The 116374-nt window shown below is 43.1% G+C and overlaps 1 protein-coding gene across 1 annotated transcript; it reads left to right on the top strand.

The window, feature by feature from the left end:
• Positions 1 to 22371: 22371 nt before the first annotated feature.
• On the top strand, positions 22372 to 101696 carry zfhx4 (zinc finger homeobox 4). The gene is made up of 12 exons (XM_076080590.1): positions 22372 to 22716; positions 42337 to 44866; positions 45131 to 45349; positions 45824 to 46118; positions 47786 to 48327; positions 63088 to 63322; positions 82827 to 82925; positions 89125 to 89258; positions 90459 to 90659; positions 91145 to 91265; positions 91460 to 96832; positions 97348 to 101696. Exons 2-12 carry the CDS (start codon positions 42383 to 42385, stop codon positions 98910 to 98912), a joined length of 11268 nt encoding a protein of 3755 aa, XP_075936705.1. The 5' UTR covers positions 22372 to 22716; positions 42337 to 42382; the 3' UTR covers positions 98913 to 101696.
• The last annotated feature ends 14678 nt before the right edge of the window (positions 101697 to 116374 follow it).

Here is a 116374-nt window from a genome sequence, read left to right as displayed (position 1 = left end):
CTGTGTTTATTTTCAGCACGGCAGTGTTTTGGGGGATGCTAGGGCCATCCTTACTGTGTATTCATGAACTCTTATTGTGGTTGCCACTATTTCCATATCGTGTCGGTGCAAAAACGCCTCACAGAGGGGAATTGAATATGAGATATTTACAGAGTTTTCCTTAATCCGTACAGATGGACGTGCTGGGGTATGTACATATCGCTATAAACGGTTGTAGACTTATTCATATCAGACGGGATTCTGGGAGGGGGTATGGGGTTCAAATCCAACTCCAATTTACAAATCTGAGATAATTTTCTACACTCCCCTCTGAAAATTTTTACATGGGAATGAAGGGAGTGGAGGGTTGAGGGGGCACAAGGAATCTTTTGAGACTGCAAAACAGCATAATTGTTTTTGCTATCCAGTCGGGTGTTATACTACACATAATATATGGTTATTTCATACAGCCCCCAGACTGCCAAGATGTTTTCAATTTGGCACAGCCCTGCGATCATGATATCACAGAGAAAAGAGAGCGAGAGAGAGAGAGAGAGAGAGAGAGAGAGAGAGAGAGCTTCCAGTCTGGGATGGCCAGAGCAGTAAGAGGGGGATCATTTTGCCAAACTCAAAGCCCCCCCCCCCCCCCCCCTCCCTCCGGTCTCTCTCTCTTTCTCTCTCTCTCTGGGACGAATAATTCCACAGTTGCTGAGGCACTGAAAAAGCAATCTGCGGAATACCCCAGGGTCATGTCTGTGGCCGGATGATTTGTGTGAAATGTCATACATTAAATATAAGTTTAACATTCAGCCCGGTGCACTGTAAAACTGCCCTGTCGTTGCCACAGTCCGCCATTTCCCTCTGTGCAGGGAGGGTTCGGGTTCAGGAAAGCAGTCACAAAGGAGTCGGACACACACAAATACACACACACACACAGACACACCACCCCCTGTGTCTGCCCAATCTTAGAGGGAGTGGGAGTGAAGGGGGTTGCGGACAACGGGGAGTTGTGAGACCATTCGATCCACAGCTGCATTTCATTTACGACTGCGAGAGCTCTAACTTTTTTCTTGAAAAATATATCTATATAATTTCTTTTTTTTCTCAATTTCATCTTGTATTTTTCCCAGGGAGGTTTTTGGGCCAGACAGGCATTGAGAAGAAAAAAAAGGGGGGGGGGGGGGGGGGTAGACAGACAGATGGACAGAGAGACGGACAGTTTGTCTCGAGGCAGGTGTTGAATTTGCGTTCGGGCTGAGATGTGAAAGTAAGAGAGGAGGTGAGGAAGGAAAAAAGGGTTGTAACTAATTCATAAAGTTTCAGGAAAATAGCAGCCACATAGAGGAAGAGAGAGAGAGAGAGGAGAAGTGAGAGAGACAGAGGAAAAAGGTGTCTCCAGGGACTTCAGTGAAGCAGTCATCCCAGAGAGAGAGAGAGAAAGGGGAGATTCTGTCCATCCTAGCAGATGAGAAAGAAATGACAGAGAGGGTACAAAGGATGTCATCCGCCAGATGGACAACTGATGAGTTTTCTCCTTTTCTCTTTGTCTTTCTATGTTGTTTTTTTTCCTCGTGGCTTGTTTGTTTGTGCTCTGTCTGAGCCTCTAGAAAGTTTCTGTCTGAATGACTACAATACGATCATGTGTTTGATATGTAAAGGGGAAACGTGGATATTTCAGAAATGTGAAATTCATTGAAGATGGCCAAGTTTGGTGATGATCAAAGGGCAAACACTGGATGTTGCGAGTACAGAAAGTATAGAACACTACATCTGCCCTGATTAGGATATGCCAGGCCTATTTGATATTGTTCATGAATGTAATTATGTACCTCTGTGCTTTTTCAAAATATTCTTATCTTCTTAGCACAGTTCAATTTAGTTTTCGCCTGGTGGTGTTTGACAACATTTGCATCTGAGAAAAATCCATGCACCCTTTCTACAAATTCTGCTTATTATTGCCATGAAAGAGCTTACCACCAGATTTATCAATTTCACCTTGAAGGTGTTTTACTCGCCAGTGCATTTGTAAGCAAGTCGGAACTCTTTGAAGACAAACACGGTATCGTACAATCTGTAGCCCCCCCCCCCCCCTTACCTACCCTTCTCCTCCCTTTCCACTCCCTACTTCAAAGCAGAAAGGCTTAGATGAAGGTTTGGAAAGAAATGGAAAACAAATTGTTCATTTGTATCTGGGAGGAGACTCGACACTTGAGCAAATTCTCTCTGCATTCTCTCTTTACACGCGCTGCAGTAAAGTTATCTTGAGGCAGGGTGCGGGAGAACCAGAAAGAGGCAAGGCCCGAGCAACTGCTGTTTTATTAAAGTCTCAGGCAGGGAATCAAAATGTGTAAATCAGAGCGAAGCTGGTCAATGATCACCTTCAGGACAAATCTACAGAGATATTAGATGCATGTAACTGAAAGAGAATTGCGCTGTTCTGTTGAAGAAATTCATAATTTACATGTTGTTTGCACTGCAAGAACTGTATGATAAGAAACTGCAATATTAACTTTTTTATCATATTCTTTCAAAAATGACTGCACCAGTGAAGGTCCAACAGTAAACTGGAGAATAACTTAAAATAATTGATTGATCTTTTTTACTGTTAGTTTGAGTCGAATAACAAAAAATGATGCACCGAATTTTAGAGCAATGATCAACAAGGTGTTGGCTCAAGCCATTGTCTATTTAGCTTACCTATGATTTCATAGAACAACAAAAGTGTTTATTCTTTTTTCAACCCTTGTGAGCGACCCATCTGCATATGTTATATTATAGGAAAAGGTCATATAGCTTTGATCATGAATACAACAATGCTCTTTTATTAACAAATGGCAGGCTTGACTTCACGGAGTTAAATAGATACTTTGCACAAAAGAGAAGCATTCAGATGCCATGCATATCATTGTGCTTTACTCTCAAAGGTGATGCTGGAACCCCAAATTCAGACACTCTAAAAGATAAAGAAGCAACTGCTGCACACTTAAAGTCACCTCTGCATCAATGTATCGTGTCAGCGCCTGATTGATGAGATGAGGGACAATGAGGCCCAACAAAATTGTAACTGCCACGTCTTAGTGTTACCGACTTCCATTTAAGCACCAGTGCAGGGTATCTGGGGAATTTACACCCTTGTGTTTAGTGGAAGTTCAAACTGGGATTGAAAACCTGAGTCAGTGCTGTACTGTAAGCTAGTTTGTATGACGGTATATATACATACAGTGTGTCCCAGTCCACACACTTTATATGGCTGAGGACGAGGGACTCCATACCATAAAGGTATAATGCAGTTATTCATATATGTTTTGAGCTTCAGGCCTATGATAAGGAGAAATGGGTTGATGGGAGAAGGCCAGACTGCGGCTCCTTGGCCATTATCCACAGGCAGGCAAATCAAGCCAGCAAATCAGGAACAATGGAGCCCTCAAAGAGCAGAGTGGGGATCAAAGCAGCACTAACTGGCCATTGCAATCCAATTGAAATGTTCACTTTGCATCTCTCCGAAGGTAATGGATGTGGAGAGTGGAAGGTGAAAAGAAAGAGCTGCCCGCTCGCATTTGACGTAAAATTACGGAAGGTAAGAAGAGGAAAAAGGAGGAAAAAATGCACGTGACAACCCTGGCCTTCTCAAGTCATCTACTGTAGAAGCTTCATAATGTCCCTTGGTTATTTTGACTTTGAATTTGCGAAGACCCATTTTTTCACTCCCTTTTTTTTCCCTTCCTTTGAACCTTCCAATTGTAACATTATGATGATATATGAGATGCTATACTATGGCCCTTGTGCATGTGGAGTAGGATTGTGGCAGGCTATTTCTTAAAGTGTCCCCTCGCTCCCTCTCTTCGTCGCACTCGTTCCCCGTGTCTCTCTATCTGTCTCTCCCTCTCCTCCTCTCGTTGTCTCCCCCATCACTTTCTCTCGCCATCTTCCCATCTCTCCATTTGAATGTGTTGATCACCTGGGGAGATGTTGCATTAATGCTGACGCCCAGTAAAAAGCAGAATCTCCTCTTTATTTATCTGCAGTAAAATTCCTTCCAATCTTTCCAGCACATTTCACTCAATCACGCAACTCAGGCCATTCCATTAGCCACACAGGGGCGTTTTACCTCATTGAACACAACACGCCCCGCACTTCTATGAATATAGATTCCCCTAAATTATGTATAATGGGAGTGCTCAGATTTTAGCATTTTTACTAAGAGGGTTTGAGGGTGTATGAGTTGTTTCTGCTACTTTTTAAGTGCATCTTGAAATCCACCATGTCTGCGAGAGACTGGGGATGGTGTATTTGCTTCCTTTGAGTGTGTAGATCGTAAATGGAGTAATGTGGATGTGTATGAACATCCAAAGTTGTCAATAGGTCAAAGCAAAGTTTACTGAGTGTATGTTTGTGTATGATGGATGAAAGGTTAAACATAACTACACAGATTTTGGATGCCATTCCTTCGTTCCAAACTATTATTTTGATGCAATAATACAGATAGTAGATGGTGGTTTTTATGTTGCTTTATTAATATCTCAGTAGCCCAAGTTGGACCTATCTCACAAGCAACCGCAATGTCTTAGTCTAGGGAGTCTGAATTTGATCTCTTGTTGTGCTCAACATTTTCTGCTCCGAGTGTGAGCAGTGTGACTAATTGGATGGTAAGTAATTTTAATTCACATGTTGGCAGTTGGTGTCCATGTTGCTCAGCGGGAGGGAGGGACACAGCTGAGCAACATCAACAAACAGGCCAGCAATTCTATAATCAGAACAAAATCAACATCCTCATTACTGACTCCGAGAGCTGCTGCCGACATTAAAACGGGCTTCAAAACTCTTTCGCCTTGTTTTCAGGGAGTGATTATGTTTAGTGTCAGGCCAGACATATCAACTTCTGTTTTGCACAGAGACACGCTTACCAGAATACTAACAACCTACCAGTGAGAGAAAGTTAGAAGTATTTTAATCTGATTCATAGTTTGGCTGTTCATTTTATGCAGTGCTGTATTTATCTTTTTTTCAATAAGTACCAACATAAAAATGGAAACACTTAGTAATTGTTTCATGTATAGAATGTGAAACTAAACACACAAAATACGTTTTTTCAGAATGTGCCTGCACCCTTTCCTTCAGTTGTTTTCAATCTCCTCCAAAGTGAGTGATGGGTGTTTTGGACACGGGCATTTTTTGGACGGCTAACATTGAAAATATGTCTGTCTTAGCCGTGACTGTTTAAGACAGAGGAAAATTTGACAGCAGTTGGAGGTAAATAATGAACATAGTTTTTATTCAACCTCAGTCACATACAGTTTAAAATAGATGCTTTGTCCTCATATTCAAAAACAACCAGAGCAGTAACTATGTTTCCGTTGTACACGTTTATTGGCAACAACATTGCTCAAATTTTTATTTTTTTTACTTTTGGATACCTGGCAAACTGCGATTATATGGCTGAGCACCAATGGCAATTATGTAGCGTTCTCTGTGCCCCTTGACCTTTTGCTGTTTGTGTTACCTCTGAGCTACACTGTGTTTGTAACCTTCAGGTGTCTGTACCTGTGGTTTGTGATGCAGCAAGGCATCTTTAACAGCTACACCACTCTTTTCTTAACCTATTTGTTTGGCTCATTTACGCTGTCAAATTTGAACAGGGGAGAAGTGTTTTTTACTGGTTTTAAAAGAATGTGTATTGGAACTTCAAATGTTCTCCTCGAAAAAAAATATCGTAAAAAAAAAAGAAAATTCTGTGGATTAATTGCGTTCAGTATGTTCATAAGGCCGAGGTTCGAAACTTTATGTGTAGTCCAACTCTTCCTCCACTGCTGCAAATGCAACCACACTGCCAGATGCATTGATTAGGTTGAGCACCAATCAAGTCTGACCAACCAACAGCGATGGATCAGAGTCGGGCCTCATGCAGCCTGGCTGCACTAGCAGTACTCTCTCAAACACTTTATAATATATTCTATAATATCACATGACTGTGCATTGTATTTGCCTGCGGCTGAGCTTGGCAGAAACCAGCCGTAAGTAAAGGCCAAAAGGGCCTTCTGCATGTCTCATGAACATTGCACCCATGACACCTATTGGATTTATGCCGTGGAAATGAAACGTATGTTAGAATCTTTTTAGAAATGATTCTCGGCGATACGGGATACAGCGGCAGTATGCAGACGAGTGCCAGAGAGGCTGTCAGAGCCTGTTTTAGGTTGAACCGGGCCTCTGACGCTGGCTGTCCCTGTCGTTAGAGCGTAATGGACATGTCAACCCCGAGGAAAGGCTGCTGGCATCTTGGGTCACCATGCCCTTCAGCACTTGACACTCACGTCACCGATGTGACAGGAACATGCAAAAAGCATGCAGACACCATGGCAACTAAATCTGTGTATGTGTGTGTGTGTGTGTGTGTGTGTGTGTGCATGTGCGCACAGCTGTGTGTGTGTGTGTGTATTGATCTGCTGATTTTTCCAAACTGTATTATGGACCTAAATGTTGTTTCTAACATCTAATTTGTCCGAGCTTAGATGTAATTTTATATAGAATTCAGACACACTTGCTAGTTTCGCCTAAGAAATTGACGGCTGATGGAAATGTATTGCCGCGAATTCAGATGGATTGCTTTCATAAAACCCGATGTTGCTTTGGAGGGAGCCAAATATAGTAAGTGTTCCAGTAACTGTATGACGCCTCAGCATACACACCCACACCCACACACCCACACACACACACACATATAAACATACGACAAACACCTTCTCATATACAGACGCATACGCACTTGTTATCGATCTACAGCTTAGCTCATGCCAGCAGGTAGTCCAAGTCACCGGTTATTCTGAGGAATTGCTTTCAGGAGCTCTATCCACACACACACACACACACACACACACACACACTACATGATTGTTTCCAGTGGTTAAATCTACACAATTTGTGCACAAGCAACTCTTAAGACACCATCACCTCCTCTTCACAGATCAAGGGCTGCGTTTGTCGATACCACGCACACACACACACACACACACACACACACACTTGCGCTCTTATAACTGAACCAAGTTTAATGCCGTGAGAGTGTCAAGTTGAATACTGTTGCATAGTTAGAACAAAATCCTTTATCCTGTCCTCTCATCCTTCCCTTTCCTCCTCTAAATATTGCTTTTCCTCAGTCTCTGTCATAGTCATGCTTTTTGAATTCTCTTTACAGCCGATAACACAAGTTTGGAGTGTAAAGGATAAGGGATTAAAGCGTTTTGTGTGAGTATATATGAATGGCTTGGGCGTACAAGTGTGCATGTGCATGTCATGTTTGTTGTGATCCCGGTCGGCCGGGCCCTGCCCCTACCACTGTGTCCCTTTTTGAATCTAATTTGAAAACAAGTAAGAGGAACACAAAGTTCAGTTTGTAAAACTAGCGTTTGGTACGAAAGAATGTTTCTCATTAAAGTCAATTAGCCAGTAGACAACAAAAGAACCTTTCATTGAAGAATATGAAGTGAAAATTAAAAACAGGGCACCGCTTTAGCTGGCACCACTCTCCTTATAATATGTTATGTGTGCAGCCTCCTCCTCCTCTCCCAAAACCGTCCGCTCTTGCTTGAAACGGATCGAATTAAGATGTTCAAGGATTTTTCTTTTTTTACCCCTTCCCGCTCCTCTGAAAGGTCATAAGTCTAATGTAATTATAGCACATAACTGCGGTAAGGGAAACACATGCCAGGAGATGATATGAACATACAAGCTGTAAACTGCAACTTTCTCTTCGCTAAGCACAATGTTGCTTTTTTTATGGCTGAATCAATATCTTTAACTAAGGCTTGTAAAGCAGCCCAGTTAGAGACTTTATTTAGGCTTACCTCTGCCTGACCTCCTCTTACTCCACCTTGGCTTTCCCTGCACAAGAACAGCAGGAAGCCTTGCATAAGAACCAGGAGGCATTACGTACTGTATATATGAAATTGCCCCGATGTGGTTCATTTTCAAACAGACATTCATTAAGTTGATCGTGATGTATATACTGTTTCTTGAGATGATTGTGCTCCAAACTAAGTTAAATGGGTTCTCTTTTCCACTTTTGCATTTTCAAACTATTCAAACTATATGTGATGTGTCGTTTAGAATATTAAAAACAAGTCAGGCCTTTAAGATTTACTAAATGTTGACATTAAATGCTAAATAATATTTTAAAATGTTTTGCACTCAAGATTTCATTTTAAAATGATCTGTCAGTTAAAATGAAGGCAGTTTTTTAGTCCTTTATTCTAGGAATATTAAAAGATGGAATAGTGAATGGAATAATGGGGAAACGGGGGGGGGGGGGGGGGGTAAAGCAATATAAAGTTATAAAAAAATAAAGAATTGTACACGTCTCAGAAAGAAAAAAAGGAAAACAGAATGTAAAGGAAAGTAGAAGTGTAGGTTGTTGGGTAAGGTTCTAATCCTGTAGAATTAAATCATTTTTAAATCTAGCATATGCATTTCACATGACTTGATTCTGAGCCGCAGACTCTCTGCAGGAGACTCTCGATAGACCACTGCAACATACAAGGTGAGTGACATGTGGCCGGCGGGGGTGGCCGAGCTAGCATTCCCACTGGCGAGTTAATCTGTTAACACGTCTACTGCCAGCTGACCACCACTGACCAAAATAATGTTCCTTGTTGCTGATTTAAAATTGATACAACGGGACACATTTCAGTTGAAAATGTTGTTTGTCTGTTAATTACAGTGGCATTGAGCCATGCCCGCTTCATTATCTCATATTTCATGATCAGACAGAGTTGTGTTTGCTGGGCAATAGCAAACACAACTCTGATAACCAGACTGTAGTACAGACACTGGATTAGTATTTTATTTATTGAAGGGATCCTTAAATGTTCTGTTTGCATGAATATTCAAAACGGGTATTATATTTGGATGGAGGTTGGATGAAGTCTTTAGTTTGTTTATCTCATAAAGTTACAATCAATTTAATATTTAAATTAGTTTCGCAACATTTGAATGAGGAAAATGTGAATAGTAAATAGTGTAAAAGAGACCGACCTCCCGGAAAACCATGCCATATACTGGCTAAAAGTTAACTACAGCAGTTAACTCTTCTTTCCCTCTTCTTATCCCTCACTCTGTCACAGTTTTCTCTCCCCACTTTATCCTCATCCGTCAGTCATTCAGCTCAACAGCTATGACAAAGAGAGCATCGCACTGTACGTTGTTGTTTTGTTTTGTTTTCAAAATCCGAGAACAACTGATTTTACTTTATTTAATAATTAGTCCGATTTAGATTCAGGTCATTTCTTTAACCGAGACACACCAATAGTCATTTTGTATAAACACCCCTTTCATTGTTTCCCATCACTTTACCTCAGTCATACCTGTCTGAGTAATACCGTGTCTTGAGATTCCCGCTCTGATCTTTTGTGCCTGGCTGTAATTATTTCACCAGCCAAGAAAAAAACAAAGAAGAAAATCAAGAAAAAAAAGAAGAAAACTTTTAATAATAATAATAATCAGCGCGTTGACTAACCAACAAAGAAACAGGTGTGTGTGTGTGTGTGTGTGTGTGTGTGCATGTGTGTGTGTGTGAGTAGGAGGATGGAGGTGGCAATGCGAGCATGCTCTCTCTGTTATTTGCTCGCCTGGTAATCAGCCAAACACGCTACAAGTCTCCTGCTATGATTTGCCCCCCGTTGTGTCTGCAGTCTGAACGCCTGTGAGTAAGTCAGTGTTTCTCTTAGCCGACGTGTGCATGTATTTATATAGCATATATACAGTATATATCTGCTCATGTCAGTGTGTGTGCATGAGACTATGTCTGTGCATGAGTGTACTGTATGGTCATGTGTGTGTGTTTGTTCATCTCAGGATTTATATTTGTTTCCTGTGCCTTCCCCCCTGCTGTGGGCTATACCCTAACTGAGGTTTACAGCTGGTGTGTGTGTGTGTGTTTGCACGCATGTGTGTGTGTGCAGTCTTACATGCTCGCAGACGTGTGTATTTTGCCGGATGGGAATACAACTCCTAGGACATTTAATCTAGGGTGAATTTCACGCTAGTTACTGCTTGTCATCAAACGTTTCTAGCGTAAAATACTGCAGCGGTCTTTTATTGGCGGATGTTCGGGACGAATTCACTGTCAGACCCCTGAGTGCCCCGCTGCCCTCCAGATAGACTGACGGTGTGTGTATAAGTGTGTGTGTGAGAGACAGAGGAAGAAAGAAAGAGGAAAAGACTAATCGTAGACAAAGTTTGTTGCTTTAAATTTGCTGCTTTTCAGTTGATGCAAATTAGTGTTGTAAGTGTGTATGTAAGAGTTTTAGGGGCAAATTAAAACTTTGTACCGTAGAGATATAGAGACATGAACGTTTTTTCTTTCTTTTTCTACATACACACACACACACACACAGATCTGGTCCCAAGCTTAGGGGAGGACAGATCCAGTATAGCTACAGTCGTATGTGTTCACTTAGCAAGCCACAGCTGCTAGTGCCATTACTACGATTTCCTGTGTGTGTATGTCTCTCTGTCTATCTGCTCCCTCAACACACACATCTAAGGGCCCTTTTCCAAATGGGTTTTAGCAGGACACATATTTTACACCCGCCTGAGTCGCTCTGATGTTCAGGTGCTTCACTGCAAAATGTGACCCAGGTTGTCTCCTGATGCATATCGCAGCCTGAAAAAAATATGACGTATTCCCTCCACCCCTTCTAAAAACCAAAGGAAGGAACTCATAACCTTAACTTTAAGCGGTTGAACAAAGGAAGGAGTAATAGCTTTTTTTTGTGCCTCTATATTAAAAGCTCTTAGTATTTAAGCGGGCAGTGAAAAACAAAGGACACATTTGTTTAATAGAATAATCCTTCCTGTGTTTAAGATGACTTCAAAGCTTTCAAATTTGAGTCTTAATGTTTCGACAAGCTGTTCAATCAGTTGTTTTTTGAGGACATCGCAAATGGCAGGCTGTCTCTGAAATACGTTTGCTTGTTTTACCTGACCCACTTTTCCTTCGCTGTGTGTGTTTGTGTGTGTGTGTGTGTGTGTGCGCGCGCTGTCCCTCTTTGCTCAGAAGGTTGTAAATGTAATCTTAGACACATGTTACTTCGGCTGATGTTTTTCAGATTGATGTCAGTTGCGATTAGCATATCTCCTGCCAAGACACAGGAGTGCTCTTTAGAGCCTGGGCCTCATACACACTCTTGCTCTCGCGCACACACACATGTACGCAAACCGTTGGGTAAACATAGCTCAGCTGCCATTTTGAATGATTGCACGATGATTATTTGATGCAGTGATTTATTTTGAACGCAGCCTGTAAGCAAACTGAGGCAGGAAAGGATGAGAAATCTGACTGACAAGCTCCAAAACAAAATTCTACCCCAAGACAGTCTCCCAACACTCCTTTCTCAGCAACATATTATTACATCCTGGCCACAAAAAAACACGTTTTAACTCTCCCTGGCCTCCAACTTTGATGTCACCCTTTCTGTTTCTTAAAATGCCGTCTACATAGTGCAGCCATGTAAATGCAGCTGTGACCAACTCGCTCCTGTGCCGAAACTGTTTCATTTACATTCATCTTGTGCTAGGGAATGGAGAATTCCTCCTCCAATGTAAGACAGCGGGGGAACTGTGCAAAACGAATTTCTCGCCATCTCTGGAGAGAGAACGATATAGGGATTCAGAACACACCCTTCAGACAATGGAAGAGGAGGGGGTCTTATTTTCTCTCCTCTCCCCCCTCTTTCCCCTGTCTCTCTCCACACCTCCCTGACCCTGCTTCCCCTCAACCTGCCCAGCAGAGTGAGAGAATAAGTGTAGCACCAACAGGGGGTGGTGGGGGAGTGGAGAGAGGCAGAAAGAAAGTCAGATAAAAGTAGTTAAAAGAGGTAGAAAAGGGGAGGTGGGGGAAGAAATAACAGGAGAGTGGCTGACCAAATACCCAGCGACAGAACTAGAGAGGAAGACAGATGCAGAGAGGGACGGAGAGAGGGGGAGAGAAGATGAGAATATATATGCGGTGGCCAGTGTTGTGAGACAAGGCAGGTTGCTGTCACTTTAAAAATGACTGTAATAAAAGTGACCGTCGGAAGATGGATCTGGTGATTTTGGCTTGCTAATCAGTCATCTGTGAAGAGGACCACAGCCCAGATTCAGTGGCCGCCTGACACCTCTTGATTGATGCCTGTGCCCGATAAAAAAAAGGCCCATTAACTGTCCTCCTATTAAAGTGGGTGAAATGGCAAAAAAAAAAATGCTCCACTCTGCTCCTCCAATCTCTCTTTCATTTAAAACCTACATCCTTTTATGTATTCTGCCCTTTTTTTTCTTATCAGTTCTCTCTACACCGTTAAGGTAGTCTGTTCTTCTTACAGTTATTATTGAGATAGTGAGAGAGATGTTAATCAGCGAGGCCTGCTTGTGTTTGCGTGTGTATACTATGTTCTGTGCATAGGATGTCACATACTGTACTTGAGTACAGTCCTCACACTTCAAAATCAATAGATCAATAGGTGTCCAAAAAGCACACCAGTCAATGCTTCAGCAGGTACCTGCTAATCACCTAATTATTGTTAAGTATGCAAATGAGCCTGCATAATCAGTGCCTTCCAGCCATCTTTTAACCTCATGACATGCGTCAAAAAAAATTAAAATAATAATAATGACCCCGCAGCTGAATCTCATATCTCCTCATCTCGCCTTCTCTCTCTTAGACATACACACAAACACACACAAACACACACACACAAAGATTGCCTGCAATAATAATAACCCCACAGACGACAGCTTCAGCCCCCTCCCTCCCATCCCCTCACCCCCACCTCCCACATACAATCAAACAAAGCCTCTCTCTTACCTTGCGCATGACCAATCCTTCCATCTCTCCCTCTTTTTTTTTTCCTCCACCATTCTATCTATGCATGCTCTTCCATTTCTGTAAACCCAACCACACCTAACAGCAACACCTTGCACTCTCCCTACCATCCCACAGCCTACAGCGCGGCACTCACACCCCCAATAAATACAGCCCTGGTCTGCTGTTTTCCCATCTATCCCTTTTTCTCTGCCCCAGTCTCTTTACCCTCTCTCTCCCTCTCTCTCTCTCTCTCCCTTCCTCTCTCCCTCTGTCTTTCCCTCTCCCCTCGCTCCTGGCTGGTGCTGTTGAAATATCAGGGCAAACGGATTCCAGCTTTTTTCTCTGGCTCAGAGGGGTTGTTCTGTGCGATTTGGCCCTGGGGTGCATTTCAGCGCTTCTGATGTGAGAGAGAGAGAAAGAGAGAGAGAGCGAGAGAGAAGGGGAGACAGAGTGAGAGAGAGAGAGAAAGGAGACACTGCCAGGGTTTATCCTTTCTGTCTATATATGGGGCAGTCAGAGGTTTTAAAACGGCGGTCTTTTGAACGGCGTTACACCAGCAACTCAAGGTGTGCATGCTCTTCCCACTTTACAGAGGCCTTGAGGTGATCTCCATACATAATCAGGACAATCCACCTCCATGACAGGTGCGCAGCCATCTTGGAATCTCTCTGAGCGAGGGGACTTGAGCGGAGTGTCCGTGCTCATGAAAAAGATGAACGACTGCAGCGCCTCAGTTTTATTGCTTTAGATAAATTGACAACTGGTTAAATGAAAAGGAAAAAAAAATTCATTTTTCACTACATATTTTGTCATTACCAAACAATAGTGTCTGGTATTTTGATTTAATTTGATATTTCCCACTGAGCTGCTTCAAGACACACATACAAAGATAATATCAAATGCTTAAAACTGCACCTGTATTATTCATTTAACTAAACTAACGAACTAATTAAGTATTTATTATAACCTTTGGTAAAAAAGAAAAAGCTTATTCATCAGAACAAACTCGCTGAATATTTTCTTTTGAATATTTTTTTAACAATTAAGGGAAAAGGTTTCTGGTATTTTTGGTTTTCAGGCCCGTGGTGTTCTTCAAAAATATTTTTTTTCAAAGCACATCATTTTGTGGTAGAATTTATTTGGAATTTCCACAGCTGATTGTGTTTTACCTTCTCTTTTGTGTGTCCATGCATGTTCTTCCTACGTGCGTGCACGTGTGTGTGTGTGTGTGTGTGTGTGTGTGTGTGTGTGTGTGTGTGTGTGTGTGTGTGTGTGTGTGTGTGTGTGTGTGTGTTTATGTTTCCTAATCTCACATCTCACTGTGGGGCGTTCTAAAAGGATTTGTCATTCTCAGCTCAGTTGGGCTGATTGTGAATTAAATTTATTTTTAGGCACCTTTTTTCCATCCTTTTGTGAACCCAGTTAGAATTGAGGTCAGGACACACAAACAGACATACATGCAAGCACACGCACAAATGCACACACCATCTCAGAGAAGGACACATAGCTTTCAGAACAAATCACTGTTGAACTACCCTGTGTGGAATGATTCTGACATTTTGTTTGGGAGAAATAGCATTTAATTGAAGGGAGGGGCGATACGGATGGCAGTTATGCAACCAAGGGAAAATGTCTACATTTCAACCCAAATTGAAAACATAACAGAGTTTGTGTGTGTGTGTGTGTGTGTGTGTGTGTGTGTGTGTGTGTGTGTGTGTGTATGTGTGCACTATTCACTGTTTGCTTGCTTGTTTGATTGTGAATTAGTTCAAGTTACAGGGTTTGTTCCATAAAAAAATATATATATATATATATATATATATTGACGTTACATTCTAAGTAATCCCTCTCTCTCTTGTGCTCTAAAATCCATCTATCTGTCTTGGTTGTAATACCACTTTTGCAGGCATAACATTTACATGCAGAATGATTAAGTGCAAAGCCCTCACATTGCCATACAATAACTTTGCTGTTCAATTAATTTAGTTTTATCCTAGTTATTTTTTTTAACAAAATGAACGAGCAGTTAATTTGTTGGAATTATATTAATTATTTAATTTTCAATATCCAAGAACAGAAGAGATTATTTCAATGTCCTCATTAGCTGAAGTTCCACAAGCATTTAAAATCGTTATTGGCCTCTGCTGTTTCATAATGTGTTTCTGTTAGCATTAATTATATTGCTAAATGTCCATAGGGGAAAATCGTATGTCTTTTTCCCCCCAACACAGTAAGGTCAGAGGTCAGACTCATCCACAGAACAAGCGTCTGGAGCTGGGACTGACTCAGTCTTTTGCTGAATGACACTTCCGCACGGTAGATGCTTGCAAAAATGGCTGCTTGAACTCAGGTCATCCGGTTTAATGACGGTCACTATAGCGGAGGTTGAAGTGCCCTCATAAGGACTCCTCCAATGCAGTGATGAAGCCAACAAGCAAACTTCGGGGTCACTGCACAACTTAAAAATGACGCCTCTCTATCTCTCTTTCTTTCTTTCTGTCTTTCTTCTCTCTTTCGCTCCAAGTGTTGCCAATTTGTCTGAGCCGCATCCGCTAATCCGTGCGCATTTACGCATTGGTCATTGCGCCTCCGGTTGACTTGGCTGGCTTGATAGATGATGGCGTCCAGGCAGGAGACTGACTGACTGTACAAGCTCACAGCTTGTGTTGGGGTGGTAACTCCTTGCTTTGTAACAGGATGCAATGCAAGTAACGAGTGGGGAAAAGAATGTCCACGAAAAAAACAAGATATTCATTTTATTATTTTCCATTATTAATAAAATTGTCTAAATGATAGCACAGCCTCATTATACATTGAGCATTTGTATGAAATACGGATCGAAATAAATTGAAATTATTAAAATCTCGTAATTGTGTCAGATTCTTTTCTTCTTTTTTTTGCTTATATGCAGAAAATAATTTAGCAGCAGCAGTGTCACTTATATAGGCCTGCTATGAAACGTATAGACTACAGTAAATTGCTTTTAAGTCATGGGTAACATATTAGTTTCTGAGCACATGCTACCGCCTCTGACGCTTCTGACATGAATGTCGAGATGCCAATCTGTTGCCATAGAACTCCCTTCTCGGTACTTTCCGTGTTGGGATGGCCCACTGAGTGTCAGAGGAAAGGAGGAAAAGAGAGGGGGTATGTGGGGTCTGGGGGGCATGGATGGATGATGGGGTGGGAAGGTGGAGGGGTGACAGTCCCCAGGAGAGAGGGAGAGTAGGGGCTCCTGGAATGGACCTCTCGGACCACTAAATTGACATGTTCAAGCTCCTGGGTTGTCATGAAGAAAGCACTCTAATAAGCCATGTGACAACATACAGTTGAGCAGTCTTACTTTCATGAGGCCATTAAACAGCAGGCCTTCTGCTCGATTTCAAATTATATTCTCATTGCTAGAATTTATTTTAACTTATACGTTTTATTGTACTGTTTTATGCGTACAATTGTATTCATATTATTACGTTATTATTGTTGTTGTTATTGTTGTTATTATTTATTCCCCGAAATTTAGCATTTTTTCATGAATATCAAAATAGATTAATGGAAGATTTTATCAATGCTGCATATTTAATTTATTTTTCACCTATTGATACAGTACTTCCCAATATTTTATTATGCAAATTGGAGTTAAATTACTAATTGAGAGTCACTCCAGTGATTTCGATCAGCATTTTTGATGCTGTCAAATAATGTCCTTTTATTTGACACAGGTGCTATTGTTCCCGAGCACGGCAGCAGGTCTATGAGAGAATGTGGATCTGAGTGATAATCAATAGAATTTGGCGTTGAGCGGGGCTGGAGGCGGGTGGATGTGTGTTGTGTTTTGGGGCAACACGAGGAGGCCGGTTTGGGGGCTTTTTATTCCTCTGTCCATATATGGAGGACACTCACTTGACGCGTGTCTATTAAAGAGGGATCAACAAAGAAAAAGATCGGAGGACCAAAGGGCCAAGTGGGAGGAGGGCAGCAGCGCGAGGTGAGGCTGAATGGAAACCGTGTGTGCGTGTGTGTGTGTGTGTGTGTGTGTGTGTGTGTGTGTGTGTGTGTGTGTGTGTGTGTGTGTGTGTGTGTGTGTGTGTGTGTGTGTGCGTGTAGTGTGAGAGAGACGCACACGGGGAGGGTATAGTGTGTTTCTGAGAGTGTGCGTGCACTTGTATAGTCTAGATTTCCTCACGCGAGCGGCCGAAATGCGGGCGACGACGTCTGCCAAGTCACCCATCTCCGCCTCTCCTGTTTCTGTTCTTCTCCTCCTCCTCCTCCTTCTTTGCTTGCCACAACAGTTGTTCTTCTTCGGGAGCAATATCACGGCAGCAACCTGCCCCGCCTGCTTCTGGGTAAAGGCTTTACAGTCAGGGGCCATCGATTGCTCTTATCAAATAAACAGAGTGGCACCGGCGGCTGCACGGACCCACCACCCTGCACCTCCACCCCACCCTCCGTCTCCTGTCTCCTAATCTCAACCCCCCCCCCCCCCCCCCCCCCCCCAATTCCACCCCACCTCCTTATTTTAACCCCCCCCCCCCCCCCCCCCAACCCTCCGCCTGTCCCCATTCCCCTGTTTCTTACCCCTCTTTATATCATGTTGCATATTAATGCGCATAGTTTATGCAATATCTCATCTGACAGGGCACACCGGCTATCATGTCCATGCCTTTATCGGGGAATTTGCATACCTGATTATAGTGCCTGAAGTGCTTGATTGTTGTGATGTGAAGCTGAAATGTGATATTTGGTGTGGAGGCGGGGGTAGCGGGGTGGGGGTGCTGAAACGCTTTCCCTTGACCCTTGAAATGCAACGTAATCCCGTGTGACCCCGTTTGATTAGAGCATTTTTCTGTCTAATTGTTGTCATCAGGACTTGCACCATCACTGTGCATCTGGAAGCACTTTGACATCTAAGTCAGTGGTTCTCAAAGGCGGGATTCAAGAATTATCAAAGGTCCGCGAGCCCCCCCCCCCCCCCCCCCCCCCCGGCAAAATTAAGAATTGTTTAATTTCACTGTGATTTCATTAACCTGAAATTGTTTCAATTAGAGAACATGTGTCTCCACAAAGGTTTCACTTGTAGCATGAGCGCCACACATACAGCAGGTTTACAATGCAATTCTAAATCAATAACAACGCGAAAAAACATATTGGGAGTCCCAGGGATAGAATCCAATTAAATGGGGACCCTTGGCTTAAGGTGTGTCCATTTGGGGGTCCTTGACATGAAAATGTTGGAGAAGCCCTGATCTAAGTGACTGAGGCAAAGGGCTGCATTGACAGTCTTTGTTTCTTTTTTCTCTTCTCTGCTTTTTTTCCTCTCTCTCTCTCTCTCTCTCTGCGTGCCCCCTTCTCTCTCTTTAAAAGGGAGCGGAAGAGTGGGCTGATACCGGTCTCATGTTGCGTATGGATTTTCGTTTATATAATCGATTGAAATGTCCCAATACATTGATTTCGGGTTCAGTGTTTTACAAACAAGCGTTTATGGGTCTCGATTTTATGTTAGGGATGATTCCAGTGTGACACCGATGCGCAAAGAAGCCGGAGTTGTTGATTTTTAAATACATTATAAATATACATACAAATAAATATCTATTGTTTCATGTATTAAAAAAATATAAAAACTGCCTCGGGATGGGGGAAGGCAAAGAAGAAGGGAAACAGGGTGAAAAAGATACAATATTGTGCTCTCTCTCTCCTTAATCAAATAAAGTGGTGTAAAAAAACACACACACAAAAGCATTTCCTTCCCTCTGAATTTCTCCTTGAATTATATGCCATCACTAGTGTGTGTGATTGCGGAATATTAAATTAAAGTGGGATAAGTCCGCACCGAGGCGGGCTGCGTCCAATCCGCAACTCATTTCCCCTGTTGTAGCACCGCATCACTGCGCTCCTCTCTTTTCAATGACAATGTGCCAAATCTGGGCATTTTGAAAACACTTTCCATATGCTATTATCGGATCGCTACTGAGCAAGAGAAAGACAGAAAAGAAGAAAAACGGAATGTTTTATACCAAAGGTACCGAGAGTCTACATTTTTATTTATCATCTCTTTCAATGGCTTATTATACTTTATGCTTTTTGGGGAATTTAAAAGAGGTAAGAGGAGGACAATTTGAAGTTTTTATAACGATTGCATATTTATGGACCGCTGTTGGATGGCTTTAGGGCTGAGTGTGAAAACGTCGAGAGAGTTTATGTCGAGCATATATGGGCAAAAACTTAATTTTGTTTCACTGGTTTTTCAACGTTTTCCTCTTTTATTGCTAAAAAGACCATTGTTTTTGCTCACTTTTCTTTGGAGTGTTTGTCAGCAAATAAGTACGTGGAACATTTTTCTTAGACATTAATTTCGTTGAAATCACAGACACAAATATGTCGTTTTGGTTTATTTGCAATTACTTGATTTTGCAAGTCTGCGCCTTAATTTAACACAGATGACAACTTGCAAGGGACTTTACATTTCTACGATTATGTGTCCAGTATGTCCTTTATCGTGGTAAAAAATACAGTTGTTGTTGTTGTTGATTTTGTCGTTATTATTATCTTTTTGAAATAATTATTTAAGTCCATTTTTTATGGTTTAATTATTCGGAAGTGAGTGGCAACGTCTTGTGTTGGTGTCATGCGTTGAAAGAGTTACACTTAACTTCTTATTGACTGTTTTTTATGGGCCTGTGTAAAGCTTGTTTGTGCATGTGCTTGCTGGACGAGAGTTGGCCAGTGGGTCACTGTGGGTCAGAGCTGTGGGCTTTTGCGTGTTTTTGTGTGTGTCCTGAGGAGGCAGAGGGGTCAGCCATGCAGCCCCATGAGGGCGCCGACGCATAGGACAAGCAAGGTAGTAGGCTAGTCTGCATGCACATCCTGCAAACACTGACCAGGTGACCGTTTGTAGTAAACATCAGAACAGAATTGACTAAATTATTATTATTTGTTTAAATTATAACATAATCTAACGTCACATGAATTCTGATTTTCAGTTTGATTTCCGAGAATATATCGATGGACCAACAATGGTTCCCTCCCATGACATCTCTCAGTGTGCTAAGGTAAAATCTCCAGACGATTCAAAGTTATTGATCCACTGAAGAGGCATCAGATCACTATGGGTTCAATGCTACCATTCATATGTATGCATTATAAAATAAAACGAAATGTCTTTAATTACAAAACAATTCAAAGATTTTAATTGCAGTCGACCTGGTCTATGTTTCGAGTGATGCCACTTCGACATTTATTTGCTTTACACAACACAAATACTCGCACACTCGCGCGCACACGCAGACACACACAGAAGCAGCCACACAGACCGGAGTTTAGAGATAAACATCTATAATTAACTGAGGATGCTACTGATATGGAAATGGGGCGAAATATTAGTTAACGCGGTCTATTGTCAAGCGGTCCTCCGGAGAAAGAGCATCGTCTGCAGGGAGAGTGGGAGGGTGGAGACCGGGGGGATTTACAACACGCAGGAGGTTAAGATAAGCTAAGATAAGCGGTAGCCTATAACAGTTCTTTAAATCCGCTTTGTACTTTCTCTTTTTCTCATTGAAAACAAATAAAATAGCAAACGCAACTCCGCTGAAAATGTCAGCAGCGCGCACAAATTTAACCACAGAAAGAGGGTAATGAGTATCCTTTCACAGAAATGGAGGTAGACTCGTATAAAACAAGGAAAATCACATGTGTACAAAGGTGCTCCGTTTAGGTGTCTAAAGTCGCAAATGAGAAATAGGTCCACTCCAACGCGGCTTTGAGGAGCTCGACTCACGGCCCCGGTGGACTTTTTTGCGCGTCCGCTGCAGCAGCGGGTTGACTCGACTCTCCAAGCCGTCTGTGAGCGACGCCTCCCAAGGCTGACAGGCTAGAAAACCCCCCTGGAGGACGGGGAGGCAGCTGCAGCAGTAGCGGCAGCAGCAGGAGCCTTGGATCCGGGTGAAAAGTGACGCCTCTGTTCCTCACCTCGACCCACCCACCCCCTTTGTCAGTAACCTCTATAAACTCAGAATAAACAGCCCTGGGTCGGGTCGGACTCGGATCTCTTGGCTTCTTAAGGATCCAGTTGGTGTGGGTGCAGTCCAGTCAATGTGGCTGTAAAGTAGACCTAGTAGTTCACTTGCCAGCAGCAGCCTTATCATCACATCCCAAGCCCCGGCTCATGCAGTTCAATTCACCCCCAGCTTCGATTTTTCCCATGAAGGCGAACAAGATCTCTTGATTTTCTCCCCGATTGAGAATGTGTACAGTCTTCTTCTTGCCCAAAAGCCACTATTAAGAAACCAGGGGGGGGAAACACACAGTAAACGGTTTGCATTGAAAGGATATAGGGCCAACAGAGCGATGCACTTTGTAAGGACACTAAATGTAAACGCCAGTGAATGGAGCTTTCAATAGAGAGGGGGATTTTTGTGTGACCCTGTATTGGATTTTGCAGTTTGGCTCTATTGAACCCACACGGGGCCTCAGCGGTCCCGAAAGGGCAGTGATGACTGTACAATATGTGCTGGATTACTGCGATGCATTGTGGCTTTGATTTTTTTTTTTTTTTTAAGCTTGTACGTTTAAATGTGACATATATGCAACAGATCGAATACAGTATCCTCAATCCAAGATTTAAAAAAAAACGGACGATATTATTAGAGAATAGAATACAAAGCCCAAACTTCGCACCCATGTGTAGCGTAAATGACTCACGTGTGTGAATGCGTTTAGTGCATACATTATGATACCTATTCTACTCTGTGTAGGCCCGTTTTGATGCGCGACAGTACGTTTGTGTGGTTTTGATTCCCTCCCTAAGGATTTTTTTTTTTTTCAGTCAGGCATATTACTGATAAAAACGAGTTATTCCACAAAGTCTAACTCTTTCATTCATTTTAATAATTTGTTCCAAACCTCATGGAAAGTCCCTGTTCTTTTATACTCTCGGAACATTTCTCAGAATTCGCAGACTTCATTCTGCGCATCTTAGGAAAAAGTAATTCACCCGCGGTGTCTTAATCAATACAATCAATGTAATACACACATGAGCATCGCGGACAGAACAGGATACTAATTTTGTATTTGTTAAATCAAGAATACAGGAAAACTGTGTTGCGCTTCAGCACAGAAATATCCATGTGCAAAACTTGCCTTTACAAACAAAGATGACTTCTAAGTACTTGTAAGTAATTCTGAGTCCAGCCTGTTTGGTGTGCAGGAAGCGGTTGTCCATTGTTCTACATGAGATTTGGCCCTTAGAGAGAAACCATACAAAAGGATTTTTTTGTTCTGCGCGCATAGACCTATGCGGCCGCCAGGGCTCCGTGTGCGCGTCATTTGCAATGTGGAGACTGTTGATCAACTCACTAATTACACTTCTCTCCTCTCTCTCCCTCCCTCTCCGTTTCTCTTTTGCTCCCTCCCTCTCTCTCTCTCTCTCTCTCTCTCTCTCTCTCTCTCTCTCTCTCTCTCTCTCATTCGCCCTCTCTCTCCCTCTGTCTCTCTACCCATTCCCAGAGTGCATATCGGGAAATAGACACACAAAGACATGCGCACTCAACTTAATCAGCCATTTTTTTAAACAGGGCTAAAACGATAATAATTAGCAGAATAAAGACATATCGGATTTTCATTTCCTTTCCTCCGTTTCCCGACCCCCGTCCACAAGAGAAACTGCGAGGCAGCCCGTCGACACGTCGTTTCACCGCCACCGGAACCAAAATAAGGGATAGCTCTCTAAACGCTTGACATTTGTGGTTTTACCCCCTTTTCCCAATATAAAGTTGGAGGATTATTGTAATTTTCCCTTGTTTTTCCACCTTTTGATTGTCCAATTACGCAAGCCGCTGGATGTGACTGTTTTAAAAACCCGAGTGCAAAGAGAGAAGCGGAGGTGACGGCTTTGGAGGGGGAAGAAAGTAAGTTTTTTTTTTTTTCTCCCTTTAACTTTTATTGAGTAGTTTCGGGTGTGTGTTAAATTTAGGGGTCGGGTATCGATTATCTATCTCGCTGGTGGATCTTTGACATCGGGGCTGTTTGGATAACAGGTGTTGTGTGTTTTTAGTCCAGAATAAAGGCGGATATCGAGATGTTCGTGCAACTCCGGCCGCTTTGACTATACAACGAGCGGCTGACAGGGTCGGAGGCGTTCTCACGCATGTGTCCGTGGTATTACAGTCGCATATCACGTCCATTCCTGCCTTTTGCAAAGTTTATACCATTGTTACGGAGACTGTGTGGCGGACAGATGCATTGAATACTCCACGTTAGCTATAACGAGACGAGCGTTTCTTCCCGTTTGTGGCTTTGCAGTGCGGATGTGGTATTGCCTTTCCAGGAGTGCGATCCCCCGGACATGTCCGCTTTGAGCTTGTTTCCAGTCGAGGACTCCGGCTTGATGTCCCCCCCCCCTCCTCCTCCTCCCCACTCCCGACTCCTTATTTCTGTCCCCAACCATCAGATATTTCATTTGATGAGATAATGCGGATGCACCGCTGCGCTCAGCGCCAGTTTTTGAGCACATCGGGTTTCATGCACCTTCCAGGCATTCACGGCCGAAGTGACGATCCGTCTCCCGACACGATCCCCTTTCGTGTGCACAAGTGTGTATAGTCAATAGTCGAAGTAATGCATTTCATTTCATGATCGTTTCAAAAGAAGCCGATCAGTCCGCACATCTTTACCTGCTGCGCTCAAAAAGAAGTCTGACTTTACCGAGGCGTGGGTGGCTGCGTCGCCCAGGAGGGAGACCGATCGCTGGGCTGCTGATAGCACGGCGAGTCCCCTTAGAGCCAGCCACCTCCTGTTTTTCTTTAGCACCGGCATGTGACACATACGAATGTATCGAAAACTCATACGCTGTTGTTGTTTTTTTTTGATAGCAACACATTTTAATTTCCACCTTCCATCCGTAGTCTATAAATTCCATTTCCCTCGGTCCCCATTCGCGTCGGTGGGTTTATCGTTTCCTTAAATATATTCTCTCTTTAATTTCCAGAGACGCGGGTTGCAACATCTTCTTTAAGTTGTCGATTGGTGTTTGTATCAATTTAGTGGAACAAAAAGAGCGCAGAGGTAGGAGTTGTCAGGTATTTTTGCGCCCTGATGGCAGTTTTTTTTTTTAGGTAGGTAGACTGGGACGCGACAGTGACAGGGGGGGGGGGGGGGGGACATCGATCGCACAGGAGGAAAAAAACAAAACATCAGGGCCAAGGGGCCAGTCAGTCTCCAACCCGGGTATGTAACGGTGTAGTGAGTGTGTGTGCGTGGAGAGACTGAATACGCTCCAAATGAACGGTGTACAGGGTAGACGACCTTTTTACAGGACGGTGTATTTATACACGGCTTTTCTGGCTTTTTGATATGGATGTCAGAGCGTATTTATCCCCGAAAAGAGAGGATTTCAAAGCAGTTTTTCCTAAATGTGTTGTTCTTTATATTTGTTTGGATTATCGAATGCGTACAGGGTTTTATATACAGACTGTAAGCCTACTTTTTAATCAAAATACGGGGTTTTCTGTAGACTCTCCAACCGCACATACGGACCGTTATCACTGCGTTAACAATGAGAATGAATCAATTGTATTATCATTGTTATTATTATAATTTTTTTTAGTATTATTACTGTATGTGGAGACGTTAGCTGGTATTTAAAAACTAAATCCAATAATAACATTTCTGATTTCCATCAATTCATTGTGGTTAAATTCTGATCAATTTTACAGATTGCTAAAATATGAACAACGGTGTTTTTTTGGGGGGGGGGGGGGGGGGGACTGGGTGGATCTTCTTTTTAATCAGATTTAATTGTATCTGCATAAAATCCCTGAATTCATTACAAAAATGCAGCCTAGGCCTTATGATAAAAAAAATCAAAAAGTGAAATTATGAGAGGTGATGATCCTGTCTAATTGCAGCGAATTTCATCAGTTAATGACGGTATTGTCTCACTCTATAATAACACAATTGCTATGTTATTTTTCTTGTCTTGCAAATGAGAGAATTTCTGAGGTTTATGTTTGCATAAGCCCAGGCCCCTTGTTTTTGTTTTTCTGTGTGTGGTGTCTCAGTGCTATCAAAGGCTGGGGTGTGTATATCTCTGCATGTTAGTTAAGCAGCTTGTAACGTTCATTTTACCCGTAGCAGTGGAGGAGAAGGATACAAAAACATATAGTGTGAAAGATGGGCTGACAGCCCTGGGAGGACAATAGCTGTTGGCTTGGAAATGCTCCTTGATTATTAAAAGCTAATGCATTTTCAGCATTGCAGCCTTCATTAAGGGTGCAGATAGAGGGGGGGGGTGGAGGGATGAGAGGTTACTGGGAGGAGGAGAGGATGGGAGAGGGGGAGAGAGAGGGAGACAGGGGCTGAGTCTGTCCTATAACTCCTGGGCCCAAGACACATGCAGCAAGAAGATTGGCTCGGGCCTCTCCTAGGGGTCGACAATGTGTCATTTCCACCCGGCTAGATTGCCCTCTGCCTATCTGATATTAATGTGCAAATCAATATTTCAGGGATTAAATTTCCCTTCTTCATTTTTTATGGTTTCTACCTCAATAAGTCTCCCGTCTAATAGAGGAGGCTGGATGATTTAGAAGCCTTTGCTGCAGAAAGGGAGAGGGAGAGAGAAAGAAAGAAATAGAGAGGAGCTTTGCAACAAGGCTATCGCTGCATTTTAATGTTCGTCTTGGTGGATCCCCCATAGGCCCTTAGTAAGGAGGGCTATATCGCTGCTTTACAGTGTAAAGACAGCCAATTTGGCTAAAAGGGCAGAAAGGGAAAATATGAGTCCGGTTGAATACTTAAGACGCTGTGGTAATCCGAGTAGCAGGTATTAGCGAAGGGGAGCCCCCCCCCCCCCCCCCCTCAAACAAGCACACACACACACACAGAGTTACATCCAAACCTGCATTACCAGCCGTCACGCTTCAGCGAACAGTATAGCTTACCACAAGCTGGACTGCTATAACAATATGTTTTTTTTGCTTCTTCTCTTTCTCCTCCACTTTTTGCCTTTTTTGCATAGAAGCCCATCGACAGAGATTTACTCCCCTGCGTAATAACATCTGGCGTATGTGTGCGATAGAAATGAATCACTCTGGCACAATGACCTGTGTATGATTATTAGGGAAGGGAGGAGCGTATTACCATAGTCATAATACTGCATCTCATTGATAGTCAACTAAATGAGCTTGGACCCTCTGACTCCCCATAGACATTCATTAAGGGACAGCGCACACAGAGGCGTCTGTCTGCCAATAGGTGTGTGTCTGTGTATGTGTGTTTATTTAATCCTCCTTCCTGTACCATCTGGTGCATGTGTGTATGCATGTATACGTGCGTGTCCAGCAGCAGCATAGTGTGAATTTCCTCCCACTCAGCCCCCAATCCACCCCCCCACCCCCCAATTCAGCCTTTTGCAGCAGAGTAGAGTAGACTGTTTTAACATACCCTTGATAGGGAGAGTGTCAGCGAGTGAAAACACGAAAGGAGAGGGAGAAAGAGACAGAGGAAGAGGCACAAAAGAGCTCTAATTGTAGCACGACCGCTTGGCTTCCTCCCTGATTCACGGCCATTACGATGTGAAAAGCACAACCGTCTGTCCTCCATTATCAAAACTGCAGGCCTACACACACTTTCACATCCATACACGCATACTGGGACGAATCATTTTTGTCTCTTATCTATGGCTCAAATAACTGCTATCATTCTGGTCACCGGCTTTGAGGAGATTCAATATTGAACGTATCCAGCGTTCTCCTCTTGGTGGTTGAATTTACAAAGTAAAAATAAATTCTTAATTCTAAGGCTTCCACGCTGGATCATCATTTTTTTGACTCTGATGGGCCAAGTTTTTTTCAGATCCTCTCTTTCACACTTCTTCCTTATGTTTATAATGGATAGTGTTTTATGCCACATGTATTATGCAACTGTTCAAAGCATGTAGTTTTTGATGCAAAGAGCTATCTAACAGCTGAATATTTTAGATGGATCAAGGTGGGATATTCTCTTTCTGGTTATGTAGTGTGTGTGTGTGTGTGTGTGTGTGTGTGTGTGTGTGTGTGTGTGTGTGTGTGTGTGTGAGTGAGTGTGTGTGTGTGTGTGTGTGTGTGAGGGGTGACGGTCTGCAGTAGTAGTGTCAAGGTCTCCTGGCTCAGTGAGGCCTGTAGGGGGAGAAGCTAAGAAGTCCGCAACAGCTCAGCATTATGTCTCAGAGAGGGGGGGCTTCCTTTGTCAGCCCTGGGGCACCACCGCTAACACACACTTTCTCTCTATCACACACACTGAGCGAGAGGCGGAGGAGGGTTAAAGACTTGGAACGAGATCAAGCCCCTTCGTAGCTCCCAGGGAGGGTACTTGTGAATATTCGAGTTTTAGTGTAATTAGCACTTAATTATATTAACATATGCAAATTGTCAGGCGGAGAGCTTGTACCGCCGGTGGGTAACGGCTGTGATACAAGTGACTCTATTGTACCACCACGGCAGAAAAAAGAATAATGGGTGTGTGTAAGGCAACCAGCCAGCAGCCAGCCCCCCGTGCTAGCACATAACCAGCTATATAGCTCATTTAAATCTCTGGCTGGCCGCTTTGCCAAATTTCATTAGTCGCCATGACGACCTGGCTAATTGTGCTGACTAATGTCCCCTGATCTGTCGTCAGTCAGGATGGGGGTGCATCCTTCCCCCCCCCCCCCCCCCCCAAAAAAAAAAAACATGAGAGGGGTAGAGGGAGCGAGAGAGGCCCGACTGTCCAGATTAGACCAGCACACAATGACTCCTATTTACACACGTTCCGCTTGTACGATCATTTGCATATTCAAAAATACTCTGCCATCTTTCCTTGTCGGCTCAGTGTGTGTGTGTGTGTGTGTGCATGTGCACTCGTGCATTGGCCAGGCTGTGCGCATGTGGCAGCAATGTGTCGGACGGGACGACAACAGTTCAGCTGTGTGTCGTGTGTGTCACATGTGTAACACACACTGCCGTCTGTGAAGCGAGACGGGGAGTGTGAGGCTGGTATGGCCCTGTGTAGCGACATAGCTGAATTTGTTTTTGATTATTGTACAAGACTGATATTCTGGCAAAGAACAGCTTGGGCCTAAATAGCAGGGACAAGGAGTTCTTCCTTTGAAACTTTCAGCCCTGCTTTTCATTCCATCCAAATATCTAATTACAACACATCTTTATAGCTACCCCCAACCAAGCAGCAGGACGTTCTTTTTTCCGGGGGAGGGTGGACAAACATTTAATTTTCTGTGCTTCCCGCTAGCCAAAGGTGGATAGAGATTGGGCCTAGTTGGTGCTACTAGTACTCGCATGCTAATCCTGTTTTTTGACAGGAATGTAAACTGATATAATTGCTTTTCAGAGGCAGGAACGGCGGTTTATACAAGTGTGAAAGCACGGGAAAGGGGATTAGCATTATTTTGCATAATGCTGGGCAGGCGCTGAATGGGGCATTGAACGCTTGACTGGGTGACAGAGATGAAAGAGAGATGAAATGCTCTACCCCTCTTCTCTCTCTCTCTCCCTCCCTCTCTCCCCTCCGGTCCCTCTCTCTCTGGCCGCTGTTGCCGGTAGAGGACTGTGTTTCCTGGAGAGGACACCGGAAACACCAGGCTGGTGTTTTTGGCTGTTGGGATGCCAGCAGATGGAAGCTGTCATCTGAGCCAATATTAATGATAATAGAGTAACTGTGGTAAACTTCTGGCTTCTTAAGCCTCCATGTATATACTGAACTGCATCCCTAAAGCACTGGAGTGTGCAATTATGTAGTGGATGGATGTGGCTCAGGTAGCATTTACATGGAAGGAAGGGAGCGGCTTTCGCGGATCAAATCAAACTACACCGTTCTTACATTTTCCTTTATTGAGATGTTTACTAAGGATTTGGTCGGATATCGTCTGGTTAGAGGGAGCTGTGGAATTGCAAGGCAGGTGCGTTTCATTTGAATGTCTGCGTGTGTGTGAGCTCCGCTGGTAGTGGTAGGTGGGGGCATAAGGGTGGTGACGCAGCTTAAAATTGCCACCGTGACTTCCATATGACCCGACTCGACTTTGTGAGTAATTTATGATCAACCGTCATCATTGCTATTGCATCTGGCGTATGGAAATGATCCAGGGTCGAGGGAGGGGCGCGGGGTTGGGTAGTGGAGAACATGAACGCCACAAAAGCCGGTGTGGCCTGTTTTTGTTGTCTCTCATTGGACAGGATCCTCTTTCTTTGACCTTTTGCACGCCTTCCCTCGCCTTTCATATGTTAATGCTCGCCAGACCCGAGGAGGAAACGTGCTGGAGCTGAGTGGAGGAGGACAAAGACTCCCTCTCTCTTTCTCTGCCTCCTTTCCACGCTATATCTCCTCTTTTCTTGCCTCTTCCCCTCTCAACAACTTGACAGACTTTGACATGAAAGGAAGTGAGTGCTTAGCGGATGGGAATGGTGGGGATGGCGTTCTCGCTGTGACCTGCACCACCTGTGAGGATCAAGTGCGCTGCAGCGATACTCGGTTGTGTGTATGTGGAGTGTTATTTTGAGTGGCCCTTGTAGTGTGTATTGCAGATCGGTAATCGTTTGAGCCGTGCCACCGGTAATGTTATAGCTCAGCTGGTTGAGGAGTGATGTGTTGCTTTTCGAGAGAATCGAGTCGAGTTGTCATACAGGGTCTGTATTTCTCCCTGTCTCTCTCCGCTCCTCCGACTCGATGTTCTTACAACCGGTAAAGTACTGTCTCTGGCGGGGTAAAAGGATACTAATATAGTTACTACAACCCTCCCCAAATATAATACTCCAGTGCACCACTGTTGAGCATGACGTGGTTTCGGGGCTCTTCTGGCTCTGTTATGGGAAGGGGGCATGTTATCTGTAGGAAATGTAATTTTTGTCCTCATTGAAATCGTTCATTATTGAGGGCCGTTATCTAAATGTTTTTGTTGCTGTTGGTCCTGCGCCAGTCAGGATTGCGTTACCCTCTCTCTCTCTCATGTCTCTATGTATGTCTCTCTCTCATCTCGCCAGGCCTTCATCAGTCTCTTAAGGGAAAAATAGAAAGAGGGGAATTTTTCTCTTCCCTCCGTGCTCCGTCCTGTTCTCAGGCTCTACTGCCTATTTTACATCAGCCATCTCATACAGGATATTAGCCATGGAAAAACATGGGTCTGGGTGTTTCATTTTGAATAATATGTTTATTCTTTTCATTTCAAAGTGGAAAGGGTGGGGCGGGGAAGAACAATTGGGGCCGTGTGTTCGAAGACTTTCTGTTTGATCTGAGGTCCTGTGGGCCCTGGGGGTGGCTAGGATTCTCAGGTTTAGGTCAAATAAAATAGGCTGCTGACAAAATGAGGCCTCTCTGTTTCTCTCGTATTGTCTCCGGGATTTGCTTTCTCTGTGGATGACTGTTGTCTCTGTCTCATGTTCTCTGTTGCTTTCTGTCTTGTCTTTTCATTTGCATCTCTGGATGTTCTTTTTTTTCTGTGGCATGGCCGTCAGGTAAAGAGGGGAGTTGATCGCAAACAGGGATCGGGCTATCCTCACTGATATTCCTTTTACGTTGTTGTCCGTGCAATACGTAACTACACTTATTTTATTTATGGACATCAGTGTAGACTTAAAGCTGCAGCTACATTTCAGAATGTGACATTACTTGTCCTCTATACTCGTTGATGCAGTCACTATGAAGGACACTTGCTCAGCCCTCAGGTCCATGTGAGTGCCTCAACGTCCTCATCTTACAAATTCAACAAAGTGTTCAGCAGGCTTTTGTTTTAGAAAGGTTTGTCCCTCTTGTAGCTACCAACAAAATACAATACAAAACAAAACACAGTACAAAAGGTTATATGCCACATTTCATCGATTGCTCTCAGAAGTAATTTCATTGGTTTAAAAGCTGCCAAAGTAAAAACAAAACCAGAAGAAAATATGCACATCTACCTCACCAAAAGAGAACTTAAAAAGACAAGCTCGGAGTTAACAAGAGGGAAAAAGTTGATGAATGACTAAGTTTCTCCTTGTTTTAGAAAAGATACACCACAATAGCACAAGACGTCTCATGACAAATGATACATTCTCCCTCCTCGTTGGCCAAAGACAAAGGCGGGGATTGAAGAGGCAGAGAGCCCAGTCACAAGACAAATACGCATTAATAGACCGTAAGGAAAAATGGAGCAGTAAGGAGAGAGTGATGCTGTAGATCCATGGAAATTTAAAGAAAAAAATCTTAGATAAGATGAGATACGTGTATCAAATCACCCTTACTTTCTCTTTGGTTCAGGTATTTTATTTGTATGTGTCTCAGCATGTGCTCTTGCGCATGCATGCATGTATTTCTTACCCGCGACATGATTGGCATGTGGTATTCCTGGAGGCAATAACATGTGGATATCAAGGCCATTGGCAGGGCTCGTCAGGGAATAAGTGGCTAATTAATTATGCATGACTGGGCTTAAACAAACAGTGTAATGAGACATGAGAAGAATTTACCAAAGAATTTAGTTGCATGGAGACCTCAGTTATTCTAATAATAATAATAACAATAATAATAAAAATAACTATTATAATAATAGTATTAATATTATAGTAATATTAATAATCTCAATTCTTTGACTTCATTAGCTGGATGGAAATGTATATTCAATTAAAAAAATAATTAGATTACCTAAATTCCCACTCATATGTCCACAACAAATATGAATACTTCAGCGATACAGTATTAAAAAACTGAACCTTACTTTTTCCAATGTAGTCTCAGTTTGATCTAATACAGGCAAGCAAGCATGTGTCTCCACAACTCCCACAAAGAGACTCTTGCCAACATTATTACTCCCAAACTCTGCTTCTTTTTTTCTGACCTGGCACCAATCATGGAATAATCTTTAATTATTTGCTTTTTAAAAGGGAAAAAAAAGAATAAGACTCCCTTTTTTTCTGTGACAGTAAAGAAGAAGAGCAGAGCAGTTGCAGGAATGTTCTTGTATATGCAATTGTAGGTATTAACAGTGCCGGTTTTGTCAGCGGTTTCACTGATGTATCAGCTCTCTGCCCCTAGACTAAATACAGAAGGGAGTTTTTCAGTGTTTAATCCCAGTTTAGATGAGAAGATATAGCAAGGCTTTGGAGGAATTGTTAAAAAAGCAAAGTATGGCTGAAGAATGGAACTCTTCCTTAACACAATCCCCTAAACAAGTGTCAAGATGTGGTGATGGATGCTCTTGTGTTCATTTTGGCTTGTCGGAGTCACTCATCCTTATACTTTTTTGTGATGTAAAAGTAGCGGCAGAGATTTTGTTAAAAGACTAGACTGTACAGGGATTGCTTGCCCCTTCAGGTTATAAGTATAATTTTAAAAAATACACTATATCAGTTTGAATATGCCTTCGCAGTGCCGCAAGTATAATCTGTGAGTCTGTGTGTGTTTTAGAGAGAGCAAAAGAAGAAAAAGAGATATTGCTGACTCTGCTCCTCTGCTGCCTTGTCATTGACCTCCACAGTCCCATGGTTTTCACAATAAGGGCAACGCAACACATATATAAAGCAAAAAAAAAGAGAAAGACAGCAAAGAAAGAGACCTTCATTTAATGTTGATAATTTAACAGTTAGATTCTTTTATTTTACAAGTTAGGTCTCAATATGTTATTTTGTCACTTACATCTAATTGTGGTTATTTCCTGCAGCGAATGGGAAGGTAATGGGTCCATTTCATCTTGGTTCCCTCTCAGCGGGCTGTCGCTGGATTTGTGTGACACGGTGTTTATTTGATAAAAGACTATTATGGTGCTAATCTAAAACCATGCTAATTACATCTGACAGTTGTTTGTTTGTAGTGAAATCCAATTATAATGTACACTTTTCAACTCAATTGCTCATCCCCCTTGTTCTCTGTCTTCCCTCCCATGGTAACTAAAAGAGCCTATGATGGCATAAAAAACAACTGCGCTTTTCCTGGTGCTTTCTGTGAGAAGAGGGCAAACTCGCAACAGCTGTCAGAAAAAGGGGGTTTGTTTAAAAAGCAAATGGCTTTGGTCTAAAGTTCATTTGGAGACCTCTCTAATTAAATAGAGAGCCAAAAGCTTAAGTTAATTAGTAATTCCCGGGGTCCAGAAATTAGACCTGTCACGAGTATTCGAGCTCTTGGAAAGCCGAAAGGTATGTGTGCGTTTGTGTTTAGCGTGTTTTTCCACAAATCCCTTATGCCTGCTCTCATCTCCGAACACAAGTGTGCCTAATTTTGTTTTCATCTGTGCTTTTTGTTATGCAAGGCCCACACATTTTTCCTGTTGAAATGCTCAAGACATTAATAGTCTTTTTGTGGCGTGTCAGAAGTGCTTCGGAGATGTTTAAGTGAGGGGCACATAGCTTGTGGCGTCAGTCAGGATACCTGCCCTATGATTATGTTTATGAAGATAATAACAGGGCTAGGGTCCCGCCGAGTAACGTCTTCAGAAAACAGTCGGGGTTTGAACTTTAAACTTTATTGTTATCCCTGGAGAAGCAACGGAAGGTTCGGTCGCCATGTCGGAGACATTTCTGCACAGTAAGCAAGGTGTCTCTGTGTCCTAACTGTTAAATGTAAAAGCAGATGTTCTGTTCTCTTTTCTTCTGTCCTCCTCTTGTACTTTACAGTGTAATTGGACAGATAAGCACAGGTTAAGCAAACATAAATCAGCTGACACAACGGAGAGACAAGATGTCCCTGCCTGTTTAGACCATAATAGAGTAATAACTAGCATTTGAGACAGCCAGCAACCACACTGCTGTGGTGTAATGCATTGACTTATATGCACTGTCCTATCACTAGCTGTACTTCTGGCATGTTTCTTGGTCACTTGATATAGATAGACATCTTTCACCAAATAGGGTAACATTTGTGACATTTTTTTTTCCTTTCCTAAAAAGGAATGACTGTTAGGCAACAAGTAAACGGCGTTGCTACTTTAGTTTGTAATGCTTAATAATAGGTTCCAAAATATCAGCAGGACTTACTTGCTCTTGCGAAACTGATTTCAGTGCTGGAAAAGTACTACATGCTTTTAATTTCCGACTGCTGTGCCTGTGACAAGGCAAGTATTTTAAGAAAATATCATGCTATTTTTGAGGCCTAGAATAAGCTACACGTACAAGTTGTTTCACAAGCGTCGCAGTTATAGCTTAAAAAGAAGCAAAGAATCGGAGGCTCAGGGTAGTTGATACAGTATAACCAGCCGTTTATATTTGCCAGGTTGATGTGAAATGCCTGCGTCAGAGACTGCTCTCTGTGTCTGTCTGTGAGTGTGTGCTATCCTTGACTGACGTGGACAATGTTTGCCTAACCTCTTCTGCGCTGCACCACCACGGCCTTGTCAATTTAAGTGTGTGTGTGTGTGTGTGTGTGAGAGAGAGTGACAGAGAGAGAGTCCAGCAATGGTAGCTTTCATTTTTCATGTTCTCAGCAGTATTTTTTTCTAAACAAACCTGCTGAGAGGCAGACTGAGAAAAAGAGAGGGGTCTGAATCAACACAAATGAGTGATATATATATATATTTTTCCTATGGTGATACATAAATGTGTGCATCTACACACCCCAATAGAAAACACTTTTTTAGGGAGCAGATTTTTTTTTTCAGGCTTTGTATTTAGCGGGATTATTAATTTCACTTGGCAAATAATCTCACCCTGCCACCCCCTTGGACTTGCTATGTTATTGCAAAGAGGAGGTGTTTGTGTGAGCATGGTCTCATGCGTTTGCCTCATCCAAAGGATAAGGCTGTGATTTATGTAACAGCTAAGCCCTTTCATATTGTGTATGTTGTACCTTACAACAGCACGATGAGCAGGCTAGATTAATATTTATTTAGCACAGGCAAATCAAGGATTAAGCAGTCATCATTTTAGCACTAATCTATGTCTCTGGTGAGATACAGAGACAAAGAGAGGCAGATTAGTAAACGCACAACTCTACAACACCACAATTAGTTGGTGACTTGCTCTCCTCAGCTGTGCAGAAAAAACGATGGACGGTAGATGTGCAACACGTGCACAAACACACACTCAAAGTTTTGCTTAATCGTGTCTTGCTTACTTACCTACCGTTGTCACTGTTAGTCTGTCTCTCCCTGACTTATAACTTCCCCTTCTCACCATTGTCTCTCTTCAAAAGAATCCCACATTGAAATTAGCAGTGGTTTGTCTGATTCACTCATCTGACGTAAATGTGTCTCATGATCTTTCCACTGTCCGAACATACATGCACACTCACGCACCCACACACACACACACAGACACAGACTGACACACATGCAAGAGCAATGAATACTTCTTTCTTAGCTCCAACCACGTGGGAGAAGGATAGTTTGCTTATACTGTGTGACTCTTTGGGTGTGCGTGTGTGTGTGTGTTCGGAGTTACTTGGGAGTCTGTAAATAAAATTACATTCTTTACTAATGGAGTTAAACTGCTTTGCTGGAGATGTGGCAAAAAAAAAAAGATGAAAGCTCCCTGTGTATGTTTTTTGTTTGTACGTTGCAAGGTCCGTGTGTGTGAATTTGAATGTGTATGGTGGTAATCTAATTAGCTCTTAGCACTCTCAGGTGGTAACCAACAGGGATGCTGTGTGTGTACCACTGTTTGCTAGTTCTGTCCTCAATCTTTTAGCGTCAAAGTAGCCTTGAAAACCAGATAATCAGGAGCTGGAGTTGCGATAGAAAAATAGGGTGTGTGTATGAGTGCATTTTTCTGTGTGTGTTGTCTGTAGGGGGCAACCCCTCACACGGGGAGCAACAACACGGAACAGCAAAGGGTCCAAAAAGAGCATTGGAGAGCTGGTGCAGTGGAGTGAGGGGTGATTTTGGGAGGGCACGGGGGGTCCGAACCAGATGTGAAGGCGATTGAGAGAAAATAAAAAGAAGAGAGATAAATAAAAAGAATGGACAGACAAGTCGTGCTGCGATAGAGAAAGACAGGGAGAAGCACAGAGAGAGAGAATGGCATCCTCAGTTCCCCTTTGCCCTCCTTCCTCTCTCTCACCCGGCCACTGAATGTTAATGGCTTTTCTGCCTCACCCCCCTATACGCACACACATATACACCCCCCCCCCCCCCCCCCTCCAAACCCTCCCCATGGACACTGGTGCTTTGTTTGTGGCAGTGCTTCTATTCTTTCAAACTTAATTACCTTCTTGCCTTTTGTGGCGTCAGGGGCTGGAAGTTTTGCTCTGTGGCAGTGGAGGTCGTCACACATTCTTTGGCGGTGCTTTCCCTTAATCTGGGGGGTGGGGGGGGGGGGGGGGGTGGGGGTAAAGAGAGCGAGGGGAAGAGTCTAGAGAGTGGAGCTTCGACCAGCATGCACTTCTAAGGTGGTTGTAGTACCCCCCCTGTGCACGCGTACGCACGCGTGCACGGTCATAATAGTCAGGGCATAGGCTGCCCTTTGTTTGTGCGGTTCATTTCCAATCAACCCTAATTAACTAGAGAGTGTTTCCAGATTGCCGGCAAAAGAAAAATCCCCATTTTTTTTCACTCCCCTTGGTCTTTTCTGTTTTGAGTTTGAGGAAGGGGAAGGGGAGTAAAAATAATGGAGGCATTAGCTATGTAGATTGGCTTTGCCTTTGATGCTGGAAAAAATCTTTAGCAAGGCCAGCAATTGGTGACTGCGACCCAGCAGTGTCTGACTGTTTATTTTCATGTTTCAGTTTGAGTTTAGTTTGAAATATTGCCTCTTCAAAGGCATGAGACTTGTGCATATATTTAGACTGGACTGTGTAAGCCCGAAGTCCATTTGTAAAAATGTTAAAGCCAGTCAAAGTTGTCTTTAATCCATTAAACTTTGTCTCTAAGCATTATGAAAAAAACTGTTGAACAGAAATACATTTAACCAGGCTCTAAACTCAATAGGATGTCCTAGAGTCTTTGAGGTTGTTGCCTCTAAGCAGTGAATAGAGGACATGATAGATGTTTTCAACTCATCCTGCTTTACCTTTGGATAGGGGCTGGTGTAATCTGATCCTAAATCAGATTTTGGGACCCATCTGCGGCTTGAGTGATATGATTCTCTTGTTGCTCTGAGAGAGAAGAAAAGACAAACATGGCCCCTGGGTTCACTATTTGTTCTTACCTGGTCAACAAGTTTGTTTTTACATGCTTGACTATTTTTGTATCCTGTGACGCTCTCATCTCACATGTTGCTGATTATTTCCAAGGTCACCAAGATATATTCTTTTTCTCTAACAATGAAATATCAGGTAAGCACCTGAGGGTAGTTGGGTGTATGTTACCTGAGCAACCAATGAGACCAATTTACTTGTCATCAACCTGAGGGATAGAACCTGCATACCTACTCTTTGAAAAAGAAAAAAAAGGCCACTTCCGTCCTCTACATTTCTCCTCATTATCCTGGTTCCCGCTCCTCCACGAAACGTTTCCCTCCATTCTTTGCTTCCTTCTACAATCCGAGATCATTGCTGATGTAGGCGTAATTTTGCTTTTGATTTGCTAAAAGGCATTTTTTCAGCAGAGTAGGTAATTTGTCGAACAAGATTCTTGTGCTAAATGGAGTGGGGCTTGCTTTAGGTGTCTGGGCCGCGCCTTGCAATAATGATAAGGTGTCTTTTGGTAATGAAGGCCTTTGCTTGCAAGGGAGACACAGGGAAGAGGACAGTGGGACAGGAAAGGGTGTAGGGGGTATCAGGGAGATCTAGTGCATCTAGGGTCTAATATTACACCTCCAGGCAACAAACAAGGGCTGCATGAAATCCCTCTGTGAGATTAAGAAGTAAAGAAGACAAAAAACACTCGGTCACGCAAAAGCCCTCCCCCTCTCATCCTTTTGCAATTTTCTCCCTCTGTCCTCCCTTTTAAGACTTTAAACAGAGAGCATTAGGCCCTACTCTGTGATTGTCTGCATGTGTTTATATGTGTTTGTGCACGCATGCATCAGCGCTCTTTGATGGCAGCCGAAGCTCCTCTCGCATTGTGAAGAAGGAGATAATTCCCCTCCTCCTTCATCAATTTCGTTTTTCATCCCTCCATTTCTGCATGGCAACAAATAAACAGGTCTAATTAGACCAGAGTAGGCCTATTCATGGCATTGACAGTGGGAGATGGATGCAGGGGCTTTCACAGTGCCCTTCGCCTTTGTCTTTGACTAACGCTTGGTGACATTTTGATAGAAGATTTGGTGTTAGACTGAGGGGCCACATGCCGAGACAGGGATGACCTTCTAGGAGACCTCAAGGAATGGACACATAGCCATAGTCTCACGCTGTCTTCTGACTTTGTTGTTTGACTTAACAAGCTTTCATGGGTCACCTTAAAGCTTAAGTCTGGACTTAATTTCATTAGTTATTGGCTGTGCTCGCATATGTATCCTAACATTTTGACAAGCAGAGAGGAAAAAAACATTTTAGCCCACATCCCAAAGCACAGATCTGTCTAATTCCAGTGTTTACAGATCTTATAAATATTGGCAGCAGTATTAACAGCGCCGTCTGCCCTTGCATTAGGATATCGGACAGCTAGTGATGAAGAATTTGAACCTAAAAGATCCATGTGTAAACAAAGACGGCAGTGTGGCGACACTGCAATTACAGGTTTGGCATTTAACAGGCTGCATCTGTGGCTAATGCGTGATAGTCAGACAGGAGGACAAAAGCAGGAGGAGACCCTGACACCACCAGAAGCTCAGTAACTCAGGTTTGCACTGTGGACATGTTGCTGTAACACTTTGTGTATTATCAGCACATTTATTACAACTGAACATGGGCCACAACAAAGGACGTTTTGGCCTTCATGGTAGCTTTTGTAAGATACAGGATCCAACTCCTATGAAAACCGGAAGTGCTTTTAACCGAGTCAGAGAGAGGAGAAAAGTTGGATAACATGAGGAAAGAAAGTGGAGAAATCCCCCGCTTTAGACTGCCTCTGTCTCTCAGGGAGCTACTGAAAAGCAGATGGAGCAGAGAGGAGGGGAGGGGGGAGAAAAACAATGGGCCAAAGAGTCTCTTAGTCCCTTTCTCCCATCAGAACTAGCAGTGTCCAAACCAGGCATTCCTGGGCTATTATTTGCCTTTCACTGGATCTGATCTGCCACTTTAATTACCTCAGTGTATGTGTGTGTTTGTGTATGCGTGTGTTTGTATGAGCCTGTGTCCGTGTGCATGTGTGTGAAAGCAAGGGGACATGCTTAATTAAAAAACAGAGGTAGGAGCGGCTCAGGCCACATCTTTTGTTCTTCTGTTAAAAGAAGGGAACTGTTTCTGCAGTGTGGAAAAACCTATCGCTCTCTTTCAAATGAAAGTAGTGTGGTTTGTTAGCAGAGCGAAGGAAGCCAGTGGGGGAGAGAGAGAGAGGAAGGTTTCCTAGCTAGCAGTAACATGATCTGTCTTAAAAGAAGCAGGAGTGGGCACTACTGCGGTGAAAGGTGCGAAGCCTGGGGAATGGGGCAAAACGAAGCAAGGCAGGTATTTATTCTTGAGACAAATGTCAGGTAATCAGCTGATTACAAGTTATTATACTGATCTGTACAAGTGTCAAGATTTTGGTGTGGCTATATTTTAAATCAGTGATAAAAAAAAGAATGGACAGTTATTGTTGACAGGCAGCACAGATGTAAACAGCTGCTAACCTGCTAGCATTAGGGGTGATATCTCAGTGCCAAGTGCTTAACACATTGGTTTATCCATAAGACATAATTCCATACTTAAAGTGTTAGGAGATGCATAATTCATAAACCTCAGTGTTTTATGTCCGAGCTACAATTCAAAGAGGTTGCTCCCCAATGATATAAGCAGTGAAATGACACCACCGACAAGTAGTAAATCCTGTCGTATGTGTCGCATTAGCTCTCAAACCCACTACTTCTGAACAGCTTTACCCTCAATCACATTAAAGACAAACCTTGGTAAGAGGCACACTGGCGGAAAACTGAAATATGTATGGTTGACTGCAGGAAAAAGCCCACTGTGTTGTTTTGGTGCAAAGGTGAGCGTAATCAAGGGTTTATATTAAAAAGCTAACTGAGCTGTAGTGTAAGTGGATGTGGCAAAACCTTTATCTTCTTTATTTCTTCCTACAGCCAAAGTCATCTTGTTTTCTTCATCTGCCAAACAGACTGCACAGATATATCCAAAATTGAGACATTTGTGGTGAAACAGGCTCAGTATGTGTGTGTTAATACCATGCATTCTTGTGGCATGACACATATTTGGCCTGTTTCATCTCCTTGCTTGCGTGTAGAACGCAGAGGTAATTGCTGCTAATTTCTTTGCAATTACAAGTGTGAGTTAACCTGTAGACAGATGTGTTTGTGTTGTTTGTGTATAGGGGTGTAGAAAACCATAGTTGCTATCTTCAGGATCTGTGCCTAAAAATCCCCAAAAAAAATCATCTCTAAATCAAAATAAGATGTAATGTTTGTTTTGAATTTTCTTGATCTAACAGTTGATCTACCGGTTAGATTTTAGTGCATCAGGATAGACATTACAGACTGTACAAGATTTACTACATACATTTTCAAGTTAAAAACGTTTGGCGGACAATTAAAATCCATTAAAATGGTTATAAAAATGTGAAAAAATGACCAATGTTTGCTGTAGAACTACTCTTTACCCTGCCTGACTGTACATACCTACCTTATGAGGCAACTATGTCATGTACACGTCACAGGTCTACCTCCGGCCTTTTGCCATATCCATGCTGAGCAGATAAGCAGTGGGATTCATTTTCTGCTCCTTGGGAATTTTTCTTTAATCTTCCGAATAGAGAGACTGAAACTGAGTGAGACACAGAGAGAAAAACACACATAATTTAGCCCTTTTAATCTATCACTAGTCCCCATGGAATCATCTCTGGGATATGTCAGATTAGACGTGATTATAGCGCGTGCACACACGCATGCACCCACAAACATACTCACACACATGTTTGATTTCATTCCTCACGCTTTTACTGTCCCTCCCACTGGCTTTGTTTGGCCCTGGATTGTTGCAGATTAATCCTCTAATTGCTTTGTAGCATTGTTGTGAGAGAGAGGGAGTGTAGAAAAAGAGAGGGAGAATTAAGCAGCAGGTGGATTGGGTTAAAGGTTAACATGGCTCTTTAAAGCTTTCTTTTAATGCCAGCTCATTTACACGCAAGCATTTGAAAGGCGCTGGTACTGTATCAAGTGAAAAAAAACAACTGGCATGCACAACTAGTTAATTTGTTGCATTTAGCTGAGCAAGAAAGCAGTTTCTTCTGAGTAGCATTGAAGCTTCAGTTCTCAAGCTTATAGTCTGTTTTTCTTTTTCTCGCCATTTTGCTTAGCCTCAGTTGTTTTTTCATGTTCTATTTAGGTGATGGGAAATTATGCCTATGGTTACAAAATTAAATGTGAGTTTGTGGGCTGAGGAAGCTTTTTTTGTACATTGTGTGCATCCATTTGTGTGTGCCTTTGCGTTCGCATTCGTGGCTTGTTGTGAAAAGCCAAGAGATTAAAGTAGTGAGGGGTTGAGAGATGGGCAGTCACCCAGGATTGATAACATCTCACTGGTATTCCAAACATCATTCTTCATGGAAGCTCATTCTCTTTCTCCCTCTCTCTCTCTCTCTCTCTCTCTCTCTCTTTCTATAGCTCCTACGTTAAAAGATATAAATGTTATTAATTAGTTATAACTTTCCTTAACTGCATGACATATAGTTTCATACTTGCCTTGTCCACACAAAGTCATACCTTCAGGGCATTAATATGTTAATAGGTGTTCCCTAATTAGCCACTCCTGACTGGTGAGAACATGCCAAGACTGATGGCTCTAACTCCAACTCACCCATCCTGTTAGAGGAATACAATAACTGTTCTGCATATACGTTATTTGATAGATTTCAAGATTGATAATCTTGATTGATAAGTGTTACCTCTCTGTGTGTTAGTTGATTTGTCCACAACTTGAGAATATGCAACGCTAGCTGGTTTTAGCCTGATATCATAATGTTTTTACATAGCATTGGCACAAACAGGACAAAACAGAGGCGAAACTGCTTCCAGTGTTGTACAGTGGTGTGTCGATCAAAGAGTCTATTTACTAGACAATTGAGTTATTCCTATAAACTTCCCTACTGCCGGCTGTCGTGGAAGCTACGTCATTCATTTATTTACCCTGTTTCCAAGCTCTGGGGCCAATAAGAGATGAAACTTTTGTTCAGGATGTTGTTGTTTTTTCCCGTGGCAAGTAATCTCAGTCTTTCCAGTTATAAGACAAAGATGCAAGCAGGAGCAGTTAATATTGTTTTTCTCCTCTTTTTAAAAGTTGTCATGGTGCTAGCTACTTCATTTTTTTCTGGTAGGTGGTAGGCTATACAGATATAGATAACTGGCATGTTGTTTTGTTGCATATGCGATATTGAAATCACCAACCTGTGCTAGAGAAATCAATCTGATTCAAATGAGGTTGGCAACAACACAGTTAGTACTAGGTCGAATGTCGGGTGAGAGTGAGTTGGAGATAATTGCAACAAAGTTAACGGTGGTTTGGAATTAGCCAATATTATCTGCTGTTGAACACCATTTATTAAATCCCTGTTGTCTTTCCCAACTCAGGTCCCTGTTAGGCTGGATGAGATGAGATCCCTATGTAGTGGTCGTCATGGCAACTTGTGACTCTCCCCCTATGGTGTCATCACGGCAGCAGGAACATGGTGGCCAGAGGCTGGACGCTGCTGCTGAGGACAACTCCGTCATTGCCATGGAGCCCAGTGTCGCCAACAGCAACAACGCCAACAACAACCAATTGTCGCCTGCTGCCATTGGAGAGCCAGAGAATGGCCTTGGAGAGCCTGCTGTGAGCCCGCTGAGGTCTTCTTCTACCCCCACCAATGTCAGTGCAACCACTGACCCTGTACCTGAACAGAGTCGGAGAGAAAGCTTTACTACCGGTAACAAAGGGAGTGTTACCGGGACTTTACCAGGAGGAGGAGGAGCAGCTTTGGGTTCGGACTGTTCTGCCCCTGCCACATCTCCCGTGGCACCGGCAAAGGAGATCCCCTGCAACGAATGTTCTAGTTCCTTCTCCAGTTTACAAAAATACATGGAGCACCACTGCCCCAACGCCCGTCTGCCTACCACTGGAGGTCATGAGGAGGGTGAGGAGGTTGAAGGGATGCTAGGGGAGGAGAGTGAAGATGAAGGAGAGCGTGAGATGGGTTCTGCAGAAGTAGGGGAAATGAACAGCGAGATGGAGATGGAAGAAGATAGTGATGTGGAGAACCTGAGCGGCGAGATCATCTACCAGCCCGATGGCTCTGCCTTCATCCTGGAGGACGCCAAAGAGCAGTGTGGCAACCAGGGGGGGCACTCTGGGCCTCTCGAATTCAGGGGCTTGTTGTCCCCCCAGACCTTCCCCAATGCCCAGGTCAGCAGTGGACAGAGTGGCCTGAGCCCAGGGGGAGAGCGGTTGGAGCAGCCCACTGCACCCATGTCCTTCTACCCCCAGATCATCAATACTTTCCACATCGCTTCATCCCTGGGTAACAACCCCCTAGTGGCCGACCACCCCTCCTTCCCAAATACCTCAGCTGGAGGGCTGGCGGGCACTGGTCCCGTGTTGCACAGTTTTCGTGTCTATGACCTCCGCCACAAGAATGACAAAGACTATCTGAAGGCGGATGGTGCAGCCAAAAACTCCTGTGTGTCCAAAGATGTCCCCAACAATGTGGACTTGTCCAAGTTTGAGGGCTGTGTGGCCGATGGGCGGCGGAAGCCTGTGCTGATGTGTTTCCTGTGCAAGCTGTCTTTTGGCTACAGCCGTTCCTTTGTGACACATGCTGTCCATGACCACCGTATGACCCTGAATGATCAGGAGCAGAAGCTGCTGAGCAACAAGCACGTCTCTGCCATCATCCAGGGCATCGGCAAGGACAAAGAACCTCTTATAAGCTTTCTGGAACCAAAAAACCCCCCCAACTCTGTGCTACCCCAATTTCCCACACCTGCCAACTTCCTAGGGCCAGACACGGGGCTCCGCGGCTTGTGGAACGCTTTCCACAGTAGTGGCGAGAGTACCGATTCGCTTCAGGCAGGTTTTGCCTTCCTGAAGGGTAGTGCCAGCAGCTTCTCCAATGACCAAATCCCCAGAACCCAAACCATGCCAAAGGCTGAGACCAACCCAAACCTCGGGGGAGGGACTGGTGCCCACAGAACCCCCAGCGGGAGTTCTGCTGCTGCCACTGTTGGCAACCTGGTAGGTCAGAACTCTGATAGTGACTGCAGGGGCCACCTTAGGGACACATGCACTTTGCAACCCAATGGGCCGGACCTGAGCCAGTACCCATATGTCAAGCGTGAGGCCAGTGCAGCTGGAGGAGAAAGTCCAGAGCAGGATGAGGATGCTTACTCCAATGGTGGTGGAGTAGAAATGGAGGCAGATGAGGAGGAGGAACAGACCATGGCGATGGAAGGCCAGCGGGCTGACAGCACCAGTAGCAAAGATTTCCCTATCTTAAACCAAAGTATTTCCCCCCTTTCCAACAGTGTGCTAAAGTTAAACAGTGACAGCAAAGGCCCTGCATCCACCTCCTCTTCCTTCCTGCCTGCTTGTGAGAAGCTGGAGATGGAGAAGAGCTGCCTGTCCACAGCCCTGGCAGCAGCCAGAGAGCGGGAGAGCAGCAACGACTCAACCATTGAAGCTCTGACAGGACAGGATGGGTCGTCGCCATCCTTCCACCCCCTTGACATGATGATGTTGCGCAGAGATGATGAGAGTCCTGGACCTCTGCATCAACACACAGGAAATCCCAGTATGCCTGGAACTCCAGGGACACCTGGTACCCCTGGTCCAGGTGAAGGGTCCCCAGGTAGTGGGGTGGAGTGCCCCAAGTGTGACACGGTCTTGGGATCTTCACGGTCCCTGGGAGGGCATATGACAATGATGCATTCACGGAACTCCTGCAAGACGCTGAAGTGTCCCAAGTGTAACTGGCACTACAAGTACCAGCAGACGCTGGACGCCCACATGAAGGAGAAACATCCAGAGTCTGGTGGATCATGTGCGTACTGCCGCACAGGACAGCCTCACCCTCGTTTAGCCAGAGGCGAAAGCTATACCTGTGGATACAAGCCTTTCCGCTGTGAGGTCTGTCTATCTTATTTTTCATCTCTATGGACTTCTGTTTATACTCGTCTTTCTTGTCTTTAAAAAATGTCCAATTTACCATAATTTTGTTTTTAATGGGATGGGTTTTATAAGCCAACTTCGATCCTTGATTTAACAAAAACGAATCACTCGGTTTTGTGGACATATGCTAATAGAAACAGTATACCATAATTTGTAGCAATATATATGCAATATACAAGCATAGTATGCATATCATACCCTGTATTAATTCTTCCCTTTTAGGTATGCAACTACTCAACCACCACCAAAGGCAACCTAAGCATCCACATGCAGTCAGACAAGCATTTGAACAACGTACAAACGATCCAGAACGGTGGCACTGAGGTACAATACAACCACAACCATACCCATGCCAATCCTATACCCAGTGCCAGCCTTGGTGGAGGCTGCGGTGCACCCTCGCCATCAAAGCCCAAACAGAAGCCCACTTGGCGCTGTGAGGTAATGAAATAACAGTGTCATTGTACTGCTGTGGTAGCTACATACCAATTTGCTTCTTTCAATGTCTAAACAATAAGCCAGTTATTTCCATTAGCGTCACTATGTCTATTCTTTTTCTTGGGCACATCATCTGATTTCTAGTTAATATAATACAGAATTTTTCACACATTCTAGCATTATCTCCAAATATTGTAGAACCAAAAGAAATTCATCATTAGGACTGCATTACTAAAATGCTTGCATCTTATGTTTTTCTGTGGATTAGATATTAAGATTTTGCTGTTGTTTTTGCTTTAGTTGTTTTCAATGCCCATTTTGAATGTAATATAATATGTAGTATATTTGTGTTTTAATGACAATTAATTATATAGTGAATTATGATTTTATTTGAAGTGTAAAACAATGCTTTGATGAAGAAACTAGCATAGTCAGACGCCCTTAAAAGTAAAATGTATCCCATCTTGCTTTCAACAGGTGTGTGACTATGAGACCAATGTTGCACGGAACTTGCGAATCCATATGACTAGCGAGAAACACATGCACAACATGATGCTGCTGCAGCAGAACATGAAGCAGATCCAACACAGCCTCCACATGGGCCTGGCCCCAGCTGAGGCAGAGCTCTACCAATACTATCTGGCTCAAAACATGGGCCTGGCAGGTGTAAAACTGGAGAGTCCAGCAGGCAGCAGTGGCCCAGATGCTCAGATGATGATTAACCCGTTCCAGCTAGATCCTGCAACCGCAGCAGCTCTTGGATCTGGTCTAGGTGAGTGATACCAGAATTGAAGTGACAAATTATTTGGCTTTTTGATTTATTTGCCCTCAAGCTTCTTTTTTTTAAATTTCTTCTGCTCAACTTTCACTGTCATTTCTATGTGTTTTGTCTCATATATCTGATGCCATCTGGGTATTCTCCGCGCCTTTCCTTTGTTGCTCTTCATTTTTCTTCATTCCCTCTAACCTTTTCTTTTTCTGCTCCCATCCTTTTTACCTTGCCCCCCTCTCCACACCCTCTTCTCCTTTTCTCTCCCTCATATCTCTGCTCTCATATTGTCCCTCTGTCATTGTCTCCTTTCTTTGACCCCTCTCACTGATTAAAAAATGATTATGAGAAGCCACATGAGAATTATTCTTAATCTTTCATTTGTCATTTTCTTAAATCAGCTTAATCCCTCCCCATACACAGCCCACCCCACCTTTGCTCACCCTGGAGAGGACTCACACTCATATACACACACATACACACACACTCTCACACAGCAGGAAGCGGATTCCCGTAGGAGTGAGAGAGATTTAACAATGACCCTGTAGTGTTACACACCCACTCCCTCTTCTAGTGTGGAGGTCACAGCCCAGCCAGCAGATGTACTCTCAGTGAATTACACTGATAACAGACAGCTCCCCATAGTGAGCACAGCTGTACATAGGTTTAGATGGTGTGAGCAGGATATTTATTAATTCAACTCAAACAAAACATGCACACATACATGAAGGATGAATATACATGGTTAGATGCATAGACACTATTTAGATAGACACATTTTAAATTCCATCTCACATTTAACATCTCATTCAGGTAAAAGTTTTTTTAAAACCAGCACACACCGCCACACAAACACTCATCTAGTCATCCACTAATTGGGGGATTATACTGTGAAAAAAGCAGAAAAGAAAAAAAAAAATTTCAAATGATTCATAATTGTTAGATCCTCTGTGCTCCCAAACACAGTGTTGAGACATTATCTGAAAAATGACATGATTAGCTTTGGTAACATGCATCGAGAGACAATGAAGGGATCAAACGAAAGAGTTAATTACATTTCTATGAATGGCAGATCTTTTTTTTTTTTTTCAGGGTGGGCGGGCAGAAGAAAGAGAAAACTTGTACAATGCATTGATCAGCTTTTCAAATCTCTGCGTGGATGTGAGAAAAGCCTGGAGCCCTAAAACCGTTGTCCCACCATTGCTGAGAGCAGTAATTAAAGCTACCTGATGAGCGAGTTAGCAAGTTGAAAAGGATGATTGTAATTGATCCTGATTCAATCCTATTAGGGTTTTTTTATAGACGAGACTTTGTAAGGAGCCCTAGCCCTCTGTGAGGCTTTATTTTATCAAATCCTTTTGTGTGAGAGAGGCCTGCATCGAGGACTCACTTTTCTCTCCACACTTAATTTCATTAAAAGAGCTTTTTCCCTCCTTTATCCCTCCCTATGCATGCCAGCCTTTCATTTTCATCCGAGCTTTGTCTTTCTGTCATACCTCTTTGTTTTTTTGTATCATTCTTCTTTTTGTACATACTGCCTGCCTTCTATCTGACATATTATACTTCTATGCTTCCATGTATGTAATCCTTATGAGAGCCCTAGGTTTTAAACACCTTTTTGGCATTCCTCTTTGCTGTCTAACCTACTTTCTCACTCATTTTCTCCACAGTGAATAGTGACCTATCAGCGGAGTTGCGTCTTGCCAGTGGTCAACTGATGGCAGACGATCTATCCCTGGTGTCCTCTGGTGGAATGGGGGGTATGTCCTCATCAGACCCCTCCCTCTCCTCCTTGTCTCCACCTATCAACGACCCCTCACTGCGCCTCTACCAGTGTGCTGTGTGCAACTGCTACTCCACGGACAACCTGGAGGCTCTCAACGCCCACGTCAATGCCGAGCGTTCTTTGCCCGAAGAGGAGTGGCGCTGCGTGGTTGGCGACGTCTACCAGTGCAAGCTCTGCAGCTACAACACCCAGCTTAAGGCCAACTTTCAGCTGCACTGCAAGACAGACAAGCACATGCAGAAGCACCAGCTGGTGGCCCACATCAAGGAGGGAGGCAAAGCCAACCAGTGGAGATTAAAGTGTGTGGCCATTGGCAACCCCGTGCACCTCAAGTGCAATGCCTGTGACTACTACAGCAACAGTGTGGACAAACTGAGACTACATGCCACCAACCAGAGGCATGAGGCTGCCATCCGCCTCTATAAGGTAAAAACACATTATTATTTTTGTCAGTCACTGACATTATATATAGCATTCTTACTGGTATGCAACTCAGGGGAACGCCATTCATTTTAAGGTCAGATTTTTCAAAAAAGGACATGTTTTTGTTTACAAAGAATTTGCCCCATCCTGTTAACTGCACTGTCACATGGATATAAGTTTCCCATGAGAATGGAATGACCGAGATGGAAAAGGTCACTGGTAGAGCACCCAGGATGATTTCCATCGGATATGGGTATATGACCAGCTGGCACTACTGTTACTGTTAATTATACACAAGTCACGTACTGTCAGCAAGTTTAAAATGTTTGAAAGTTTTGATTATCTTCAGCTGTCCGTTCAGCTTGTTTTTTTTCCAGCTGTAAATAATTCTGGAATAATTCAAGAATGTGCTTTCATAATAGGAGGACAGAGTCTATAACGACTTAAGTTTAAACATTTAAAGTAGATCACATTCTATTGATAACTTAAAGAAACATATATAAAATGTATATAATAGTTGTATTTTTAATTAATGTAAAACTTCTACTACTTTGTTATGAAAGTATACACATATATAAGTTTATTTTATTAAATAGATTTCATGATTAATGTTTCCAGAAACAGACGTTCATGTGATCATTTATGTACACATTCACACAGTATCTGCAGACAAACACGATAGGGGAACTTTTTTTTGCTTGGGAATATTTAGTCGTGACTTGTCATAGGGTTACCAAACTAGTTGCCCAGCAGAGCAGTGAACTCATACAACTTAACTAATTAAACACTTCACTGTCTGAGCAATAAACAGTTCCTGCAAAGAAATTCCAACAATACCAATATTTGGCATCTTTCTTCTCTCCAGTGTATTTAAGGTGATTTAGTTTGTCAGATGTCTCCTTCAGCTTAATAAGATGCTGTTACATTTCAGAAGCCTCGACTTACAGGACAGGATCAAGTGCATTACATTAATGAGGATTTCTTTACTACCGTACGCAACATTTGGCAGTGGGAGGTGTTTGTTTGTGTATGCCTGTGTGGGTGTGTATGTTGTGCCTTAAATGTAGAGACAACAGTAGTAAGACGATATAAAAATGTGTCCTATTGATTTTTTAAAGTAAAATATACAACTACAATTGTATTACTTGTCCGGCCACTTTTGTATTATAATAATAAGCTTGCTCACAATTATTTCGTCTTATTCTCAAAGTGTGATTTATTTTTTTGAATAGATGTAAAATTTCAGCAGTAGTTACCAACAAGTTGAAACAGGAAACCAGAAGTGTTTGGTCAAGGTTTTGCATGTCCCAAGTAAGACTCGAGTATTTTCAATCAAGTCCTGAGTCAACTCCCAAGTCAAGAGAGCCAAGTCCCGAGTCAAGTCAAATACTTTTTAATCTCTAGGCTTGGGGGAAGGTATCAAGTATTTTCAAGTCTGAAGGCTTAAGTCCAAGTTAAGTCAAAAGTCATTGGTGTTAAAGTCCAAATTCGAGTTGCAAGTCTTTTTTGATTTTGTCAAAGTCTGGAGTCATCAAATTTGTGACTCGAGTCTGACTCGAATGCAAGTCATGTGACTCAAGTCCACATCGATGCAAGAAACTAAGATAAGATGGGAATCTGCAACATTACATTTATAAAGGGTGTCTTACTCCATAGACCCACACATATTTTCAATATTTCTTTTGTGAAAGATGTTCCTGCATTACACAGTGATCTTAAAGGAATTGCATTTATTCAGAAATCTGTGTCTGATTCTTACTTACAGTTCCAAGCCTAGAGTGGATTAAGCACACTGGCATTCTTAAGGTTATTTAAAACAGTCGTAGTTGACTTAAACAGGATGTACGTATTGACACAGGATTGGTCGGCAATTTGGCCAGGCTGAACTTGGCATGGGATGAGTTGGAGATGTCTATCCTCAGGGATTGTTCACTAATTGCACTGAAATATTTACAATATATGAATTCTTAACAACAGTGCTGCTTGCACATTGGCCCACATATAGCTAACCTATAGGATCAGCTTGATTAGCCCACACTAATCAGATTCTCCTTACTGTCAGAGGAAGACTTTAGCATCGGTGTGTGTGTGTGTGTGTGTGTGTGTGTGTGTGTGTGTGTGTGTGTCTTCGTGTATGCCTGTGTGCCTACATTTCAGAGCGTTGAGCCACTCTTGGCAGTTGTTGATTTAAAATGAGGCAATAGGCAAATAGTTGAACACTGGCAGCTATGTAATCGTGCAAATATAGTTATTTATACCAGTTATGATTAAATGTACAAACCAAAAAGTACAATCAATCAACAGCTCAGAAATATAACAAAGAGGCTTTCCTAATTTAGATCTTATTTTGCTTTCCAAGAAACATAAGTAAAGCAGAGGAGTAAAGTTGTAGCTTTGTCAAGTGAGAGTCATCCGAATGCCCCCTCCGTGCACCCATGCACCCCTGTACCTCATCTACCCACCCACCCGCCTACCCCACAGGCCTCAACAAATCTGTTCCACAGATGACGCTTTTAATGCCTCTGGCAGAAATCCCACTATTTTACCCTTGGACATGTGGTATTAAAGCAGAGAGAGGCCGAAAGAAAGCATAGAGCAGCAGAGCAGAGGCAGAGGGAAAAAAAATAATTTCTTTATTTGACCAGAAAAACACCTCTCCTTTTATGTATTGGCAGAGGTGAAAAGCACATGGGGATGGAGGTAGCTTGGCCGGGGCACATAAAAGATCCGAGTGTTGACGACTTTACCATCTGTTTTTTTGGAAACACAGAATATCTTTATGGCATGGGAAAGCATTTGAAGATACAAACAAAAAGCATATTCAGGAGATTTTTATGGCTGCTTTGTAGCAGCAATGGAGTACTTCTAAAGGGAATTGAGAGTTTGAAAGTGTTTTTTTTTCCAGACTTTGAAACTGCAAGAGGAAAATGACATTAACAGCACATGGACATCAAGTCATCTGGTGTCCAGGGCACAGCAGGTGGCGCAGGAAGTCATATGCCTTATATGGAAAAAGCGGAGGCCCACGCCTTGCTGCTCTTATTGGAGAGGAAACTTAGGAAATCTGATTGGTTTGTTTCGAATGAGAGTCTACCGCACTGGGTGTTTTTTTTCACATTATCTCTCATGATACAAATTTAAGTTAGTGTGTAAAAGTGTGCATAGAACCGTACTTTAGCATTATCACAGCTGCCAAGTGCAAATCTTTATCCCCTGGAAACACTTTAAAAAAACAAAATGGAAGATGTTTTAATGTAGCGTTTGTACGTTAGCCGCCTGTGAGGTAAGCTCTGCATTAAATGTTGCCGTAGCGTGTCCATAGCTGGCCTGGCTCATGTTTGCCTTAGCATCGAGTATGATGATGTATGGCTTCGTTATGATTCTTAATAACAAACACTGGCCTTAATACACATGGAGACAGGAGTAAATCTGTCATTGCCATTCACAAGTGCTGCAGGGCTAAGTAGGGGGTTTAGTTTGTAGTCAGCATGTGTGTTTGTGTGTGTGTGTCCCCACAGAGCTTTGAGGTTTAGAACTGGGCTGTGCTTGCCCCTGGGTCATTAGAAGTGGAGAATGTTCATGGTCAATGTGGCATGGTCAAGGACCACACACACACATGTACACACACACACACACTCTGTGTCTCATAGGCCATGGCACCTGTTTCTCAGATGGCTGTCCGAATGAATCTTTAACTGTCCTCAGCCACCACCACCCCACCCCTGTCTGTCTGTCCAGCTTTCCGTCATAATTCAAGCGGAAATGGACATCCGGGGTCCACTGCACATTTCCATATCTCTGTTTTTCTTTTCATTTTTTCCCCCCTTACGCTCTCTTTTGAACTCTTAGGCTTAGAAAATGCTCACGTTTGTATGGTAGAGATGGACGGAGAGAGGGAGGAGAGACATTTGGATATAGCGCTTTGTTAGTGGGACATACAGAGAATGAGAACAGAGATAGAAGGTGTCGCTTTCTGACGCTGTCTCCCACTTTTTCCACTCCCTCCATTCTCACCCACTCTCTTTGTTTTGTCTCTGACTGTCTCGTTCTCCCATTGTCTCTCTCTTTTTCTATCTCTCCCTTGGGGAGCCACAGATAGGCCATCTCATTACCCATGATCCTCTTGGCAACACCGTGGCCGGGAAATGAGGGGTGGGGGGAATTAAATGAGGGAGGTGATGGAAGGAGGGAGGGATGGATGGAAAAGAAGAAGAAGAGGAAAGGGGGCTGGATTTATAGATGCATCAAAAGGAGAGTGTCCTTTTCTCATTTTCCTTATCATCTCCTTTGTATTTCTTTTTCTTATTTCTTTTCGCTTTTTTTCATCAACCATTTTTTTTTTCTTTCAATCGCCCAACTCTGCCCCCCCCCCCCCCCCCTTCACATTTTATTCTCCTCCATCTCCCTCAGATGGAGATGGCTGTGCTTATGCATCTGTGATATTAAGTCTACCGCTGTGCGTTGGCTATTAGCAAGGGTCAACCCTGCCCACTCTCATTTGAAAAGCAAATGGCCTTATATATATGCAGCCCAAATTATTGGACTGTCATTTGGACGTGTGGGATGGGGAACTGGACAGGAGATTGACTTTCATAGATTTGCATAAAAAGCCATTGTGCCTGTCCCCGGAATAGAAAAAGGAGACTGGATCTATTTCAAATGCATGGCGTCATTTATGACACACACACATAAATGCATATGTGCATACAGAGGTAATGTGCATACAGAGGTATGGTATTACATAAATTCATAGAGACACACTCACACATACAGTAACTGCGCTCACATACAACTGTAGTCGTGGTTATCAAGTTACCATTTTCCACTTGAGCCCATGTCTGCTTGTTCCAGACACTGGCTCTTGATCACTGCGTCCTTGTCTCGCAGACAGACCTCAAGACTTTGTCTTGAAAAAGGAATATTTGCAGACACTTCACACTAGATGCTACTTGACTGCAAGACATAGATTTTCATGTTCTGTCACTGAGACTGATGATGCAGCCAGCCGCTGAGAGTTCAACGCTGTGAACCTGACCAGACGAATGAATTCACTTCAGTGTTTTTGCCAGAAAGGTTGTCTCTCTGTCTGTCTGTATGTCTCTTCATTTTTCACTTCTACAACTTGTTCTTTTTCTCTCTCTCTCTCTCTCTCTCTGCGAGGCAAAGAGATGCCAGTTAGTAGATTATTCAAATCGTCTCCTCTTTCACCTGCGTGAAGATTACAATGGAAATCTCTCAGAGGTCCGTGGGTGAATTGGGGGATGGAGGGTGGTGGCTAATTAAAGCATAAAAGCAGGTGTGTTTGTGTGTCTATGCTGGTGCTTTGTGTGTTTGACGGAAAGGTTTGAATGGATGGTCTTCCCCACCCTTCCCCCTTCTTCCCAATAATCCTCATAGATATTAATAAGAGTTGTGCCTATTCTCTCTCCAACGCCTTAAACAGATGGTCAGCAAAGCATTAGTGTGTGCGTGTGTGTGTGTGTGTGTGTGTGTGTGTGTGTGTTCAATGTCCAGCTTTGGTCCAGCTCCTGATTGACACTCATTCGTAATGTTTAATTACCCTAGCCAGCTTCCCCCTCCTCTCCTTTCTACTTCTCGACCCTCTGGTGAATTAGTTAAGGCCTGCAGACTGCGACGGTAGAAGCCTTCTTTTCTTCCTTTTGCAAGGTGTGTTTCTCTGTCGGTGTAAGACAAAGACAAAGACAAGACTGTTTTTCTCATATTAATAGCCAGATGTGATCCTCTTCATAATCATCCCCACTCTAAGCTGTGGGTCATTTGGGCAAGGCCGGGCCGGGGCCAAGCCATTTGTCCATGTGTAGGGGACTGTGAAGCAGATCGGGTCTGACAGGTATGGGAACGATAGCAGAGAGAGATGGGGCGGGGGGGGCTCTGGGTCTTCCAGACCACCAGAAGGAAGGGAACATTGCAGGGATGCAGGAACAAAAGAAGCTAGCTGGAGTTTGTCTTTTTTTGTCTTTTTTTTTCCCTCGGCTCATTTGAACCCTCCCACCCTCGCGATATCCCCAACACCCACCCAAATACACACTTCCCTCCTCCTCCTCCTTCCATCCTTCCACCCCCTACTCACACACTTGTCTTCCTCCTCCCTTTTTCCATCCTCAACTCCTCCCTATTACTTCTTTTCTCTGGGGTCTTGATCATCCTGTTGGGACAAAGATAACAAGAGTGTTTTTAAAAAAGAAAAGAAAAAAAAGAGGAAAAAAGGATTCATCAAAGCGGGCGCATGATCTGAAATATGATCTCCCGGGGCACGTTGCCTTCACTTTTGATACCTTGATTTGATCAGAGCTGACATGGGAGCGAGATCAGATCAATATTTTTTGTAAGTTCATTAGCGTTACTTTTGATATCACCTGACACTAAAATGCGTGCCTAATTTGTATGAAAGTTGTCTTAGAAATCATACACTCGTAATGTTTTACGTGCCAATTAGGGACAAGTAGGTGTTCTATTCTTAAAATAGTCTGAAATATTAAACCAGCTTTAGAATGGTATTTAGATAGAACAATAACTAACTCCCCCTCTCATGAAGCGATCAGGATATTGATATGGACAAAGTTGAACTGAAATACTCCTCAACGCCTTTCCAAATCAATAATCAATCGATTGGAGGTAATTGTGCCTTCCTTGGAATGGTCCCAAGTCTCTCTTTCTCTCTGTCCCTTTCTCTCTCCTTCTCACACTCTCTCTGTTATTATCAGCATGTGGCCCAGTATTCGGCCTTTCAGCATTCCAGCTTGTAATTGATTTTAACCATTAGGTGCTCAGTGAATAGATAAGTAGTGGGAGATATTCGATTAATACGGCGAAAAAAAGAGACGAGGATGAAAAGAGAGGGCGAACGAGGCAGGGAGAAGGATTGAGGGATGTTGTCGGACAGCTAGAGAAAGAGGAACTGACCTGTCCTGCTGTCTATCTGTCTCTACCACTAGTCTTCCATCCTTGCAGCAGCACAATACCACTGACCTCCTGTGAGTTCAAGCAGCTTAGTTTCTGCGAGTAATCCTTAATGCTTTGAAATAGACCTGATAGAAAGCCCACTTACTTGTTCGGGATTAATGTGGGTTGGGTTGGGGTGGGGGGGGGGGGTCCTGAGTTTTTCGGCACATTTAGTTAAATTAACCCATTGGAATTATCATATTCAACTCTTAATTGTGGAGTTATTTGTACTCGGATCAGGACTGGACTGTCTTTAAAAGCATGTTGCACTTTATCGGCAGACAGATGGGAGACTTCCATTTAACGTTCTTGTATAATATCGGCCTCATGCATTAATACCCTTCTCTATTGTTTATGTTTAGGTTTACTACTGTGGCTAGAGCCTTATTATTCCTTTCAGTAGTTGACCATCCCCTACAGGGGCCATTTTGAATCTGAGTGCAGCTGAGGGTTGCTTTCCAACTGTTTTCTGAAGATATAAGTCTGAGGTTTCTTTTTTTTACTCTGTTCTTTCTCCTCCTTTCCTCATTCTGGCAGGAGTGTAGGTTAGGACTAGGGGTAGGGGCGGATGGCGGGGGGGTGGTGGGGGAACAAAGGCAAACATTTGAGTAATCTTCAAAGAGCCCATTGGTATGTTGAGTGGACGCTGGTATGCGGACTGCGGCTGAGGCTTTTTCAAGGGAAAACAATATCCTTCCTTTAGATGGCCGGGGCCTGGGCAAACACTACCAGCCAGGCGACTGCCCAGTGCTGCCACCGCTATCAGCTTAACTCCCCCCCCCCCCCCCGAACCCCCTTCCCTGGCTTACGCAGAAAATGGTAGGGTCCTCTATGTTGCCGGAACAGCACAAAGCTCATCATTATGGGTTTATGGGGGTAGACAGATCGTGTCGGAAACTGTGACAGAAAATTGTTATCTCTGTGAGAGACAGTCACTGTTTAAATGTCTTGAGTTCGGATGAAGAGGGATAAAGCAGACAGAAAGAGAGAGACGCTCCTCCGCCTTGTATAGTAGGGAGGGATCAAGTGTGCCATCTTGTAGGTCAACTGCAAGGCATTTGATTTCCTGTGGCAATATGCAAAACGGTGCAACTGAAGAGGTGCTTTCATTGTGCTCCGCCTGGCAGAGGTGCTCCAGTGTGTGCACACACACTTATCAACAGCTTTTACATACGACAAGTCCCATTGTTTCTAAGTAATAAGGCCTAAATATTATATTTACTTTTAGGACGTTCACGATTCTGTTACTTTATACATAGTATTATGTAGTATTTAAACTGTGTTCGATTAAGCAAGGCATGTGTGTAGTGATATAGCTATCAGAAAAGTATCACGAGCACTGGTTTGATAAATACAGCTCTAAAAAGAAAGAAGCAGACAGTCTGCCATTTTGTGACAGTTTCAAAATGAATTCCCTTTGTCCAGTAATCATGAGCCATTTTCTCACGAGGATCCACCCCAGGGATAATTTCTCCCATTTCTCTGTCATTAGCAGGACCTGGTATTAGGCTTGTGTTTTGTTCCCTGTACCTTTTGTTTTGTGCTAAGTGAAACCATGCGACAGGGTAGGGGCTAACTGGAAAACAATACTCCCCTTCACAGGCTCAGGAATGTGTAATTAGTGATTTGAACCCGACTACACTCGTCTAGATTCTTCCCTATCATTCTCTCTCTCTCTCTCCATCTCTTTTTCTTTTGTTCTCTCAGTTATAGATTCCCAGTCTCTTTGCCTCTCAATCTGTCGGTTCGTTTCTCTCACTGTATGTTTCTGTCATTCATTTTGTCTAACTATCTCTAATGGACATTTTTCAGCAAGTCTCCATTACAAACACAGTGAAGAAAAACAAACTTGGCAAAAATCGCTGCTCCTCTCGGCACCAAAATTATTTTCCCTTCTCTTCCATTTCAGTTTTAGTTAAATATAACAACGTCAGTGCACTGCAAACCTCTTTGATGGTACCAGCCAATAAGCTGAAGCCCTCTTTATTTTTGTTTTTCTCCTCGTCTTTCATAGATCCTGTCAATTAGGCCTTGCCTTGATTTCCCAAAAGCATCATTGCATGTCGGCAAAAATGGAAAATGATGAACCCTACCCAAAAGCATGTCAGTATTTCAGCAATACCACTCCCATTGCACAGCACTGGAAAAAGATAATCCCACAAGCATGTTAGCATTTCAATGATCTTGATCTCAGCGTTTTATGATCTCTGTCCCATTGTGAGTTGATGGAAAAGATAATCTCAGCTGCAATATGGTTTAGGGAAATGGGGAGGTCTGGTCAGTCTCACCTGACTGTGATGGAGACAAGCGGGGGCTTTTAGACCCTAATGGGCTAAGGTCAGGATGGCTAATAGGGAGTAAGTGGCTGAGCCATGCTGTCTAAATCTAATGCTAATGTAAATAGTGATCCATTTTCATGGGGGGTGGAGGTGAGCTGGCTTTCAAGACACCTAACACACATACATGCACCAGTGAGTAAGAAAGAATTGTCCTGGTGTCTCTGTCTCTTACAATCTATAAAACATGAGGTGACTGTGCTAGAGACGCAAAGAAAGGTATTTCCTTCACATTCATTGACTAAGACCAGAATAAATGGATCACGTTGTAAATCAACAAGAGTGTATTTTTCTTGAGTGATAGAGAAAGTAATAGATAGAGAGTCAGGAGGGATTTTTCCAAACAAGGGACCAGAGGCCAGGAAACTGTGAACTTCAGATTGACCTTTGCCCCATACGCCAGACACACTTACGTCACTGCTACAAGTGTGTCTGTGTGTGTGTTTGTTTTTGTGTGTGAGTGTGTGCGCGCAAAGCCTCATCACTATTGCTTCCTCATATTTTCTGCTGACAAATTGCAAAGATTAAAGAAGTGGAGTGAAAAAGAGGGAAAGAACAAGTTGAAGGAAAGCAAAAAGTGACAGCACAGAAGCGGGGAAAAGCGGCAGGAAGCTCGTGCGAAAGACTCATCGTGATAATTCATTTATTTGGCTTGCCGGACATTGTGCGTCGGATGCTTATTATTATTGGGTGACCTAAGCTGAGATCGCCCACAGGCCCTGCACCTCATGGACAGGCCCCAGAGCTCCGATCGCATGTGACTGCCAGCAGGCACAGCCGAGAGAAACGGGAGAGGTAATTTAGCTCCAGGAAATATTTTTCTTTGCATTAACGATCGGGAGAAACCTGGTAGTAAAGAAAGTGAAGATGGCCATCAGGAAAGAAAACAAGGTCATATAGGTCGGGGGGATTGTTTTGCTTCTCCAGTATCCTCAGATCACAGACAGTGAGAGTGAGAGAGAGAGAAAAGCAGGAGATGTGTCCGTATATGTGTGCGTATGCAATGTGCACTCAGCACTTTTTGTATGTGGCCTCCATTTGCATATTTGTTTTTGTGCGTGTGCAGCACGGAATCTGTCTCTACACTATATTCGCTGCTCTCTTTATCTGTGGAAGCGAGGTGGCACATACCTGGGCCCTCAGCATCTCTATTCAGCAGTGAAGTCTGCCAGCAAATCCATCGGCAGTGATCTTGCGTTACATCTATGTCTTGGGGGCTGAGCGGCGGTTACCAGTAACATGTGTTAGAGAGGCGGTAGCGCCGATGGAATTCTACACTTGGCAGCCTTCCAGGCAGCGCTGGTATGTGTTTAAAATACTTTCAAGGAACAAAACACGCTTTTGTTGTTTGCTGGGCCAAGTGGGGCTGTTTTTGTCTCCGATGGCCCCCCGGGGGCCCAGGGGATAGCACCGGAAGCTGGTGACGTTCCAAAAAGAAGGTATACCCAACAACAAGCTCTCTGCTCCCCCTAAAACAAAAAACACGGATGAAAGGAGACAAAAAAGGTTTTTATGCATGCACATACTCTCAGCGGACACAAATAGAAAACAAGGATGTATGTAGTGATTCTTTACATATAAAACGCGTACACACATGCTCTGACACACACACACACACACACACACACACACACACACACACACACACACTGGTTATTAAGAAATAGCTGCGGTAGCGGAGGGTTCTTTTTTTCCGTATGTGTTCATTAGCTGACTGGTTCTACACTTAATGACAGGAAAGAGTCATGTTTGTACTGAATACCCTAATTTGTCATTCGGTTTATGGAGGAAAACACAGCCCGACTGCTTTGCGCTGCTTTCCAAACATTTTTGTCCTAGTAGCAGTGCACACGCACAATCACAGGCAAAGGCAAAGAGACAGACACAAAATCACACTAGTGAGGTAAAATAAAATAAATGTAGAGTTGGAATTATTGATACATAAAAATCCCACACACACATACACAGACAGATGCAGTCGAAGAAAAGAAGCATGAAATTATACCCCCACCCAACCGCATGCATACACACACACACACACACACACACACACACACACACACACTTTCACTTACATGTGCACGCACAGAGAGATAAAAGAAGTTGTGAGAAGATGTCTTTTGCCTTGGCTTATTAAGAATTCAGTTAATGAGGCAGCTTTGTCACCACGGATAGAACAAATGAATATGAGACAGCAGTGCTGCTTTCCTCCCCCCCAAACCCAGGGAGCGAGCAGAGGGGAGGTGTGTGCGCTTGTGTTTATGTGTGAGAAAGGTGTTTTGTAAACATCTCATTCTGCATAATGAATGCAGTCCTCAGTCATCCTCACACACACACACATATACACACACACACACACACACACACTTATACGCAGACACACACACACACAAGAGCAGCAAACCACTACACAAGGGAGCTTCCCTTACCTGTCAAATTGACTCTCTTCCCCTCTCCTTATACAAGTCCCAGTGTGTGTTTGTGTGTATGTGTGTATGTCATCGACAGGGCTGACAGTGTTGTGTTTTTGACAGGTAAACAGGAAATCCCGAGTGTCATAATTTGCATTGTGTGTATGGGGGGGTGTATGCACACCTCCTCCACCATCCAGAGATGTCTGTGCCATGTTTAGGTCCACCCAGGGAGTGCTGTTTAGCTGGTTTTGATTGGCCCACAGGGAGCGTTCGCTTATTTGGTTGTTTGCCAAACACTAATCCCTAACAATTAACCACCAGGCACTCTGGAGAGGTGCCATATTGACAGGGATGGGCCTTTTTGCCATCCTGCACACACACACACACACACACACACACACACATACACACGCATCTGACACAAATGTATGTACAGCACATATACACACACACAAATCAGCTCTGGCATAAATTACATACACATTTCAAGCAGACACGCACAGGCGCAAACCCAGGAGCAGGAACAGTGTGTTTGTGTGTTTGAATATGCATTACACAGCCCACGCCTGGCAGGAGTCAAAGTGCTCCTTTAAAAGTTCATAAATCATGGATGTTCTGGCCTGTGATCACCAGACCGCCTGCCTTTCAGGCCTGCGGAGTGCCAGAGAGCGACAGACAGCCCTCTAGTTTAGGTCTTAAACAAACCCTCTGGAATGTGCTGATGGGGAGAGAATTAATATTAGGCCTAAACCTATCTGGCAGCCCGGTTCAACCCCAAGTACATCATCCAGCTACTCGCTTCAGATCCTAAAAACAAATAGAATATGCGTTCTGACATGATTGGATGTGAAGCGTCCTATGCCATTACTGATTTATATGAAAATTTTAATTTAGAACCAGTGCAATTACCTTAATGGCCATGTCATTAGGAACCACTGGTAACCCTCTACATCCTGATAGGACTCTCAACTATCACGCCTGTCTCCTCCGCAAAGAAAAAACACTCACATAACACAGCACCGTTCCAATGAGCTTTTCTTCTGTAGCAGTTGTCAATATAATAGGTTGTCATTGGAGGAAAGAAAGGCTTCGTTTGATTACTAGTTTTTCATTCAATTCTAAATACCCACACTTCTAGCAGATTGGTCATAAAAAAAAGTATATTGGAGTGTAGTCCAGACACGATTGAATTGTGAAAGAACAAATATCACACATTATGTTTATAATAATGATTGATGTGGATGGTGGGGATATATGCAAGTGTAGGGGATTTTGTGTGTGGTGTCTAGCATATTGCGTGGATATGGAAGGCCATTATGAGAGGCCAGAACAAGATGATTGGTCCATCCATCCTTTTTCTGCCGCATATCCTGGGCTAGGGTCTTAATACTTTAACTCCTTCACTTTGGCCAGCAACTAACTCCCAACCGGGAGGGAGCAATCCACCGTTTTTCGAGCAGCAAAACATGATTGGTAGCATTTAAAAAACGTATTGTTCGAAAGAATTTGAAAAAAATTTGTACCATTTATATTTCAATGAAAAGACATGAACTCAAATCTTCTTGGGAATGCATCTTTGCGTGTTTGTGATTTGCTGTATGTGCGTTTGCTTGCATGAGCACACGTGTGTGTGTGTGTGGTTTCCACGGTAAGGCTCAGCAGCCCAGTTCTCTTGCGAGGGAGGGAGGGGAAGAAAGAAAAGAAGCAGTGAGAGAGAGAGAGAAAGAGAAGGAGAAGGAGCAAGGGAGGCCTCCTTTCACAGAGAAACAAAGATAGCTGTAATTAATGGCCCTGAGCTCTGGACTAGGGGAGCTTTCTTCTGACAACTCCGACTTAATTAAAACTTAAGACTTCTGAAAGGGCCTCTGACTGCGAGGGGACGTCCCACCGTCTCGTGAGAAAAACCTCGTAAGATTTTCTACAAAAGGAAAGAAAGAAGGAGAGACAGAGAGAAAAGATGTGTTAGCGGCTGTAGCTATGTTGCTAATCCCTGTTTGTCAAAGGAGGAAGAGGGGGGTTAGAACTCACACACCTGCAGCTAACTGCCCCCCATCCCCCCTACTCTTCCCACCACACATAACATTTTTTTTTCCAATTTCTCTATTCTTGCTCCATATAACATGATGCTCAGGAGGAAATATTACCTTGCTCACTTTTCATGTGCTTCAAGAATGAAACATCTTCCTATAGCAGCCATGAGAGGCAGACTAAAGTTAACACACACACACACACGCACACGCCATTATGTGTATTAATTCATGCATAGAGCCCTGCACCTGTTTCTCACATGGCTGTATGAATAAATCTTAACAAAGCATAAACGAACCTTCGTGAGCCACCTCTGTGTCTCTGTCTCTTTTCCTTGCTCTCTTTTCCTCTCTGGGTCTTTCTCTCTCTCCCCCTCCTTCCTCTCCCTCCACAGAGGATCAGATAATAAAAGCTTGGCCTGGTCTTTTGTTTTTGTGCATTGTTCATTAGCCCGGCAGCAACAACAGAGGCACACTTGATATGCTTGGCTTGACTGGGTGTATGGGAGTAGGGCAAGGTGGGATGGGGGCTGTGCGTGTGTTGTGTTTGTGTGTGTGCGTGTTTGTGCACACGCACACATCGAGGTAGGGGGTAGCTTTGCAAGGCTGCAATGCCATTAAAGAGGCAACTGGAAATTAAGGGCTTGCAACTGACAGCACACGTTGAATGAGAAACCCCTGCAGCTGCCAACAATGAGCAGAGCTGGACAATGTGCATGTTAAAGACAAAAACAGTGTTCTGAACTCAACCCCTTATCTGACTTTTTGTGTGTTGTTAATCTTTATGTCACCTAAAACACGTCCAGTTCATTTGGAATGTGCAGTGTCTGTAATAATGTTCTCTCTATTTGAAATTCATGGGCAAAGTTGTCTTTGTCCATGAGATTTAATCGTTGCTCTGGATTGTAGGTTTTCGTAGCACTGCCCACCACTACACTACTAGCACTACTGTGACACTGTCGATGTTAAATTAAATGAAATCTGTTCTGTAACATCTGCACCCTCCTCACTTCTGTTCCACAGCACTTGCAGAAGCAGGACAGCGCGTACAGCCTGGAGTCGTGTGTCTACTACTGCGCACTGTGCGACTACTCCACCAAGGCCCGCCTCAACCTGGTGCAGCACACCCGCTCAGCTCGCCACCAGCAGAACGAAGGACTGAGGAAACTCCAGCTGCACCAGCAAGGCCTGGCAGGGGACGAGGAGGGCCTGAGCTTCAACGAGTTGTTCCACGTCAAGGAGTGCCGCTCCAGCCAAGGTCTGTGCTTCCTTAACCCGCTTTGTCTGTTTGCTTTAGTTGTTGTGACTTGAGTTTTTTGTTATTTTTAAGGCTATTTTGGGGCAGTTTTCAGGTGTCATGCGTCATTTCCTTTTTTTTTAATCACTTTTCTTTTTTCTTCTTCAGTACACACATGCCCTGACTTTTTTGCCATTTTCTATTTGCTTGTGTTTAAAAATTTTCAGATTTGAGTTAAATGCTGATTCCAGTTGTGGTGGTCAGTTGTATTTATTTGAGGTCTGATCCTTTACTCCTTATACTCCTCTCATCTCCTTTTCTCTTTTCTTGCACCACTCCCTCTTTATTCTGTCAAACCTCTCACCCTTCCTCCCTCCCTCCTTTGGCCTTCATATCCAGATCACGTCTCTCGATACAGACCCGTCCATTCCTCCTAATCTCTCCAAAATGAGCATACTGTTCCTATTAGGCTGCCGCGCTTATATGCGCAACACACACACACACACACACACACACACACACACACACACACACAGTGTCCTGTGCACAGGGACATCCCAGTCAGGCAAGCAGTCAGCTTATGAAATTTCACCTTGGGAGTATCTCATAGTGAAACGGCCTGTACACACATATACGTTAGTCAAACACACACACACGTACACACACACGCACACATGCTACGGCTACACAGTCTCTCCCTGGAGTGAGCTTTCATTTCCTTTCTCATGACCAAAGCAATTTGGCTTTCATTTAAGACTCTCCGTCCTGCCAGCAGCTAATAAGTGTAACAGAACTGTAAAACATTCAGAGAGACAAAAAAAAAAAAAAAAAAGATTAATCGTTTTTCTTTGAGTGGGGGTTGGATGGTTGGTGAGGGGTTTCAGGGTGTAACGGGAGGGGGCTACGCTGTAATTTAAACCAGAAGACCAAGAGTCAGGGTCCATTATTTAGTCATCCCTATGTTAATGCTGCCGGGAGAAAATGAGCGCTTAACATGTTTTTGCTTTGCTTGACCTGAAGGAGCGGGTGGGATAGGTTGGCGGAGGGGGGGATAACACATTTTGAATAGCATTCCAGAATAGCATTAGTCCATACATCCATCTGTGTGTGTGTGTGTGTGGGTGTGTGCGTGGGTCTGTGCTCCCCAAAGTGTCCTGTTTATACTGTACATGTACTCCCAAAGCAGATGGGGGCCCAGCACTTAGAAACATATGTGAATCCCAACGTACACACACACACACACACACGAACAGAGGATCTCCCAATCCTGAAATGGAGACTGTAGCCCCCGTACGTTTGGTTTTAATTTCACATGGATCAAAGTTTCGGTAAAATTTGGGGTACAGCAGAAAAGCATGCTTAGATAAATCATTACCGTAGATTTTAACATACCCCCTCCCCCCTTTCCGCTGCCCTCTCTCTTCCTGCTGCTCTCGCTCTCTCTCTCCTTTTTTGTCCTGCTTATTCCATCTCCCATTTTCTCCTGCTCCTGTCGTTTTTTTTCGTTTTTTTGTCCAGAACAAAAGCCCGACTTCAAGCCCTTTTTTCCTCTTCTTTTTACATCTCAAACCAGTGAGCACAACTAGGTTTAAAATCTGTCAAACGCAATATTTGCCCACTGCACCTACTTCGAATGTTCCACTCTTAAAACACATCATATTTGTTGCTAGGGCCCTCGTTTTATACTTTGGCTTTGATGCCACATGGTGAATTTCCATGAGGAAGCTAGTGCAAAGCTTAAGCGGACGCTGGCAGCGTCCAAAATGGTAAACCACTTTTTTGGATGCCCTCCTTCTGCCCACTCCATATAATTTTTAGTGAACAGTTTTCTTTCACAGGGTAGGCTACGTGGTAAATGTTTCAACGGTATTTCCTTGTCGACCATACACACTTGGCAGGTGTCTGCAGAGAGGGATGTTTCAACCAGAGATCAAACACTGATATTTAATTTAATAACTCAGGGTTGTATTCTTTTTTTATAGTTCGGTCAAATAGAGCGTTTTTTAATGTATATTTTTTGCTTCTTTTTTTCTTTTAAAGCTGAGCTATTGTGCTTTTCACAAACATTACACGCTACAGTAGGTTATGTTATATGGAAAAAAATGTATGTTATAGCTGCTTTGGGCTCCTATGGTGATAAATGATGTGAATGTTTTCACCAATGGAAAAGGCTCTATAGTAGGCAACATTTCCAGCCGGTGTTCGGTTTAAGGACCCTCTATTTGTGTGTACGTGCATGTGTATGCGTGCTGTTAGTTTTCTGGGGCTACAACTCCTGACTCGAGCACTTTCTGTTCATTAGAGACTGGTATGAAAAAGATTAATTTAAGTGCTGACCGGTATCTTTCTCTTAAAGCCTGGGACCTGGCACTGAGCCAGATAATTATAGGCCCATTTGGGAATAAGAGTTCTAATGCTCTGGACTTTATGTACATGTGAATGGCTTTCATTAAACAATTGTGATGCTGATTTTATGGCCTAATTAAGGATACAGTACGGCAGAGACGCACCGCAAGGGTATAGGTGTTTTGAACAAAGACAGGAGTGTATGAGAAACACTCCTGTTGGACTGCATTGTGTGCATGTCAATACATGTGTTTTCTCGTGCATGTTTATTTGAGAACCTTACGCTCTTTGTTATCCCTTTGAGTCTGTATTTCCCCCAATCTGGGCCCAGCCATCTCATCCTTTACACTTGGTAAACACCGTTGTGAAGCGAAAGTGAAGGGTCCGTGTGTGTGTGTGTGTGTGTGAGCACTTACCTACATGTTCATGTACAGACATTGCTGTGTCCTTCATAGACAAAAAACCCAATGTGCCCCCTTTGCTGAGATAAATTGCTCTTCTCTGTGTACAATTAGAAGTGTTAAAGAAAATTGAGTTCATAAAAAAAATGCCAGTTTGCATCAGCGGAGCAAGCATAAATGAATTGCCTACTCAACATGGAGGACTTGGAGGCCATTTTACTTTGAGGGTCGTCCAAAAGTTTGCCCTTCTCTATAATGAAGTTACGCCCTGAATAGAGCTGTTTAGTAAAATTCAAGCAGAAAAAGAAAAATATGACATATTACAAGTCATGGGTACATCATCGATTTTATAATTTGAACAATTATTTTAGCTGGATTTTTTGGAGACATTCTCTGAAGTTAAATTGTTACAGGGATTTCTTTGTTGCCGTCTCTGTCTCAACCATTTGACCATTTGTTCAGCCATAAAGAACACTGAGGAGGCGCGTGTGTGTGTGCATGAGTGTGTTTTTTTACGTGTATCCTCGCCCTGTGCTCCATCATGTGTAAGCTCCTCGTAAGCCAGACCAAGCAGAAACACTAGGGCCTTTTATGCATACTTTACTTTCTGTCATTTGTTTCCCCTTTCGCTCCCTCTGTCCCTCACAAAAAGGGAAGGGAGATGGGATCTTATGGAGGTAATTATTTCTGAGAGCCCGGCCCTGTCATCCATCCGTCCACCACCCCACCACACACACATCTCCATCCCTCTATATGCCCCCCACCCTCCACCCCGCCACCACCTAACATGCATTAAAGAGGGAGGGAGACGACCCTCTTTGTCTGAGTCCCCCTTTTAAACAAAAGACCTCTTCTGACTTAGAGAGACCGACAACACTTTTCTCGTGAGTGTACGTGTGTGTGTATGTGAGTGTGTGTGTATCCAGAGCCTTTTGTTTTCCCTGAGTGATAAGGCTCTGGGTCATTTTTGGTTCCAGTAAAATTAGTGTAGCTGTTCTAACCATTTAGATAGCAGCTGTAGGCTAAAAACAGAGCCTAATGGACACTTATTGTCCTTATATGTGCCTGTCCTTCCAGCAGGAAGTGATGGAATATGAGAGCAAGTGTGGCTTCTTGCATGTTTCCAAGTGCGCCGACATTGCTTGTTTTCAATTTTACCCAACCCAAACTGTATGTGTCTGAACTCAGCCAAAGCACCGAAAACGATCATTCAATTTTCAATGTGGGAAAGGGCTTCACTGTTTCCCAAAGAGCATTTTGATGCGATGACACCAATGCATCTTTTGAGTTATTAGGTTTTCCCTCCTTCCTCACTTTCACTTCTTCATTTTATACTTTTTTTCCCCCCCTCTGGGTAGTGGGGGTGGTTTCGCCATTCCAGCGGTTGTCTTCTTTTTTCGTAGGAAGGTCTCTCCTCAGACAGAAGTCTATTTCCAGGGTTTGTCTCAGTAATTTGTGGCCATTACATAAACATTCACGGATGGCCGGAGAAGTGAGAGAAAGGATGCAACACACACCCAGATCTAGCTAACCGCTAGAGTTAGCGCAGTGGTGGCCATTTTCTTTTTCAAGTCAGACTGCAGTAGGTATGACCAGCTGACTGGCTCATCAAAGAACTTTTTTTTCCTCCTTTTTTAGTGTTTTATTCTTGTGTTGCATATGTCACCCCTCTTATGTCACCCGTACCTGTAAGATATCTATGTTTAGATTAGAAGTTTAATAGGTTAAGGCAGCCAATTATATTACATATTGATTTGCTTTCTGATTGCCTACAGATAATAAATTATTCGTGACCTTTTCTTTCTCATTTACTGTGAAACAGGAAGTTACTTACATAAAAGGTAAAGTCCACAGATTTCAGTCCGGCTGGATCCATTCCTCATACAATAAAAACGTGGAATGTTATTTTATGTGCCCAACATGAGTAAAAAGCAGTTCCTGGGGAGAACTATTCTGATGAGAGAGATGTGATGTCAGCCAAGAGGATTATTGTGAAATATGTAGTTTTTTTATTGCTGTACATTTATCTGGAGACAATACGCTGCATTTTAAATCATTTGTCAAATCAAAATAAGACACATTCATATATGTATATTATTATATTTTCAGCAAGTAGCAATTTACCCTAAATTTCCCAAAACCATATTCTCTACGGCCCAGGGAGTAAAAGATGTGGTCATTTTTTGAATAATTCCATCCAAGTGAATTATAATTACTTTGCGGTTTGTGTGTGCACATTGGAAAAAAAAAGGGCAGCAAGCTGACTTGTGCCTGAGAAAAAAATGAGCCTCGTTCACCATAAACTATTTTTGAAATGGTGTGTTGGGGCGGTATGGGCTCAGGCCGATTGTTTTTCTTTGAGTTGAGCAGCTCTTTGGTGGAGGGGTATTACCCGGGTTAAATTGTTCCCTCATGTTTTCCGCCAAGGTTCTGTGCCCACCACACTGACAGTTATAATTTGCAGAAATTGCACTGATTATCTGAATTAGCATACCTGACCAATGCCACATTAGTCTTATTTACAATACAAAGCCGTGGGGCTATGAGGACGCATACTAAATATGACTTAACCCTTTGAAGAGGGGACTGGCGTCACGGGGCCAGGACGTCTTTCACGTCAGTGATATCACAAAGAGCTTAAGGCCCCGCTCCATATGGAACCGAAAGCCTCTAGAAGGTCCTGGAAAAGGAAGTGGTGAATATAAGGACTATATTTAAAGCACAGGGTTATTGCATGTTTTCCCTTACTGTCAGTCTCTTTCAATATTTCTTTCAGGTCTTGTCCCCATCTTGTCTTTACTTTTTTTCTGCCTTCAGCCCCCCTCCCACCACCACCCCCCCCCCCCCACCCACCCCTTTTTTTCACCCCTGCTCTTCTTGATTTTCTTCTCCCTCACCTCCATTCTTTTCTCACCCCCGATCCCCTCATACACCCTCTGTCCATTGACTCTTAACCACAGATGGACAAAACAATGGGCCATGTCACACAGCATTAAGACAAACAATCCGGTGATGGAAGGAGGGTTGTGTGGAGCCGGAGCCGCGGTAACCAGGCAATACACTCACTTGGTCCAAGCAGCCACTAATCTCAGACCGCGATGATACAATTCACAGATGGACATTAAAGGCAGCCTTTATGCACACACACTCACACAAAGAAGAGAGCAGGAACTTTACTTTAGAAACTATTGTCAGGTAGAATTTCATTCCTGCAGCAGCAGCAGCAGCAACAACAAATGATTTCCTACTGATCCCTTCTTCTTCACTCTCCTCTCTCTTTCTTTTACCTCATCCATCAGTGGGAGGTATGGAATTGATAGCAGCTATTGATTACCTATAGCAAAGGCTAATCGTCGCTAACCGGAGGAAGCTTTGCAGCTATAGCAGCTGTCAGTGGCTTGTCGTATGTGTGTGTGTGTGCGTGTCTATATGACCCTCCAGCTGTTCAGTAGCAAGAGCTTTTCCTTTCCAATGGTTACTTACAGCAGACTAATGGCCTTAAAGCAAAACAGCACATGCGAAATAATATATATCCTAGACATGGCTTCTCTTTTGAGAATAAGGGAAATAGTATGTTATGTCTGCCCAAAGAAACACTGAGAGACATGCCCCGTTTCACCTCCCCACCTATGTGAATAAGACCCATCTCCCTCTCTCTCCTTTTCTTCATTTCCCTAATAGGAAATTTGAGCACACTGTGAGATTAAAGCAGAGAATCAATGCCTTGTGAGCAATAATTTCCAGACAAATCTCTTTCATCTTTTTCTCTCCCTTTTTCCCCCCACCGTTCTCTCATTCGTTTTCCCTCCAACCTCCTAATGCTAACAGGGGGTCTCATGTCATGACATCTCTTTCGCTTTTATCATGTCCTAATAACACTCTGAAAATAAATAGAGAAAGAGGAATGTGACAGAGGGGGAAAAGGATGCTGGAGAAAAAGAACGAGAAATGGATGGACTGATAAAAATCCACTGAATGAGCCTTGGTCTTGATTTGTGCTTTGATGTGGATGTCTTTATGCGAATTAGACAAATATGCCCGCTCTTCATAAGATGCCATCTCCCCCCTCCCTGTATTTTTCATGAAGGATGGAGGAAAATAAGGAAAACATGAGTGACAAGTTAATTTAGGAGCACAGAAATATACATTTGGGTGACTGGATAGAGAGACAAAAACAATGGTGAACAGACGCTGTTGCTATGTAAAAGTGCAGTATGCATAAAAAAGTAGCCTATAGAGGGCGGTTAAATAAAATAGAAAACAAAGAGAACGTACGGTATATGCAGAAAAGACACAAGGGTTTTTGCTTGGTTGGGCCCACAAGGTGCTTTACCCACGATGGCACATAAGGCTAATGGGCAAGGATATACACACGCATACACACACACACACACACACACACACACACACACCTTGGTCAGGCTTTTGTTTCAAAAGAAGGTTAATGGGGAGTGAGGAAGAGGAGCGTTGCAATTTTCTGCTCTTTAGGCGCCAGAGAATTCTCCCCAATGTAAGAGAGACCAGACTCTCAGCGTAATAGGCATTTTACACCCTCATCACCTCTTACACACAAACACTCACACACACACACAACCACAAACACGAACACACACTCACCAGAAACGTGTGGGAGTGTAATAGGCATTCTATGGTGTGTATTGCCGGTCCCCAGAGTGCCAGTAAGTGTTAGACATGCATAGAGTCGGCAATGAGACAATCAGCATGCTGAAATTGAAACCTTGTCTGGAGTCACACAGGAGGGGAGGAAGAGGAGAGGAGAGGAGCAAGGAGTAGATTAAATAAAAAAAAGAGTAGAGGAGAGGCGATGGGAGCACAGATGGCAGGAGAGAAGGAGATAAGGAAGCAGAATAAAAGGAGAAGAGAGACGGAGGGAGAGGAAATAGGAACTGATGTTTGTTTAATTGCCTCATAAGTGATGACACAGATAATTATGTCAAAAAAAGAGATCCTGCTCTTAGGCAGGGCCGATGAGCAGCTGTATCTGTTTTTGTGCGTGAGTGTGTGTCGCCCTGTCTCTCCGTATAGCCCCATCAACTGTCGTCCCCTCCAGCCACATCAAGTATAGGACACCATTAAAGCATTACGGTTTGTGTCATATCAAATCATTCAGCTTAATTAACAGAAACACACACACACAAAACACACACACACACACTCATCATTTGGAATAATTTTAATTACTCTGTAACATCCTGATTATTAATATCTCCGCTTCATATACCTGGGGATATGAAGACGAGTTCACCTATATTTCCTGCGCTGTGTGTTTGCAGGCGTGTGTGTCCATGTGTGTGTAAGTGATGCTCCCTTGACTTCATATCTAATTGTCTTTTTTAATGACAATATTCCTCTGTGTGCCGGCTGTATGTAATGAGTCAGGGTGTGTCAAAGTGCAGGCCTGAGCTGTCTGCTTGAGTTAAGCTCTTTCCGTCTACTGTAGAAGCCTCCAGCGTACACACTCACGCGCGTACACACACACACACACACACACACACATACACACACATACATATACACACTCACGTGGCGCACACTCAAAGAGACAGTATCAATGTGGGAGTTCCTGTATCTGACATGAGATTAAGAGGGCCAAGTGGAAGAACGTCGAAGAACTGCCCTGTTGCATTTGCAAGAAGGAAAAAGGACCATACTGTCACAAACACACATATACACACACACACACACGCGCAAGCATCCTGTGCTGTAAGTGAGCAGTAGCCTCCCTTGCATTATTCACAGTGGCCGAGTGATCGAAGCCTGGTTCAATAGCAGTAAAGCGGCGCACGCTGAAGAGATTTGTCTTACAAAACCTTGACACACACACACACACACACACAGGCGCACATATGCTCTCACACACATTGATTTTTGGTGGTGGGAATCTCCCAGGCTTTGGTCGAAAGGCAGGGACGTGAGAGGGGCTTCCCCCTTCAGAGCAACCCCCTGACAAACACACACATTCACACGGACACTATCATTCAGAACCTTACACACATAAGCACACACACACACATTGCACAGGCAAATACTGTAAGTACATCTTTAGTTCTCTCAAAATGACATTTGATGATGATGAGATCCAGTGATAGCATGAATATGAAAATGAAAGAAAAGATTGGAGATGGGAGACGACAGATCTACCGCTTAGATCTGATGGGGTTTCATTTACAGTAAGATGAGCTGATGGTAAAATCAAAAAGCAAGAAAAAGGTCTCGCTGATCATATTTCTTTTTTGCTGACTCTCCTGTTTTGCATTTTACCATCAGGGTTTGTTTTTTTTGCAAGCAAGGCAAAAAAAAAAAGAGAAGAACACGCTTTGCCAGATATGTCATATCTTTCCACTGCAGTGTGTGTATACTTTTGCACAGACACGCACAATTTGAAGCCTTCACTTGATTTGAATGGCGATTTTCTTCGAAACACATCAGTCACTTCATTCAGTTTTTCTATTTTGTTCAGAGCGGCACAGGCAGCGTAGCACACACCACCCCCTCTGGCGTTTTTTTGGCGTATTAACATGTATCGACAAGCCAGCACTCGCATGCCTGTAAACACTGACGTAGAAACTCACACATACTCACACCTCTGTCCCCTGAAGACATGTGATCAACCAGACCCAATCCCTTGTAATCATCTGGAACCCCCCCCCCACACACACACATACACACACATATATTTCCCATTCAATCCTGGGTAATGGTTTGGGGCAGGGGGCTGAAGCGGTGGGCTTCTTTCCCTTAGCCCCAGTGTCTTAAGCTGCCATTGATTAAATGTTAACTGATATACTCGGCCCTGGCAATCTTGTTAGAGCTGGAGCAGGCAGGCAGCTAGACAGACAGTTTAGGACCCGCGCCCTCCTGATCAATAGCACAGATAAAGATTTCATCCATCAATGAGCTCCCAAAACAAAAGGTATCTGATACCTGATTAGGCCCGTGGGGACAAATACACACACAGATTTGAACATAAACACACACTCACATATTGCCGCATTTCTTGAAGCACATGAGGGGACAAACAAACACACTGGGATCACAAATGAATGCAGTGGGACATACAAATCTGTACGTAAGCTTAAGTAAGCATACATTTCACACTCACACACATTCCTTTCACTCACTATTTTGTCCAGAATAATACCTCCGCCAACCCCATCTGAAGTCGATCAGTTCCACACCTAATGCTGTAACTACCACACGTACACACAAGCAAACACACACACACGCACAGTCAAGTTTGCAGATAAGGCAGCCCTGACTTTTCCCGGATGAAGGTTAATTATGCTGTGTTAGTTCACTTAGTTGTGTGTATTTGTTTGTGCATGCAGGTGTATGTGCATGTTTTCCCAGTACTTTGTGCGTATAGGTGCTTCCCTCAAAAGCACAAGCATTTAGATCCTCAGAGCATGCCAACGGCACCGCAAAACGGCTGAATCAATGTCTGGGCGACCACCAATGTTAAAGTGTATCAATAATGTTCCCCTATCTTGTTTCCCGGCTAACGTCACACGGCATTTTGAAAGTCCAAGCCTTTGCCGCAATTAAGACTTAATTATAAATCAATATACGAAGTCATTTGAATATTGATTTTTCCTTTTTCTTCAAATTGTTAACATATTCTCCACCCTGTCTAAGCTTTTTTTTTGTTCCAACTTTAATCAATACTTCCCTTTACAGTTGTCAGAGAAGGGCTTTGGCATAATTGGAGCCAAAAACACAACGGGTTATCTTCATAGGGTTTAAAACCCCAGAGGTGGTCAGGGGGTACAAAATGTCACAGCCCCTTACAATTCTGATGGATTTGCAAATACAGTTAATGACGCTTTGTGGTTGTCAAAGAGTGATCTCATTTTGGGGGATATTGGATGACATTTGTTGTCACAATGCCAAAAAACGCATTTCCATAATTTTCACGGCTGACATTTACTTTGATATGACACTGTATCAGAGCGCACTTCAAAAAGTGATATCCATGCAACCCGGTAACCTGCATTTCATTTGATTAAATGATATCTTTGCTTTTTATTTTCCAGCTCAACCATTTTGAGGGGCTGTGAGATTTTCAAGTGGCGTGTCAGGGGCAGGGAGTCTAATGCATGGAAACATGGAGCTTTCTGTTTTCTGACGGCTAGCAGAGATAAGGAAGAGATATGGCTCTACCACTGGCTCAAATCTAAAACAGATCCCGCTGGGGGGTTCGGGGAGTTAAGAAAGTGAAGGAAAGGAGAAAGGGAGGGGTGGAGGTAGCAAGAAAAGGGAATATTGTCGATCCTCTAAGTGTCTGGCGGTGTCTTTCTTTCTTCCCCTCTTTCTCTCCCCCACTCTCCCTCAGTAATCTGATTTATTCGAAGCATATGTGTGCTGCTCTGTCTTTGTCTGCTTCTATTAGGGCCAGTGGGGGCCCATATGACATTGTTTAGTCAGTAATGAAATGGACATTTTTTGCATGTTTTTGAGAAAGTCAGAGGAAAGCCAACACTCCTTATTTGTAACTGTCTGCGAATACCATCTCCGGGCCAGTTGCCCCAGGTCTGTGTATTTCTCTGTGTGTGTGTGTGTTTGTGTTTGTGTGTGTGTGTGTGTGTGTGTGTGTGTGAACGTATGTGCCCATGTATTACAGGCTCCATGTGTTCCTTTTGGGGATGATTCTGAGCAACCTAATGAATATTTGGGCTTGAAGATATTTTTCTTTTTCTTCCATGACTCTATTCTTCTTATGTTGAAGGGTCCTACCGTCTTCCTTAACCTCAACACATAATACGGCCCTGATGATACACGCATTTTTGTTTTGCACCCTCTTGTATGGCAAAAGACATGTCACATGGACTTATTGTCAGTGTGTGCAATTGTTATGCGCTAATGGCAGCTATGTGGTGCCCCCGACTCAACCGAATCCCCCATCAATGTATTCATAGAAAAAGTGTTGCAAATGAATAGAGTGAATGGAAACATGAAGTCATTTCTTGTCATAATTCTTTATGTGTAATTCCCACAAACACACTGCTATTCTTGCTAATAATTATGTATTGAATGCAGCATGCGTACCAAACGTGTTGGAAATATTATAAATGTGTAGTTCTTGAAAATGAGGATTCACATTTCTCTTGTGCTAAATCAAATTTTTAAGATATGACCTGATAAAAGCTACACAGCCCTAAACAATACATCTTTTCATGATCCTATAACTGTATTTCTATCTTTCCTTTCCATCTACTTAAATATTTTGTTTGATTTCCATCCAGGCTTACAGTTTCTCTTTTGGTGGCTCTGAAAGCAGATGTTTTTTATGCAGCTAAAAACGGGACACTGGCCCAATAGGATAAAGATCTGTTTAAGCATTATCCATTTGGCCACTGCCCGTCACAAACCTATTTTAAGCATAGACACACACACACACACACACACACACACACGGCCATTCTCTGAAACCACGGCAGCCATTTTATTAGATTCCCCGATTCCCTGCCTCGTATTAGTTCTCGGAAAATAAATAAACCTTAAATACATGACAAGGACCAGTCTGGTCGATTGGAAACTATATCTATCCTGCTGGTACCCTTTTGTTTACAAGTGTAGTGATGGATGGACAGATAGAGAGAGGCACTGAGGAACAAATAGGATAGGTATATGGATGGATAGCTGTGTATAAAGATATAAAAATAGATGGACAGATAGGTGGATGGATAAATGGATGGATGGAGAGACAGATGAATACGGCAGGGAGATCTTGTTGGCCTGATAGAGTTGAGCAGGTATGCCGAGAAACAGCTGCTTTCTTCATTAGGTTCATCTATCGATCTCGGACCCTCGCTGTGCGTGTGTGTGTGTGTGTGTGTGTGTGTGTGTGTGTGTGTGTGTGTGTGTGTGTGTGTCTGTCTGTTTTGAGGCAGAGAGCGGGGAAAGACAGCAGCCTCTGTAGATAAGTGCTGGTAATAGAACAGAATGAATTCTTATCACAGAGATGGGAAGGCCATTAACCCTCAGCTTCTAGTTCTCTCTTTCTGTCTCTGTCTCTGTCTGGTCCGACTGTCTTTCTCTCTTTCTCCGTCATTCTGTGTCTCTCTCCCTCCGTCCTCCGGTCTGGACCTGACAGGGTCACGTTGGTGAGCGTGTGTGATATTTCCACGATGTGTGTGACTCTCCGAGAGTGTGTGTGTGTGTGTGTGTGCGTGTGTGTGTGTGTGTGTGTGTGTGTGTGTGTGTGTGTGTGTTTTGCGGCTGCCGCTGTGCTCTCTGCCCCATTGGCCAGATGTTTATAATCAGGGCTAGATAAATATTGGGCCACGGAATCATAAAAGACCAGGAAAAGCAAAAAATAGGGAGGGGGGGCTGTTGGGATAAAACAGAGGAGAGGAATCTTCTTTTCAAATTATTCCTAAATCCCTCAGTAAGCTTGCCGTGCCGCCTCTTCAATTCACCTACTCAGCCTAAGGTGATTCAAACAGCCGAAATGCAATATGGCTGTTGTGTAAGATGCAGGTGTTTGTGTGTGTGTGTGTGTGTGTGTGTGTGTGTATGTGTGCACACACGTGTGGAGGTGTACAGTAGGTGTGCTAGCCTATTGTATAAAGCCAGGTGTTGCAGCAATTTTTTTTTTTCACCACTGAACCTTTTGAAGCCATATTTTTGTCCTGTGAAAACCTTTTGTATTTGCTATTAAAGAATCATTAATATCATCCCCCCCCCCCCCCCCCCCCTCCGCCCCAAGTGCTCACAGCACTGAAAATGAAACCCCTCTTAACACGAAACAACAGTTTTTGTCTGCGCAGCAAGCAAGACACGGCAAGCCTTTAATCTTGGCTATGTTTATTCATATGATTTTCTTTTTTTTTCTTTTTTTTTTTTCAAAAGAGTAATAGGTGTTTTGTTAGTCGCCTGCAAGACAGCGGAGCGGGCAATTTGAGCGAAAGAAAATACAATGAAGTGTCTCAGGAAGTCGTAATTGACAACAACAAAGCAAATTTGGAACTGCTGATACAAGCGTTTTATTTTTTACACAAAAGTCATTTTTTCAGCTTATTCTGTCAGTTCAACTTATTGACATTCACACCAGAAGCGTATTAAATGTGACAATCCTATTGTCTGGCTTTCAGAGTCGACCCGCAAAACAATAGATGTTTTTTGCTGGTGTAATAAGTTCTCATGTGTTTTAAGCAATAAGTGGGTGGGTGGGGGTGGATTGGAGCGTGTGGATGGAAACACGTGTGCTTGCTTGTGCTGGTGTGTGTGTGTTTACATGTTAGCATGTGGGCTGTGGGCCTCTGTGCATGAAATACATTGAGCGCCGCGTGGGAGTTAATGTGTGTTATGTGCAGAGTGTTTTGTGTGTAGGTGTGTGTGAGCGAGTGCAGGTGTGTGTGCGTGTGTGTGTCAGTTATTCCCAGGCCCTGTGCAGGAGCTGTAGCCCCTCTCCGCTGGGTTGATGTTTAGTATTTTAGACATGCTACATTAACAACATCTGGTTAAGATCTAAATGCTTGTTAAACGCGCTGAAATTCGGGGGGGAAAGGTACAGGGAGAACGAGGGGAGAGAGAGAGAGAGAGAGGGGATAAAGAGGGAGAGTAGGGTAAATAAAGATTTGAGGGTGAGAGAACGGGAGGGAGGGAGATCAGTAAGTCTGTAAGGTTATTACCCTAGCAGTATTACCACTGGCCCTTGACTGTGTGTGTGTGTGCGCGCATGGCTCTGACTGTGTGGGATGGTGTAATGTTTCAAAGCTTTCCCCTTTAAAACCTAGAGGCCAAACTAGAGCCACGCGCGGCGCAGGAATGTGACATCACAGGGCCCTTATTCCTTGCGTACACGCACACAAACGCACGCACGCACACACACACGCACACACACATGGTCCCGTGGTCTCACAGGGGACATGACCAGAGTTGTAAGAAGAAATCAGCATCAACATCATGGCTAAGTGGGGGAGACATGGCAGTCATGGGTGTTACGCAAAACATTAAGACTGCACTACTACCACAGATACATCAGACACATACCAAATCTCGTCTTTATAAGTATTTTTAGACATATAACACAACAGCACACACACTATTGTAGCATATAGAGTCCTAACAGCTATACAGTAATGGCTTCTCAGTCTAGTAGTTAAAGCATTTCTCATATATTTCTCATAATATTTTCTTTGGCAGTAATTACCGTTTCACTTGACGCTCTGCTTTCATAGTGTCCGTGATTTAAGATAAACAATAATGTAAATGTTTTTTTACTCCTTTACCCCTTTAATGAGCACTATCCTAGCCCAAGGGAAGCAAATTAGAGGCAGCTCGGCCCAGCTAATGAATTCAGCCATTTTGGTGCCTCCGTGTCCAGTTCCTCCGCGTGGCATTGCTTTACGGTCCTGTGCTGTACGACTGAGTCCTCCACCGGGCACATAATGACCCGGCATGGCGGTTATGGGCCCTTAGGGGGAGACGGGAAAGGGAGCGAGTGGTCTCAGAGCAGGTCATTATACAGCTAGAGGGCACACACACACACACACACACAACACACACACTGACACTTTCAATACATCCTCCATTGCCTCCATCTCCCATATGTCTACTCTTCCATTCTTTCCAAACGTCTCTTTCTATATATCTTTCTCCACATCCTCCTGTGTCTGTCTGTCAAAACCTGTTTTGCTCTTTTATTTTTGACTGTGATATTTTGTAGTAACTGTGAGATATTTTTGTACGGAAATTGTACGGAAATAATTCAGAACACAATTTTCTCTAAGGTCATGTAAACCAAATATGTTGCGTTTATGGATCTTCAGGAGTTTTTTATTGGGCAAACAAGTGAGTTATTCATCCAGGGACCTAATTGGTTACACTGGCTTCCAATTAATAGTTACATCTAAAACCAGACTGATTTGGCTGTATCCTTGATCAAGACTCACTTAATTATTCGTACTTTCGAGCGGTTAAATATAGGCTGGTGTTGGTTGCAGGGTAATCGGACCCAGGGTCTGTGGTTAGCTCGAGCTCACCGGCCGGCTTTAATGTTCCGACCGACCCACATCAAAGAGAGTCCCACCAGGCTGCCAAAATCACACACCCTCCACAGCCTGACCAACTCCCTGTGTGTGTGCGTGTGTGAGTGTGTGTGTGTGTGTGTGTGTGTGTGTGTGTGTGCGTGGGCACAAGGCAGTGGAAGGTGACTGCGAAAGTTTTGCTCTTTGAGTCCTCTGGTAACGATTAAGTTGATGGTTAAGAGTCCCTGCCACAGAACCCTCTCCTATGCTCTCTCTCTTTCACACACACACACACACACACACACACACACACACACACACACACTTGCACATGACAACTCACATGCAAACACATGCAGTTACTGTCTCACTCACTTGATCAATGGCGCACATCCACACAAACACACTTTAAACATGTGCACACACACGCAGCTACACACGCACTCACGTACACATTGGCGTGGTGTGTAACTGTCAGGGTCAGTCAGAGGGCAGACGCTGTGCTGATGTATTGAGAGAGCTCGTCTGGGAATGTCCTCAGTGTGGAAACACATTCCCCGTATGCACGCACGCACTCACACACTCACTCACCACAGATCTAACCGGCTAGAAGGGGAAAGGAGTGAAAAAAACCCACTGATGAGGCCCAGATGATCACCCCTCCTTTCCTACTTCTTTTTCTCTTTCTTCACCCACTCTTCACCCTCATTCCTCCCTCTCTTTCCCTCTCTCTGTTCATTGTCTCTCCTTTCTCTTGTGTCCTATCTAGCTACAGGTAGACTGCCCCCTAGAGGTTAGTTAATATGGTGGTTTAGAAATGTCATGATCAAGCACTGGCTTCATCTATGACGACTTTCTCCAAAACCCATATCCTCCTTTCTTTGTATGTTCAATTTGCTTTAAAATGCTAACATGAAATGTGCGATCATAGCTTCCAAACATTATATCAAAACAGTATCAAGCAAATGAAGGTTAAACTTAAGGACATCAGCTATGTTAGAGATTGTGTGCGTGATAATGATCACTAACTTGTTCTAGTTATCCAACATGTTTCTTTAAAGTCACAGCAGATAATATGAATTTGTTATGGAAATTAAAAGCTCCATAGTGATGCTATTATATGATAATACAAATGTACAATTAACCTGTATATAAAGGCAGGTTGGTTATGATCAAAGCAATAGTATATCTATTTTTACATACATTCGGTGGAGTGAAGGACTGAAAGCAGACAATGACAAAAGAGATGAAAAGGTGTTGTTCTTTTTTTCTTCTGCTTTTTGAGATTTTTTTAGTCTCCCTTTTAAAATATTGTCCTGACCTTGCAGTATGTGGGATCTTCGAGAGCTTATTTTTCTCTCTCTGTATTCCTGGTTTGACCCTTCTCCCTCCCCTTCTTTTCTCACTCTTCTGTAAAACATGGTGTTCGATTTGTGCCATTTGCTTTTCTTTGGCATCGAACAAAAGTCAAGTGTAGAGAAAAGACAAACCAATGATGAAAGACTTTCAAACCCACTACACACAGCAATATTTACACGCACACACACACACACACACACACACACACACTCATGATTCCTCTTTCCCTCTATACGAAGGTGGGGTGAATTAAAATACAAAGATGGACGCTGCAGCACCAGCAGTGAAAATTGCAATTTCTGCAGCCCGGGCTCTCTTGGCTGACAGGAGATATTTCATCCCCGTTGTCACCAACGTATTAATAAAACATCAGGAGCAGAGTGCAGTCCCAGTCTCTCTCTCTCTCTCTCTCGCTCACACACAAACACACACATGTACAAGGACACACATACACCTTGAGATAGGCTGTGTATACACGTGCAAAATGCGCACAGCACTCACACACATAAAAATACAACAGCGCTCATGTATATGAACACACACACACACACACACACACACACACACACACACACAACCACAGTTCTCCTCTTCAATCACATGCCAGCATCTGCCATGAAAATTTCATGCTGTATATAATGTCCACTTAATGTGTTGGCGCTTAAAGCAACGGCGCCAGCACTTAGTCTATGTGTCTGTCCGTGTCTGTGTGTCTTTTGCTGTGTACGTATGTGTGTGTGTGTGTGTGTGTGTGCGCCCCGCTGTATGTGAAAGGGTTAATCATATCATGTTTCCAAGGGGGGTTTTGCAGACCCCCTTGTGCTCGTCATACAATGGCCAAAGTGATTGTATGCAAATGCTAGCTGACCTCAATGCACCCTTTGCCTGATTTCTATGAATATGGCTCCGTGCGAGTGTGTGTGTTGTAAAATATGGTTATTAAGGCAGTGCAGGATTGATGAGTGCGGCTCTTTTACACACTCGCACACAAACACACACTCTCACAGACACATACACCAGTTTCATTCTCTGGCAGAGTGAGGGGTTTGTGGTGAAAGAGACCCCTCCTTCCCCCCGCTTAGAAGACATGAAATTTTTAACGGTTTGCTCTGTGTGTGTGTATGTGTGTGAGAATATGATACAGCGTGTGTATGATTTGACGCCTGTGTGCAAGTGTTTCTTTTTGATTTTGCATTTGGGTGTGCTACCCTGAGATGGAGGAGGTTACTATACGTGTGTATTTATGTTTTGTGTGTGTGTGTGTGTGTGTGTGTTTGTGCTGAGTGTGCGCATGCCTGGTTATCTGGCCTCTCTCAGACTGCTCAAAATTCATTACAAAGTGACATCAGCCCAGCCGGAGACAAATGATGGCTGGATGAAAGGGAGCGCTGGGGCTCGGCTAGGATTAGTGTTAGCTTGCGCTGGCTACACATATACACACGTACACACAAAGCACACACACACACACGCACTCACACACACTCACACACACACTTTAATCCACTGGCAGAACACTGCAGATACACAGAATTATCAAACAAGGGGCTGAACTCTCAGAGATGGGCAGGCTAATCTGCTAATAGTACAGAGCTGCACGTGTGTGTGTTGGTTTGTGGGTCTGTGTGTGTGTGTGCATGCACACATATTTTTTTTACAGAGGTAACAGAAATACATAGACACAATATCTTCACACAGCGCAGGTAGTGAACATCCTCACATGCTTTTTCAATTTTGACTTTGACTTTATGGAGCAGAGTGGGTATGGGCGATAAGATACTGTTAATACTAGTCTCTACTTGTTCAGTGTTTTAAGGAAAGTGGAATAGATAACTCTTTCATACAATTGAGTTTTTACATTAAAACAGTAACATTTCTTTTTTTTTCTTTGCTGTAACACTTTTCTAACCTGAAATAATAATTAGAATAGATTGAATAACAGGGAAAATATTTAACATTAATTTAAAGGGTATGTTCACGTAAACATTATTGTGTGTTAAAGTCTTAAAATACATTTAATTACATTATTATGGGGGGAAAATGCCTTATTTGGAGAGGGAACCGAAATGACAAACAGTTTAACAGTTAGACATATTTTGTTGTCACACAACTTCCCTAATTTAAGGCAGTATGTATTATGTTTCACCCAACTAGAAGTGGCATGATAGGGCTACTTTCAACAGAACATGTGTCCAAGTCACTAGAAGCATTACCGTACTTGCTGGTGAGATATTTAAAACCGACCGCTGTTTAGAAAAAGGGGGGTTTGTGAGGATTAACTGAACATGTGCAAGCAGGAAAGAAAATGTAAAATGACTCTTATGTGACATGGTGCGATCTGATATCTCAGTGCTGGTGCCCAAGCCAGCAGACATAGTTTGTTTCGAGAGCATCATGGGTAATGTAGTTGTTTTCTATGTGCATTTTCAGAAGAGAATGCTGAGGACGGTGAGAGACCTCCTCGCTCTTCCTCCAGGCCTGGACACAACCTCACTGACCGAGACTTGACTGACAGCAGGAGAACTGACCGTAAGTCCACACAGATACTGTTCTCACACACACACACACACACACATATAAAAACACATATGAACCGTAAGCTTCCCTTCTTTTCTAAGTTATCATTCATCTCTCTCTGGCCTTCAGATAAGGTTCTAACGTGTGTGTGTGTACCATGTGAATGCTGCTGACTAGCCTCCATGTGACCTGCTTTAATCGTTTCCATCTGACAGAAAGAGAAAAAGAGAAAGAGAGACAGGGAGAGAGTGGGAAAGAAGGAGAGAGAAGAAACGGAGAGAAAAGGAGAGGGATAAGTTGAGTGTTGGGGATATTACCAGGCAATGTCCAGGCCCCAGATTATTTTTTAATCAAATCAGTTTGCGTGCTTGTAATTTATAAGCGCCTTGCATTAATCTTTTCTCGTTCTTGTGCCCTCTCAGATGACATATTAATTTTTCATAAGCGCAGGATTAGATGCGGGGGGGGGGTTGTGTATATGTTTTTCTAATATTGCACTGCATCCTTGCAACCCTTAAATTCGTTTTTTTTTTCTGCACCCTCCCTTCATTTTTCTTTCTCTCCTATTTTTCCCTGTCTCAATCCATCCCTTAATTGTTGTCCAATCTGTGACCCTATCTCCAGGCATTACCTACGATAGAAAAAGAGCACAAGCTCGAAGGAAATGTTTATATCCGTTTGTAAGAATAGCAATGTTGTAAGCAGGGAGGGGCAACAATCTGTACAAGACGGCTTGGGGTTTTTGTTATTTTGGGCGAGGTAGGGAGCACATAATGCCTCCGCTGCGAGGCTGTAGTCGGGATAGCCCTGGCTTTGTTAGATTTGATTTACCCAAATAAGAATTCATATGGTCTTTTTATGTATGAGATGGAAATCCATGGCTGGGGATGAATATTGCATGGGGTCTCACTCTCCTTTTTTTCTGTCATTGCATGGGGTTCTCTCTTCCTCATTCTTTCTCCCTCTTTTCTCTTACCCCACTCACTCCAACTCACTCACGCACGCACCTTCCAACTTCCACCCTCTATCCATTTCAAACTCCCCACCTCCTCTTCCTAGCATGCCATACCTAGCTCCATAATGTGAGGCTCAATGAGGCAGAAGGAGAGCTGAGTGAGGCTGAGGCCTATTAGTTTAGCTAGTCATCTATCTTTCAGCTCTATCTCTCTGACAGGCCTGTCTGACGGACTGGCGGGGAACCACCATCCATGCATTTACCGCTGCATATTACCGCCAGCGTCATTTAACACCAACGCACACATGCAAAAAAAGTGTCCAGGTCCCTCCTACTTTAATGCGTGCTTACGTATGTGTGTGTCCCCGAGTGTAGTTTATCAGATGTCAGGAATCTATTTAATAAAGCAGAACAGTATGCCTTTTTTTTCTGTGAATAATTTGTTCTAGGAATCGCCTTGGGGTCAGCTGCAAGTTTGGCTAGGAAGCCAGATGTAACATTGCTAGTGGGTTTGGAGTGTTTTATTTTGCATTTGGATTAAAGGAGGTTTAAGAAAGTCAAATGCCAGAAAATGCAAAAGGGAGCCTGGTGTGTCAGCGTGTTGTTATGCTAGGGTTATCATCAGAGACAGGGCCTTGTTTTTCTCTTTTTCCAGCTTAAAGTAGTAAGATTTAGCATCTCCATCCTCAGCCACAAATCTCTGGCGAGCTTGAAATGTTCAGATCTGTGCACGTGTGTATGTTTGTCCGTATGGGGATCTCCAGGGAGGGGATTACAGTGTGACCAAGTGAGCAGTGTGTTTGCGCACTTCATCTCCGAGACCAAGATCCTTTAAACAAAGAGGGGCAGATACAGAGAGGGGAAGAGAGAGACAGAGATATAGGGGGGAAGGGCAAGGAAAGACAGAAAGTGCTTTTTTTCCCCCTTGCTTCATTTACATTGTCTTTTATAATCCCATGTCACTTTAGATTAATTGTAATCCATGTTATTTTTCCATGCAAATGCCCTGATGTGGATTACTTCCAGATAGCTTTGTGCTGTGCGTGTAGATTGTGCATGTTGCCACCATGGCTCAGGGGCCCACTTCTTATAAATAACCAACTAAACAAAGGCCCCGGCATGGAAATGAGCCTGTCAGGCAGCCTAAGGAAATTACAGATCTCTCTACCTGCCTCAAATTAGCAAGGAAATTGCTCATTGTTCCTACAGTCAAATGTTATGTATTAATATCGTGTACAATTTGGAATTGTGCAGATAAAGGGGGAGACGAAATGGAATCTCATGCAAACAAGATCAGATGTAAAATATTCCAATATCAGCTTGTTCAAATTATTTTTTTCTTATTTGCATGCATCTTGCAAATTTGCCCAACTTTGAGATGGGAGCTGTGCTAATTTTCTGTCCCTCTAAGATGAAATTAAAATATATTAAAGATATTAGCATGTTTAATTGCAAGCCTGCAGCAATTCTTTTGTGCATGTACGGATTGTGTGTTTTCTGTGTAATGACAGCTTGTTGAACGTCTCAGAAGATTTGTCAAATGTGACGAGGCCATGCTCATATTTATCTGTCATTAGAACACAAGCTGGAGATGGAAGAGAAAGGAGGGCTAGTCATTAAAAAAGAAAAATCACAAACTATAAGACAGCTGCTGTTTAGCAGCCTTTCTCTTCCTCTCCCTCTCTATCTGACTATGTCTCTCACGCTCTACATCTCACTCCTTCCCAGTCTCTCTCTACCTCCCTCCGGCTAGATCTGGGCCTGCTGAGTGCTTCAGTGGGAGTCTGGGGTTCAGAGTGTGTTGCTGTAATGTTATCAGGTGACCGGGGGTCAGCCTAATGCGTAACCTCAGAGCAGTAGGCCAGTAAATCATGCTGGCCGGCCCTCCCTGGCCTGTTTTGGCCAACTCTCCCTCCTAGATTTACTACTCCGTAACCTTAGCCAGTCTGCCAGGGCTCAGGACAGCTAAATTGAATACTAAATTCAAGCTGCCGCCACCCAGCCTGCTCCTTTTTAATTGACAGCCTTTCCCCCCCCCCCCCCCCCCCCCCCCCCACACACACTCTCTGTGCTGTTTGTGGGATTTTTTTATTTTCTTGAAACGAAATGTCAGGAGTGGAATCTAATTGTTTTTCAGCTTGTAAAAGAAAGAAAAAAGAGAGAAAAAAAATTGCAATAGGTATGGTTTGATTGTTTTGAAAGCCCGCTCCAAAATGTAGTTTATTTCTTATAAAGTCCTAGCTGGAGAGATATAAGGATCCAGTGATATGCTTGTTTGTGTGAAAATCTCATTTGCTTGGTTGAGTTTGCACAAAATGTCTCACCCCTTCCGACACAAGAGGGGAGATTCTAAAATAGATCCATGTGAAAAGCATTTGCTATGATGGTATTGCCGGTCGTCCTGCCTTTTGAGGAACAATTTGGGAGAGAAATATCCTGAGGTATTTAGAGCTATGGGCTTCTCTGTCCCTCTCTATCATTTTTCTTGTTCTTTCCTCTGTTTCTCTACATCCATCTGGCTCTCCCTCCATTGCTCTGTACTTCTCTCCATTTCAGCGCACACTTGCGTGTATATAAGTGTGTGTATACGCAGCTCCCTAAACACCATTGACAGTTGCAAATAAAGATGGGTGGCGAGTGCGCTGCTCTCTCCCCCTGCAATGCAAAAAGGGGTTGAGTGTCATAAATCACCTTTTGATTTATCTAATCAAGCAAGGTCCTGCTGCTTGCAGACATTTGTCATTGGTGGAGGTGGAGGGGATGTCAGGTTTATTCTGCCCCTCCGCTTCACTGGGCTGCAGCTGGTGGAGCCCACCTAAAGATGAAGGGATGGAGGGAAGGTGGGAAGGGAGGGGAAAGAACAGGGAGAAGGAAAGAGGACAGTCATTAAGTGTGGGGTGCAGACTCAGAGACAAAGGAAAATGAGAGGAGAGTCTCCTGCTCCTGTCTTGTCCTCAATCCTGCTCTCTCCCGTTATTACTCTGTAAATGTTTTAGCACGACTGAGGGCAAAAATATGAAGCTGCAAAAACTATAGGCAGAGGCATATTTTCATTTTCCCATCAATTTATAGATAGTGTTTGGATTGTGCTAGCTGATATTTGGTATGTTATTATTTGTGTTACAGGTGATTATATCCTTGGAGGACACTCCAATTTCAATGCAATTCTAAAAACTTTATTATTCCCATTAGCAGGTCTTGCCATTTAAAGCTCCTAAGTGGCCATAGAGATAACTGCTCTCTCAACATTCAAGGTTAACCAACTGATTTTCTCCATGCGAGTGTCACAAGTGTTGATGAAAGCACAAGGTCGAAGACGAATTTAAACTAGAAGGACAGATGTTTATGTTGCACATGCTCGCACACTCACACACACACACACACACACACACTCTCTACACAAACATACATTTACATTCAATATGACAATAATCAATGGTGATCTGTCGGCTCTTTCCCCCGCCGCATGTGTAAATGTGTTTGCAGCCCCTTGTCTGACAATCGCCTCATCTCCTTTTGCAGGGATGTAATTTAGTTGCAAATTGAAGGAGGCAAAAATTAAAAGTTGAAATTAGAAATGGTGATAATAAATATGCGTGGTGGGGCGGAAGCTCGGGAACGGTCAGGTGATATGACGGGTGCTACCAAGATGGACCAATCTGACCAATGGAGTGTCAGAGGCCTGTCATGAAGCACATAATACACACACATACATGCACATAGACACAAACACAAGCCCTGCAGGGACCATCACAAGCAGTGGAAGACACGATTACCTTGCTATTCTGAGCTGCAGAGCAATTCTCGGATGTTCTTGGAAATTCACATTGTGCCCTTGTGTTTTTTTTTCTCCTCTCTCTCTCTTTCACCCTTTCTTCCTCCCTCCCTCTCTTGTCACTTTCCTTGACAAGCCAATATTTCAGGCTTCAGATATAGGGGATTACAAATAAAATAAGTGGAACGCCTACTTAATGCAACAGAATTAAAATGCATGAACGGACCGGAGGAATTGATATGCGCCCAATACAAACATGAGCCACAGAATAATATGAAATACAAAATGTTTTTTTTCAACCCCCTCTCCATGTATCAGTGCTTTGATTTCCCTTTTTTTTCCATTTGTGCATCTAGCGTGAAGCGTTGATTCGCAAGAGTGAGGCTCACATATTGCCTTGAGTGACCAGACGAGGGAGGGGATGGGGATGGGGATGGGAGGGGGGGGGGGGTTGATGGCTTAGAGAAAGAGGGGGGAGAGGAAGAGAGTGGGGGGGGGGGGGTTTGCTGTTGCTGTGTCTTTGTGTTGTGCCGAGTGGGTAAATTGTACTGGCAGAGTATAGCAGGGCCTGCATGGCTTGTATCTCAGGATGAGGCTAATGAAAGATTTATCAGTGGCTGCAGCATTTACTAAATACAACCAGAGGCTGATCTCTCCACATTGAGCCCTGCTGTTAACGTCACACACGCTTACACGCACACATACAAATAGACACACACAAGTAGCGCTGCTACTGTACCACCAGCCGTGACCAAGCCCCAAAAATGTAGCATCTTGTACAGACAGAGAAGTTGTTGAGGCAGCTGGGGAAATGTATATGAACTAATGAAGTGTATAATATTACCATAACATTTAATGTATGTCGTGCTGTGATAATGAGCCTGCCCGAGTTCTCCCCATTTCACGTGTCCTCAGGGCAGAAACACATCAGTTTATATGAATGTGAATAATTCAGTCCATGATTGTATCCTTGCTTATGTTGTCTTGGTGTCAAATATATTTTTTTAAATCATCACCTATGTCCTTATGAATATTAATTTGGTAGACGTGTTTATCTTATTTACCATTATGTTTACTGATAGTCATTTGACCCTTTGTCATCTAACCCAGCTACAAAATGTCATTTCAATTTATTCAATCGATTTTGTCAGTTTTATATTATTTTAGTAGTATATTATTATAGTATATTACTTGGAGATTAATATTGACATTTCTCATACAGTATGTGTGATCTATGGGATACCATACATAAATGAGACAGGGCTGTTACTCTCGTTCAACTCTTATGTTAAATATGTCATTCTGCTCCAGAACTTATTCTTCAAAGCTCCGTTTGAAAAAGAAATCTATTGTTTAGCCAACAGTCATTTTGATATTTGGCATCTTTGCTGTATTTTCAGATTAGTATTGTCATTTGTAGTGCTTTATATTCTGACTCTGTACCTCCTTTCTTTCCCTCTATTCCCTCCACCATGTGCCAGGAATGAATGCTACATCCAAAGAGGTTACCGGACCGAATGCTGTGGTTAAACATTCCCTCCTGCCAGATCGACAAACTGAAATTCCGCCCAAAAGGCCAAAGTCTGCTGAGGGGAAGACCTCTGCCAGTGAGCAGGTAAAGGTTTGTAGGATATAAAAAGGAAACTGCCAGTTGTACTACAATAGCAACACTCTTAAAAATATGACTGGTATAGTTCCAAGCAATTTAAGGAGGGCCAACCATGGACCTTAAACTGTTTTCACCTTTCCAAAGAAAACACATCTGAATGTTATTGAGCTTTATGTGCATGTAGATTTAGATTGGATATCTGGCAATTCATATTCCAAATAAATTGGTAAATCTGTGGTACAGAAAGCTAATTGTTAATGAGACTGGTTCTGCTTCACAAGCACTAATGAAATCTAACCTTTGCTGTCACTGTCGGATAAACTAATGGGAAGATACTTATGAACTGTAAGAAGCAGAAATGCTAAGCTAAGCATTTAGCAATTGTTGGCGCCAGCTTTCTATCAAAGGGTTAAATGCAGCCCACCATCCCCTCCCTGACAGACCTTTTTAGCATCAAGCACAGTAGGCAAGTCTTTGTGTTCTTAAGTGGACTACCTGCACTAGCCTTAGGCCTCCCTCCCTGCTTCACCCCCCCCCCCCCCCCCCCCTTTTTGCATCTCTTTAAATTATATGTGTTTTTAAATTAGATTATGAAGTATTAGCTTGTCTGGTTCTGGGCCCTGCAAGGAGGGAGGACTTAGTCATTTCAGAAATGGATTCTATTAAGACAGGTGGTGGGGAGGCTGCTATGTTCAGAGTACTCCCTGTAATGAGGGCAAGGCGTAGCTTGGGCGAGTACACACCTTTGTCATCTGTAATACTGATTAGAAATTCTGGCCAATCGTGGTTTGGGCTAATAAAATTGCATGAGTTGAGAGACTTAAGTGAATTAAATGAAACATGGTTGAGCTACAATACATGCGTTAAGGTGGACATGAGGGTTGGTTGGAAGAGGTAAATGTGGTGGGATGAGTTTAGTGGGCAGTGAAGAACAGGAAAGCCCTGTAAGAATTCAACAGTACAGGAGACATGTGTCTTGTGTGTCTCGATCCTTGTTTGTTTTTAAAAAGTTATGGCTGACGTCTTTAGTGAGTCACACGGTGGACAGCCAGCTATGCTAATGGCTCTGTTGTGTAAGAATGTTACCCAATGAGTACATCTTGTGCAAAAAGTAATTCCTGCTATCAGATTCATTTTGCATTGTACAGAATGTTCATTTTCTCCACTCCCAATCAGTTACTTATGATACCATCTTGTTTTTTTTAGGTTCAGCAGTGTCCATATTGCAACTACAGCAGTAAAGATGCCAACCGTATGCAGCTCCATGTGATGTCCCAGCATTCCATGCAGCCAGTGATTCGCTGCCCACTGTGCCAGGATGTCCTGAGCAACAAAATTCACCTGCAGCTGCATCTCACCCACCTTCACAGTGTGGCTCCCGACTGCGTGGAAAAGCTGATTATGACTGTATGTAGAAGTAATGATTACAAATATTTGTGCTTGTGTGTTTGACTTTGAGCGTGTCAGCGAAAATGTGTTTTTGATAATTATTTTAAAAGTAAAATAGTATTCCAAAGTCACTTAATATGTTTGTGAAGTGTTTGTAGACATCTAGGAAATGTGTCTTTCACTTTTGTAGTACACATCTTGAGAAGTGAACATGCATGAAGAATGTCCAGTCCTCCCTCTTGTCTCTTGTGCAGTATAGGACAAGGGCTTACTGCAATATTCACATTAATACATTAAATGTATTCCTTTAGATACTGCCATAACCTTGATTGTTGTCCACTGAGGAGAGCAAATTCTATTTTTAAAATAAGATTTGTTATAAAGGCAAGAAGAAAATTGAAACACTTCCTTAACATTTGCAAATATTGGAGATAGAATCTACCATCTTATATCATTATTTGCAAATGTATATAATAATGAAGATATTTCTTTGGTCTTGATAGGTTGTCGGACCTGACACAGCAACACCAAATAATATAATGCATCCCCAAACTGGACAAGACAAAGGTCCGTCTTCAATGGATTCCTCTACCTCTCTTACTGATGGGTCAGGAAAATCTCAAGGTGAGCAGAATTTGGTTCTTAGATTGTTTTTTTTCTGTCATTAATATGTTGACCTAGTGATAATAAAATGTAACTTCCATATACAAATGTATGCATGTATAATTATCAGGTTTAGTTGGTTGTCACTTATAAGAAAAATATGATAAGTAGGTGATGCAGTGTATTGTACTTCAAATTGCATTTTCTACTTTTAGGAAACATCTCAAAGGATGAGCTAACCAGTCAAGACAAGAATGAATTGGACCTGCAGGGTGAGGAACTCAAGCCCCCTAAGGAGGCCGCAGAGGCTCCAGGCTGGAAGCGAGCCAGTGGATTAGGACATGATAGCAAGTCTCCTGATACCTTACAGGACCATCTCAGTGAGCTCCAAAGGCTCCAGCAGCAACAACAACAGCTCTCAGTATCTGATCGTCATGTCTACAAATATCGTTGCAACCATTGCAGCCTGGCCTTCAAGACAATGCAGAAGCTTCAGATACATTCCCAGTACCATGCCATCAGAGCAGCCACTATGTGCAGCCTTTGCCAGCGCAGCTTCAGGACATTCCTGGCCCTCAGGAAGCATTTGGAAAATGGGCACCCTGAACTTAGTGAAGCTGAGGTGCAGCAACTCATAGGAAATCTGCCACTGAATGGAGATATCACTGAGAGTGAGGCCAGGGCCTTGGAGGAAGCTCAGGCCTTTGAACATGACTTGGACAAAGATGATGAAATGGACCAGGAAGAGAAGCCCAGTCCTACCGGAAGTGACAGTAGTTCTCTGCTAGATGACATGGGAGCAGAACCAAAACGGACCCTACCATTCAGAAAAGGGCCCAACTTTACAATGGAGAAATTTTTGGATCCTTCTCGGCCTTACAAGTGCACAGTATGTAAGGAGTCCTTCACTCAGAAGAACATCCTACTAGTCCACTATAATTCAGTCTCCCATCTGCATAAGTTGAAGAAGGTTCTTCAAGAGGCGTCAAGCCCAGTTCCACAAGAGACAAGCAACAGCATTGATAACAAACCATTCAAATGCAATATTTGCAATGTTGCCTATAGCCAAAGCTCAACCCTTGAAATTCATATGAGGTCAGTGCTCCACCAGACCAAAGCCAGAACAGCCAAAACTGAAATGAGCAGCAGCAGTATCACAAGCACCAGTGGTCCAGTGCCTGCAAAAAGCCCTGCCCCAAGCACACAGGGGAACAGCAGCAACTCAGACACTGCTAGAAGTGGAACTCCTTCTGCTAACAAAGAGAACATTGTGGAACCCAAAGAAGCTAACAGCAGCAACAACACAAAACCAACAACAACTACTGACCAGGTTTCAGCACAGGCAAGCAGCCATCTGTCAGCGCAGTCCTCAGCCCAATTGCAACTGCAGCTTCAACATGAACTCCAGCAACAGGCTGCCTTCTTCCAGCCTCAGTTTCTCAATCCAGCTTTCTTCCCCCATTTTCCAATGACACCAGAATCACTGCTGCAATTTCAACAGCCACAGTTCCTTTTCCCCTTCTACATCCCAGGAGCTGAGTTCAATCTTAGTCCAGAACTTGCGCTGCACTCAGCAGCGGCTTTTGGAATGCCAGGCCTTACTGGATCATTCCTAGAGGACTTGAAGCAGCAGATGCAACAGCAACACCAGCTGCAGCAGGTTCAGGCCCAGCAACAGGCTCAGCAGCAACAACAGCAGCAGCAAGCCTCTCAGACACAGTTTCAAATTCAGCAACAGAAACACCAGCAGTTGCAGAACCACAAATCCAAAATGGAGTCCAGCAATGTATCTGTTTCAGAAATTCAGATGACAAGAGAGGCAGAGGACCAACTAGAAAAACAAGAAAACAGAGCAAAGATGGAAAATGCAGGTGATGCATTAAGTGATGGAGGAAAAGACCCTAGAAAATCTAAGTTCCCAGAGCCATTGATTCCTCCTCCACGTATTGTGTCAGGAGCAAGGGGCAATGCAGCCAAAGCACTACTAGAGAACTTTGGATTTGAGCTGGTCATTCAATACAATGAAAACCGACAAAAAAACCAAAGGAAAAACAAAGATGGTGTTGAACAAGTGGAAATGAACACTGATAAGCTTGAGTGTGGGATGTGTGGTAAACTCTTCTCCAATATGCTTATTCTCAAAAGCCACCAGGAACATGTGCACAGTCACTTTTTCCCATATGTGGAGCTGGAAAAGTTTGCCCAGCAGTACAGAGAGGCCTACGACAAACTCTATCCAATAAACCCTGCTTCACCTGAGACTCCACCACCACCGCCACCACCACCTCCTCCCCCGCCACCTCCTACTCCATCTCCAGTGACGGCTAATCAGCCTCCCTCTACATCAATGACCAAGCCCCAAACCCCAGTACCCTCACCAGCTTCTGTCCCCAATATGGCCCCACACCAACCGTCTCACCAGACACCACCACCCCAGCCACCACCCCCTCCTCCCCCACCTACTGCCCCTGCTGCACCTCCCCAAGTGCAGCTCCCTGTTCCCATGGATTTGCCCATGTTTTCACCTCTAATGATGCAGTCTCTCCAGCACCCAGGCCTGCCCCATCAGCTTTCCCTCCAGTTGCCCACTATGGACTCTCTTTCCTCAGACCTTACACAGCTCTGCCAGCAACAATTAGGTCTTGATCCAAACTTCCTCCGCCAATCCCAGTTTAAGCGACCACGCACCCGTATCACAGATGACCAGCTTAAGATCCTTCGTGCTAACTTTGATATCAATAATTCCCCCAATGAAGAGCAAATTCAGGAGATGTCAGAGAAGTCTGGCTTGCCCCAAAAAGTCATAAAGCACTGGTTCCGTAACACTCTCTTCAAAGAAAGACAGCGGAGTAAAGACTCTCCCTACAATTTTAGTATTCCTCCAATTACTACATTGGAAGATATTCGAATGGAGCCCCCGCTCAGTGCACATGAATACTACAGAACTGAATCAGCCTTCAACAAGAGGTCATCCAGGACCAGATTCACTGATTACCAGTTAAGGGTACTTCAAGATTTCTTTGACACGAATGCCTATCCAAAGGATGATGAGATTGAGCAACTTTCCACTGTGCTCAATCTACCTTCCCGTGTCATTGTAGTGTGGTTCCAGAATGCCCGGCAGAAAGCTCGCAAGAGCTATGAAAACCAGGCTGATTCTAAAGATAATGAGAAAAAAGAGCTGACCAATGAACGATACATCAGAACAGGCAACATGCAGTATCAGTGTAAAAAGTGCAACATTGTGTTCCCACGCATTTTTGACCTCATCACTCACCAGAAAAAACTGTGTTATAAGGATGAAGATGAGGAAGGTAGTGAGGAAACCTATGAGGATTACCTAGATAGTGGTGATCAAGATCCAGTTAAGACTACCCAAGTACCTTTTGAGCAACCTAAACAGTCCAATAGAACTGCCAGCAGTTCTGGCTCAAGCTCCCCTGTGCTGGCCTCTCCACGTGCCAGCATGGGGAAAACTTCCCCCAAACCAGACATTTCCCCTGAAACTGAACCTAAACAAACTGAGGCTGCATCATCACCTGTGATGAAGTCACTACCAGAACCAAGACCATCAAAGGCTTGCACACCTCAGCCACCTCCTCAGAAAGCTCCTCAGCCACAAATGTCAAGACCCCATTCCCAGCCACAGGCAGCTGCAGTGCCCTCAAGTCCACTCTCCCTGGCCATTTCCTCACTGACAAACAACCTCCCTCACCAGATGCTTCAGTATCAGTGTGACCAGTGTAAGATTGCATTCCCCACTGTCGAGCTATGGCAGGAGCATCAGCACATGCATTTCTTGGCTGCCCAAAACCAATTCCTTCACTCTCAGTTCCTCGAAAGACCCATTGATATGCCCTATATGATATTTGACCCAAATAACCCCCTAATGGCTAGCCAGCTGTTATCTGGAGGCCTCTCCCAAATCCCCTCTCAGGGTAGCTCTGGTTTGACCTCTGCTGCAGGCTCTGGGGCAATGAAGAGAAAACTGGATGACAAGGATGAAAGTGCTAACGATAAAGACGGTGGAAACAGTAGTGAAGAGCAGCACAGAGATAAACGTTTGAGAACCACCATTACACCAGAACAACTGGAGGTTCTCTATGACAAATACCTACTTGACTCCAACCCAACAAGGAAGATGTTGGACCACATTGCACGAGAGGTCGGCTTGAAAAAGAGAGTTGTGCAAGTTTGGTTCCAAAACACCCGTGCAAGAGAGAGAAAGGGGCAGTTTAGGGCTATCGGGCCATCCCAATCCCACAAGAAATGTCCTTTTTGCAGAGCACTGTTCAAGGCTAAATCTGCTCTCGACAGCCACATACGATCCAGACACTGGCATGACGCTAAGCAGGCAGGCTTTAGCTTGCCACCAAGTCCAATGATGAATCAAGACAATGAAAGAGGTGAAAGCCCAAATAAGTATAATTTCTTTGACTACCCACAGCTGCCTACCAAGACTGAGCCAAATGAGTATGAGCTGCCTACTGCATCCTCAACTCCAGTCAAACCATCTGAGGTACAATTAAAAAACTTCTTAAGCCCTTCATCCTTAAAAGCTGAAAACTGTGATGAAATTGAAGGGCCTACTAGTAATTCAGCAGAAGTCTCATCTTATGATTGCAGTAGGATGGACTTTGATGAGACATCCTCTATTAATACAGCCATTAGTGATGCTACAACTGGAGATGAGGGTAATAACAATGAGGTTGAGAGCCTCACAGCCAATGGAGGGGACAAGCTGAGTGACAAAAGTGGCCTGGCACCAAATTCTGATGGTGGGAATGAAAGGTTCCAATACAGCATGGTGAGCCCTGCCCTCAGCTTCTCTGGAAAGGACTATGACTCTTACTATGATGATATGGATGAATTCTATGACAGAAGTGAATCATCAAGTCTAGCTGATCCCAGTTCCCCTAGTCCCTTTGGGGCAGGTAACCCCTTCAACAAGTCCGGGAAAGGCAGCAATGGCGGGGATAGGCCAGGACACAAAAGATTCAGGACCCAGATGAGTAACCTGCAACTTAAAGTTCTCAAAGCCTGTTTTAGTGACTACCGCACTCCTACAATGCAAGAGTGTGAGATGCTAGGCAATGAGATTGGACTCCCCAAGCGTGTTGTCCAGGTGTGGTTCCAAAATGCCCGTGCTAAAGAAAAGAAATTCAAGATTAACATTGGAAAGCCATTCATGATAAGTCAATGCTCACCAGACGGGCCCAGGCCTCACTGTACTTTGTGTGGTATAAAGTACACTGCCCGGATGTCTGTCCGAGACCACATCTTTTCCAAACAGCACATTGCCAAAGTGCAAGAAACCCTGGGAAACCAGGTAGATAGAGAAAAGGACTACCTAGCACCAACCACTGTCCGTCAACTGATGGCCCAGCAAGAGCTGGACCGAATGAGGAAAGCTGGTGATGGACTCAGCCTGCCTGGCCAGCAGCAACAGACTGCAGTGGACAACAATAATGCACTTCATGGCCTCAGTCTACCCTCAGGCTACCCAGGGTTGTCTGGCCTTCCGCCAGTGTTACTTCCTGGGGTCAATGGGCCATCATCACTTCCTGTTTTCCCACCCAACACACCTGGTGAGTTAGTATGACGAACAGTTTTTAAAAAAAGTAAAAAACACTAGAAGCTTTATGAACTGAGCTTTATCATGCACTATTTTATTCTACTATTCTACTGTTTATTCTGTATCACAGTGGTGTTGGTCAAAAAGTCTTATTTTTAAAAACTATTTTAAAATAAAAAATGGTGGGAGTTAGTGCATGCATTATGTCATCATCACAGTTGAACTGCTAATTGATAATTCAGAGATTTTTACAACAAGTGTATCTATATCATGGCTTTTGTTTGTGTTGTTTGTTTTCCCCCTTATTGTAGGTTTGGTATATTTATATTATAATATATATTGGCAGATTGAAATTATCTTAAAGCGCATGTGACAGTTTTGATCCATAACAAAATCTTAACAAGAGCGATAAAGTCTCAGCCAGTGACAAGCATCTTTAACTTGTCATGCAAACACATTTCCAAAGTGATTTGGGGTTGAATATTTAAATATTGAATATTTCCATATTTATATACCACTGTATTTCAGCTTTAGCGTCTCCCGGTGCTGGCATGCTTGGGTTCCCTACACCAGCCACCCCCTCTCCTGCCATGTCTCTCAGCACTACCCCAACCAAGACTCTTCTGCAGACTCCTCCTCCTCCTCCTCCACCTCCTCTTCCTCCTCCTGTTCCCTCCACACCTTTGGCAGCAGTAAATCATACAGAGCAGCAAGGTAAAGATTCAGAGAGAGACAGCAGCAAGAAACCAGGAGACAAGCCACCGCAGATGAAGGTAAAGGACAGAGAGAACGTGAGCGGCTCACGCCCTGAGACCCCCAGCATGGCCAAGAAAAGGGAGAAACCAGCTCCAGGGAAAGCAGGAAGTGAGACTCAACTAGACGCCACACAGCTTCAGGCACTTCAGAATGCTCTTGCCTCAAGTGATCCCAGCTCTTTCTTCGGGGGGCAGTTCTTGCCCTACTTTCTACCCGGATTTCCCAACTGCTTCTCTCCCCAGCTTCCTAGAGGGGTCCAAACAGGGGGCTACTTCCCACCACTGTGTGGAATGGAGAACCTGTTTCCATATGGCCCAGCAGCAGTCCCACAAGCTGCCATGGCCGCTGGTCTCTCCCAGACCGCCCTCCTGCAGCAGTACCAGCAGTACCAGCAGTCCCTCCAGGATTCACTGCAGAAGCAACAACAACAACAGCAGAAACAACTTGAGCAACAACAGAGACAACAACAGAAGCAGCAACAGAAATCAACCCATGTGAAGACACCCCAGAGCATACAGAGCACCACCACCAACTCTTTCAAACCAAAAGAAGCTATAAACGCTAAGGATAAAACCAACAAAGGCTCTTCAAAAGAAAGCACAAAAGAAGAACCGAAAACAGATACCAAAAGTACCATGGATTTTCCAGACGCTTTTATTGTACCGTCCGTCAAGCATGAGTTTATATGCAGGAAGTGCCAGATGATTTTTGCTGACGAAGATTCTGTGGTGCGTCATCAGAAGTCCTTCTGTTACTTAGGACATCCTTTTACTGACCCGCAAGAGACAGTGCTTCGAAAGGCAGTGAGCAACTACACTTGTGTTGCCTGCAATGTGGTTGTTAACGGGAATGAAGCACTTGGCCAACACCTTCAGTCGAGCTTGCACAAAGAGAAAACAATCAAACAAGCAATGAGAAATGCCAAAGAGCATACTAGATTATTACCTCACTCTGTCTGCTCCCCTACTCCTAACACCACATCTACCTCGCAGTCTGCAGCTTCTTCTAATAACACCTTTCCTCATCTCTCTCACTTGTCCATGAAGTCCTGGCCAAATGTCCTGTTCCAGGCCGCCACAGCCCGGAAAGCTGCTTCCTCCTCCCCGTCTGCCTCTCCTCCTCCCCCCCTCTCCTCACCTTCAACGGTTACCTCAACTTCCTGCAGCACCTCAGGGGTTCCAACCTCACTACCCACCGAGAGTTGTTCAGATGAGTCTGACAATGAGCTAAACCAGAAGCTGGATGACTTAGATAACGCGTTGGAAGTCAAGGCTAAGTCGGCCTCTGGCCTAGACGCGAGCTTCAGTAGTATCAGAATGGATATGTTCAGTGTGTAGGAGTGACAAAAGGATCCCTTGCTTAAAGAAAAAATAAGACTTTTTAAACTGCAGTTCCAAAGTTTCTCTTAACCCAAAAAATTACAGTACCAAATGATTGACTCAGGATTGTTTTTCCCATATTGATATGCTGGCAAGATATTGATTGATTTTTGTTATGGACAGAACTGTTGCAGATGCTTGACTGAGCTTATATTGTATACAAAAACATGGAGTAGGAAAAAAATCCCACAGGCTCCCTTGGGGGGGCTTGTTTCAAGCCAAAAACTCTCACGATAGCAAATTGCACCTCAGCTGGATTGTTTTCCAAATGCTAGCATGTACTGTATGGGATGACGATCCAGAACCCTCAAAGAGAATCTCTCTTAGTTTAGATAGGTGTAATTCAGTAGCTTTAAATTCTCAGGTCAGAACATAACATTTCTCATTTGTTAAAGCAGCAACAAGCCTGGGTACACTTGGCTTATAACCAAAACATGTCAAGCTTTATCGGACGCATTTCCTTGATGTGTATAGAGTACCAAGAGACACTATTACTGTTACAGTGGACGATGTGCATATCCTTTTAGTTTTGCCCTACAAAGACAGTATGGTTTTGCCACTGAGGGAATTTAGAATGGTGAAGTAAATGTGTATGATGCCCCTGTGTTTGCCAGTTTGTATTACAACAAGCTGTATCTATTTCCCACCCCCTTTTTTCTTGTAGTATATACTAATCTGTGCCAACTCTTACCTTCTCACTTTTACCTCTGCTCACCCCCTTTTCTGAAGAGGTAATAACTCTAGTTTTGATAGACTCTCTCGGATTATGTGAATATAACATTTTTCATTTGTGAATTGCTGTACTGTTACGGTACTTGCTTGTGTCTGGACTATAGTGCACTTATTTTGTTTTTATTTGTCTTTTTATCATTTGAGTAGGCCATTTGTTAATTTAATAGATTTTTTTCTGTTTGTATGTTTGTGTTTTAATTATTATTTGTGTCTATTGCAGCAGCATATTGGTCCATATTTGTTACAGGATTGATGCCTAACAATCTAGAGACCTATTTAACAATTGGTGCATCCATGAAAGCAGTACTGTATACTTGAAACTGTTAAGGTACAAGTTGGTCACAATGTTAAAAAAAAAGGTATGATCATTTGCTATACATTTGCAAATATGCTGCTTTAAATGGGGGACAACAGCATTTTTGTTGTATAATACAAACATGTTCATGTACTTGTAGGACTTAAAACAGTGTTACACCTATACGCAGCCATTTAGTGCATAGGTTGACGTCCTCCCAACAATTCTCTGGGCACTTCTGATGATCTACAGTTAAAGTCAACGTTTGAATTTTTCCACATTTAGTGATATCAACATTGCAAAGTATTACCTTACAAAGTTTTGCTGCTACTGTGTAATGTTATTTTGCTTGCCATCAATTCTCTCAACTTTCTACCAGACGAAATACTGGTCCATTAATTGCTTTGCTTTGCTATTTTTATTTTATATTATTTTCTTATTTTGCTGTGGAACTAAGAATGTGAAAGCTGTCAAAGGGTGTTCAATTTTTTACGAATCACTTTCTAGTTTGGTAATTGAAACCAATGTGATTCATTCCAAAGTAACAGAAGGCTATTTGTATGAAAGATAAAGGCTTGTGAACAAAGAAAGCTAAGCTGTTGTACATATTCGTAGTTGGCTGTGCATGGTACAAATTTATTAATATGAAGAAATGCAAAAATGTATTGCTTTTGGTATTTCCTATTCTGAGATGAGCAAGTAGCATGTAATGCAACTGTTTGACAGGTTAAATCAAATCATGCTTAGTTATTGTTTCAAACAATGAAATCAAGTAACATTTCCTCTTCTGTTTTATTATTGTAAAGGTGGGGTTTTTTTCAAAGTTTTAAAGCAAACTTTCAGTTTTTCATTTTCTGCGTGAGCTTTTTAATTGTCATTATTTGGATTTTTAGTATTTTAACATTTACTTTAATCCTGAAGACACTTTTCGATTGTGTTTCACAAGAGACATCCTGGCCTCCCAAGGTGCAATTCTGCCATTGTACAAACATGAGCGACTGTCCTGATTCCAAAGGCTTTCACAACTCTGGCTTTTTGCCTTTCCCCACTCTGTGGCTCAGCATTATAAGACTGAACTGTCAGCTAGCATCATGTGCTAAGATGTTAGCATCAGACAGGACGCTTTCCACACCAAGGACTGGTAAAAGCTAACAAACCAACAAAAAGGATGGTCCAACAATATAACTGTACATAGATATTGCAACTGCACAGCAGCCAAAAAGAAAAAAAAGAACTTTAAAAAAAAAAAAAAAAAAAAATGGATGGATTGTGTCATGTTTATGGGGACAGCCTTCAAAAGGTTGAAATTGGAATTGTTCTTCTGGATGTCAAAGGGATTTTCATGGCGCAATCATATCCTACACAATATGTACTCTTCAACATCTGGGTTACATAGGAAATGCACCCTGAGGTTTTAATAAGAAGAAGCCCCTATGGCTAAAACTTTAAATAAACTAAACCAAAAATGTTATTGATGTTTTATATATAGAGAGTAGTCGCATTAGTTTTTGTTACTGTACTGTTTGAGGTCTCAACTGTACCGTATCACGGTAATAACATGGTTTTGAAACCTTTTTTTTATTTTGTCACAGACCTGTTGTCATAGTTGAAATGACGTTTATTGTAGATGGTATTTGAACAACTTCTGGAAATAGTTCATCAAGTATGTTTGTTGCTCATTGTTGTGATACATTAAAAACTGTATCTGCAAACCAGTTTGGTCTCATCTAATATTCTTTATTTCATTTTCACTCTTACATGTTCTAATCATGTTATCATGAAGTTGATTCTTTGGCAATTGACTGGTAATTTGAGAGCATTTTAGCATACACAAATGTTTTAACTAGTACAATGTAAATGCTTTATTAGTGCAATGCAATTTTTTTTAAATGGAGTTTCCTAATTACACTTTAAATTTCGGCACGTCTTTTCCCAAAACGTTCACTATGTCGTACTTTTAACAAAATATCTATTGCATCAACATCCCTCTGATAATTGTCATTCCAGTCACTGACAGACTAAAATTCCAAATCATATAATGGGTATTTCCTATCATTATGCTATTTGTGGTAATCTGACTCTAAGCAGATGCAGGGGATTATGTTTGGAAGTGTCTGCTAATCTGGATCTGATCAGGTGCAACTCTAGAACCCTTCCATTTAAAGGGAAATGTCCACAATAATAAATCACGACCACGGATAAACAGACGTGCAGCCACAACAGAAAGCAGAGAACATCTGTTTTTTTAATCTTAGATTGGTGATCCTCTAAGTATTTATATATATATGGATGGAAAGATAGAAATTGTGTTTTTTGCTGCAGACTATGTACTGCTTTTAAAATTCTATTAAGAAGCAAAATGCACGTCAGTATGAGACAGTAGGGTGACGTTTTACATTTGAGGTCAATAGATGCTGTCACATTAAAAATTGCACCTGAGGAAAACCTCAACACAATACATCACACCCTGCCAGCGAGACGTGTCCGCCACCAGTGTCATGGTCACGGAGAAAGCCGACATTCACAAGTCGTTAAATCCACCTAATGAAATTTCACAAGGGCAGCAAAAATGAAGGGGAAGATGAGGATCTTTTCACTCTGGCAGAATCGGTTGTGGCCTTTATTGTTTCGCTTAACACACTTCAGTGTGCAGTGAAACGGCCGCGACATGTAAAAGCCTCAAAAACTGCTTTTTTTCTCCCCCCCCCCCCCCCCTTCTGACTTCACCCCTCGCCCTTGACGAATGTGCTCGGCTCACAGGGTGCAACTGTTCTGCTGAATGGCCCTTTCCTGTTTTGCCCACCCTTTAAGCGAAGGCGGTTGCCGAGGTAGGGCTCCCCCACCATATTATGGGATTGAATTGCATTTGACCTTTGTGGAGAACAATGGCTGAAGGCCTTTCATTTTTCTGGCCTTCACAGCTCCTAGAAGAAGGACCTCTTTACTCTGCGTTTTCACTGTGGTCTGCCAGTAATTCACAAGCAGGATGACAGGGTGATCTATGCACAGTAAATGTGTGTGCGTGTGTTTGCGTACACCCAAGGGTATACACAAGTGTATTGTTCGCTAGTTCTGACTCGTATCTACTGAAATTGCTGTTTATAGGTCAAACAAAATATAAAGCCTTAAAAAAAGAACCCTTTTGATGTGACTGTATTTTGGGGGGCACCCAATCTTGCAACCTAACTGAAGAGAGTAGTTCATAGTAGTTCAGACACAGCTTTGCTAAAGAGGCCGCAACAGTGAGCGGTCTTGCCCTGAATACACGATAAAAGGTTTACTGTAAATTTTAAATGGCGTTTTCTGCAACCCATACATCACTCATGACCATTGGGTTCCACCCTCACTGCACAGTGCACCCTTCTAGCCACAGCTTTCCAGATGATACAGTACAGAGGCTGCGGTTCAGGCAGATCTGCCTTTGAATAGCCTGCAGCCAATGGATTTTCTCTGGATAATACAATGTTTGGGACAGAGAGGCAGGGATTAGTCCAGACGGATACATCCACCACCCCCCACATGCCCAATCTAATTAGACTGGAATCAGTTTAAGATGAAAGCAAGCCCTAGCATCACCGCACTAAATACTGGAATTAGTATTCCCCGCATGGGAATTTAATGACGGAGACTGAAAATCCAATCACATTCACTCCCAGTTTAGCCCCTCATGCATTGGGCCTGGACAATGACGAAATGAAAGAACAACAACAATGATTTGTCTGTCAATAGATATTGACCAACATCACATCTGAGGCCACTTGTGTATTGGCGTTACTATGTTGTCATCATTTAACGAAGATAAACAGCTTATAATCAGATATTTAGTCTGTTTCTGATATAAACCTTTGTCACATTCTGACTCTTCTAGGAGCAATAACATCAATAAATCAAAACAGAAACTGAGGAAGACATGGCATGCTTTAGGACAAACACACCCATAATCTTTCTTACTTTGTTCCTGTTTATTTACAATTTGTTGATGTATTAGTTCATCTATGGAATTTATATCAATAGTAATGAACACATATTCAATGCCACTATGTTGTGTTTTTAGCCCAACCAAAAAAGTTAACAGGGATCGGTGAAGTTAGTTATTAATTCAGCTCTTACATCAAAGCCCTGATTGCTGTAGATGAATTGAAACTGTCAAATTATTGATATCATGCCGACAGCATCGGATCCTTTTTAGTTTCTATTATCTTACGGACTTTGAGCCCACATTCGCTGATAAAACAGAGCACATTCTGAAGCACATATTCATATGAAACATTCTTACAGTCTCTTGACTTTATCTTGCCCTTATTATTATTATTTCTCAACCTAAGTATATGCCATCAAGGGAACTCTATTTTAAAACCACTAAAATGCAAGCCATATTTCAGCTTCAGGTTGGTGATTAACGGCACAGACCGGAAATAACTCCAGCACCTGTGTTCCATCCAGCCACACAATATCTCCTACACCTGCGATTCATCCACCGAAGCATTACACCTGAGAAATCAGGAAACCATTGTCCCCCGTGCACAAATACTCAACATGAAATCTTATTATTTATTGCTGGCTGTTTTTGGGGGGTATGCACCAAAGCAGAACCTGTTGTTTTTCTGCTAACAGGTGTAATGCAACTTTTCAACTCATCCAACAACTGATTCTGCAAAACTTTTCTGCTTTTCCCCTCCAGGAGGAAATTCAGTGTGCTTTTTCAGTAAATGATGAGATAAATGTTGTTTGTGCAGTTGGCAGCACTGCATCAGCGGGGAAGAGGACACAGCAAGAGGCAACAAAAGGCACAACTCTTGTCGTGAGGCATTCTTTAAGATGAGGAGTAAACATTAACTGCGTTTTCTGTGGATTTACCCGCGCGTCAACAAAGGCCACTCACAAACTTACATATGAAAAAGGCAATCTAATCTTTTTTCTTTATATTTTCCTTTTGGCCTGCTTTTCGTGTTTGCTGCTGCAATATCTACTTTTTGAGGTACAAAAGGATGGAGGCAGGAGTATACCTGTGTTATCATTGCATTGTTGATGAAGGATACAGTCACTGCTGGCATTTCTACAAGACACACAGCCAACTAACACGTATTTTAAAGTGAAAGAGAAGGCGGAGGAGGTGTGAGGGAGAAAGAGAGGCAGGCTCTAGAGGAAAAGAAAAAAAGACGCAGACAGACAGGCCAACAGGCTGACAGAAACGGAGTGTCACGGACGGAGAGAAGCGGAGAAAGAAAGAAAGAAAGCAGGTGATATAGACAGCAAAATGAGCAAGTGATACAAGTGAAGTGAGAGTGAGAGCAGGAGAGAAAGAAAAGGAGGGGCGACCTGAGAGAAATCAAACATGGGCTCTGTGCAACAGAGGTACGTCGGCAAACGAGCATGTTATGGCAGCCCGCTGGGACTTCCCCAGCAGATCGTTTGTGCTGTTTCCCAATCTGTTCTGAGGAGCGGCACAGCCCCACATGGGGACGTGTGAAGGCGTCAAGATGGGATTGCTTAAGACAGATGAAACGAGGTGTTTTTTGATGCCATCTGGAGCGGACAAAAGCCTGATTTCCTGTTTTGCCTGTGACACAAAGGGTGCTATGTAGTTTGCAGAACAGTTCAAGGCTTTTTGTTGTCAGGGCTGTAAATAACTAAACAAATGAGAGGTGGTTACAGAGGCTCTGGATCCACATGCCAAAAACTGAAAAAATACATTCTCTCTTGTTTTTGGCATGTCTCTAACAAACAATCAATATTACAGTTCTATCATCACTTTCTTACATATTTTCCTTCAGTATGAAAACAGTATGTAAAGTGGATATCCTGCCATTCACCCATTTAGCCACAGCCACAGTTTTCTTTACATTCGCTGGGCCCCTGAAACAAAACCATAGTAACAGAGATCAAAGTGTCAAGCTTCGTAATATTGCTTTACATTTTAAAGGGCGTTGAGCAGCCGGGCTAAGGTTTTTACAAGGCGCGCCGAGTCGTTGGGGAAATAAGGGAGCAATGGAGGAGGGAATGAAGGAATTTTAGGGGGTGATGGGATATGTCTCACTCTTTGTTCACGTACACATACACACACTCTCAAACTGAAATCATACCATGTGCAGCGGAAGAGCAGGCGGTGAGGAAATAGAAGCTAAATATAAAGTGACACGCCGCATTCCCCAGGTCATTCACAGGCCCTGCACCAAATCACACTGCTCCACAACTCGCCGTTTATCACACACACACAAGCCCGAGTCTCACAAAGTAAATGATAAAAGCAGCCAAATAAGTATGCCTTGTAATTTATAGAATCACTGATGAAGGGATGAGCAGATGCATTGACAACAAATTGCTTCACTCTTACAGTCCTCTTTGTGTATCAACTCAGCATCCTGGCAGGAACATTTGTAACAAAAAGCTTTTTTAATGTTTAAATGAGCATTTTAATGAGGCCATGTATTGCTTTTCCTTTCGAGTCTTTAAGAGCCCTCTAAATCATTAAAACTTGCCTCGTCTTTGATTTCAAGGTCATTTGAAGAAATAAGGCAGCCGTAAGTGGCCCTCGGACCAAAAGTGGCCTATATGCCAAAGACCGCAAATGAATAAAGCCTAATGCTTTTTAATTTGCATTCATCTTTAAAAACACAGACGAGCCATCTCAAAGTTATAATAGGCTGAGATGGCAGTTGGAGCCCCTCTAGTCATTAGTAGCAATACAGCTCCTCTAAAATGAAGGCCTTTCTCATCTTGTTTTAACTTAAGCCTATTACTACAAAGATACATTATCCTGCCGTCCATTGCCTGTTTGTCTGCATACAATATTTCCGTCTGGCTATGTCTGTGCGTGCCCCCATGTGTTCACATGAATTCACCTTCCTTTGCCTGCCCGTGAGCATGAACACATGCAACACGGCTATTTCAGCAGACACATGCATGAAAACAAAAGATGCTAGAAACGACATGCATTGTTTGTTTAATCACGTGTTATGAGATGACTCTGTAATTATGTTGTCATCGGCCCGCTTCGACATGCCAAAACTGGGCCGCCACAGCATGCCTTGCTGCTCGCTCATAATTCCACACTTTAATGGTTAAAAGCGACATTTCTTTTTTTTTTCTTCCATTCTCATCTTTATTCCTTTTTTTTTTTTTAATCACAAATACCACTGTGTAGAGGCTGAGACTGTGGAGCAGTCACATAAAGCCTGTTTGTCAGGCCTCATGTGTCAACTCTTAGTGCATATGAGTAGGCCAACAGATGAACGTTTTTTTACGTACCGTATTGAACTGATGAGACAGCAAATGACAGTGCGTCCTATCAAACACTGCAATGTGGGTCTTTCTTATTTTCTTTTATTCCCCCCACCCTTCCTTTTCAATTTTACCTCATGTTTCCTTCTCTTCTCTGTTCAATTTCCTCTGTCTTTATCTTTCTCTATTCGGTGTATGTGTGTCTTTCTCTCTTTTCCCCATTTCTCTCTCTCTCTCGCTCTCTCTCTCTCTCTCTCTCTCTCTCTCTCTCTCTCTATGCGAGGATAGGTGGTGTGTGTCTGTGAAAAAAAACTGAACATCTCCAGTGAAATTGGTTTTCTGTGGAGAAACTGATGGATCACTCTGTGTTCCTGACAGGAGTAGGGGATTGTTTATGCCATACGGACCAATACATGTTTACACACACACATACACACATATGCAGGGCTGGGAGGACAAGGGTGTTGTTTATGCTGAAGCAGAATTAATTTTCAAGAGCTGTAGATTGCTGTTTATGGGGAAATACACTTTTAAGCTGCAAGAGATGTAATCTAGATTGTAGCATTCCCAACAATGAATTATGGTTTTTGGAGGCAACAGCTGCAGCAGCCTTCCTCTCACCATCCATTTCCTCTGCACACAAACGCACACACACACACACACACACACACACACATACACACACACGTACACACACACATACACAGATTAGTAGCAAAATGTTACTGCTTTCAAAAAACAAACGACTTCATATGCCCGGCAAATCAGCCACATCTAACTGTAAACTAGTTAAAACAAAGGAATTATACCCATGTTCAGCCTGAACAGTGTTAGCATCATCTTTTCTTTAACACTAGCAACCTCTATTAGAAGAGGTGAGAAATGATTCCATTACCAGCAATCTCTCCTCCTCCTCTTCTTCCACGTACACACTCGTGTAGCACTACACACACACACCCTGAATGATGGAGGAGAAGCTTGCTTACATTATTATTCCAGAATCTAAGGCAGCATTGGCCATTGCACGCAAGCAAAAGCTCTAAATTTCACACAACAGCGCATCAGATGCTTGCTTGCTTGGATCTCGCATAAACTATAAGACATCCTCCACACTCGTTTGCAAGCATTTACAAGACAAGACTTGCTCGAAAAATAAAACAGGCCTCACTTTTTTCGATTATGATCCAACTCTATCCGCGGACCTCTTCACGACTTTGCAGATCCCAAAATGTTTTATAGACTGCTCCGGTGATGTCGCCCTCCACAGAGACATGATGCCCTTCAGCACAGGTACACACATCAAATGCACCAAGCTATTGATTTCTTATAAATATCACCTGACTGTCTTTAATAATGACATACATAGAGGGGATACACATTATAAAAGTAATTACAAAACAGAACTTAAAGGCAGAAGAAACTGTGATTGGGTTCATTGGATAGTTTAATTTAGTTTGCTTTAAAACAACTTATTGTGGCCACAGCTAACACGTTTGTAGGTGTGAACCAACACTCAATAATTAATGAATAGGTTAATTAGTTTTGTATATTTTTTTGTATTTAACAATGCCTATTAAAATACTGCCCTGTGCTGTTTTTGACATTCAAATATGTCCCTACTTTACTGTCTCAAGCAAAAGACATCCTGGATTTCACCTGACGTATCATGCCTGAATAAGGGTGGAATAAGAGACTCCAATGTCTACAATTAGTTATGCTTAACATGTAACTTCTTGTGCAGTCCACTTATATTAATGTGTGTTGGAAACCAAAAAGGTTTTCATTCGTAGATTAAATTCATTCCCTTTCTCCCCCCACAGTTTTTATCAGTACTCGTGCAATAACTCGAGCGGAGATGGAGCAAATGTATTCCACCCATATGTATGAATGAATGAATGAATACGATTACCAAGTCTTGGACCCTCTCAAGGACAAAGTGCTGTGTTCTCCCTGCGTGTGCTGTTGACTGCCTTGTGTGTGAGTGTGTGTGTGTGTATCTTTGTTTTTGCCTTGATGCATTTTAAAACCAATGTTCACCTTTGTCCATGTCTTAGTTTCTGGTGTACGCACATAGTTTTGAATTTATATTTATCTTTTCCATGTCTGTGTGTGTGTGTGTGTGTGTGTGTGTGTGTGTGTGGGTGGGGGGGGGGGGTGGTATGTATCCATGTGCAATTAAAGGTTCAGATAGTTTACGTATGTGCGGAGGCTGTCCTCTAGGACTCCGTGCTGCTTGTTGTGGCGTGATGATAATCCACTTCCTCCCAGAGTGCACACACACACACACACACACACACACACACACACACACACACACACACACACACACACACACACACAGCCATCTTTCCCTGGTCTCCTCTCTCACCTCCTCAGTGACTGTCACATTCAAATGCAGCCGTTTGCAGGTGACGTACCCAGGAAATGCTGTCCTGTAATTGTGTCGCTCTGTCTTCCTGTGGTGAGGTAGCCGGTGGCTTGCCGCCTGCCTGCCTGCGACACACCAGAATTACCAACTGAGGGGGGGAAAGGGGTGAAGGGAAGAGAGGAGGGGTACCATTAAAATGCAAAATCACCACTGCGGTGCAGTGCGGCGCCTAGCTCTCTCACTCTTTCTCCGAGGCAGCCATCTTATGATGGAACGAGTATGTGTTTGATGGTGTGTGAATGTGTGTCCGTTTGAGTCTGTGTGTGTGTGTGTGTGTGTGTGTGTGTGTGTGTGTGTGTGTGTGCGTGCATTTATATGTCTGTGTGTTTGATAGAGTGTAGAGTCGAGCTGCGGCGGGGAACGGTGAGATGGCGTGGGGTTGGCAGGCGGGTTTGTGTGCGTGTGTGATTGTGTGTGTGTGTGTGTGTATGTGTGTGTGAGGCAGAGGTGATAAATCAGAGCTAGGTAAAGGCTTTTTAATGCAGCGGACCCCTCTCCCAGCCTCCATCTTCTGTCAGGGCTCAGTAAAAGATGAGAGCCCCCTGGGGAACAGCACTAGCCTGCAGCATAGCAGGACTACGCCGCAGGTCACACACACACACACACACACACCCACGCGCACACACAAACGCGCACACACGGGGGCCTGACGCATAGCCACTGACTAGGCCTTGTGAATGAGTGAATACATGAATAACTGAATCTATTGAATGCATGAATATATAAATAAAACTTTCCACAAGAGCCACGTTTATTGATGAACACCCCACAAATAAATGTGTTTTTCAAATGATTTCCAAATGAATTCCTAAATGATTTATGGCTGGTGATATTGCATTTATATCAGAGAAAATATTTTCGTAGAAAACAGAATGGATATTTGGTTCATTCCTGCCTGTGCTCCTAAGGTCAAGCAGAGTCTCTGTCGATGATGCGCTTTGAATCTTGAAGCGGCCCCAAGTTTCAGGGGGCCGGATATGAAAAATATGTGGAATTTGCCAACATCTGACAATACTTAGTCGGCAATATATCTCCTGTCTGATAGAAAAATGTGTTCTGAATTGCAGATACGCTCACTTTTCTGGCATAGCTTTTTAATTTGACTTTGAGGGGAAACACGCCGAGCTCCTAGATAGACAAGCCGAGATACGACTGCTGAATGTTGTGTAGGTCTTTGTGGATGGGGCCGATAGGACTCCAGCAGCTTGGCGCAGAAGACAAGCACAAGCACTTGAGAACATAATACTTGACAATGAGCCCAGAGTGTCAGTTAGGGGCCCTGCCGAGAAATGTATGGCATGTTTGTGAGGAGGAATAAAAAAAAGAGACAGAGGACAATGCCAGAGAGCTGATTCTTGATTAGAATTTCAGAAAGTTTGGGGCCTCAATTTATGTCTTTTTTAATATATATTTGTTATATTAAATAACCTAGCATTTCTTCCCATCTTCGCCAAACCACAAAAGCCTTAATCTTGAAGAAGTGATTATTTTAAAAATTGGTTTTATTTCAAGGGTTTAGCTGAAAAAAGATACCAGCATAATGTGAAACACAGGCAGCATTTTATCCCACACTATACTTGACCCGGCTCTAACAGGGTGGGTTACAGTATGCACATATATTAATTTGGTGGGTGTCTACAGTAATATGAATGAATCATTCATCAATCCGTTGTAACAACGCTCCCCGACCTGTGTGCTTGTTACTAGTTTGTGTGGCTGTTTTCCTTGAGGTGGGTGTGGCCGAGCATCATCAGCAAAAAGGCAACACCTGGCGCCTGTGTCCCAGTGCTCTTTTAAAAACCCTCTTGGGGCTCAGTTGCTGGTTTGAGCTCGTCCTTGAGACACCCATTTTAAAAAAAGTTGATGTTTGTGCTGCTGCGCCATACAACATTGCGTTTACCCACGTTTCCACTCTTCCACCTATTATTATTGCTGGACTTACTGATTTTCCACATGCACATTTTTTCTTACGTTCTTGTAATTGATAAATAATGTTTTAATTGGCTTGGTTGCGTCTACGTCTTTTGTCATGGCCATGCTAGACTGGTCTGTGATGCCGTATACAGAGAGTCCGCAGTATCAGAGTCTTTAGGAGGAAGGACTTTGTCTGTTTGAAAAGCATCAACTCCACAGTGGAGGTTTAGACCTCATGTAGTACAACAGAACAACATCATAATCAAAGTTTTTCCTTTAGGGTACAGCTCTGTGTTCACTCGAGAGTATATCAGCTCCAACAATGCGTAACTGTACTCACAACTGTGTGTTTGTGCGTTTAGAGGCTTGCGGTTCAGGTTGTACTGTACTCTGTCGAGATGAGAAGGTTAATGTGCATGTTTGTGTGTGTGTGTGTGTGTATTATTCTTCCATGTGCTTGTGTGTCTCTGTGCATCTGTTGGACTGAGCAGGTTAATGCTGGTTGACACATGCGGTTCACTGAACTCCTGGAGGAGTCGAGACTCGCAGCAAAACCTTCACACAGAGGTATCCATGGCAACCACAAAAATTATATTTCTTCCTTCCCTGGCAAGCCGGAGATTCCAAGATGCTGAAATGCACAAATACATTGTCATTACCTGGCAGCCTCATACTTAACAGGGTTAGGCTTTTTCTGCCTGCTGTTCTCATTGTTCAGTGTGTTGCCTACACATGTAATTTATAAATTCCTGTTACCTTTCCCTGACAGAAACTCCATATTACCTTTTACATGCAGGGTTGATGCTTCTCTCTATGCCAACGCGAGGCTGAAATTGAAATTCTTTCCATCCACGGCCATGATTGTGTTTCTGTTTTACATTCTTTCATATTTTTGCTCTCAACTTGGTTTACTGGATTTAGAATATTAGATTTAGGCAATGAATTGAAGTAATGGTCGTGAGATTGGCAAGACATTATCAAATATTCATGTCACTTTACATGTGCTCCTGCTTGTATTTGGTTGCTTGTGAGGATTCAGGGCCTTGTAGTAGCATTGATTGGCAGGTGATGGCAAATAAAGCTTCGTTCCACTTCACTGTCTTCCTCTGTTGTTGCTGACAACTTTGGTTGATTGCACAATGATCAGAGCCCCCCCCCCCCCCACACACAAAATACAAATAAATAACAGCACATATTTATAGAAATTAGTTAATTGCCTGAGCTCCAACAATATAAAATGATATATATATATATATATATATATACCATATTGTAGGTAAAAAGAAAAGCTACAACAAAAAAGAAAAAAACAACTATGAACATGTAATCTGCCATTCATTTTATGATAATTTTAATACCATCAATTATTACAGTGAACATCATTTTAAATGGTGCAACTTGAAAAAGTTTATAAGAATAATGCTTTTAAACATTCATTTCTCAGCTCGTACATCAAACAATCTTTCTCTTAAAAAGCATAAACTATATTGTATTAAAAGGTGCACTAGTACCGGAGCCAAGCGCATGCCTCCTTTTTCATCTCTTTGAAAGAAAATAGGAATAAGCACATTGTGTCCCGCACTACATTCCTGAACAAGCAGAGGTTCAATCACATTTGCAGAAGTTATCAAAACTTTCAAAGAGCTCAGCTGGTGCCTTAAGCCACAGGAAATTCACTGGGACATCTGGAGGGATGTGTGCAGATTATTGCTCATTTAGTCTGTTCTAGACATCAGTAGGAAGAGGACTGAGATGGCTAAACACACAAGCAGACTAGAGGATGCACACACTCACACACACACACACACACACACACACACACACAAACAGGCTTGGCTTTGGCAGATCTAACCCCAGGCCCACCACAACACACCTGTGTATAATCCCCCATGATGCCCTCTGGTCGTTTGTCCAATCCCCTCGCTACTGCTGTCCTGGTTCATCCAATCAGAGGACAGGTCAGGTGAAGTTTGATTCCATCTCTTTAGCCCTGTGTTAGTGTAGGAGGATGTGAAATATAAAATTCGCTGCCGGTGCCTCTTTGGTGTTTTTATTACGCGTAGCCTCAAATGACTCACTTGTCCAGTAATTTTACAACACTGTAATTTAATGTTCAATCACAGAATGAAAAAAGAAATATATTAGAAAAAATATATTATGTAATGGTAAGATCAGCTAGTATAATGTAATAAAAATATCAGTTTCTAGTATATTTTAAAAAGTGGATTAGCAATATTATTTTAATATAAACTATTACTAATTACAGTGTGAACACAGCTGTTGAAAATAACCATGCAACTAATTAAAAAAAGTGTTTTAAAGGTGGATAGAGATAGATGCAGTATAACAGGTTTATGAGTCTCCCTCCATAACTGTGTCTGCATGCCTGCTGTCAGGGATATCTTTGTTTCTGATGTGGAGGAGGATACAGCCTACATTTAAACTTTTTCAAGTTATACAGTAGCATAACCTTTATCGACGTGTATCATAAGACGCAGGACTTTTTCACTGTATTTTCTTGATCTTTGTATTTGCTATTCCAAACGGCACATATTGAGGTGAACATATAGATCCTATATAGATCCCAAATTATCCTGGGTCTTGAGAACAAAGACGAAAAGGCCAAATTCTGTATATTCCCAAACCAGTGCCGCTCCATTTTCTCTGAAGGTGTGAAATGCAACCAGACAAAACCTCAACACCACGATAAAAGCTCAGGAAATGACTTCCTTATTTTAGGAGTGATTGATTGTCCCCCTGACCTGTTAGACTGAAGAGGTGGTTAAGAAGAGGAGGCAGACTAAGATAATTGGGCCCGGTGGTATCCAAAGCCCGGCAGGTGTTGAAAGAACTCTCATAACACAGGTACCTGCAGCGGCTGCAGCCCTGAACTCGAGCACACCTAGGATTTCACTACCTTGGAGGAATTCTGGTGTTTTATGTTTGGCATGTCTTTTATTGAATAGATGAAATATGAGAGATACTTGTAAAACCTTCTGACATATTGGACATGCCACAAGAAAAACATATACAGGTGTCAAAAATCCTCTGAGGTGTTAACAAATAAATGGTGCATTTTTTTTGTTTCATCCTCTTTTTGGTATGGAAATAATGTCATTTGCTCTTTGAAAGGGATGTCAGTATTTGGAAATATCTACCAACTAGAAGAGGGGTGTAATTCCCGTACATGTTGAAAAGTAGGTAAAAGCTTTCACCATGAGCCAAAGGATCAGAGATGGAATTTTGTTGAAGTGAAAAAGCACAGGTGTTTTTACTCTTTAATTTCATTAGTGATGCATAGGGCTTTCTAAATCCTTCTAGCCATTTCAAATGAAGAGGTAAAAGCCAGGCATACGCTTAAATGATAACATTCTTTCTCAGAGAAAAATATGCATGTACGAATCAAAGCTATTGTACTATCCTTATTATCTGCAACCCAAGGGCTCTGTTCCAATTAACAGAATACCACAGATGGACCGTTCGGCAAGCATGCGCACAAACGAACCTACAATAGGTACTGCAAAGTACCTGGTATTACAGAGCCAAGAGAAGAGCTTTTTACTTTAAAAACTATTTAATCAGGAAAATCAACGCCTCACATCAAAGAAATGGAGATGAGGGACAGGCGGATAAAGAGGCTCATCAAAGAAGGAGATCTAGTTAGGGATTCAACGCCCTAATTCCCTTTCTCTTAAAACCTTCGTCAGAGGGGGCACAGGGCCAATTTGCTCCCTAAATGGCTGTGTGTGAATGGGCAGATTGCTTTGCATAGCCGCTGGGAATCTGCGCTTCTTCCTCTTTTCCTTCTCCACACGGAGCCTGTGAATTAGAAAAGATCCAGAGACAGATAGGCTTAACGGAGCCCTAGCTACCTTCCTTCAACTCCAGAGCCCTGTTCCAACTTCCAACTAATTCAATCCATAGGCCTAACTCAATTAATGGACTCTAATGCACTGTTTCTTCTTTATCTTTTCTCTTTCCTGGGGATTGGGGACTTCAGTTGGAGTTGTAGAGTAATAAGAGCAAAAAGGTTTGGATTGTACGTCTGCCTGAATGTTAAGACAATGACATGTCCCGGGGGCATTACGGTTAATCATATATGCATCCTTAATCTCAAACATCTCTTTAATTTCACCTTCTGGGACTCGCTGTACTTTAATGCAATGTAGTGCATGAAGTATTGACAGACAGTCTCCCCCGTCTCTACACTATATGCATCGCTATAGGATTCATTAGTCAGAATGCCCTTGATGTGAGAGGACCTCCGAGTATCCATATGATGAGCCCCCGTGTTCTGTACATAATGTCAAACCAATCACCATGTAGGATTCTAACCCCCACCTCAAGGTGAACATTACATTTGAATCAATCGAGGGGCTATTTCAATACTTTTGAATGAATACAATTCATTACCTTTGGCTTTGAATTGCACCACCAAGTACATATACTTTAGCACATATACTCTACAAACCTGCGGAGAAATAAAGATCACATAGTAAGTAACATAAATAATTTAAGATCCTGTCAGTTCACCTACCCAGTATTCTTCGGGGCATGCATGCACCTCACGAGGACAAAAATGTCATGCTATCCTCTCCGCTCAACAGAAACATTAACCTCATCTGAGTGCAAATGTGTGTACGTCTGTCTGAGCCGGTAGATCTGAGAGCAGCTCTCCGCAATAGGCTTTCTATCACGCCTGCAGTTCCGATTGATCGTCTCGGCAATCAGCAATTAAGCCGTAGTGATCAGAGCGGGAGAGGGGAGGAAGGGGGAGGGAAGAAGAGGTGGGAGGTAGCCCCCCACCCCCCGCCCAACCCTTCTCTTCTC

This window comes from Anarhichas minor, unplaced genomic scaffold, assembly GCF_050575085.1.
Source record: "Anarhichas minor isolate MPS153535 unplaced genomic scaffold, ASM5057508v1 ptg000074l, whole genome shotgun sequence".
In the NCBI taxonomy this organism is placed as follows: domain Eukaryota; kingdom Metazoa; phylum Chordata; class Actinopteri; order Perciformes; family Anarhichadidae; genus Anarhichas; species Anarhichas minor.
Note: the sequence above shows the minus strand (reverse complement) of the source record. Positions and strands in the feature narration are given on the sequence as shown.

What these genes read in the sequence shown, in the direction of transcription:
- zfhx4 (XM_076080590.1), top strand. Translation starts at nt 42,383, where the DNA reads ATGGCAACTTGTGACTCTCCCCCTATGGTGTCATCACGGCAGCAGGAA. An exon ending in AGACCTCTGCCAGTGAGCAG is followed by an intron (nt 89,259 to 90,458) that starts GTAAAGGTTTGT and finishes TGTTTTTTTTAG; the next exon opens with GTTCAGCAGTGTCCATATTG. An exon ending in TTTCCCACCCAACACACCTG is followed by an intron (nt 96,833 to 97,347) that starts GTGAGTTAGTAT and finishes ACTGTATTTCAG; the next exon opens with CTTTAGCGTCTCCCGGTGCT.